We start from the raw sequence: 144179 nt of genomic DNA, 5'->3' as shown, positions 1-144179 counted from the left end.
GAAACAAGTTAATAAATGGATGGTCAAGAATTTCGGGTACACATACATAAAGGTGCAGAAAGATAAGGAATAAAGCATTAAAACCCTTGCCTTGGATGAAACTGGCTGTGTCTAGAACCTGCACTGTGTTTGCTTCTCTAAACATTAAAAGAATTTAGCTCTGAGCACAGAGTTGGGAGTAAGTCCTATGCATTCTTACCCACCCAAAGTAAAATAAAAAATGATTATGAGAGGGCTGAAGACACAATGAGTGTGCTTTTTGAACTCATGTTTACAATGAATATCAATTTTAAAAATGGTAATATTCTGTAAGTGATGCTTATGAAATAACAATAGTAGGGGAAATTGGACACTGCATTGGGTACAGAACTAAAATCATGTATGGATGGTATTGAAAATCATAGCATCTCAATAAAATTAGATTAAAACAGTTAGAATTGAACAGGCAAATATTTTAATCCCGAATTCCACTTGATTAAAAATACCTTGATTTAAAGTTAATTAAAATGATTACTGGTAACACAACAATTACTTAAAAGGCTGAAGACACAATGTGTGTGCTTTTTGAACTCATGTTATAATGAACATCAATTCTAAAAATAACAATATTCTGTAAATGATGCTTATGAAATAATAATAGTAGAGGAAATTGGACACTCCAGTGGGTATGGAACTGAAATTATGTATGGATAGTCTTGAAAATCATACTATTTATCCTCAATGGAGAAAAACTAAAAGCCTTCCCTCTAAATTCTGGCACAAGACAAGGCTGTCCTCTCTCACCACTCCTATTCAACATAGCATTGGAAGTACTCGCTATAGCGATTAGGTAAGAAAAAGATATCAAGGGAATCCAGATAGGAAAGGAAGAAGTCAAGCTCTCGCTATTTGCAGATGACATGATATTATACTTAGAAAACCCTAAAGACTCTACCAAAAAGCTTCTAGAAACAATAGACTCATATAGCAAGGTGGCAGGCTACAAAATTAACACAAAAATCAATGGCCTTTCTATACAGCAATAGTAATAAGGAAGAAATGGACATTAAGAAAACAACCTCATTCACAATAGTGCCACACAAACTCAAATATCTTGGAATCAACTTGACTAAAAATGTGAAGGACCTATACAAAGAGAATTATAAAAGTCTGCTCCAATAGCCTTCTCATACACCAATAATGATAGAGAAGAAATGGATTTTAAAAAACAATCCCATTCACATTAGTGCCCCATAAACTCATATATCTTGGGGTCAACTTAACTAAAGAGGTAAAGGACCTATACAAAAAAAATTAAAAAGCCTGCTCCAAGAAATAAGAGAGGACACAAGGAAATGGAAACACATGCCCTGCTCATGGATTGGCAGGATTAATATCATTAAAATGGCAATACTCCTGCAAAGTATTGTACAGACTTAATGCAATCCCTCTAAGGCAGGGGTCTCAAATTCAATTTACCTGGGGGCCGCAGGAGGCAAAGTCGTGGTGATTCTTGAGTGCAAAGTCAGTAGTAAGCCTTGAACATTGGGGGGTGTGACCCAAACAACTAAAACAAAACAAAACAAAATAAGATTCCTCTAGGGCAGGGTCACAAAATGCTGTACAGAGGGCCGCAAACAGCCCGCGGCCGCAAGTTTGGGACCTCTGGTCTAAAGATAACCATGAGATTCTTCAAGGAAGTGGATCAATCACTCCTGAAATTAATTTGGAATAATAAACACCCACGAATAGCTAAAGCAATCCTTGGGAAAGGGAATATGGGAGGCATTACTTTCTCCAAGTTTAAACTGTATTATAAAGCATTAGTTAACAAAACAGCATGGTATTGGAATAAAGACAGATCCTCACATCAGTAAAATAGAGTTGAGAATTCAGAGAATGTTCCCCAGACATACAATTAACTAATCTTTGATAAAGGGGCAAGGAATCCAAAATGGAGCAAAGAAAGCCTCTTCAACAAGTGATGTTGGCACAACTGGTTAGCCACTTGCAAAAAGGCAAAATCAGACTGCCCATCTTACACCATGCACAAAGATGACATTTAAAAGGATTAAAGAATTTAATATCAGGAGTGAAGCCATAAAATATATAGAACAACACATAGATCAAACTCTATATGACATTGAGAATAAAGGCATCTTCAAGGAGTAAACAGCACTCTCCAGAAAAGTGGAAGCAGAGTTAAACAGATGGGACTATATTAAGCCGAGGAGCTTCTGCACCTCAAAGGAAATACTGCCTAAGATACAAAAGCCATTCACAGAATGGGAAAAACTATTCACCCAATATTTATCAATCAAGGGGCTAATCTCCAAAATATACATGGTACTGACAGAACTTAATAAGAAAAAGACATATGATCCCAACAATAAATGGGGAGAAGAAATAAACAGACACTTCAACAAAGAAGAAATACAAATGGCCAAAAGACACATGAAAAATGCTCCACATCTCTAATTATCAGGGAGTTGCAAAACAGAACTACAATGAGGTACTATCTCACATCACAGAAACTGACACACATCATAAAGAACAAGAACAGTAAGTGCTGGCAGGGATGTAGAGAGAAAGGAACTCATCACTGTTGGTGGGAATGACGTCTATTTCAGCCTTTATGAAAAACAAAATGGAGATTCCTCAAAAAACTGGAAATTGAGCTCCCATATGATCCAGCTATTGCACTCCTAGGGATATACCTTAGAAACACAAAAATATAATACAAAAATCTCATCCTCACACCTATATTCTTTGCAGTGCTATTTACAATAGGCAGACTCTGGAAACAACCAAATGCTCTTCAACAGATGAATGGCTAAAGAAACAGTGGTACATATACAAAATGGAATATTATGCAGCCATCAGGAGAGATGAATTCATAAACTTTTCCTATACATGTATGTACATGGAATCTATTATGTTGAGTGAAATAAGTCAGAGAGAGAGACACAGAATAGTCTCACTCATCTATGGTTTTAAGAAAAATTAAAGAAATCACTGTAATAAGATCCAGAGACAATAGAGTTAAAGGATAGAAGGGCTGGAAGGACTGGATCACAATTTGAAGGTCACCACAAAGAGTGGTGAAGGCTGTTAGGGAACTAACTACACTAAAAACTAGCATGACAATGTTAAAGAATGAGAGAAGTAGAATGCCTGTCTCAAACACAGCAGGGGTGGGGGAGGAGGAGTGGCATTGGTGGTGGGAATGTTCCACTGGTGAAAGTGAATGTTCTGTTTATGATTGAAACCCAACTACAAACATGCTTGTAATCATGGTGCTTAAATATTTATAATAAAAAACAAAGTTGTGTATAATTAATCTAAAAATAAATAAATAAATGAATACATAAAATATAATTACAGAAATTAAAAAAATATTTCAAGCCAAGTAGGTAGATAGAATGAATGATACAATAAAAACTATTCTAGGATGTTTAAGCAGGTTTAATTTTTAAAAAAAAAAAGGAAAAATAGGGGCTGGCATGCACACGGCTGACCCAGGACTGACTTGGGTTCTATTCCTAGCATCCCATATGGTCCCCCAAGCCAGGAGAAATTTCTGAGTGCATAGCCAGGAGTAATACCTGAGTGTCACCTGCATGTCCATCTTTCTCCCTCTGTGACCCAAAAACCAGAAACAAACAAACAAAAATAAAAATATTTGTTTTAAAATAATTTTAAAAACAATTTCATAATGTTTTGGATAAATCTAACTATAAACTAAGTTCATAGTGTAATTAATATTAGACACCGCTATTCTATCTATTCTTTCCTTAGTGGCCTATCAAGGTAAAGTAGGAATAAGAACAAAATACAAATACATCTAACAAATGTATTTGAAAAAAAGGCAAAAATAATTAACAGGTCTATAAATAATATATTACTGATGATTAGAATATCAGTGGTTATTAACATCAACTGAAGTGGGGGCATACATGTACTTCTTTAGGAAATCATTTCCAAAACAAAATAATCTGTTGTTTTGTTTTGTTTTTTGGTAAAACTTAAAGAGATATTTACTAGATCTTTCTAAATCACAGAGAAGTTGCTATTACTAAGCAAACAATCTCAAAGAAAATAAGAAAATTATTTTTATTTAACATGAGTCTTTCTTTCTATTGAAAAAAAGTGTGTTATATAAACTTGAAACTGTAATTAAAATTTTTATCAGTCATTGAAGCAGGATTGTAGATATTGGGCCTCTGATAATAGTTTTCAGAGGAAATAATAAAGCTAAGATATGATTTAGAGAAGTTAATGTCAATAGTCCTAAAATAGACCAAAAGAATTAACTTATCTCCTTCAGAGTTGAAGAAAATAAAATCTTGTAAGACACAGATCAGAAATTGACCTTAATCTTTCCGGAAATATAGAACCCCTTCAGAAGAAATCATCTTTAGTAAAAACCAAAGGCTTTAATAATAATATGAAAGGAGATCCCACAAAATTCAAATTTATTGCACACGAACAATACTCCAGCAACAAACTCTTATCTACACTGAAGCCCCCAAGTAAAGGCAGTTTGGAAATAAAATCTTATCCTATCAACTAGGCAATGGAATGTGATACACTTTCTTATTGTTGGGCTCATCACATCCTCTTTTTGTTTTGGGGCCACACCCATTGATACTCAGGGGTTACTCCTGGCTATTTGCAGTCATGAATGGGGATGCTCTTTCTGTGACTGAGGCCCAACTACAAGCATGTTTGTAATCATTGTGCTTAAATTAAAAAAAAAATAAAAGTACTTTAATTTAAAAAACAATTTAATAATAGCTTTTTGCTCATCTCCTATATCTCTCACAGATATTTGCAAAGCAGCCTAAGACACCAATATCCTTACCATTAACATGATATACCATCATAAATCAAGGTTATACTTCACACTTCAGAAATTAATATATAAAGTAGAAGTTTTTATAAGAGATATTCAAAGCATATTATCAATCATTATGCTTATTCAACAATCTGCTAATACAAATGTGTCCTATATTTGAAAACTGAATTTTAATTTTGAAAGCTAGATTTATAACTTGAAATTTTGAAAACAAGCCTTGTCAGATTATAAGAACATTTTATTGATTGGACTTTCTTCATGCAAAAATATTAGCTTTGGACAAGAGATGTCACAATGGTTGAAGGGACAAGGCAATCAGGAGGCATGGATCATATCCCTGGCACTGTGTATTTTTCACAAACATGTCTGGGAATCAACCCTAAGCTGGGGATAGCTCTGGTGCACCTCTAGGTATGTACCCCAAATAAAACAAAAAATAAAAATTTTATATTTGAGCTCCTTGCACAAATATGAATTAAAATAAGTTTAACAGTTAAACTATGAGCATAGATAAACTATGAACACAAACTAAAGAATTTGACCCATTTACTTTCATGCCCAAGGAGATACTGATTTATTCTTTGTGGTTATAGAGAAGAGTAAAATAAATGTAAAAAAGGGATCTGATTGACATAGCACAGAGGAGAGGATGTTTGCATTGCAGCATAGTTAAGTTTAATCGGTGGCACAGCATACAGTCTCTTGAGCCTTGTCAGGAGTGATCCTGACAAACTTCAGCTCACAGCTATGATTCAGTACTGACTGTTGGTTGTGACTTAAAACAAACAAAAGCAAAGAATTTGAGCAAAACCATCTTTGAAGTCAAAACATCGCAGATGATGTTAGAAATGCTTCTCCCGTAACTGGGAATTTTAAATAACTATCAATATATAAACTTAAAAATAATAATTTCATAAATAATCATGGCACTCGCCAGCTTCTCTCTAAAAGTCTGACCAAAAAACAGAGCATAAGAAGGAAAGAAACATTAAAAGGACCCATTTATATTGTAACTATGATGGCCAGACTAACTGGATAAAAGAGAACTTTGAAGAAGGAGCATGGGTGAGGGAAAATAATCCTTGATTATAAACTAGCATGAGAAAATAATCCATGATTATAAACTAGCACATTTAGCACACATTAGCATGACTTGTAGCCTGTATTTGTGTGACTTTTAGTCTATTGACTCTGCAAATAAACGATTCTCTATAAGCATTTTGTTAAAGAAGTTATTGTGAAAAAGGATCATCTTTCCCATACAAAAGAGAAGAAAACTTATGTGACAATAGAAGGAATATCAAAGTAGGTAAGGACAGAGAAAAGAAATGTGTGACTTCTTTCATTAGCAGGGCTCTTGCAGAAGAGCTTGTCAGGAAATAAATAAGATGTCTAAGAATAATGGGTTAGTAATAAAATGTATTTATTATAAATTGTGTTGAAATTTGACAACCAAAAATAAAGTAAATACAAAAAAGCAAAAACAAATGTAAATAGTCCCTTTGTACAAGCGTACAGAACTGGAAGAATTATGCTTTTCCTGGACTTTTGACCAAATGGGACTTTTGACCAATTGAACAGGTATCATTTATGTGCCTGTGTGCCTCACTTATCTTCCAATCCAGAAGAGAGAAATCAAAGAGGGAAAATACATAATTTACTGATTAATCACTTAAACAGAAAGAAAAGGTATATAGTTAGAGAACAAAACTATTTTTACTTTAAGTTGGCATCTATTTTCCAATAAAAATATATTAGAATAAAAAACCCAAGTATATTAATAAATAACAATATCTTATTACAGAAATTTGTATTTGTAGGCTAAGAATCTTTTAACCTGTTCTGTTGCAGAAACTACTCAAATAGTAATGACAATTTTATAATATAACACTAATATTTCTATATATTTGTATCAGCTGTTACACCTCATGTTTTCAAAAAGAATTTTTTAAGAAAATTGTCTTGAAAATAGGAAAAGAAGACTTTTTTATGACTATTTAGATACTGGAATAGGATTAAATATAAAATAATAGATATGTAATTCATGGTAAAAATAAAAAGTAAAAAGAAAAGTGTGTTGATAGTAACTACCTACATTGTAATTAATAATATTTTAGAAAGAAAGTGAGTAAACCAGATGACTGCTTAAAATACAATACAGGCTGTCATTGTGTCATCCTATGACTCTTTTATATAAAAATGCAGTTCATAGCTTTTAACTTATATCAGAAAACCTGGTATAACTTGCTATCTCCTAAGACAGAAACCAGCACATGCCTTATAAAAGAAAGTCTCAATGATAGCAATTACTAAAGGAACAAAAAAAATGACTAAAAGAAAGATGAAAGAGGTGATAAGACAATGAAAGACATGGTAAAATAAAAAGAAAATTATAATGAAAATGTAAAGCATTAGGTAAAATTGAATTTGAATAACATGTTTGAAGGAGAAAGTGTTTAATTTCTTTAATGATTTTCAGAAATCCAAAATTAATAGACAAATATGTTTGTAATACCACACAGCAAAAGATGAAGCTTAGTAGAAGGAGTTCTTAAAACAGTGAAATAATTTTAAGACTCTAATAAATATTCTTATTTGAGAACAGCTGAATTGTGTAAGCATATGTTATGTACATGTGTATGTATATGCTATATATGAATACATGACATCATTAATTCTTCAAATAGATATTAAGTATCATATACTATTAGCTATATGATAAAAACTATATTCAGCAAATAAATAAGCAGAGAAAAAATCATCTTTATTCTACTAAAGCTTTCTCTCAGTCAATTCATGCAACAAATGCATATCAGTCTATCAATTCCCCCCATACATTCTGAATAAAGGGTTACTGATACTCACAGAGAACATCACCATCTTTCTTTTGTCACATAATCCAATATGGCATCTGTCAAAGTAAACTAAAAGAGTAAGTTGGGAGAGAGATACTAGGCCATCACTTCTCTACTTTTAGTTACTCTTCTGATAATGGATGCATCTCTTTGTCTTTACCATTTGGTAGCCCTTCACATTGTTTAACATGAGACCATACATTAATGGGGCTATAAATATGGCATAATATATACAGTATTACAGAACCATGAGACTTATATTTTTAGTAATTCCAAACCCTTATTAAACCATGTCACATGTATTTTTATTGAATTATCACCAATTGCTATGATTTGTAATACAATTAAGTTAAAGGAATTTAGCAGGGTTTGGATGCTATTGACACCACAACTAGTAAGGGCCATTTTTTTCCTCTAGTAACATTTCTAAGCAGCTGACATTTAGGCCAGGATCAAGTATTAGCAGGACCTTAGAATTATTATGTCTGGCATATTTTGGTATGCCAAAGGTAATTAACTGTAGTTACATATTGCATTAGATCTTCAGTATTTATTTGTATTTTAACTAATAGATGTATTCTAACAAAATACAAATAACATTTCTTATATTTAATAAAGCATTTTTTAGCCTAAAGCTTCTGGCAATCATCATTCTACTATATTTTTTGTTTAACTTTCTTTTTCTGTTGTTGTTGTTGGTGGTGGTGGTGGTTTTTGGGCCACACCCAGTGACGCTCAGGGGTTATTCCTGGCTATGCGCTCAGAAATCGCTCCTATCTCTGGAAACCATATGGGATGCTCGGAATTGAACCTCGGTCCATTCTGTGTCAGCTTTGTGCAAGGCAAACACCCTACCACTGTGATATCACTCTGCTCACACCCCCCTGTTTAACTTTCTAAGAGTTAATATCTAATTAGTAAAATATAATATTTGTCTTTATTTGTTTGAATTATTTCAGAAAATATAATAGCTTAGAAGTCTATCCAGTTGTTAGAATGACATGATTCTTTTTTTTTAATTTCAGAAATGCAGAGATCTAAGACAGAACTGGCAGAATTTTATATACAGTGCAAAGTAAGCAAGTGAGTGGCTATGACAATGATTAAGAAAAGATAAAGAGCCTGCATTACATTCTACTAGGGGCCTAAATAGCTTTAATCTATGTTACTTCAAATAAAGTCTCATTACCATCACCAGTAAGATTCAACTTTTTTGGAGGGGCACACCCAGTGATGCTCAGGGGTTACTCCTGACTATGCACTCAGAAATTGCTCCTGGCTTGGGGGACTATATGGGATACTGGGGATCGAACCAAGGTTTGTCCTGTGTCAGCTGCATGCAAGGCAAAGGCCCTACCACCGCTCTACTGCTCCAGCCCCACATTCAACTTATTTTTTACCAAGTTGTCTATAGGGGTAGACATATGTTGAGTTGTCAATTCAAATATCAAGTATTGGAACACTGGTGAATGAAGTTGACCTGGTAGTGGGATTGGTGTTGAAATACTATATGCTTAAGTCTCAATTATCAATAATTGTAAATATGGTTCTTTAAGTAGGTGAAAAAATTAAAAATATCTAGTTTCTTACATTGTTCTCTGAAAGTAGCAAATTCCACCCACCATAAGCAATATTTTTTTAATTTCTTTTCCTTAAAAAATGTCATAGTTTGAATCAGAAAGATATTGGACTTGCCTTTCATGAGGCTAACCTTGGCTCACTCCTTGTAAATGTACCCCTCAATACTATTAGAGCTGGTTGTGGCACCCAAAAAAAAACAGAAATATGATCATGAGTGTTGTATAATTTGGTTTGTTTACTCTTTTTACTCTGCTGTTGTGTTTCAAGTATCTAGTTATTTTTATTAGTAATAGGGAGAATATGGAATATGGTAATAATTTAATAAGCATTTCTTCAATTGGACTCTCAATTAAATTATCCTGACTCTTTAGATCCTTTTTCTTCCAACAATAACTTTATGAGCCATTGCCACTAAATGCATAGCCTTTGGGAGTAAAAACAAACAGTTCACTTTAAGTAGACTCGACATCAATTGATTTCCTCAGAGACTGTTTCCATTATAGATGTTCTGCAGTGCATTGACAACTTAGTTTATTTTCTATAAGAATAGTGTCTGTCTGTGTGCTTCTGAAGTAGCTTGCTCTATCTTGAAAGAGAACACAGTTAAGGGAGCTCTGCCACATAAAAGTGGGGATAAAAGAAAACATTTTTCTCTTTGGAGGTTTAAACTGAAAATGGGTTCCCTTCATTATAAAAAACTTTAGCATTTCCTGTGTGATTCCAACAAATATTTTCCATGAAGCTATTTTGCATATTCAGTTTGTCTTGATCTCTGTAAAATAGATCTACAGAGGGTAATTTCTATGCAAGGGGAGCATTGGGGCAGTCTCAGAGCAATAACTACAAATGTGTTTTAGCAGAAATGAAAAAAGAAAGGGAGGACATAGCTGGGTAAAAACAGACTGTAGATAACATAGAGAGTGGAAAAGGGAATGGACCTTTATAAAAATCCTGAACCAAGGAATATGAACTATGCATAACTAACCCTACAAAAGTTAGCCTGAAGGCTACTCTGGGAAGGGATCATTCTGTGTTTTAATAGTCTCAGACAAGGTATTTCAGGGTGAAGTACTCAGCTATTAGCCATTACTTAGCACTTTTGACTTCTAATAAAATAAATTTTCCTAGGGACAAATGCAACATCTATTATTAATTCTATATTGTATTGATTTATAAATTTAAGAAGACATTAATTTTTAAGTCAAAGACACAAGAACGAACAATATTGTACTCTAGGTGATAAGTAGATTAGGTACAACAATAACTGTTGAGACCTCGGTTATGAACCAAGGGGAAAGCCACTTTGTAAAGGCCACATGGCAGGTTTCTTCTCAGGTTCTGAACAGGGAGAGAAACAATTTTGTAAGAACCACATGGTATAAGCCAGATGTTAGGTTTCCACAAGTATATTTCCATCACAAACAATGTGAACAGTAGTGCTGGCGGGATGTGGAAAGGAACTCTTATCCACTGCTGGTGGAATTGCCATCTAGTCCAACATTTATAGAAAGTGATATGAAGATTCCTCCAAAAACTGGAAATTGAGCTCCCATATGATCCAGCTATACCACTCCTAGGAATATACCCTAGGAACACAAAAATACAATACAAAAATCCCTTCCTCATACCTATATTCATTGCAGCGCTATTTACCACAGCCAGACTATGGAAACAACCAAGATGCCCTTTAACAGATGAATGGCTAAAGAAACTGTGGTACATATACACAATGGAATATTATGCAGCCGTCAGGAAAGATGAAGTCATGAAATTTTCCTATACAGGGATGTACATGGAATCTATCATGCTGAGCAAAATAAGTCAGAGGGAGAGAGAGAGACATACAGAATAGTTTCACTCATATATGGGTTTTAAGAAAAATGAAGATATTCTTGCAATAATTTTCAGAGACAAATGAGAGGAGGGCTGGAAGTTCCAGCTCACTGCATGCAGCTCACCACAAAGAGTGTAGTTAGAGAAATAACTACATTGAGAATTATCCTAACAATGAGAATGAATGAGGGAAGTAGAAAGCCTGTCTAGAATACAGGCATTTGTGGGGTGGGGAGGAGGGAGATTTTGGACATTGGTGATGGGAATGTTGCACTGGTGAAGGGGGGTGTTCTTTACATGACTGAAACCCAACCATAATCATGTTTGTAATCAAGGTGTTTAAATAAAGATATATATAGATAGATAGATAGATAGATAGATAGATAGATATAGATATAAAATAATAAAATAAAAAAAAACATTGCCCCAAACTATCTGGCCGTATAAGATAGCCTAACAGGGAAGATCAAGGGAGTAGTAGGAAGGTACCCTTAACAATAGCCAATCATTTTAAAGATCATCAGAAAGCAGGAATTTCCCTGTATCCCTTCCTTATATAACTTTCTTCATGACAGTGGATGGTGCTAATCTCCTTTAGGAGATGGCCTGACTGGCCAGTGTGGGGCCTTTGTTTATTTATATATTTATATATATATTTATATTATATATATTTTATATTATAGTTATATTTATACATTTATTTATATTTATAATACTTTATTAAAGTATTAAGCTTTATTCCAGTTATGTGGTCTTGTCCTTCTATTCCGGAAACTAGCATAACTAGCAATGATATATTTTGGTTTTGGGACAACAACCACAGTACTCCAGGCACAGAACTCAGGAATCTCTCCAGGCAAGCATTGGGAACAATATGGGATGCAGAGGATCAAACATGTGTAGTTGAATGCAAGACAAATGCCCTACCCATTATACTATTAGTACTCCAGCTCATACCTATCAACTTTTTTAACTCTGCACCTCAGAGTTATTTAATAAAATATATAATAAATCAAAACAGAAACAAGCAAGCAAAATAGGAACTAAAATTAGTCATTGTAGAGCAGTTATTGAATTTAGAGAAGCTCTTTAGTAAGTATAACAAAAACAAATATACAACTCAGTATTTGAAATGATGGTCTAGTAAGATTAACCTATGTGGTCATATGTCTTCTAGGGATGATCAAGATAATTTAATTTATTTTTATATCAATACAGATTACAGAATATAATACAGAACACAAATAGTTAAAAGATCTTTTAAATATCATGAATAAATAGATTTGTTTTAATTATGTATTATAATTATTCTCATAGTCATAATAAAATCTTTATTTTGTTTGGGGCCATATCTAGTAGTGCACAGAGTTTATTTCTAGATGAGTTTTCAGAATCACTCTCTCTGGGTGGGGGTTCATATGGAATACTAGGATTGAACCCAGATTGGCCCCATTCAAGGCAAGCATCCAATCCACTGTACTATTACTTCAATCCTAAAATTCTTTTTAATAGTTTAAATAGAAAAATAAGATACATAATTACATTACTTAAATCATGACTATTACCATTGTGCTAAAATCATTTCAAGATGGTAACTAACAATCACGTAGTCTTTCTTTTACTCTCTTCCTGTTATTGAATATTGTGCTTTAGAATATTCGTTTTTCTTCACAAAATATGACCAAAATAAAATTGCATATAGATATGCATAATTATTCTTCTATTCAAAAGTAGTGAATTCTTATGAAACTTTTTTATAAGTCAAAATTGGGGCTGGAGTGTTAGCACAGTGGTAGGGTGTTTGCCTTCCACATGGCTGATCCAGGATGAACGTAATTCAATCCTGGGCATCCCATAAGGTCCCCCTAGCCAGAAGCAATTTTTGAGTGCATAGCCAGGAGTAACTCCTGAGAATCACTGGATGTGGCCCCCCAAAACAAACAAAATAGTAGAAAGTAACAGTATTTACCATAAATTAAAATGAACATTTTTGAGATTTATAAAATTCCCCTTATTTCTAATTAACTTTTAAGGCATACCAAATAACATAATAACTCAAAATAACACAGTAAAGGGGCGAAAAAGAGTATAGGGATGTAGTATTGCCGCTTTTACAGCTCTGATGTTTTTTGTCTCTACAACTGTTATTTTAAACTGAACTCTGACACTGTTATTATCATTTTTGTCTTAAAAATTGAACCACTTTTAAGATTTCCTCTAATTAACAAAAGCAGATGCTAATATATATCTTTTACAAAGGTGAAGAGGTCTAACACTAGATTTGGAAAATCAATGTGAGTACCTGTATTGGTATTTTATTATATAATAGAATGTACTATGAAAAGAACTAAAAAAAAAATCACAGAGTAAATCAAATAAAAGTAATGTGAGTATAATGAGGATTAATAAGACAACCAACACTGAAAGAGTTAAACATCGCTACCAGATAAATTTGTCTGTACTGACACCATTTTGCCATTGTTTGGGTAATTATTTGTTGATAATCATTGACCATTGTCTACTTTTTGGCAGTCAGGAGTAAAAAGTAAACATGACGGTAGCAAAGTCACAAAGTTTTCCACCTCTGAGAAGTTACAACCTCTTATAATGGAGAGGGATGTTAAAGAGAAATTTGTATCCATTGTTAAGGTTCAGTTACAAATCTGGATTGAGAAATGAATGCTTCCAAAATTCTGCATGTCAACACAGGAAAAGCAAAAAAGTGTCAAGAGATTAAGTGAGAGGTATTGTTCTCTTAAAATCAAAGTCACATAGAGCTTTTTTAAATCTCTATAAATTCACTCTGTCTTGTTAGGTGTTCATAAGACATAGGCAAATTATAAAAATTTTAGAAAAGATATGAGCTAAAATCTTTCAGACACCTAGGAAACAGATATCTATGGTCCTCTTTTATGGCCCACTTAAATATATATTTTGTACATTATATTGCCTTTTTGTCTCTTGGTCTCTAAAAGATAGCATTATTTGATTTTGATGTATCTCGTTTAACTGTATCTAGTATTGATTCTATTTAATTTTGCCAATCCCCTTACTTCAAAAGGTATAACAAATTACGCTTACCTTTTGAATTTAGCAGAATCTTTTGATTTGTTTTGGTCAATTGTGCATCATTTGAATGAAGTATAAATTATATTTTCCAAGCATTTATTCATAACACTAGAATTTTCATTACAATTTTTTTCACATTCTCATGCACAAAAAAGGATGATATAAACCATATATATAGTATAAACATCAATATATAAACTATGTTTAGTATGACCAGAAAGAACAATCTCAGCCTTGAAAACAGAAACTTGAGCAACCCTAATAAAAAAAAACTAATAAATAAGCCCTAATAAACGATCAAACTAAACTGTGAGGTAAAGAACAAACAAACAAACAAAAAGCAACCTATAGTTTAAGAGTAATATCCAAAGACAATAGAAAGGATGGGTTGGAAGTACAGTTAAGACAGAGAAGGGACCACTGTGTCAATAATAGCTGGACATGAGCACTCTGGACAAGAACTGGCAATTGAATGGAAGTAAAGTGATATGCATTATATCATTTAAGTAATTGTGCCTAAAAAATGGGAGAAAGAGAGAGCATAGAGAGTAAAAGAGAGAGATACTGCCTAAATATGCTGGCTCTTTCTAGGGGTTGTCAAGATAATTTGATTTATTATTTTGTCAATTTATCCCCTAAGAAGGTGATGGTATCCCTAAATAAAATCCCTTGGAAATGGATTCAGACTCATTAATAAATAGGTAAAATCAAAACTAATTTTAAAAAGAAAGATGAAGAAAAGTAGAAAATAGGAATAAGGGGTACAGAGTATGGAAAAAGATAAAAAAAACTGTATGAAGATTTTACAAATGTAGACATTTATACATACACGTCTTTGTGTATGTGTATATATATCTCACCCATTGTTTTTATATTTCAAATCATTTATTAATATTATTCTACAAGAACCACAAAGAAGAATTTGGGTTCGTATTGTTTTGTGTGGAGGTCATACCTGGGAGAGCACAAATCTTACTCTTTACTCTGAACTCAGGAATTACATGAGGTAGGGTTCAGGAGACCATAGAGGATTCTGGATCAGCTACATGATAAGCAAGTCACCTACTTATTGGGCTCAGGCTTAGTCAATGAGAACTTTTTTCAGAGGCCTGCTCCTAAAAAGGGACTTCAGTGACTCCTGTAAGAACAAGACACTAGGGTGACTTGAGAGTTTGATGCTCACTAAAGAGGTAATGCTTCTGAGGATATCAAAGGCCACACCTGACAGTATTTCTGAGGAACACGAGGTATTTGGAAATAGAGCTCCCGGTCTCCCGTATGTAACGAACATATGTACTTGTACAAGCTGTCTATCTTAGAGAAAGGTTTTGTTTTTGTTTGTTTCCTTGTTCCTGTTCTGTCACACTTCCCACTGTCACACCAGCAGTGCTCGAGTTACTACTGGCTCTGTGCTTAAAGATCACTTCTGGAGATAATTAGAGGACCATATTGAACTCTTAGAATCCATCCTAAATCTGGTTTATGCAGACAAGTACTTATCTGTTGAACTGTCTTTCCAGTTCTTGAAGAGAAATCTTTAAAATCTTATTCAATGTTACACTCAATGGCAAACTATGGAATCTTCTCCCTTGAAATTCAGTGTCAGAAATGAACCACATTTCACCACGATTCAATAGTGTCAGGAAAGTCCTAGTCACAAAATTTAGGCCTAAAAATGTAGCAAAGTGATCCACATTGATCAGAAGGTTAAACCCTTTAATTTGAGGATGATATAATATAGAATACTCCAAAGATGCCACTAAAAAGCTTCTGTAAAAATAGTTTCTTGTGATCATTCAAACAAGGTGATAGCATGGACAAGAGACAGCAATCCTGCAACATACTGGCTTGTTGCTAAGAGAAACTTCTGTCTCTACCTTTACTATACCTCTGGATAAATTGGCCCTGGAGCAGCAGTGGAACTGAAACCTAGTGATTGCATGCCTTTGCATATTTGTCAGAGCAGTTGTAATGTCATAACCTTTTCAGTTCTACTGCTGCTGAATGACCAGTTAAATGAAAAATAAACTGATAGCTGGTGAAAGAGCTTGCTTGGTGACACCTGGCAGCTTGAAAGACAGGGAGCTTCCTTTCCCAAAGCAACGGCCTGATTATTTGGGCATAAGAAAGGGTTTATAAGGGGAAAATATAAAGGAAACTGCAGACTAGTAGACTGCAGTGAATAATAAAATCTTCTCATATGTGGAATCCTGAAGGCATGCTGTCTTATCACAAATCTAAATAAAATAAAGGTTAGGCTTTGAGAGGCAGGTTAAAATGAGAATAAACTACCCTTAACTTTAAGCTTTGGGTCAAGGTCAGGATAATTGCCTGTAGCTAATTTGATCTTTGGCCCAAATTAAATATTTTCTTTTGTTGTTTAAAATTTTAGTCTTTTCTACTTTTCCTCTCTGAGTAAATAAGTAAGATTATTTGGCTTAGAGTTATTATCTTTAAAAAAAATGGCTCTTAAGAACCTGACTCTTGGCCATCAGCTTTCAAATTATTTTAATGAACCCCTTAAAGGAATGACCATAACAAGGAAATTTTAAACATTCATTTCTGCTAAGTCCTGTAGAAACAGAACTTTATTTTCTTGTTTATTTTTAACTTCAGTGAACTTTATTTTCAACTTTTCTGTGACATGGAAGCTCATTGATAGTCAGAATATCATTTAGAGGACCTAACTTTTGAGAACTAGTGGAAAAATGGGCAATGATGTACATGTCTTTTCAACTTATAGTAGTTATATGAGTAATATTTGCAAAGCAAGAAAGCTTCCATAGAGTGCCTTGTTCTACAGGGAGGATTGCATTCCCTAGAGGTATTGCTAAATTAGTAACTTGACTTTCGAGTAGGAGAATTCTAGGTATGCATATAGACTTGGTAAGAATTACTGAGAAGACAAAACTCCATTGTTTCCTCTTTCCTGGCTCTCTGAACCCTCGTTCTAATATCAGGGCTTAGTCTAACAGGATAAAATTATTAACAACCAATCCTTTTTCTTTCCTGTTATCTCAAGGGCAGATGTCTCTGGTAACTGAAAGTTGGGATTTCCCCTCTAGATATGAGGGCTTGTCTATTCAAATCTTCCCTTTTTGATATAGGCAATTTCTTATTCCTATATATGCTGGAATGTAATATGATGGATGAATCTCTAAAGTGGTAGGTACCACTGTAATGGACTCAACTTTTAGGCTCAAAATAAAATCTTTTATGCTAAGCCCCAAGGCTTAATACTTAATCTGACAACAGTTTCACAGATTCAGCCTATTGCAAAAGTAGAATTTTAAACCCACATAGAATTTCTTGCTCAGCAGACTGAGGGAGGTGATCAGCATAAGATTCATGTTCATTTCCTAAGGGAAAGGGTCCTTTACTGAAGTAATTTTTCTTCTCTTGCCCAAATCTCTTGTCTAACTATAAAAACCTTTTCATATAACTCTTTGAAGCAGATATTTTTCTTGTTAGATGGGATGATATCCAATGTATGAACTGCTAATGAATAAAGTAATGCTATTATGTCATTTTAAAAACCCTCCTTATATCAAATTTCTAAAATGCATGACTCTCTTTGATCCTGGATTTAGATAATGAAATGATGCACAAAGCCAGGGTGTTATCAGATTATTATCTTTTTTGTTTATTATATCAGAGTCCAGTATCTAAAAATAAGCTTGATCAGATTTTCTGATTATGGAGGGAAAAAAAATTAAACTTAAGTCCTCTAAATGAGCTTTTATGAAGATGCTATGAATTTAAAATGTAGTTAACTGTATTTTTTTCTTAATAAAATGTAAATATGGGAGTTAGGACTATACTGGCAATGATAGTTGGAAATGATCACTCTGGATAAGAACTGGGTGCTGAAAGTTGGCAAAATGGCATGCAATTTACCCTTTCAGTAACAGTATTCCAAACTACAGTGTGTACAAGAAAAGAAGAATGTAAAGAGAGAGAGAGAGAGAGAGAGAGAGAGAGAGAGAGAGAGAGAGAGAAAGTGTCTCCCATAGAGACAAGCTTTGGCTGGCAGGGGAGCAGAAGGGAAACTGGCACATAGGTGACATAAAACATACAATGGGAAGAAATGGATGTTACAACTTTGTATGACTAAAACTCAACCATCAACAACTTTGTAACTGCATATCTTATCATTATCCAATTGACAAAAAGATACTAACAAAAAACATTTATGGGTGATATAGAGTACAGGGATAAGGCACTTAACTTACATGCTATAAACTCTGGTTGGATACCCATTACTACATATAATTTCTTAAATCCTGCCATATTGATTCCTCAAAAAAAGAACCAGGAATAAGTCCGGTGCAATCTTGGGTTTGGCCCAAAACAATGAGAACAAACAAGTGACTGGGGAGATACTATAAATGATAAGGTATTTGTCTTACAAGCTAAAATTATCTCTGGCACTGGATAAGTCTCCAGAAAATCACCAGAAGTGATCGCTATGTACAGAGCTAGTAATAAGCCTGAGAATAGCCATGTATAGCCCCTAAAGAGAAAATAAATAGGAAAAAGAAAACATTTGAACACTTTTGGATAAAAAAATGTACACTATAAAGATTCAAGATTTTTCCCCCCATAATCTGCAAGATGTTAAAGGAATAGGTAATTGTTCTGTTATAATATATAGTACTATTGAAGTTGCTTTGTAAGAATCCTGTTTTTGAAGCTCACTTTATACAAATTTCAGTAAGGTATTATGAGAATTATAACATTTAAAACTTCTATGTTGCTTGTTCAGGGAATAAAATAAAATCTATATTACTTTCAAAAACCACAGCATTAAAATGTAATCATATTCTTATTTTCTCAATTACAAAGGCATTAAATGAAAAATATTGAAAAAATGTTACTATGACACTATATTTAGTATTTTTTTTACTTTACCTATTCAGAAACTCCATATTTTTTTCTTTTTTTTTCACCTTGTGAACATTGATTATTCAGAATCTTATATAAGTGAGTTTGGAGGAGTAGGAAGAGAGTCCCACAGACATTAATCAGTAAACTCCAATGTCCAACATGCTGTACACATCCTTTACATCTCCTATAGAAATGATACATATATCTCCTTCAGTGGAACTAATGGAGGAGGATTCTTCCAAGTATTATTCAGAGGATCATTACTCTTGAATTTGAAAATCTTATAGGTTTTTCTGACCATGAAGACACTCTGCCATCTGCCCTCTCTTCTGTTTCTTTGTCAGTTCATAAACCTTATTTGATATTGAAATAACTGATTGCTTTCACTGTTTGAGGCCAACATCCTGAAACACATAGCATTAATATTTTAGTCACTTTTTTCTATTTTTCTAATATTCTTTTGTCATTTTGAGGTATTTCAAGTGTTAAATTTATAGCTGTCATTATTTATTTCTTAAGGAGATAGTTTGAGTGTTTGATTAAGATTGTCCTAGCTATGTGAATATTCAAAACATCAATGAAGTGTAAAACTGAACCATAGGATGACACAGTAGAGTACATATCACACCACTTATAGCTGGCTCACCAACATGATGACAATAAAGTAAAGGACAGGAGGAGTAAATAATGTATGCTCATGCTTCTTCATAGTATGAACTAAAGCTTAAATAAGATTATGATATTCACAAAAATAGAAGTGAGACTCTAGTTTTACCAACCTCTAAGATCTTAATAATTCATTAAAAAAAGAATTTCTAGTGATAACAGATAGTGAAGCAAAATAATTTTATTAAAGATATATACTGACTCATAAAAAACCCCACAAATTTCACCAAGTAGCAAGATGAAAGAACTTCAAGTAAACTAAATCTTTACTCTTTAAAGAAAGGCATAAGAGAATACCAAACTGTGATGCTTAAAAAATAAAAATTATGCAGCTTGGATATGGGTGACCCCATAATGGAGTATCCTAAACCACTTCAGGACTCTGACTGTATAGTGCTCTTCCCCCAACCTGCCTTAGTATTCCTATTCTACCTCAAGTTTAAAGGTCATTGAAAGAGATCTGTCAAAGAGAAAGACTTTTACTCTGTATATTCCTATTAAACAGGGTTAGCCTTTATCCTGAGCTGACAAGATAAATCCTTTTCAGAACTTATCTTGCAGTCCAAACATATCTTATACTTATGGCCTACTGTCATTTCCTAGCTGACTGTCTACCTACATAAATACAATTTCTCCATTAAGCATGTTTCCAAGTAGACGAAGTGAGATAATTAGGACTTATCATGTGATCATGGAGCAAAAATAATAATTAAATCATGATTACTAATAATGAAATCATGATTTCACATAAAAATTTAATTTAAGAAACCATAGTGATAGCACAGTGGGTAGTGCATTTGCTTTGCACATGACCAATGTGGGTTCAGTCACCAGAATTCCATCTGTGTCTGAGCTTGTCAGGTGATTTCTGAGTGCAGAACCAGGAATAACCTGAGTGCCACTGGGTAGGCCCCAAAAAGACAAACAAAAATATTAACTTAAATATCAAAGATTAATATATCATTCTTATTGAGTCTCATCATGTAGAAAGAATTGTATTGATGTTATTGTCTCCTCACATTTAATCACATAATTTATTTTCCCAGATACCTAGACAAGGACGTTTTTGCAATTTGCCACCATGGTTTGCAGAAGTAACGGAGTCCTTTACATTTGCTTGAAACTGTTACCATCACTTAACTAATAAAAATGTATTTAAATGGAAAGTAATGAATATTCTTGATGCTAGGAGAGGCTTTTTGTGTCTATTTAGCTTATTTATCCCTTAATCAGAGAAAGACTTGTTACTTCCTAAGCTCTTACCCTGATCTTAGTAAAAGAAGAGATTTCTGTTTCATAATGACCAAAGGTATGTAGTTTGGTATGTATTCAGACACAAGTTTGTTAATGAAAATTTCTTTGTCTTTGGAAAAGCCATATATGAACCTCGGAGTAAAGATAAAGTCATCATTTCTTCATTATGTAAAAAAAATTCTCTCTACTTGATTGAATAGATATCTGGACATAAAATATAATTTCCATGGTTGACACAGATGACTTTATATAGAGTTCATGTAAACTGCCAACATTAAGATAATTAAATTATAGTTTTGCTTTTACTTACATTATACTTTCTTATTTATTTGCTCAACCTAAGAGAAATTCAAAGCAAGAGGAGAATGGAAAGTGGGCAGATTATAAGGATTTGACTCATAGGTCTGGAAGCTCAAATATGAAATATACTAATAGACCAGAAATTATTGTGCAGCTGATACCCAAAGGTAAACTACTAGATAGATGGATCAATTTTTTCAGATCTTTAATTTAATGAAAACTATACTCATTATAAATTATATATATCCAATATTCATCAATTGAAATGTCAGTTTCATTCAAATCATCTTCCAAGTTGCACATGCGATTATGTACATGTATACATATAAAATATGTACTATTTTATTCATCTTTTAATTCGTGATAAGAATATTGACTATTTAAAATGAGCATATTTGCTTACTAACAAAGACATGTTCTTTGTATAGTTTGTTATAGAGACATGGCTTATGGAGGAAGAGAGAGTATTTCTGAAAATGTATAATAATAGAAACACTCAAGAAGTTGAGATAAATTATCAATTATTTTGTCTCTTAATTATTATATCTCTAGAATTGTTTTGTAGGCCTTCCATAACAATTATATATAAAGATAGATATGAAGAATCATGAACACTAATGAATAAAATAATCTAGTTAGTTGGTTATTTAAAGTTCAATTTTAATTATACAAAGAATATGAGGGTATTTTGATATAGACATATCTTCAGATAAAATAATATTTTATACAATACTTAATTAAAGTTTGTAAAAATAAAGTTTCTATTTTGCCTTCCAATTCACCATAATTGAATCTATTTTTTCTTAACTTGTTATAAAGATGAGCAATATATTTAATGATAATGAGAAAAAAGCCTTCTAGTTATTTTATAATCCCTCTTCTCTTAGAATGTTTAAAAATATAAAATTCCTATTATCCCATGACTATCTTTTTTCCAAGTCACATTTCTGTGTTTTATTAGTGGTTAAGAATTTATGTCTTTGGGGGCTGGCTAGGTGGCACTAGAGGTAAGGTGTCTGCCTTGCAAGCGCTAGCCAAGGAAGGACAGTGGTTCCATCCCCCAGCATCCCATATGGTCCCCTCAAGCCAGGGGCAATTTCTGAGCACTTAGCCAGGAGTAACCCCTGAGCACCAAACGGGTGTGGCCAAAAAACAAAATAAACAAACAAAAAAAAGAATTTATGTCTTTGACAGATGTAGAGATAGTGCAGTGAGTAAAGGACTTGCCATACATGCATCTAACCAGAGTTTGACCCTTGATATATGATCCTTCAAACTTACAATGAGTGCTCCCACATGTAGAACAAGGAGCAGTTCTGAGTACCAGTGGACGCAGCTCAAAAACTAACAAACAAAAGAATATGTTTTAGCTATTAGTCACACGGAGTGCAACAGAGAATAAGAAAATAAAAAAATTATGATTTCTGATGTCAAATAACACTTTTTTGTTTTGTTTTGTTTTGGTTTCGTTTTTTTGAGGGCCACACTCGGTGATGCTCAGAGGTTACTCCTGGCTATGCACTCAGGAATCGCTCCCGGCTTAGGGGACCATATGGGACTCTGGGGATAGGACCGAGGTCCGTCCTGGGTCAGCAGCGTACAAGGTAAACACCTTACCGCTGCGTTATTGCTCTAGCCCTCCCCACAAAAAACCCCAAACTTTTTATGTATTTGAAGGTAAACAAACTTCCTCCAACTTTCCATGTTCTAAATTACTCATTTGAAAATTGTCGTTAGTCTATGAAACAATATAAAAGACAAATTTGGAAATAATGTGAAGTTGCATGTAGAACTTTGAGTCAGTCTGAGATGTTGCTATATGATATTAGCTAGATCTAGTTCACTAATTGTATATTCAAATGATTATTCCTAACTCATATATTAATAATATCATGTCATTACTGTTTATGAACATTTATCTAAATGTTGCTGAGAATTATGTGCAATCATGCGTATTTATGTGAAGCTTTCATGGCCCATCTAAATAAATGCCACATTGAGCATTCAATATATTTGAAGATGCAATCTTTCTCATATGCGAAAATACTCTTTCTTCAAATCATAATGTCATACATACCTTAAAATAGAACTTTTAGAATTGTTTCAGTGTGAGCTGAATAGATCATCTTTGGAATTTTGTTCTATGAGCCATGGGATGTTCCTATTCAGTGGTGACTGGATCAATGGCCTGAATTTTATTATCCAGAAATACTTGCCACTTACATGATTCTCTTATTTCCACTCTCAGTGGAAACCTCAGTGGCATTAAAGGCGATTTTAAATTAAAATGTTGCAAAAGATTTCCAAACTTAATAATAAACTGTAACAAATAGCAAACATTTTAAAACATATACTTGTAACTACAATGGATATTTTTCTAGGCTTAATTTTACTTTCTTTTTTTTTTTTAAATATGGAACGCTTCACGAATTTGCGTGTCATTTTTAACTCTCCAAAAGTTAATTTAAAATTTTTTCAGAGATATTAAGCTTCATGATGTTAGCCTTTTTAAGTGGTGTTAAGAATAAGCTCTCTTTTAGAGTATAAATAAAGAATAAAGCTTTAAGGATAAAGCTCTCCTTTAGATGGGTGAAATTAGTCAGAGGGAGAGAGGGATACACAAAGTATTATCTCACTCATTTGTGATATATAAGAAAAATAAAAGATAGTATGGTAATGATATCCAGAGACAATAGAGATGAGGTCCAGAAGGAGCAGTCCCTGGTAGAAGCTTGCCACAAAGAGCAGTGAATACATTTAGAATAGAGAAGGGACCTCTATGACAATATCAGTTGGAATAGATCACTCTGGACAAGAACTGGGTGCTGAAAGGAGATAAAGTCATATACATGGTACCTCTTCATTAATATGCAAATATTCTGTGAATTAAACTCAATCACGAACAACTTTGTAACCACAGTGTTTAAATAAAGTTATAAGAAAAAAATAATCTCTTTTATTATATCTTTTACAGAAATATTAAATAGCAGCGAATTCCAGCATGCATTCTTAAAGTCTAAAATAAACATTAATTATGATACAAAATAAATCTAATAAAAACCTGAACCAAATTTCTTAAAACTCAGAGTTTTAGTACAGGTAGGCAAAATAGATCCTAAAATCCTTATAAATTTAAAGGCAAGTTCTGCACAAGAAACACTTCATCATAACCTCCATTCCTTGACCTGATCTCTAGATACAGAGGTCTGATTTTATCCCTCATTATGGAGCAGAAGTCTTCCATACACCACAAAGGCACCGAGGAGAGAGTAAATGAACTTGCCAGGAGTCTATAGTTATTCCCCTGACAGTATACTTCAAAGGTGGAGAAACCCTGTATCTCTTAGGCCAAGGGGGCTTCCTTTCTAATGTCCCCAATGTTTACTGTGCCTATGCAGGAAATAAAATGATCTTTTTTATTTATTTATCTAGTTATTTATATTTTTGACTACTTTGTTTTGGTGTGGATATTGAAGTTGCCGTCTCCATTTTTTTTCTTTCCTTTTTGTGCTGTTATGTTTTTATTTTAGGACTGTGGCTATTATGTAGTACTTGTCTTTATTGCTGTAGTGCTCACTGGATTTTTTATTTTATATTTCTTTTTGTATTGTTGTGATGTTTCAATTTCTTTTCCCCTTCCTCAAATTGAGGTTGAGAGCCTCTAGAAGGACTCTGCCCATTTCTGGCTTATTTGATTTTTACCCCATTTTATTGCTTTTCTTTTCTCCAAACAAAACCACATAACTTGAACTATCTAGTTCCACCTCTCAAATATAGGGGAAATAATGGAGGGTACAAAAACCAAACAGTTGTATGATCACCAAGTAGTAAGCTAGACACAGAGGGGACCACTTATTCTAGCATCCCAGGGGGTGAGGGTGGGGGATATGGGATGCAAGATGGGAACAGGGGTGGAGGGAGGACAAATTTGGTGATGGGAATTCCCCTGATTCAATGTTAATATGTACCTAAAATATTATTGTGAAAGATATGTAAGTCACTATGGTCAAAATAAAAGTTATATATAAACAAAATAAGCAAGTTCTGACCAACCAATACAATACATTATCATTCTTGATTCTTTTTTGTGACAAATAATGATATGACACTCAGATTCCTGCCTTAAAAAATCATGGCACTTATTTCTCTGTTTTTGGTAATCTTAGCAGAAGAGTTTCTCTCTAGAATTGTCCTGTAATTTATTTAAGTATCTATACTCATGTCACACTCATCCCAAGGAAAATTATTCAGGGTCAATAAAGGAGTATAAACAACGACTCTTGTTTCAATACAAGACAATTTTAAAAGGTGATCTTAATTTTAGTGTTCCTGTGAAACTCTGAAAGTTGATCCAGAAGTACTGAATTTGTCTTCTTCTTTTGCATAATTTTAATGTCTTCTCACTCACAAAATGTTGATATTGAGAATACTGTTCAACACATTTCCCACACAAATCTCCAACTCAGAGTCTATTTATTAATTGAACATAATCTGTCACTGGTTGTCAAAATAAATAGTGTTTAATATGGTGTGTTAAAACTGAATAAGAAAACACTATCACTTATAGCAGATGGAGCACTGAAGTACCATAAATGTTAAAACATACCTGAGTCAGATTGTTTTTCAGTACTGGTACAAGTGCACAATCAAGTTTACTATCTCATGATTTTGTGTGGATGAGGGAACCCTTCAAAGGAAATAAGTTAGATGTCTCGGTTAAGTGCATCTTTTCTACTTTCATGCATCAGAGAAGTCTATGGTATATAGGCTAGAGAGATGGGGATAAGGCACCTGCTTTGTATGCAGTCAATCCTGGTTCTACCTTTACTCCACATATGGTCCCCCAAGCACAGAACCAGCAGTAAACCCATATATCTTATGATGTGGCCTAAAATCCAGAAAAAAAAGTATGTGTCAAATAAGTGAAAACACTAGAATAAATATGCCTCTTTTATTTTATTTGTTTAAAAAAATTTTTAAAATTACATTATTTGTTTCTTTTTATTTTTTTTTATTTATTTATTTTTTTGGAGAGTTACTCCTGGCTCTGCCCTCAGAAATCACTCCTGGCAGGCCTGGGGGCGCTATATGGGATGCTGGGCAACAAACATAGGTTGACTGGGTGTAAGAAAAAAACTTTCATTTTTTAAGTCTAAGAAAAGATAATATCAGTAATAGAGCTGTAACCTCTGTTGACAAAATAAAATTGCATTTGTCTCCAGCATCAATGGACATAAGGAAGGAACCTTCCCTTTAGTGCCCAGACATGAATTCTGTGAATTCCTCTCAGATCAAATTACTCAGACTTTAGGATTTTTAGATCAACTTCTCAGACTTTAGGATATTTAGATCACTTTCTCAGACTTTAGGATTTCTGATTTGTCTGAGTGAACATTAGTTTTTCTTACCATTCTTTGCACTTTGTTGAATTGCATACAAGCTTCCTTAAGTGGTGACACATTCTAGAGTGGAAGGTGTGAATGTTCTGAGAAACATCTCACTCTCATGGAGATGGGAGTTTTAAGAGATCCTGCTCACTGCTTGGGAGTCTAGGGGCTAATCAGTAGGAGAACATCTGTGAGCAAAATCTATGTTCTGATTTCTGCTATCTTTTAGGATAAATTGTTTTTCTACTTTCCAAAAAATGAAAGTAGATATTAAATTTATTTAAAATTCACATAGTAAGTAAAGAAATGTTACTAAGAAGTATACAATCTTGATTACTAAAACATTTTGAGTAACAGGAAAAAAGTGAAAAATTAATCACATTTTGATTAATAGACTAAAGAACACTTGAAGGTCATAAAAGTATTTGTTGAAAGCAAATTTTTGAAATATTTATACCAAAACCTAAGATAGCAAACATTTTGGGGGGAACAAGTTATAAGACCACACCCAGGAAGTTCTCAGGCATAACTCCTCATCATGCCTCCTAAATTTTGTTTGAGGCTAGGATCAAACTAGTTCTTCCTTGCAGGGCATCATGCCTTATCATCTTTACTCTGTGGAAGATCAAACTTAAGTGGATTATGAGGCATTATTTTATGATACAAAGTCTTTGTCTTTTGCTTATAATAAATAAATTTTAAGTAATAGTATTCTAATTATCATTTTAGAGCTTTTGCAGATAAAATATCCAGGAAGAAAAAGGAAATATAGACTATTTGATTCCCAAATACAGACACAAATATCTCACCTTTACTTCAGAGCTGATGTCAATAAAAGAATCTTTGTATGAAACCTTTCATAAACTCATGGTGTTCTCACTCCCAGTAATTAAACTCAAGTAATCATACTAAAACTTGACATAATTTTGGTGACTTTTAAATAATAACATGTGATACATATCATAGAATATACATACCATATACATATACATTTTATATACATTTATTATCTTTTCTCTGCTTATTTACACAAATCTTCAAGCAAATCTAGTCTATTTGTGTTCTTTCCGTAGGAAATTCTGTTGACTTCCTATGCTAGCAACTAGTTTCCCCTCCTAAAATCAAGTGTCAATTGTCTCATTTTGAACACCATTTCTTATCTTTTAAGTTTAATTTATAATGAAAGATTCTTAACATGTCTTCTTTGTGTTAAGATTACCTGTGTTGATTTGTTTCTTTTGAGGCCACCACTATGGTGTTCAGGGATTTTCCCGAGGCTCTACACTAAAATCTTTCTTAAAGGGCTCTGGAGTCCATATGAGGTGCCAGATAATGAAACTGTGTTGATACCAAACAAGGTGAGCACCCTACCCCCTGTACTAGCACGTAAGCCCCAAGTCCATATGGTTTCACTGTAGACTTTATGTTTCTTTTCCATTTATATTATCTTATATTTGGTGATCTGGCATTATTTATGAGTTTTAGATTTCTAAACACTTGTCTTGCTTTTTGCAGGTACTCATCTGGAAAAATCTCAATACTGATTAATTCAAGTACATACATTGTGTTCAAAACAGCTGGAATATAGTCTAATAATATTGACTGAAAACTTTTTATTTAAATTTATGAGCTAAAGCTGAAAATATACAAACGATATTTCCTAAAAATAATATATTTTGTTTAGAAGAGTTTATTTTTCAATCATTTTAATAAATATTTTATAAATTTGCTTTTTAAAAATCCTTATTTATATGGTATTATATTTTTTCCTTTATTTAGTAGGTTAAACATAATGGTTTCTAGTGTATTCTTTATTTTCTGACATTTCTACTGCCTGGGTTTTGTATTTGCTATTCACTAGCTTTGAATGCTCTTGCCCAAGATTATGCATTGTTAACTCCCTCTCATTCTGTCAGTCTTATTTCAAATGTCACCTTCTCAGAAAACCCTTCACTAACCAATGGTCAAGGAACTCTTTTTATCAATCTCTATCATATTGTCCTTTTAACTCTTTTACAGCACTAATAAAAACACGTAATTACTCCTCTTCTTGAGATTTGCTACATCTAGAATTGACACTCATTAAATATTATTCTATTTTATACTCTGTTGCACCTTCAGTGTCAAGTATAATATTTGACAAATATGTATTCAATACAAATATGTACAAGTACAATAAATATGCAATTGATCCATAAGTATATATGATAAAAGTGCAAATGTACTCAATACATATTTTGAATAAAGAAAAAATGAATATAATATTAAAGGCACCTGACAATTTATAATATATATTTATATATGTAAGAGAAAACGTGATATTGTTTTATTTCCAAAATTCCCTGTGAAATTTCTACTCCCTTTTAAAGTCATTAGTTAATAGGGTAGTAACAACTGTATACTATATTAAGTACCAACTCTGAGTTTGAAATATCTATACATGCTTGTTTCTTCCATTTGACTTTAAAAGATGTTTAAGACTAGTTTTGCTTCTCTTCTATGTGATTAAACCTTCAATGGGGTAAAAAGAATAATTCATTGATAAGAATCATCAAATTTCTGTTTAAATATTTCTGCTCATTAAAGAGGAAAAACTATCATAGTAAGTGAGAAAACACATTCAAAATCATAATGGATTAAACTTGGTTTTACATTAACCCTGAACATTAGAAATATTGCAATAATACCTCTACTCCTAATAATTCCGTATAAATTTTTCTCCCCTGTAAAGATATAAGTGCTTAAATCTAATCTACTATTTCTTCATATTTACATACAACACATGTGGTTTTATGTTTACACATATGTCAAAATTACCAAATAATTTAGTACTTTTCAGAGACTTAAAATAGAATTAAAAGTAGAATTAAAAACAATGTTTTTTGCTTTTCTAATGGTAGGATAACAACTTATAAGAGCTCTGTACCTTGGGGCCAGAGAGATAGTAAAACAGATAGGATGTTTGCCCTGTATACAGCCAATACAGTTTGATCCCTGGAATTCCATATAGTATTCTCAGTCCTACCAAGAGTTATTTCTGAATACAAAGCCAATAGTCTCCTTTCTCCAGATGGTTCCCTTCCTTCTCTAAAGGGAAGTCTGCATCTGTGTAGTATGTTTTTTGTTGCAATGGCTACATTATCCATATATATATCTAGATAATTTTTGGTAAATTTTAGAGAAATTGGATTATCACATTATACTTATAGAAGACCATTGTTATTTAATAAAGCAAAGGCTAAATGTAACTTATTTTATTTTCTCTTTACTTCCATTGGTTGCCAGCAATAAAAAGAGATACTGATTAATTCACCCAATTTTCTAGTCTGTCTTTGATATTAACCCATTATCACATTGTTGTATGAAAATATTCCCCCCCCACACTCAATAGGCTTTCATTTTATTAAAGTTTGAGTTTCTTTCTTCAATGTGTTTCTCCAACTGTGTGTTTCTGCTCGTAAGGCTTGTTACGTTGTCTTTTAATTCCTTCAATTCCTTTTGTATGCAATTTCTCATGTTCTTTAACATTTCTTCTTTAATTTGGGTGATTTGCTCATCCATAGATTTCTTATACTCTGTGGCTAGCGTTACTTTCATTCTTTTATCAATTCTTGCATTTCCTTCCTCATGGCTGCTTTTAGGTCTCCTTCCCATGAATCTGTGCCTTTTGGTAGATTTGGAAACTTGCTAGGGTTTGTCTCCTTATCTCCAGATGTTAGAGTTCTCCTTGATTTACCCATATTTCTTTGCATTAAATGCCATCTTAAAGAATATTTGAAAAGGATATGATAAATTAATAAGTATTTTTTACCAATGGTAGTTAACATTTAACTGTTATCTCTTATGAAGATAAGTATGTTTCAATAGAAACCAAGTGCCAAATGAAAAGGAGAATATAACTGCCATTAGCTAAAAAATAAGAATAAATTTAGAAATACTCTGATTGAATTTTTCTTTATGGTAATGAAAATATAGACAAAAATATATTAAGCATTATGTATATTTATATAATCAAAGTAATGTAGAATAACTTGTTTTTGAGAAGTTATTATGTTCAAATAAAAAGTGACATTGTATTGTGTTAATAGTTATATTTTATTATAATATGCTTTGTGATACTTTCATTTTCTAATGATTTATTCATAAATAATCATCTTTCATGAATAGCGCTCATTATTTTATATGATTTTTTATTTATTATTTGGGGGGGTTTGGGCCACACTCATTTGATGCTCAGGGGTTACTCCTGGCTAAGCATTCAGAAATTGCCCCTGGCTTGGGGGGATCATATGGGACACTGGGGGATCAAACCACGGTCCTTCCTTGGGTAGTGTTGGCAAGGCAGACACCTTACCTCTAGCGCCACCTCACTGGCCCCTATTTTATATGATTCTTATTTAGCCTATATGGAACAGGTGATTTTATATAATTTTTTATAATTTGGCAAAATCATCTAAGTACTTTATCAAACACACTTGATGCAGGAAAACTTATATTCTTAGATAGAAGTAATATTTAAATGTATAAGCAATAAATATAGTAAGTGTATTCCATAATGTATATGAATCTCATTCAATAAACTAAAACATCCAGAAAAATCACTGGGGTTCCCAAAAAGAGAAATACCTGTTTTTTATATTCTGAGATATAAATTGCAATTTCAGCTCTGCTCTCTTCTGAGATCTTCCAGCCTACCTGTTTACACTACTGAGTTGGAATTTGCCAGTTTCTAGATTCATGTGATAAATTCCAAATATATCTATCAATCTACACACATCCTTTTGTTTCTGTTTTCTGTATATTTCTGATTAATAGAACCACATACCCACTATTACATAGCAGGATCACTAGTAATGGATAATTAGAAATGAAAATACAGAACAGCATCACTTATAAATCTTCAAAAAGTAAGGTACTTTAGATTTAAGAATAAGTATGCCTATGAGATCATTATCATAACTACTAAGTTCTGGGGCGGAGTGATGGTGCAGTGGTAGGGAATTTGCGTTGAATGTGGCTGACCCTGGACGGACCTTGGTTGGATCCACAGGCATCTCATATGGTCCCCCAAGCCAGGACTGATTTCTATGCATATAGCCAGGAGTAATCCCTAAGCGTCACCGGGTGTGGCCCTCCTAAAGACCCCAACAAAAATAAACAAAAAACCCATACTAAGTTCTAATAAAAAGAATAACTAAAGTAATAGATCAATGAATAAGTAATCAAAATTCACAATAAAATATTAATCAATACTTTTAGTTTTCATTTTTTCTTAACTATCTATAGACTTAAAGACAATTTCTCTCACAAAGTATTAAGTATTACCAACAAATATAACAGCACTTTTGTATACATGTATTAACAAATAGGTCTTAAACTTATATGGGATTTATATATAAAACATATATCTAACTTTATGATTTTTATTTATAATTTATATTTTGATAGAAAGACCTAAAATTACTAATACAATTTCAAAAGATCAGGATAATGCCAGAGCACTAATACTTCAAGACATTGAGAATTATTGTAAATTTATAATTATAAGGCTTCATGAAATTTATGAAAAATAGACAAATGTGTCAAAGAAAAATATAACATGTTAGAAAAAGATATAGACTAGTCTTCTCAATTGATCTTAGCAGCATAATGAAGAAAATATAGTCTTTTAAACAAATGATGCTGAAACAACTAGTTATACATATGCAAAAGCAAAACTACACATGTACCTTATATTCATCAGAAAAATATTCAAAGAAGATAAATAAACCAAAATTTATGAAGTCTTAAAACTTATAGAAAATAACATCTGAGATAATTTGGATCTACTTAGATTTGACATTTTAAATTCTAATAAAAAGACATGAGTAATGTACAAAATAATTGATAAGCTAGACATAGTCCATAAACTGCTCTGTTGAAGACATTATCAATAAAATATAGTATCAAACTATTAGAGCTCATATAGGATCTTGCCCTCAAGCTCTCAATATTTTAAAGCAAGGGACTAGATACATATGGCTGAAATTTTCTTTAGGAAACAAAAGAAAGGAAAAAAATGGAAATAGGAAAATATAGGAGGAAGGGTATCCTTATAGTAGGAAGTGTGAGAAAGTTGAAAATTCTCCTGGTACAGCTTTTAAACTTAAATGGCAGGTGAGCACACTGCATTGTGTGCATGACTGTAATCAAAAAGAAGGTAGGAAATGGTGGATATTTGAGTAGATTACTTCTTTGCTTCCCAGAATGCATCTGCTGGACTTATTCTTTTAATGTTCTGCATAAGGAATTTTTGGGCCATTTTATTCAACGTCATTTTATCCATTTTTTCCTTAGCTTTCCTGCCCTACCTTTTATTTTTTCTAATAAAATTCTACAAAATTCAGTCATCAATTTCCAGTCTTTCAGTCTTAGTCGCTTGAAGACAAAGGCCTGTGCATGCTAAAACAAAACCATGGACTTTGTAAACTAATGCCAAGACATTCTCATATTCAGAAACAAGAAAACAAAAATATCTTATTTTAAAAACAGGAAAAACATCCTAACATAATACCATGTAGAAGAAATGAAAATGCAAAATGTGCATATAAAAAGACATTGTACATCATATATAAACCAAGAAATGCAAAATAAACCTATCAGTTGCCACCACACATTTATTAAAAGTTACAATTCAAACCACCAAGTGGCCATAAGATGCTGAGCAATACAACTTCATATTAATATAAGGAAAACAGTATTGACAGATGGAAATCAGTTGCAAAAGAGTTTGAGTTTCTGACAAAAAAAAAAAAACAAAAACAAAAACATAATCATAGTAACAGGCTTTTGGCAATTGTTTCTTTTATAGTGCTTTGCCATGTTAGCTGAAAATTTACTCCGCAAACAACCTTTATTTGGATGTTAAGCATCTTTGCTTTGACTTGAAGTAACTAAAAGAATCTTTAGCAGGTATTTGGTTAAATTAGCTATAGTACAATTAGATAATGGAATATTATTTAGTGTTAAAAAGAAATCCCCTTTCAGCTCATGAATGAATATGGGAGAATATTTTAAGCATATTTCTATGAAGATAAGTCAATATGAAAAGATAATTTTATTTATAGGACTTATACAGAAGGTGAAGTTGTGGAGTCAGTAAAAGAATATATTGCTTGTTGCCTGGGGCTAAATTTAGAGGGGGAACAAAAGTAGTCAGAACAGAGATGATTTTTAGTACAGTTTAGTATATACTTTGTATGGTAGATACTATGATGGTAGATATATGTGGTTGCACATGTATCTTCCAAAGCCCATAGAAAATACATGATTGAACCGTAATGTAAAATATAAAGAGTGAGTAGCAATATGTCAATGCAAATTTATTAATTTAATATTATTTTATTTTTATTTGAAAATTGGACACACCTGGTGATACTCTACTTGTTAGTGTTCAGAGACCATAAGTAAGATAATGGAGGGTAGATGTTGGATCTAGGCAGGATGTAAGGCAAGCACTTTAACTTCAGTAAGTACTTTAATAAGTACTATTCCATCCAACCTTATTTTCATTTATTATTAATTTTAACAAGTGTATATCTATCATGTGAGATAATGGATAAGGTTATTTATGTTTGGAAGTGAGGTTTTATAGGAACTATGTCTACTTTCTGTTCTAAGTCTCCATGAAACTGAAATTGTGCTAAACAAATATCTATTAAAAATATTAAGAGTCATCAAAAATTCCACTAGCAGCCTACAAAGTCTAGCCATTTCTTTCCAACTAAGCAGCTCAATCAACAATTAAAATATGATTCACATTAAGTTGAAGGATAAAGTAGCATTTTAAAACCAGCTGCCATTACTTTCATTATTTATTCATAGGACACTGTATAACTGCAGGATTGTGCTGAATAAAGACAAATGTATTCTCTTTATTAAAGAATGTGAAGTCCAAAGACATAAAAAACTTGGGGACATATCATTTTACAGCAACATTAATATGGACATTCTAATGGGTGGAGGTGAGTGGATAAAACTTCTTATCCAACATGCATGGTTTTTGTACCTCATTATATATTGAAAAGAATCTGAATATCTGTGATTTGGCCCAACTATTTACCTATGTGTTTATTTTTTTAGTTGGAGGTTGTAGTTATTGAATATTTATGAATCTAATAATAGTATTAAATAAGTGTCACTAAGATAAAGTCCAGTATCAAAATTATTTACTATGGAAAGGGGAATCATTGAATTCTCATTTAATCGTTTTAATCTTAGAAAAATGTTCTAATAATAGTGTTATGTTTAACAAACTGAAAAGATATAATGACATTTTATAAAAGGAATTTATTTTTCCTCTTATATATATTTTGTTTGTTTGTTTTGGGCCACCTCCAGCTGTTCTCAGGGGTTACTCCTGGTTATCTGCTCAGAAATAGCTCCTGGCAGGTGGGGAACCATATGGGACACAGGGATTCGAATCAACCACCTTAGGTCCTGGATTGGCTGCTTGCAATGCAAAATTGCTGTGCTAGCTATCTCTCTGCCCCCCCTTATATATTTTTAAATTTGATTTATGTGTTTTCTTAGAAAGTTTCCATAGCTTGTGTTTTGTTTTTGCTGTATTGTATTAGAATTTTCTTTTCTTTTTCTTTTCTTTTTTTTTTTTTTTTAGTTTTTGGGCCACACCGGCATTGCTCAGGGGTTACTCCTGGCTGTCTGCTCAGAAATAGCTCCTGGCAGGCACGGGGGAACATATGGGATACTGGGATTCGAACCAACCACCTTTGGTCCTGGACTGGCTGCTTGCAAGGCAAACACCGCTGTGCTATCTCTCCCGGCCCGTAGTAGAATTTTCTTAAACAGAATGAATCGCTCCCCTTCATTTAACTTACTGAGTATATAGGATTGAAACTCACTTTGCATTTCCTAAGTTTTTACTGCAAGTGTCACTTTACAAAATATAGTTTGACAATGCAGAAGCTATAGGGTATTAAGTTTGTTGCAGGAAAAATCTGGTCAGGTTAAAGGCCATTAGGTCTTGTCTTTAAGACAAGGTTCCTTTGCTTAATAGGAAAGAATTAAAATGTGAGTAAGACAAATAAAATATTGAAAAGGTTTTATTCAAAAATAGCATACACCTTAGGATATCTGATGCAGATTTAAAACAAATGAAGCATGAAAAGTTCACATTCACAGGATCAAACTTTTCTTAAGATTGATTTGTAGTGCCCTTGGAATTTACCTTCCTGAACTATATTTCATTGTCACTGGAATATTATTAAGGTGTCAGTAGGCCTAGATATAGTAAGACTATTGAGTTAAAATGGGATCATATTACTAGCCCTGATACTATTAGAAGGATTGATCATTCTTCTAAGCTGATGGGCTAGGATTTTCAGTATTATAGACTGGAGTTTGGTGGGTCATGAGTGAGGGTATATTTAGAATATAAATATCTCTACACAAATCTCTAGTTGACATACAAGTGAATTAGAGCAAATTGATAATAACAAGATCTTTATGATATTTAGGAAAAGAGGAAGGATTTGAAATGGTGATTTTTCTGGAATTGAGATGTTATATACTATCTAGGCATAGTAGGTCATTTCCTATGGATAACATGAAAATTGTAAAGTTTCATGGTGTGGTGTGGGAAAGGTGGTTTTATTTTTATAGAGCAAATAAGTTAAGGCAACAGTATAATGAAGTTGTGAATCATTATAGGTCACTATTTCCACATATCTTCTTGATCCCAACTAAAATTATGCTCTAGTTAGTCCAAGATTTCATAACACCTAAGCTGTTAGGTATTAGCACTTACAACATAATAACTTAACTTAAACACAGTAAGTTTTATGCACTTTTTGTCTGTGAACATAGTTACCAAAAGCATATTATTTCCAGCATTGCAAATGGCTATTGTGAGAGCATCAAAGGAGGCTGTGATATTTGTTTGGTTAATAGACAGGGTATGATATAGTCACGAGTTTTTAGTAAACAAGAAGGTACTCTCCTGAGGTAATAATAGAAAGTAAGTTATCAATTTCTGTGTTGTGTTCATCTATAGTATGTTCTTATGAAAGGTATACATTTTGATTCCTTCCTCTTTTAGATTGTTTGTTTATCACAACTGACTATATACAGTAACTGTTTTATGCCAAAACTAAAAAGAAAAAACATAACAACTGTATTTGTTGCTTTATTTTATGTAGGCTTAAGGCCACACCAAGTAGCGCTTTCTCCTAACCATGCCATGCTTTTCTGGACTATTTACCAGTCTTGAATTAAACTGGGGTCAACTGTATGTAAAATAAGCTTCTTATCTCTTCTACTATCTCTCACAATGATTTTCTTCCTGTTTCCTATTTTAACAGTAATGAACTGCTCCAAGAACTCAAACTTTAGACATTTTATTCCTTTCTGGAATGACACATTCCCTTTCTACTGCTTGTAAAGTTCCTTTTCTTGTCTGGCTTACTTTTTATAAACATCATTCCCCAGGAAAATAACTTCCTTGCTCCAAGAGACACATGAATCAGATCAATTAATTACTGATTAATTACTTAATTAATAACTAAAATTCCTGATAGACAGCAGATACTGTTGCAGTTGGCTGCAGGTTGTGAAACAATAGCACAGTTTCCTCAGTTTACACTCTGCTACTGCCAGTGAGTGGGCTTTGAGGCAACTTCCATGTTGCATCTTTTTCATCTCTGTGTTCCCATGCCTTCACAGATGCCTGACACAAAATAATTGCTCAAGGTCTGTTTAAGTGATACATATTTGTCCGTTATTATCAGTTTGTGATGCTTTATTTGAAATCCAAAACATTGGTGATTAGTATTTAAAAATTGAAAGTGCACCTTGAAAATTGTGCAGCCTCACAATGCATTGCCTACACCCAACCCATTCCACTCCAGTTATTTTTGTGTAAGATGTTGTTTAATCCATTCTATTTCTGCTAGCTGAGAACTGAAACTGAGAGAGATGCATTAATGCAAGAAGGATTTGCCTAGGCATCAATAAACTCGAAAGGCTCCCTGTGGGCCACTTGTAGAGTCAATAATGGCTCATAATTACTTGCTCCTTTGAGCATTTTAGACCCAGTCCTTTAGTTTGCTCCTTTGTGACTATCAAGCTCTAATACCCCCAACAGATGCTTAATTTTCTAAAGCTAAGAGGAAGCATAGTAAACATTGGTGGGCATCTGGGTTGCTTAAGCAAAGGTGCTGGCTGGGATGTAGAAGTTAAACATTAGTGAGTTACTATCTCCCCACTATGAATGAGACTTGGTGATGATCCCACCATTTCCAAGTCTGGGATAATGGAAACCCCAAGGATCATCAAAAACTAGATTCACAACTAAACCTAAAGGACCAAAAAATGTAAAAAATGTTTTAATAGAGAAGCTGCTGGTGTGTGTGTGTGTGTGTGTGTGTGTGTGTGTGTGTGTGTGTGTGTGTGTGTGTGTCTTGGTGGTGGTAGTGGTAAGGAAGTGTTGGAAATAAAAAACTAAAATTTTAGGATCTACCTTATGAAGAGGGAAAAAATCTCCTATTTCAGTCACTGCTTAAATTTGAGGTACCTCTCTGCCCATTCCCATTTACTTACAAATAAAGAGCCACACCAGAACGTGTCAACCTTCCCTACTCTTTCTTCTCAGTTCTGTCCCTTCTTTCCCATTCCTTTACCTTCCTTTTCTCCCTGCCTTGCCTTTCCCTCATCCTTTCCCTCCCTTCTTCTATTTTTTCCTGCTTACCTGCCTCCTAAATTTTCAAAGGATACCCTTGCTGGCTGTACATCCCCAAACCCTATTCCTTTGTAATGAAGTTTATGCGGAGTGGGAGTTCTTTACTTCTACAGGAGTTTCCAAACAGCAATTCAAGAGAACCACAGACACATTTTTGAGATCCCACCGACACCTCTGTCATCTCTCTCTCGGGAAGATCCAGAAATGCCATGATCCTCGCCCACCACGCACCCTGGTTGGATCCAGTGAGTAATTGGACTTTCCAGACAGAACTGAGCAGGGTGTCTCGAGGTAGGGGGAGAGGGCGAGTCCTACTCTTGTCCTAGTCTCCCCAAGATTCATTCCATTCGTGAGAGAGTCTGGGCGCTTGTATTTGTTTAGCAAATGCGTTTGCAAGTCATAACCCCCTTCGCAGGATGCGTAGCTACTGGGTCCCCCACTGCAGTCCCCCATCTCCTTGCTCCCTGAGACTGGAGATTCCAGCTCATGCTTTGGTGTCCTGGTGGGGCTTCCACCAGACTTTTTCCTGGCGGGTGGGTGGTGGTCCTAGTGAGCTAGAGAAGCTTGCTGCGTGTTAGCGAATGGGCTCGGTGAGTGGGTGCGTGCGAGCATCGGGCCAGGAGACCCCGATCTTCCTGGGAGGCCGGGTGCCCAGCGCGAGCGACGTTTCTGTTCCATCAGCCTCCACCCAAGCGCAGCAGCAGCAGCAGCAGCAGCAGTCTCCGCCCCCCGGCTCCGGCGATTGGCTGCTTCTGCTCATTTCCATGCTAAGAAAAGGGAAGGGCTAGTAGCGCCCCCGAACCCCAGCAGCAGAAGCACCCACCACCTCCTGCGCGCTAGCTAGGTGTCTTCTCCCAAGCCCGGCGCCAGCTCCGGGGAGGCGGCACCCAGCCAACCCCGGCGCCAAGTCAAGTGCCACCGCGAGCGCAGAGGCGAGAGCCCCTCGGACTCGGGGCTGGAGCACCCAGGGGACCCCCGCCCCAGCCCGGTGCCGGCGATCCCGACTCGCTGGGGGCTCCCGATTCCCAGTTCTTCCGCCTCGCGCCCCGCGCCTCGGTCTCCAAAAACGGAGTCTCCGCTTGCAACCCCGGGGAGCCCCCCAGGGCCGGCCCAAGCGTCCCGGGCGCCCAAGATGCGCTCCATCAGGAAGAGGTGGACCATCTGCACCATAAGTCTGCTGCTCATCTTCTACAAGACAAAAGAGATCGCCAGGACGGAGGAGCACCGCGAGACGCAACTCATCGGGTAAAGGCGCGGGTCCGGGAAGGGGCCCCCGGTGCGGGTGCGAGGTGTAGCTGTTGCGGGGCGTGTGCGGGTCGGAGCTGGGGAGCGTCCCGGTTCTGGAAATGAAGCCACAAAGGCGATGCTGGCAGCACGCGCGCGCCTGGCTCTGCCTTCTTCCCCCGATGCTGCTTTGAGCTGCCCTGCACGGACGGCGAAGGGGGCGGCGAGGACCGTGGCGTTGGCACCGGTCCCCCCACCCCACCCGGGCGCTTCTTCCGTCTGCAGAAGTGGAGACGTGGAGTGAACCCCGGTGTCCTGCTTTGCAAGCCAAGCTCCCCCCCAGGGCTGCTCAGCTAGGGACGCCTAAGGTGGCCCATCCTTGCGCTGCCCTGCCCTGCCCTGCCCAGCCTGGGGCGAGAGAGCAGAAAAATAAGGTCACAAATGGGCTAAAGTTAAACACCCAAAACAGGAAAAGCGTCTTTAGCCTATTGCTCTTCCACGGCCTTAGGGTCCATCTGGGTTGTGGAATGTCTGCTGGAAACTCCACTGAGCTGACGTTGCCTCCCTATTTACTCTTATCTGGATAACGTGCGCCTGGATGTGTTTGGGTAGCGGGGCTGGAAATGGATTGTGGTTACAGCTTTGGAAGGACCCCCCAACCCCATTTCTGTTTTATTTTTCTTTCGTGAGACTCCTTTGAGTTCAGGACCCCGCCCCCAGCACCAAGTTCTTTAAATATCTCACTTCCTTCCTCTCCCCACCTCCTGCCTCTCGTCTTTGAAGTGCCCCGGGGTTGGCCTGCAACTTTGGGGCGCTGACTGCGAGGGGAGACTGTTTTGCCTCCAGGCGAACCTTCCTGTCAACTCTGTGCGAAGTGCTGCTTGGCCTAGAAGGGCCCCCCCGCATTCCTAGGCGTGGGCTCTGGGAAATCCTCCCGGCCCGGAGATGCTCGCCGCGTTCTGGTGGGGGCTTCTTTGGCTCCGGTGGGGAGGCCCGGGCGCATCCCATCGGGGCGTGGGGAGGGGGCGGTGTGGCCCCGCCGGAACGTGCGTTTGCACACGCAGGCGCGCTCGCAAACTTGCTGCACCCCGATTTCTCCAAGCTCGCTCTTTCCGAAGTGGATGGGCGTCCTAAGAAAAGCACGACTCGAGCCTGATCTTGGTCGAAGAAGGAATCGCTGTTGTAGAGAAGAAGGATTTACCTGGAATCTATGTGCATAGAAAGCTAGGGGTCTGCGAGTGCGAGCTAGGGATACTGGAAGCGAATGAATGGAGAGGACTGGAGGGGTGTTTTGCAGCCACAGAATCGAGACATAGGCTATTCTGGGCTTCAGGGAGGGGAGCGGACGGAATCGCAATGTTGCTCTTTTGCATAGGAAGTGGGCTGGGTTGTCATAGCAGTTCGGCCCGAGAATCTAGAAAGGACTTGGGGAGGCTGAGTGAGCACCCCGGGCGCCTGCTCTGGCAGACAAAGGGGTCTTTGGGAAGGTGGGAGCCCCGAGCGCCGGGTGAAGAGGGGGAGCTGGGCCGGTCAGGTTGAGGTTCTTTGTTCGTTTTCGACATCTCACAAAGCCGCCCCGCGGTCCTGGGACTCCGGAGAGATTTGAAGCGGGGTATCTCCCGCTGGGGCGCGGGAGTGGGCGGGGCCCAGAGCCGCCTCCTGCCCCGCAGGTGCCCTCGCCTCCCCTCCAGGACCCGCGGGCACCAGGGGCACCGAAGTCTGCAGGGTGCGCGGGAAGCAGCGGGTACTGGGTGCCCCCAGCGCATGACTTACATCCCCCCTACCCTTTCCGGAGTCTCTCTCGGATGCTTTTTGGGGAGCCTCTTGATATCAGCCTGAAGGATGCGGAGACCCCCCCCCCCCCAGACTGGGCTCACAGCTTTTTGGGACCCCCTGGTAGCTTTGCTTTTTTTTTTTCTCCTTCTCTTTCTCAGCTCCCCTCCTTTCGGGAAAACGGGAGGCGGATGCCGGGGTTGTGGGTACCAGAGAGGTGTGGCCAGGGCGCATCCCTGCCTGAAGCGCGGGGCGCGCGGTAGGATAAGCTCTGTGCGTAAAACTGGGAAGCTGCCTTGCCTGCAAGAGCCCGTCTCGAGTCTGGGGCCCAGGAAAAAAAAAATCATTTAGACGCCTCCGTAGGCCGGGCTCCTCCTCCTTAATTAAAACCCGCAATTGCCTTCCCGCTGCGGGTTTCGGATCCACTGGCGCTTCGGGCGACCTGGCCCTGGGGTGGATCTTGGCTCAGAAAGATTCAGTTGGCGCTGACTCTATCCTCCTGAGAGCACTTTCCCGTTCCACTCCGGACCGACGGGGGGACCTGAGTGCAAAAGCTGGAGCTTTGTTTCTATTCCACGGAGCACCGAGGAAGTGGTTCCTGAAGATACTATCCTGTCCTTGACTGCACAGCTGTCTCTCTCACTCTCACTCTCTTACAGAGACACACAGACACACAGACACACACACACACACACACACAGACACACACACACACACACACACACACACACACATCCGTGGGTGTGGAACCCAGTCCAGAACTCCTAAGAGAGACAGCCCGCATTCTCTGACCTTTGGGGGGCACTGCATGCCTTGCTAGTGAGCAAGAGATTCCATCAAGTGCTTCTGAAACTCCTTCCCTACCCCACGTTCCAGATTTCTTGTTAGTCTCCCTGTGACCAGCATGAGATGGGCAATCCCTTCATCCTTCTGATAAAGGAGGTTTTAGGTGATGTCAATCCGATATTAAACTTACTATACACAACGTGGAGCAGTCAGGCACCACGGTATTTTTTATCAACCATCTCTATTCTCTTATCTCTAGAGAAATACTAGATACATATATTATTAGATACATATACGATTAGTTATACATACATATCTTAGATACAAATAACTATTACATATGCATAAACTATTAGAATATACATATACATATTAGATTCATATAAAATGAATTAAAGATGCAGTACTTGTTGGATACTTAAAACTTGCATTTTCTTCTGTGCAAACCATCTCATTGTCCGGTATAATGATTGCCTAATAAAGTTTAACTTAAAATGATATACATGATTCTCTTCACTAACAATATTGCAATATTGCTAGCCTCAGTATCTAAAATAAAATAACAAAATGAGAGAGAGAGACAGAAAGAAGAAAATATCTGCTGCAGAAGCAAGTAGAGGGAAGGGCAGAAAAGGAACTGGGTAGCAGGAAATGTGCACTGGTGAAGGATGTTGTACATGATATGCCTAAAAATTGTGAACAAGTTTGTAACTGTGGGGAAAAACTTGTGAACAATCTTGTAAACCACTGTACTTTAAAGTAATAATAAGGCAACATGGAGGGGTACTGAAGTACCTGTACTTATTAAAATAAATAACCTATACTTATTTCCTGGAAAAACCATGCTCATTTAATGAGATAAAATAATTGAAAGTGTTACACAAACTTTAATATCATATGATGTTATGCTTCTAGTGTTATTTTAAACTTGTCACATATCACTTCTTTTGGTTGTAAGTAAGTGAAATTTTAACTTTTTTTGTCAAATAAATATACCCCTTTAATCTAATTTGTAATTTAAATTGTCTCAGAAAATGCTCACCAGCATTACTTCTGAAATTCAAAATTATAGGCTTGACAATGAAGGTCACCATTCTTATCTGTAGAATTATCACAGCAAAGTTAGTTCCACTTTCTTCTAAGTACCTTACATATCAGGAAAATTGAAAATTGTCTTCTTCGAGTGGCATTATAAATTCTACTAAAAACATAAATAGTAATTTAAGGCAAAACATCTCATCTTTATTTTAGATGTTTGACATTTAGGTAATGAAAATGAAAAGTTACCTGCTGTTTTTTGTTGGGGTGTAGTTTGATGCAAGTATTTTGTTTTCAATAACACATGCTTTTATATTAAGGAGAAAATTTAAACTAGGCCAAAGGGAACACACTGATTGCAAAGTCAAGTCATAAAGGATTTTCAGTAGGTTTGAGTTTAGGGCATTAGGGACTTCATTTTATTAATCTTATTTGTTATATACTGCAAACCTCATAGAGAAAATTGGTGGTGATGTTTAGAAATTCACCCTCTAAAGACAAAAGTAACAGTCACAACTAGCAATAATATAACTAGTAGTTAGTTATTATAACTTTGCTTTTCTTGCTTTTCTACTTTATACCCATGTTTTACATTCAAAGGAAGAAAGACTTTTTATTCTTTTTGAGCCTCACTGGGTAGTGCATAAGGACATTCCAAGGCCCATGCAGTATTTGGGATCAAATCTGGTCTTCTGAATGCAAAGCATGCGCTCCAGATCTTTGAGATTTCTCTGACTGTACCAGGAATTCAAACCCAGGTCAGCAGAATACAAAATTGCTCTATACCAACCTGAAGAGTCTCTTTAAGACATAACTACTCATAAGGCACAAGTAAAAATATCCCTTCACAGTAATGCAAACTTTATAAAAAGCAATTTGCTTCAGCTTCAAATTATACAAAGTATGACTGTATAAATGTCTTTCATGTGAAAAGTCAAATTTGGATTAATTCTAGTTTAATGAAAAATAAGAGTAATACAGTAGATTTATTACTATATTTTATTATCTTATCACCATAAACTATATTGTCACCATTTAAACCATTTCTTTAAAAACCCAGAGTTTTTGGAAAACTTCATAGAATTATCTCAGCAATAGTTTTGAAAAACTATCTTGATTAACATTTTGGTAAAGCACTCTTCCATAGATATTTTCAAATGATCGTCCCTGTACATTTTTACATTTACAGATGTTTATTGATGTTGAAAATATTTGTTATTATAAAAAATAATACTTTCAGAACAGTTATTAAGGAGATGAAGATTGGAAGTATTCCTGGCTCCTGAAATGAGGAGAGGTTGGTGCTACACACTTTACATGTGACAGGCCTGGATTTAGTCTCTGATTACCCTTTTGTTTCTTTGAGCACTATCAGGAATGATTCCAGAGTAAGGAGTAAGCCCTGAGCACTGCCCAGTGTGGCCTAAACCACCTACATTTCCAAAAATAAATGGCTAGAATCTATGACCATATTCTTGATATACCAACTTCAAAATTATAAAGAATAATTCCTATATATTTATATTGTTATCCATATATAGTTACCATATTCTTGATATACCAACTTCAAAATTATAAAGAATAATTTCTATATATTTATATTGTTATCCTTATATAGTTATTAATATAAAACATAAAATATAAAATTTCTGTGCTGTTAGATAATAATTTTAACACTTTGCTCATTTGGATCCTCTGTAAAATCATCCTTATTAGTCAGGTATAGGTCTATAAGGGCATCATTTTTCAATGGGAAACTTAAGATACTAACTTAAGTGTGTTCTGAAATTCATAGATTACTTGATGCATTGAGCTGCTTCAAATTTAAGCTGCATGATTAAAATAATTCAAACCAAAATAGCAAACTAGAATCCTTTCGTTAGAGAATTCATCTAGCATCTGGTACATAGACAATGTTTACATTGATAGTTGGAGAGGATTATCTACATAGTAAATAGAGATTTAGACTCAACTGAGCAAGAAGTTTGTAACTTTTAATTAAGCCTTTCAGAGTCTAAAACTTGAAAAGTGAAGAAAAAAATACATATAATGAGAGGGCTATGTGGTGAAATTTTGACTGAGGCTTAATAATTTAATATAGCATAATTATATATTTCTAAATAGATGATGTCTAAAAGTATGAAGAAAATAAAGTCTATTGCGCAATGAATTATTTTAACTATAAATGCCATGACACTGTCATATGAGTTTGTGACCATTATAACTGACACCACATTCCTGCTACTATCATTTCACAAGGTATCCTTACCTGATTGCATTTTGGTTTGGAGAAAACTTAGAACAATTGATGCTTTTATATAATAAAGTAATCATAGGATTGGGTGCTACTGAAATTTTCTCTATGACATTATAGTATGTTTCTACTACCATCACCAAATTATCTCATTATTGAAGAGTTTTGAAACCATTTTAGAAATGAATCTCTCAATAAAATTTATAAATTACTTTAATATATAGAATTCCATTTTTCTCCATACAAATTTGACATATACTAGACAATGTTTTTTTGGTGTTTTTTTTTTTCAAATTTCAAAGAATGAGAAGACAAACCACTGTGATCTAGGAAGAGAATATTGTCTAAGGGCATACAGAATAGCAAGTGATAAAATTCCAGGATGGCCAAATCATTTTATGTCAAGGTCTTCAAAACAAAACCTCTTTCTATTATGTCTCCCTAGCTCTGTGAAAATGAAATTGCAATCTTAGGAGTCACAATTATACAGATGCAGGGGATTTGACCAAACATCCTGTCTCTATTGTCTGTGCACAGCAGGGAAGGAAAGGCTAAAGTGGTTCAGGGCTTTGATGAGGCTATTTTTTTCTTTAAATACCACAAAGGCTCTTTCTTTATCTGAAATGGCTTTAAGAATAAGTGAAACCGGGGGCTTTGTCTTGTAGAACCCTGAGTTGAATCCATGGCATTTCCCAAAAAATCCAAAATAAAAACAAAAAGCAGTTTCCAAAAGAATGAATGTAAATAATTGTTCTGATAAAGTCACAGTCACATAGTCCTTATAATTTTTCATCATACTCATATCTTTTCTTCTAATGTGTAATCTGACAACAGTATTATGCATGAGGTTAAGTCCTATGATTCTTAGTCAAATGCTTCTTACTATTAAAAAGTTGCCATTTTACTTTTGTTTCAGAGATGGTGAACTATGTTTGAGTCGATCACTTGTCAATAGTTCTGATAAAATTATTCGAAAGGCTGGTTCTTCGCTCTTCCAGCACTCTGTAGAAGGATGGAGAATCAATTCCTCTTTGGTCCTCGAGATAAGGTGAGTTTCTTTAAGAAAGCACAATAACTTTTCATAATTTTCCTGAATATACTGGGCTTGGAAGATACATTGAATACTTGATTGATATTTTAAGTCTGAACACTTTAATAAAAGAGTGGACCAGCTCTCCATAACATTGATCATAGTGGCTCAATTACCATAAAACTGAAATAATTATGCAGTCAGATATGTGAGTTTTGAATATACTACCTTTATACTAACTCAGGGGTGGTGAACACACAGCTCTCGAGCCACATGCCGCTCCCACCAAAATGAATGCGGCTCTTTGCCTCTTATCATCATTTTGTATCCTGTGGCTCTTTGCCAAGTTTGGATTTTCTTCTGCTGCTTCTGAGGAGGGAGGGATCTCTGAGGAGAGATCTCCCAGCACAGAGTCCTGCCCCCAGGCTGGGTCCTCCTGTCTCCCATCCCTCAAAAACAACTGCAGGGGCCAGGGACGGAGGATTGACGGGTCGGACGGGACCCTGTGTCACATGTTGGGTCACATCTGCTCATTAGTTCTGAGTGTGGAGGACGCAGCACACCCTCACCATCACTGCAGGATTTTTACCCTCACTCAAAATGGCAAAATGCAATTTGTATTTAATATAGTATTGTTATAATTAGATGCTTTTGTGTGAGTGTTTGTTTGTTTTGGCTGGTCACTGCGTGATGTGGCTCTCTGACTCAGAGTTTAAAATTTTGGTTCTTTGTGTCGTACTTGTTCACCACCCCTGTACTAACTGAATAAAATATTAAACAGAATACCAATATTTGACATGTTTTTATTTATTGTGTTACTTCAGATGGATATACATTTTATACGTTATTCTTTTTTGTTTGTTTTTGTTTTGGGGCCATACTGGTGGTGCTCAAGAGTTACTCCTGGCTCTGTGCTCAGAAATTACTCCAGGCAGATGCTGGAATTGAACCTAGGTTGGCAGCATGCAAGACAAATGCTACCCACTGTGCTATTGCTCAGATTCCTTTAAAGTTATTCTTTTTTGTTTGTTTTTGTTTTATGTTTTGGGGTCACACCCGGTGACTTTCAGGGTTTACACTTGGCTAGCTCCTGGCTTGGGGGACCACATGGGATGCCTGGGATCAAACCCAGGTCCCTCTTGGTTCAGCCACGTGCAAGACAAACACCCTATCGCTCAGGCTCCAAGAGTTATTCTTAACCTCTCCAATAATTCATATGATCTTGTGTTTTCTTATTCTATATTTAAAATAGAACTCATTCCACATGGCTGGTAAATAGAGAAAAATATGACTTACTCTCAAATGATATGCCTATGTGAATATCTGTAATATTTGTCTAAATAAATTTTTCATAAGAAATTTGGGGCTGGAGAAATATTACAGAAGGTAGAGTTCTTGTTTTGCATGATGCCAACCAGGGTTTGATTCTGGCACCATCAAACACCAACCAGAGTGATCCCAGATCTTAGAGCCGGGAGTATGCCCTCAGCACTGCAGGGCGTGGTCCCCAATATAAGTAAACAAACAAATAAATAAATAACATTATGGTCAGACTTTTCTAATTGTGGAGTAATTAAGTAACTCTCTTCTTTATAAGTAAATTGCTTTGATAGTGGGTATATTTTAAAATAGCATAGAGATGAATTAATTTTAAGTTCCAAAAAACTATCACAACTTAATACATTTTCTAGCACTCAGTAAATGCTAGTCACTAAAAATATATATATTATCATGTAGATTTTATAAAGAACGGTTAGTGATTGTATTAGCTCTGACCTTATTTGTGTTTCTATACTTACTCATACCTTTCAAACCATACCTATACAAAATATAAATTGTAAGCAACTTTCAGGAGTAGTGAGGCACAATTTTGTAATTTGAAGAGCATTTCACAGGATGAATTAGAGCAAAGGCACTTAGAACATGCTCTAACATAGTTGAAAGGATATTAGTGAATTAAAATGGGAAGCATACCCAGGAAGTTCAGGAAGGATATGGTTAGCGCATGTCTAAATCCTCAGTGACCAGACAGAGAAATTGTAAACAACTTAAGAGAAAGTCATCTGGTTGCTTTTTAATTTAGGACAAACAGAATATTTATAGGTAGAATACAAAAATAGAACAAAAAATCAAATCAGATTATACTTTAAAAACTGGTATTTTCTTAATAGACTATGCTTAGCAAATATTCTTTATTTTATTTGGATACAAAATAATCTGAAAGCCAGTATTAGAAAATAGTACATTTACTATAAAATCACAAATTTTTATACTCGAGAAATATTAGCCTTGATCTCTTGGCTTGACATTTTTACAACTAGCATCCATATATCATGATATCTGCCCAGTATTTTCTTTATGCCTCTATGCAGTACTGAAAATCAAAATATGTATAAAATGTTTTGCATTTACAAGGCAAAAATTATGGGATATTCATCACAGATAATCAAAACAAATGGACCTAATGCTATCACTTGGAAGTATATTAGAATTAAGATAACAATGCAGGCCATAAAATAATGTCTTTTCATTCAATGTCATTTCTTTGTAATACTTATTAGAAAAGGCACATTGTGCTGAAAGGAACAGCATTTTGTGTTGTATGTATACAATCTTCCCCTGTAAATGTGAATTTTCTCCTGAAAGAAAATGAATTATTTTTCACATCCCACTGATGTACACATTAGGTTTATTAGTGTGGTCCCAAAATCTGAATGTCTTTATGTTCATGTGTGTGTGTGTGTGTGTGTGTGTGTGTGTGTGTGTGTGTGTGTGTGTGTGAGAGAGAGAGAGAGAGAGAGAGAATATGAGAGTGTATATATATATATATATATATATATAGAGAGAGAGAGAGAGAGAGAGAGAGAGAGTTCTAGAGAGAAGTGTGTCAGTATAAGAGCGAGAAAAAGAGGAGAGAGTGGGGAGTGACCCAAAATATATAGGTTTCCATTCAGGGTTGTTTTTTCTGTACCCCAAACTACAGGAAAGGCTCCAGCCACCAATTTATTCCACTATTATGGATTAAAGTGATTGTAACACAAATAAATGAATAAGAACTGTTGTTTCATACAAGAAGTGTGTAGGGTATTTAAAAGTTTGCTGTTTATAGAGGATGATAGATACAATATTATCCCATAGAGCAGGGGTCCTCAAACTTTTTAAACAGGGGGCCAGTTCACTGTCCTTTAGACTGTTGGAGGGCCAGATTATAGTAAAAACAAAAATTATGAACAAATTTCTATGCACACTGCATATATCTTTTTTAGAAGTGAAGAAACAAAATAGGAATAAATACAATATGTGGCCGTGGGCTGTAGTTTGAGGACCCCTGCATAGAGGATGATAAAAGAAAATATTTTTTTAATATTTGGGTATCTTAAAAATACTTCAAATTAAATTATTTGGCAAAGAGGATTTTATCTAATTAATAAGGCTATATAAATCAGATAAAAGAAAATGAAAAACTTGAACTGAATTATGTCTAGTATATCTATTGAAGCTTAATAATTTATCATTCAAAGGAAAGACTAATAAGTTAACTATATAAATAGTTAATAATTTAAAAATATATTCAAAAATGTCTTTTATTGTATCTATATAACAATAATGCTGATATACATGAACTCATACATAAAACTATACATATACAAGTAGATATTTTAAAGGTATTCTAAGAAAAAGTTTCTGTTGAATTGATCCATTACATTTATTATAGAAATCTTGCAAATTATGAATTTGCATTTTTAAATGTGTACAGTTTTTATGTTTAGAGCTGATTATATGACTTTAATGCTCTCTTTTTATATGGTTCGCATTTACCGTAAAAAAACATAAAGCAGGAGAAAATATTGAATAATATATACAAAGTTGTCACCTACTTACAAGCAAATAATTATTTATGAGACTATTATTTGTACAATGTACAAACAAGTTCATAAGTATATTATAATCGCGTATAGCTTTAGTGACTGGTATTAGTCAATTTGACATATATTGTTAAAAATTTAGAATATGAAAAGTTCTGGTTGTGAACTTTGTTTTTAAGTTATCCTGAAACTAAGCATAAAGGACTTTGGATTCTTTTTCCTGTATTTTTTGAAATCTAATCTATAGTGTTCAAAAGAAAATATTACTTTATTAATTAGTTACTTTATTATGTTATTAGTTACTTTATTTATTATTATTTTATAATAATTTATTGTTATTAGTTTATAATTACTTTGTTAGTTAGTGAATATGGGCATATTTTACCAGTGTTTTCAAATTTTCATTTTGAAGTTTTGAGAAAAGCATTATAACCAATAATTTTAATCTGAAAATTTAATGATGTTTCCATACTTTTATCACTTAAAATATTAAACTTTAATGCTTTTGCAAAAATATTGTCTATTTGAATTTAGCTCTAAAGAGAATATATAGAAAATTGTTTTTACATTTTAAAGACATAATTTTCTTTGTTGTTACTAATTCCTTAAAAGTTAAAAATATTTTAGTTTTATTTTAGCTCTATTTATCTATTAAGATAGATAAATTCAAATAGATAAATAAAGCTTTCTTTTTTTATTATATGTAATTTTTATTTTGACTATATTGGATTACATATCTTTCACAGTAGTATCTTAGGTACTTATTAACGTTGAATCAGGGGAATTCCCATCACCAAATTTGTCCTTCCTCCACCCCCGCTCCCATCCTGCATCCCATATCTCCCCCAACTCTCCCCCCCAGGTCTGCTAGAGTAAGTGGTCCCCTCTGTGACTAGCTTACTACATAGTGATCATATATCTGTTTGGTTCTGCTACCCTCCTTATTTCCCCCTCTGAGAGGCGGAACTAGATAGTTCAAGTTACATGGTTTTGTTTGAAGAAGAGAAAAGCAATAAAGTGGGGTAAAAATCAAATAAGCCGAAAATGGATGTAGTCCTTCTAGAGGCTCTCGACCTCAGTTTGAGAGAGGACAGGAATAAAGGAATTGAAATACCACAACAATACAAAAAAGAAATATCAAATAAATATCCAATGAGCACTACAGCACTAACGCAAGCACCACATAAAGCTTTCAGGCTTTAATCACAAATCTATGTGCTTACATGTCAAAAGAATTTGCTGTTTTGTATGTATTGATATACTTTAGCAAAAATTTACCTATAACTCTTCTACTCTGTTTAGTATTACATGACCAGCGGAGCTTATTTTGTGACCTATAGTTTGTTGGTGGCAGACTGATAATTTAAATCAAGACCAGACTGTAGAATCAGAGCTCCATTTATGAAACACAATTTCTTGGAAGGCTGTTTATCTACCAATTTATTTATGGCATTCTCCAACTGTGCTCAGAGTCCAGGGATAATCAGTGGAGGCAGTAATCAGGCCTGGCGGTCACCCTATTTGATGCTCTGGATGGCGATGCAATTTGTTTTAGGATGCAATGGGCCAACAAAACTACACCTAGAGGTTCTACGGATCTAGGTAATATCAAATATCTAATATTGTACAAGAAAGCTATGTTCTTTCTAGCCCTTTAGTAAAACTGCTTCCTGCTGCTATATTTTAAAAATGAATCTTTCTGAAGTTTTCATTAATGAGTCTTTTTAAAATCTAAAATAATAAAACATATGACATTATTACTTCTGGAAAGATATCAAAGACATCCTGATGAATAAATTCAGTAAAAATTTTTTTCTAGCATTTTAGGGCCTTTTTGTTTTGTTTTGTTTTGTTTTGTTTTGTTTTGTTTTTGGGCCACATCAGGGCTTACTCCTGGCTTGGGGGACCATATGGGAGGCCAGGAGATCAAACCATTCTAGAATGTTTTGTGAAAGTCGCTTAGACCTTACACTGAGAAATCTGAACAAGCTACAGGTTATATTTATGAGAACTCTGAAGCAAACTCCTTTCTGAGAACAAATTATGAAACAAACAAAACATTTTCCTCTTTGAATTTGCAGGAATAATGAAGCATTGGACATTTTCTAAAACTTCCACCTTCTTAATAAACAGTAACAATAAATATTTGAATGTATTCAGTTCTTTTCTTCTAGAGCAAAGATGTATTCCTAATACTTGTTTGCTAACCTAATTTGCTTCTCACCTTGTGATTTATGCCACTGTAATATTAGTGTATTGATTGTTTTTTTCTGTTCGAGTTCACTATGTCATTTAGATCAAATTTTAGTTGCCCAGCACTCATTCTTGTTGACAAGAAACCCACAGAGAATGAGTGGCACTTGGTGTTAGGTTAGGCATATTTAATATTTCACATTGAAGATACTGTTTAACAAATTAATTCTCTGAAACTCTAAAACTGCTATTTCAAGAGGTGAGTCAGTGATTTCAGAAGGAAGTTACAGTTGAAAATTCAGTTAGAAACAGACTAGAGTACTTTAGAAATAGAATCTCTGTGGAATCTATTTTGTCAGTTAAATAATCTAAATCAACCTTTCGGTTTAAACCAAGTCTAACAAGTTGTTTTTTTCAGACTATGTTTTTCAGTCTTATAGAAAGTGAAACATATTCAAATCTTTCAGTTATCTTCAGTAAGATGGTTGCTGTATTTAGATGTTTCCTGGTGTTGAATAGGGTTTTAAAATTGTTTTTAGTTTACAGAATTGCAAATAAACATGCATAAGTGATTTTGTTCTTGCTGTTTGTCTTGTAAATTGTATGCGGAATTCACCATCCACTGCTATAAATGAGGTAATGACTTGACCACATATCAGAAAAAAATTGTGGTAAAAAGTTTGAATATTAAATTTAAACTTTTGTTGTAGTTACTTACAGATTACAAGTTAAAGTAAATTTCCTTTCAGTGTCTCCTAAGATAAGTTTATTTGTATTTTGTTTTTATTCTTTTTTAAAATTACTTAAACTCCATGATGCAAACAAAATTGTAGTTGGGTTTCAGTCATAATGAGGACACTCCCATTCACCATGCAACAACCTTCCCATCACCAATGCCCCCATCTCTTCCCTCCCCACCCCCTGCCTGTATTCGAGACAGGCTTTCTGCATCCCTCACACACTGACATTGTTATGGTAGTTCTCAGCGTAGTTATTTCTCTAACTGCACTCACCACTCTGTGGTGAGCTTCATATCTTAGAGATATTGTCTGAGCAAAAGCAAATATAGTCTACTTGGTAAAACCTCAAATGGCTTGATTCAAAATAAAATAGCTTTTTCTCTTAATGACATTGCTAAGCTCTTGTTTTCTTTTCCTTTTTCAAAGATTTTTAGTGTGAAAAATAACTAGATTTAACAACTATATAGACTTTAAATAATCCATTACATCTATAATCTAAAAGAATTGCCTACAGACTGTTAGGGAGAAAAAAAATCTCTTAGGTTCCTATATTGTTTCTAAAAAAATATTAAACTTTTAAGTCACAATATTAGTTGCACATAGTAATTATTTTTAGTCATGCATTCTACACCAGAAATCTTAGCTTAGATAATTTTCCATGAATAGATGTAAGCCTTAAAATAGAAACCAAAAGTTTTAGTTCAATATGAGAAAAAGAGCATGCTGGAGACATTTAAGATTCTTTTTCTCTTTTCTTTTGAGTTTAAATAAAGCACAGTCTACACTAGAAATTGTGCTGAATTTTTCCTCCAAAACTTATATTTTTATTTTTTTTATGTGGATTGGTACTTTTCATTGTTTTGGAAATTACTTTTATATTTTACCATTATTTTACTTCTGACCTTTTAAAAAATAAAATACTTTGAGTCTATAAATACTACAGCATTGAAAAAAACACATAGATTATCTTTTTTACTGTCTTTTCATAAAATGTATTTCAGTTGAGTTGAGGCAGCAGTTAAAGTAATGTTCTTGTTATGACATTAACAGACAAATTTACTTAATCTCATTACTACCAATGTGCCAGATACTTCTCACCAATGTTCCAGATCTATTTATATGTAGCCCACATTAATATATGCATAATCTTTCAAGAAACAAATAATATGCACTCAAAACTTTGATGAATACTAAGAACTTTTGGGGGCATGCTTTAATGTGAACAGGGTTACTCTTAGCTCTGCTTTGAGCTTTTGTTGAATTCAAGTGTTCAAACCCAGATCAGCCAGCTGTACGTGCAAGGGAAACACTTCCTGGCTATACAATCTTTCAGTGCTGAGAGTCAAAGTTTATGTATAGTCTTTCCCAAAGAGAGACTAAATTAAAAGATTTTCGATAATATTCAGAAATAAGAAGTCTTCTGGTACTGGAAAGATATTAGAGAGGGTAAGGCTACATGGTTGCACATGACCAGCCAGGCTCAGTACCTAGCCAGCATCTTATACATCTCCTGAGCATTGCCAGGAGTACTTATTGAGTAAAGACCAAGGAATATCCCCTAAGCATGAGCAGAGAAGCTCCCTATCCCCCAGAAAAATAGAGAAGAAAATGAAATGAAAAGGCTTATTTCTAAAGTTTGTTGCTGCTACCTCTCTATAATGTGACAGTCACTTATATTGGAACATCTCTAGTCCTCAACTAAGAAGTGTGTTTATGCTTAATATGAATACCAAGAATTTTTACTCCTGGATTTCTAAGCCGAAGTGACTTCTTTCAGATTTGTATCTCGAATCTAGTCCTTCAAGCTTGTAAATATGTTACTATTTGTGTTACTAGTATCTACTGTAAGCCATTAGATTATAGTCAAAGGAAAATGAAATTACCGTTGAAGGCTTTGACCACATCCGTGTGTCTTTATTCTAGAGCCAGCTTTATCATTTTCACAGGAAATGGTTTTTTCATTTAAATACAGGCGTTAGGCTTTACTTTTTTCCAAATAATTTTAATATGTATAAAAATCTCCATGAAATTGGTGATGGTATTTAAATTATGTAAATGATCATTTGTATTTAGTATAACTAAGACTCCTCAGTTTTCTGCAGTTTATATTGACTGCATTCCTTCATTATATTTGAGAGATACTCTTTCCATATCATCTGTATTTAAAGATAAAGGACAGATATTCGATATCTTTATATTAATTCACATAATGAATAATGAATAATTATTAAAGATATAATAATATACAAATGTAATAATGATAATTAAAGGTATACAAATTTTATTCCTTGTATGAAACTAATACTCCAAATATTTAATACAGTTTTTTAAATTTTTTCTTTAAAAGTTGATTAACTAATTCTGGTTTCTAAAATCTGGTCAAATAAAGTGTGAATGAACCAGTTTTCTGTAAGGTCATTTTATTAAACTGGAGGCAAAGATTACAAAGGATTTATAAGAGCTACTTATTTTGTTCTCATCCATGCTAGTCATGCTCTGGCATGTAGATGTTATTTGTAGAATCGCAATTCAGTGTGGTAATGGGAGAAGGTCAGATTTTATGCAAAGTAATAAAATTTACAAATTTTGATATAGTTAAGCAATGTCACTAGAGAAAAATGGACTGTATCTTGATTGTTTTATAAAAATGATACTATTATTGGCAGAATGAAAACATGTTTGCTGGGGTCGGAGAGATAGCATGGGGGTAAGGCATTTGCCTTGCATGTGGAAGGACAGTGGTTCGAATTCTGGCTTCCCACATGGTACTCTGTGCCTGCCAGGAGCGATTTCTGAGCTTAGAACCAGTAGTAACCACTGAGTACTGCCGGGTGTGACCCCCCCAAAAAAAAGAAAAAAAATATGTTTGCTATACCAGTATTTCAGTAGATATCTGATTAAAAGTCTTGTTTAGAGCTTTCACATTTAGTCACTTAGGTCTAGTTGGCATGTTTTAGAGTTTTAGGGTTAAATAACTGGAAGCTTAAATAGTTTAAATTCAGATACTGTAGAGTTTCTTCAAAAACTTCATGGGCTGCTGAACTTTTTTTCTTTTCTTTTCTTTTTATTTATTTATTTATTTATTTTTTGGTGGTGATGGGATGGATCATATTCTGTGATGTTCAGGGATTACTTCTGGCTCTGTCCTCAATCATTATCACTGGCAGTGCTTGGAGTATCATATAGTATCCAGAGATTAAACCTAGGACAGACTTTTGTAAGGCAAATTCTCTACCTATTATACTATCCTGAACTACTTCTGAAGGCATTTTGTGTTATAATTCTACCTGCTTTAATCCTTCTTGAGTCAGAATTCAATTTCGAAATATATCTTTTTGTCCGTCATTTCTGTATGCCACTCTTAAGTCATCTGAATCTATAGTATTAAGTGGGATGATAGCCTCTCTTGCTACTGTGATGATATAATTTATAGTTGTGTTTTAAGCTATCGGTAATATTAGAAACACTTGGGAGATCTCTAGTTCCTGAATTCTGACAGTTTATAGTACTGATTATTACTAGAAATGTTTCTTCCACTTTGAGTTTTTATTATTTGGATATTTTATATCTGATCTATTGTTTTTTAGTGTTTTGTTAAGGTAAGCGACCAATATAAACAATATAATCACCATTTTTAATGAATGATTTAAGATCAATTGACTTTGGGGCCGAAGTGGTGGTGCAGTGGTAGGTCATTTGCCTTGCACGCAGCGGACCTAGGACTGACCACAGTTCTATTCCCTGGCATCTTATATAATCCCCCAAGCCAAGAGCGATTTCTGAGTGCATAGCCAGGAATAATCCCTGAGCATCACCAGTGTGGCCCAAAAACTAAATAAAAGAGCAATTGACTTATTTATTAGATAGACTTTATTAGACTTCATTTATTAGATAGAGCATGACTCAAATTACTATAGACCACTCTTTATATGGTATTTTGCTATATCATGCCAAGGGTCATCTACTTTTTATCTATTTCACCATTTCTGGTAACTGAACTCATCTAATGCATCTCATTTTTAAATAACTGTATGTTAATAGAATAGGTTAATTTTTCCCCAAATAAAAGACAACCTTCAAACAGGTTTGGGAGTCTGGAATGATTGCATAGTGGTAGAGGATTTGCCTTGTACACGGCAAACCCAGGACATACCTGAGTCCCGGTTCAATCCCCGACATTCCATATGGTCCCCAAGCCTGCCAGGTGCAATTCCTGAGCAACGAGCCAGGAATAACTAAGCTCTGCCGAGTGTGGTCCCAAAACTAAAACAAATAAAATAAAATAAGAGAACTGAGCAACAGCACAGTGGTAGGGTAGGGCTAAGATGGATTCGATTTGATCCCCGGAGTCCCCATATGCTCCCCCAAGTCAGGAGCAATTTCGGAGCACATAGCCAGAAGTAACCCCTGAGCAACATCGTGTGTGGTCCAAAAAAAAACCAAATAAATAAAGAAAATATTTTAAAATAATAAAATAAAATAAAAAATTAAACAAGTTGGATCAAGAAATTTAGTTTACTTTTAGATATATAATATATATAATCACAGCTAAATCCAACCATGTATCATGTAAAGAAATATAGCTACTTGTTCAAACCCAATTGCTCTTGGAATTTGAAAATTGGAAATATCAATTTGTTTAAGTCACCACCCAGGTCATATTCATGTGTTTATTTCAATCGTACTTGATTCCAAGTACAAAAAAATAAAAAGGAATGTAGGGAAAAATATTAGGACCAAATATCTATATTTGTACTACATAGTTAAGTGTTTTCCAATAATGTACTCATGATGCTTGAATTCTTTAACCAGGCAGGAAACTATCACATAAGTTCAGTACTTAGACTTCACTGTTCCTCTAAGAATTAGTTATGATCATTATTTAGCTAAATATATTTCATTTAATTGAGTAGTCAAAAACCTTTGAGTTAACTAAGGTAAACTGAAATTCAAGATCTTTATTATTTTTTTTTTGATTTTTGATTTTAAAAGTCACATCTGGTAGCACTCAGAGGTTATTCCTGGCTCTGTGCTCAGAAATTGAATCAAACTGGGGTTCATCCAGGGTCAGCCTCGTGCAAGGCAAATTTTCTTCGACTGTACAATCGCTCCTGCCTCCAAAATTCAAGAAAATTTTAAGTTATTTCTGCTTACCTTAAATAGACATTACACAAAACATGATTGTTGAAACTTTGCTAATGCCAGAAAGTATTTTGTTATACAAAGATAAATCATAGAAATTTTCTTTTGTCTCATATACTTAAAATATAGGAGTTTTAACTTCACTCAAAGGTGTCATGCTGTACCATCTGCAGAATTATGGATAAACTGTGCAAATAATTATATGTAATACATATATATATATTTAATAATCAGGGATTACTACTGGCTCGGCACTCAGAAATTTCTCCTGGCATGCTCAGGGGACCTTATGGGTTGCCAAGATCAAACCTGTGTTAACCACATGCAAGTTCTTGCCTACTGAGCTATTATTCTGGCCCTATAGCTTATTTCTTATAAAATATAGGTGATTGGTTGATTTATATACCACTTGACTATTTAAGACAAGAAATTTACAACTTTACACTTTATTATGTAACTTTGTAAATGACATGGCAGCATTAATGCAAAGTCTTACTTGTATCTCCAACATAGGAAGAATATTCTTCGTTTCTTAGATGCAGAACGAGACGTCTCGGTAGTCAAGAGCAGTTTTAAGCCTGGTGATGTCATACACTATGTGCTTGACAGGCGCCGAACTTTAAATATTTCTCAAGATCTCCATCGCCTTCTACCTGAAGTTTCACCAATGAAGAATCGCCGGTTTAAAACTTGTGCAGTGGTTGGAAATTCTGGCATTCTGCTAGATAGTGGGTGTGGAAAAGAAATTAACAGTCACAATTTTGTCATAAGGTAAGCTTTCTTGTGTTCTTAAGGATTGTAATTTCTTCAAGGATGTTTCATTAGGAATTAAAAGATACAGGGATGTTGAAATCTATTATCAATAGGAAAGATAAAACAGGCATCTAAGATATAGCTTTTCCACCTAACTTACATAACTCTACCTAATTTCAACCAAATTTACATTAAAAATTGTAATTATTGCAATATAACATTTAATTATTTTATAATCGAAAAAGATGAATTCCTTGTAGAAGTAATGTTCACAGAGCATTATTTCTTTTGGACCAAATGCAATATTTTTTACATTTAATATCATATTGGAAAATTGTTCCTTTTAATAACTTTTCTTATATTAATTTAATGCCTATGGCATTGATTAACTTTCTCACTAATATTTATAATTATTTTATAATTTTATGAATATTTTCGAATTTTTTTTTTAGTTAATGGATTGAGAAAGTAGAAATTATATTTGTTACCGTGGAATAAGTATAATTTAATGTTAATCTTTACTGGTACTTTTTGGCTTATGCAAGAACAATTTAATGAATATATATCAAATAATATGAGCTATATTGTCTTAATCACTACATATATTATTGTTTATTAGCATATTTTAGACTTGAGGTTTATCAACTCATAATTAAACATGTTTGTTTCTAATAAACACAATACTTATTAATTTATGTCTCATAGTTTAACTTTTGATTAGCTGTAAAACATTAAAAGGGGTTGTGATGACATAATTTTTATAGTTTTTAATTTTTAATTAGCAAATTTGAACTGATTATTTGACTTGTTTTATTTCTTTAGAAAATTATTGCTGCATGATTGAGACAATTAAATTGGAATATGAAATGGTGCAATACAATGATAACCAGGAAATTATGTTGATTTACCATGCTGATAAATAATATGAATTTTTCGAAATATTGTGGAAAAGGACAGATCTGAAAAAATGTTGTCTTGGAAATAGTTTAAAATGATATAAAAAGCATTATGTATATTTTTGGATATCTTTATTTATAGACAGCATTTCTCATAAGCCATAACACATTATATATAGTTTATAATAGAACACTATCATGTGAGTTCAATGTACTGAATATTGCTTAATATCATCTTAACATTTTTATATGAATTGAATGAATTAAATTGATTTTTTATAATATGTACAAGTGATTGGACTAAAAGAAAAAGAAAACTTTGAAAAGAAAAACTGTTGATTTGTAAGCAAAATTATAGCCGAATAGGAGGTAAAAATATTTTTGAAGATATGTCAAAAAGATGTGAGTGTATTTAGAGATGAAAACTTTGCTTATGAAAAAATGTAAAACTTTCTTCTTTGATAAGATTGCAATTAAAGGACAGGTTCACTATGTAGACTGTAAAGTATAACAGAAATGCACTATAAAATAATTTTGTAAAGGCTCTGGAAACAACCAACATGCCCTTCAACAGATGAATGGCTAAAGAAACTGTAGTACATATATACAATGGAATATTATGCAGCCATCAGGAGAGATGAAGCCATGAAATTTTCCTATACATGCTGAGTGAAATAAGTCAGAGGGAGAGAGAGAGAGAGATGCAGAATAGTCTCAGTCATCTATGGGTTTTAAGAAAAATAAAAGTCATTTTTGCAACAATCCTCAGAGACAATGAGAGGAGGGCTGGAACCTCCAGCTCACTTCATGAAGCTCATCACAAAGAGTGGTGAGTGCAGTTATAGAAATAACTACACTGAGAACTACCATAACCATGTGAATGAATGAGGGAACTGGAAAGCCTGTCCAGAGTACAGGTGGGGGTGGGGTGGGATGGAGGGAGATTTGGGACATTGGTGGTGGGAATGTTGCACTGGTGAAGGGGGGTGTTCTTTACATGACTGAGACCTAATCACAATCATATTTTAATCAAGATGTTTAAATAAAGAAAAAAAGAAAAAATAATTTTGTAAATAGATTAAGATTGAATGGATTCAGAAACCAAATTAACATATTCAAATATTACTATGAGGAGGTGGGATAATGGCCACAACTGAAAGTGCTTAGGCGTTATATTTGTTGATGTCCGAAGGACCATGTGATGATAGGGATGAACCCAGTTTGGCTGCATGCAAAGTCAGCCTTAATTTCTTTACTATCTCTCTAGCTCCTTCAGGTATGTTTTAGCACTTACATCTGCATAATCCACTTTCTTCAGCCAGCCTCACTTCTAATTCTTAAGACTTTATTTGTGCATAGATGTTGAGATATAAGAAAAATGAAGAAGGGTAATATAAAAAGGAGGGGAGAAAAGTGTTGTCTCATTATTTTTCAACCATTTATTACTCTCTATGATTGGGAATTTTCACACACGCCTTAATCAGACCCGTACAGAGCACAGAAAAGACCATCATGACATTCCCTTTAGAAACATTAGGTAACTAGAGTTCAGAGTACAATGCCAGCCTTTTCTTCAATAAATATATATCTTCTGCCATCTTTTATAATACAAGGGATTCGAGGTTTGATAACCCTTGCCTTCATTTTACCAAGCATTTCACAAGTAGAATTTGGGAATGCTGGCCTCTTACTTTATTTAATATGTATTTCATTTTCACTTACACTATTATGATCTCTACCTTGAAATTTATAGAATGTGCCTTACAGGACCATTTGGATAACAGTGAACTTAGAGAAATTCGGTATTTTATAACCTAAGAGTTATCCCATTGGGCTACTCTATATGTTAACATTTAGAATCTTTTTGTAACTAGATTTTTTTTCTAAATTGTGATTATCTCTATTATATTATTCTTGCAAAGCTGTGACACATTTCAAGAGTATAACAAAATTGACAGAAAACATAACAAAATAAAAATCTATTGAGATCTATGTGGTTAAATTTTATAAGCTAACTTTTAAGAAAACCTAAGTATATATATATATATATATATATATATTAGAATATTAATCAAAGAATGAACTGACTTGTGCTTTTCAAATGCAAATGGAAACATATAATTACATACTACGTAAATATATATTATATAATTATTTATATAATATATATATAAAGTTTATAGCCTGGATTGGGCCTTGAAATTTTTCAAGAAAACTAGATATATTTCATTTATGATTAGAGAGAAGTAAATGATCCCTGCAAAAAAATACATAGTTGTAGAAGAGCTAGAGTTAGAGAACTCATTGCTTTAAGTCTCATTTCATCTTATTTTATTATGAAGTTATGATTGCCAATTGATTTGAATTACAAAATTAGTGTATTTATTGGAGACTTATTTCATTGCCTAGAGTTGAAAGCTATTCTTTTAATACAGGAAGCTATAGGCAAGACATATATATTTGGCTATTGCTGAATTGTGATAGTTGATGTTTATGGAAAAGTTTAATTAGCACTTAAGAACCATCAATCCAAATGAAAAAGAAAGCATTGGCAAATGAAAAAAATCTTTGACACTTCTGAGTAAAGAATGCCACTTCATTCCAAGGGGCATGTGACTTCATTTCCTTTATTTTATTAATCGGGACACTCCTAAATACATAACATCCTTCAAACTAGTGAGCCAGAAAATTTACTGCTGAGTCTGGCAATAATAATGAACCAAATTATCTCAGTACCTAAGCCAGCTGTAAGTTAGATTATTTTGAAAGATTCAATAATAGAAATGTGAATCTCTTGAAATCAAGTAATTTTGTCAGGTGTAGTTAATGAAAGAAGAATAAAATAAAATGCAAGGACACCAATTTTCCTCAGAGAAAATTAAGTTGACTATGTCAAAAATGCTGATCATTTGTAATTAATAGATGGAGGTTATGGCAGTGAATGGTTATGACACAACTGAACCTATAATACTTTTAGTAATAAAAGTATTTATCCAAATATTGATGAGTTTGAACTGTGATTTTAAAACTATTATATCTAGCTCCCATTTCACCCATTTTTGAATTTGTATATCTTTGACTTTTTTTAGGAATTAGAATTGGGGAAAGGAGAAAGAAGGGTTGGTGGAGGAAGGGAGATTGGGGGAGAAATATCTATAAAGGAAGAAAAATTGCAGACTTCTAGCTTGGTATGAAGTTGCTGACTCCAGAATACAGTACCCCTATTTTTAATACTTTTATAACCCTAAACTTACAAATTTTAATGTGTCTTATAACTCAATAGGTTATTAGTTATGAATTTCTTTTATAATATTTTATTTTATCAGACATACCTGTATACTTACAAAATTTCTTATTCATTTTTATTTTTATTTTTATTTTTTTCTGTTTTTGGGTCACACCCAGCAGCGCTCAGGGGTTATTCCTCGCTCTACGCTCAGAAATCGCTCCTGGCAGGCTTGGGGGACCATATGGGATGCCGGGATTTGAACCAATGACCTTCTGCATGAAAGACAAATGCCTTACCTCCATGTATCTCGCCAGCCCACATTTTTATTTTTAATCTCTTTGGCCCAAATACCTTTTTTAAACCAAGAATGTATTTGTTATTGGGAAATTATCTTTTGCATGATAAAACTTATAGAAGACATTTTTAAAGTCCTATGAAAACTTATTAAGTGAAATAAGCTTTCAATTTATGTCAAACCGTTTTAAATTGTTGAGAGTGTTTAAACAATCTAAGATTTTTAAAATGATTTTCTTTTTTTGTGATTTAGTATATGTGTCACTGCATAAATAGAAATTAATTTTGTTGATTGCTTAGTTAGCCTTAGTTTGTAGTTTGTCTACCAATTTTTTTTGAAATTACGTTTATTAAAACAAATATAAATTATATCTGGTTTGCTTGCAGATGCCACTAATTTGTTCTGTAACACCTAAAGGAGACCATTCAATGTTTAGGAATTATAGTCAGATTGAATACTTAATAAACCTATATATTTTCAGAGAAAAATATTCAATTTAGGATTTATAAGAATTCAGATATTCTATTTTAAATTTATTAGAATTAAAATATATTATTTACTTTTTTTCTGGAAAGGTTTTAAGGAAGTAAAATAGTTGTTATCCAAAATCAGAAGAATCCCTGAAGAATATGATTACATGATTCTTGAAGTTTTTTTGATTTTTTTATACCATGGCATTGACTTTTGTTACTTTTACTTTATTTTTAATATCCTTATTTATACATGATTGAAGTTGGGTTTCAATCATGTAAAGAACACCCCCCTTACCAGTGCAAATTCCCATCTCCGATGTCCCAAATCTCCCTCCTTCCCACACCACCCCCACATGTACTCTAGACAGGCTTTCTACTTCCCTCATGCATTCACATTGCTATGATAGTTCTCAATGTAGTTATTTCTCTTTGTGGTGAACTTCATGTCGTGAGCTGGACATTCCAGCCCTTCTCTCTTTTGTCTCTAAGAATTATTGCAAGAATATCTTTTATTGTTCTTAAAACCAATAGATGAGTGAAATTATTCTGCATCCATCTCTCTCCCTCTGAGTTATTTCAGTCAGCATAATAGATTCCATGTACATCCTTGTATAGGAAAATTTCATGACTTCATCTCTCCCGACAGATGCATAATATTCCATTATGTATATGTACCACAGTTTCTTTAGCCATTCTTCTGTTGAAGGGCATCTTGATTGTTTCCAGAGTCTGGCTATTTTAAATAGCACTGCAGTACATATAGTAGTGAGGTATATCCCTAGGAGTGATATAGCTGGATCATATGGTAGCTCAATTTCCAGTTTTTGGAGGAATCTCCATATCACTTTCCATAAAGGTTGGACTAGACACATTCCCACTATCAGTGGATAAGAGTTCATTTCTATCCACATCCCCGCCAGCACTGCTTGTTCTCATTTTTTGTGATATTTACCAATCTCTGTAGTGTGAAATGGTACCTCATAGATGTTTTGATTTGCACCTCCATGATGATTAGTGATGTGGAGCATTTTTTCATGTGCTTTTTGGCCATTTGCATTTCTTCTTTAACAAAGCATCTGTTCACTTCTCCCCATTTTTTGATGGGATTCTATGTTTCTTTCTTGTAAAGTTTCATCAGTGCCTTGTATATTTTGGAGATTAGCCCTTTATCTGATGGATATTGGGTGAATAGTTTCTCCCACTCAGTGGGTAGCTCTTGTATCCTGAGCACTATTTCCTTTGAGGTGCAGAAGCTTCTCAGCTTAATATATTCCCAACTGTTTATCTGTGCTTCCACTTGTTTGGAGTTTGCTGTTTCCTCCTTAAAGATGCCTTTATTCTCAATGTTATGGACTGTTTTACCTACAGATTGTTCTATATACCTTATGGTTTCAGGTCTAATACCAAGGTCTTTAATCCATTTAGATTTTACCTTCATACATGGTGTTATCTGGGTGTCTGAATTTGCTTTTTTGCAAGTGTCTAGCCAGTTATGCCAACACCACTTGAAGAGGCTTTCCTTGCTCCATTTTTGATTTCTTTTCCTTTAAAATAAGGTGACTGTATGTCTGGGGAACATTCTCTGAGTACCAAAGCCTATTCCACTGATCTGAAGGTCTGTCTTTATTCCAATACCGTGTTGTTTTGATAACTATTGAGTTGTAATACTGTTTAAAATTGGAGAAAGTAATGCCTCTCATATTCCTTTATTCCAATACCATGTTGTTTTGATAACTATTGAGTTGTAATACTGTTTAAAATTGGAGAAAGTAATGCCTCTCATATTCCTTTTCCCAAGGAGTGCTTTAGCTATTCGAGGGTGTTTATTGTTCCTAAAGAATTCACAATTGTTTGATCTACTTCTTTGAAGAATGTCATGGGTATATCTAAAAGGATCACATTAAATCAAATGGGGAGTAATGCCATTTTAATGATGTTAATTCTGCCAGTGCATGAGCAGGGTATATGTTTCCATTTCCGTGTGTCTACGCTTATTTCCTGGAGTAATGTCTTATAGATTTTATTGTATAGATCCTTCACGTCTTTGGTCATGTTGACTCTACAATATTTGAGTTTGTGTGACACTAATGTGAATGAGGTTGTATTCTTATTGTCCATTTCTTCCCTATCATTAGTGGTGAATAACAAGGCCATTGATTTTTTGTGTGTTAATTTTGTAGCCTACCATATTGATGTATGAATCTATTGTTTCTAGTAGCTTTTTGGTTGAGTCTTTAGGTTTTCTAAGTGTAGTATAATGTCATCTGCAAACATTGAAAGCTTGATTTCTTCCTTTCCTAACTAGATTTCCTTGATATCTTTTTCTTGCCTGATTTCTACAGCAAGTAGTTCCAGTACTATGTTGAAGAGGAGTGGTGAAAGAGGACAGCCTTTTCTTGTACCAGAATTTAGAGGAAAGGCCTTTAGTGTTATGATATTTGTCATTGGCTTGTGGTAGATGGCCTTAACTCTATTGAGAAAGGTTCCTTTCTTTCCTATCTTGCTGAGAGTTTCTTTTTATCAAGAATGGGCATTTAACCTTACCAAATGCTTTCTCTGCCTTTATTGATATGATCATGTAATTTTTATTTTTCTTGTTGTTGATGTTGTGTATTATGTTCATAGATTTATGTTTATTATACCATCCTTGTATTTCTGGGATGAAAACTACTTGATTGTAGTGAATGATTTTCTTGATGAGGCATTGAATCCTATTTGCCAGGATTTTGTTGATTATCTTTGTATCTGTGTTCATCAGGGATATTGATCTGTAATATTCCTTTTTGGCAGCATCTCTGTCTGGTTTTGGTATCAAAGTGATGTTGGCTTCATAAAAGGTATTTGGAAATGTTCCCATTTTTTCAATTTCATGAATGAGGTTGGTCAGGATTGGTAGTAGTTCCTCTTGAAAGGTTTAAAAGAATTTATTAGTTTATCCATCTGGGCCTGGACTTTTCTTTTTGGGCAGATATTTGATTACCATTGTAATTTTCTCCCTAATGTTGGGGGCTTTTAGATATGCTACATTCACATTTTTTAAATGTAGAAGGTTATGAGTCCTAGAATTTATCCATATTTTTCAGGTTCTCATGTTTAGTGGCATAGAGTTTCTCAAAGTAGTCTCTGATTACCCTTTGAATCTCTGCAATATCTGTAGTGATAGTTGTGTATGTAAACATGTTATGCGATTATTTTGTTACTGACCCTACGCTAATAGGTGATTGTGCCCTACCCTAGGGTGTGACCTGGCATTTTGCCCCCACCCTAGGGTGGTACCTGATTCGGGGATAAAAACAAGGGTCTGTGGAAGGCGAGGGGCTTTTGGCTGGAACTGATGCTGAGGCTTTGGACTTCAGTTTTGTCCACCGAATAAAGCTAATATTTCTACAAGCCTGACTGTCTGCCAGCTGTTTACCCGCTGCTTCACCTCAAAACCGCCGGCTGAACAGGGTGACAGACATGTGCTCTGAACTGGAGGCGAAAGACCTCATCCTCCATCCCTCCATCAGTCAACCTCTTCAGGGGCTGACTTTAAACATAATGGCACCCGGATAGGCTGAACCTGGACCCTCAATAACTGTAAGTGAAATACTTCATTGGAAATTTCCTCTGATGACCATTAAATGGTTTCTGTGGTTAGTTATATGGATTCTGCCACCTTTTTGCTTACACATTGGTTCTCTGTTTTACAAGTGGATTATTCCATTTTGTTTAAAACTAATTAGTTTTGATCTAAGGACAATCACTGCAGTTGGATGGTTGTGGTCTATATTTCAAATGAAAATTACATAGTCTCCAGCCGTCATAGTTTGTGGAATTTCTGTGTTGGCTCACGTTGTTACTGTGAGCATAGTTATTGGCTGGTATTTAGGAAATAGAATGTGTAGAAATGGTGAGGCTAAAACCAGTATGGATAATAAGGAAATCTTTCCGATGAAAATTCAGACCAAGGTACAGGCTGACGAATCCAACCGCACCATCAACAATATAGGAATTTTTGCTGGAAGAAAAACAACTCAGAAAGTTAAGCCTGATTCTAGCGAATTGCATGACACTGGTGACTCAGACAATGATCAACCTCCTGTGCTAACTCCAGAAGTGAGGCCTTATTCTATTCACAAAATTGAATCGCACAACAGTGCAGATTCAGACGATGAACCACACGCACGGCCTCTGAGCTCTATTCAGAGTAATTTTGCTAATCCAGCCTCATCCCCTTTCCACGGTGTAAATGTTTCTAACTATGTACCCTATCAGATGGAAGAATTAGATCGGTTTAAAAAAGCATGTAAAGACTAAGGTCTAAAATCAACATACATTGTGGAGTTACTAAGATTTTGGAATCATAACTCATCTTGGACTTTGTATGATTTTAAAAGAATTGCTGAAATATGCCTGTTGTCTAAACAGCGAACTGAATGGGAAATGTATTATTCAGAAAGCGTTAAAGCCAAATTATATAGCCCTGATGCTACGAAAAAACAAGTGTCAGGTGTTACTCTATTGTATGAATTATTGATGGCAGAAAATCAATTTGCAAATATCAGACACAAGCAGCTTTACCTAAAGAAATCTTAAATTTAATTAGGGATATTGCATTTTCATCATGGGAAAAAATTGATTCTAAGAGCATTAGTAGAGGAAACTTAAAAAAAATTTTTTTTGAGTCATATGCAGAGTTTGTAGGTAAGATTAAAGATGCTCTGAAGTTACAAGTCGAAGATGAGGAGATGAGAAACTTCCTACTAAAATCTTTGGCTTATCATAAAGCAAATTCGGCCTGTAAATTAGTATTGAATACATTAAATGAAAAGGCAGATGTGAATGATTTCCTTTATGCCTGTCAGAATGTCTATGGGGAACCCTAACCCCCACCCCACTTAGACTCGGTACAAACCTTTCCAGTTACCAAGGGAATGATGCTTTACTCCCCTCGGGGACAGGGCACTTTTTGTAAACCAGGTCTTTGCCCAAAATCAAAAAGGGTTGTCACTGGGTGAAAGATTGCAGATCTGGAAGCCTCATTGATAATAACCTAAGTAGAGGTTTCAACACAATCCCCAAGAGGCAAATTGCCTGCTACCATTGTGGAAAACAGGCATATCAAATGTAATTGCCATTTCCATTCAGCTCCTCTAGGGCACACATAAAAGATGCATGGAAATGCCCACAGGGAGTCCCCCTAGGCCCTTCCAAATCAGGGGCAAAGTTCACAGACAATAATCCTTCCAAGCCCAGCCCAAGAAAATTCATCACAATAAGGGAATTAATTCACTCCACATCAGGGAGTCAGGATTAGACATATTATGCAAGAGGACATTACAATTTACCCAGGAGCATGCCCTTACATGTTAGAAACTGGCATTGTGGGCCCACCACCCCAGATACTATGGGTTTGATTTTCCGCAGAAGTTACCTCAACATAAAGGGTATATCAGTAAACACTAGTGTCATTGACTCAGATTCTATGGGAGAAATCATTGTAGTTATTACCGTACCAGGTACATGGACCTTTAAAAAAGGAGAAGCAATTGCCCAGATAGGAATAGTGCCTTATGTCAAATTTGGGACTTCAGATAAGACTAGAATTGGAGGTTTTGGAAGCACAGATCTGGGTGCTGCTCAAAACCCAATCGTAGCTCTGGTTACTAAATTTAAAGATGAACACCCAATGATCAAACTTCACTTGGAAGGGCAACCCTTTGATGACATGATAGATACAGGTGTTCAGATTACCGTAATTTCTGATAAAGAATGGCCAAAAATTGGCCTCTTCAGGAAATCCCGTATTCGCTAGAAGGAGTAGGAGGCCTGAGCTCCTGTCTGTTGAGTATGAGGACTATGATATTTTACAGCCCAGAAAATCAAAAAGTGATAATCAGACCTCACATGGGCCCATTTTCACCATCCCTGTGTGCCGTGACCTACACAAACAGTGGAAAGCAGAATTCCACATCCCATTAGCTCCAGAAGAGCCCGAACCTTCTTTTGGTTTAAAAACCCAAAATTTTTAGTAGGGGCCACTTCCATAAAAACACCAGCACCAGTAAAAATAAAATGGAAATCTGACGAACCAATTTGGACAGGGCAGTGACCCCTTAAAACTGATAAATTAAAGGTGCTGACAGAATTAGTGGAGGAACAGCTATGTTTAGGACATATTGAACCATATTTTTCTCAATGGAATTTACGTATATTCACTATAAAAAAGAAATCTGGTAAATGGAGACTTTTGATGGATCTTAGCTGTAAATTTATCCATGATACCTATGGGCAAATAGCAGACTGGTTTACCATCACCTGTAGTTATTCCAAAGGAATGGCCACTAATTATAATTGATCTGAAAGACTGCTTCTACCATATTCCTATTCACCCAGATGATAAAAAAACATTTGCATTCTCAGTTCCTTCTCTCAATATCACCCATCCCTGCAGATGTTTCCAATGGATTGTTCTTCCCCAAGGCTTGCTGAATTCCCCAACAATGTGCCAGTATTTTGTAGATAAGGTTTTGAGCCCTGCTCATGAAAAATTTCCTCAAACCATGATATTTCATTATACCAAGATGATATCTTGGTCACAATGAACAATGAAACAGATTTACAGGACTTATACTCTTATGTTATTGACTTTTTACTAACATCAGGACTGAAAGTAGCTTTAGAAAAAATACAGATAATGCCACCATATCAATATTTGGGTTTTATTTTGGACGTGACGTCAATATATCCACAAAAAATTTCTATCAAAAAAGAAAACCTCAGAACGCTTAATGATTTTCAGAGACTTTTAGGTGATATAAACTGGCTCCGCCCTGCACTAGGAATCCCGAATGCAGAGTTGTCTAATCTGTTTAAAACTTTGGAGGGTGACCCTGCTTTAGATAGCCTGAGAAACTTAACAACAGCTGCCAAAAATGAATTGGACATCTTCTTGAACAGATAACAAAAATCGTTTCTCTAAAGAGTCATCCCAGGAGAAAAGGCATTTCTGATAATCTTCCCTACTATAGAAACTCTCACAGAGGCCTTGATGCAACAGTCAGGACCTTCAGAATGGGTGTGTTTACATAACAAACAGCCTCGCTCAGTTGTCCCCTACCTGCAACTGATTTGAGAGATTTTTTATCAAGGCAATACTCAGATCTATATCTTTACTAGGTTTTGACCTAGATATAATAGTTTTGCCAGTACCAAAAAAGGTAATTGAGTCAATATTTCCTCTTAAAAAATCTCTACAATTTCACAGGAGAAATATCCTCCCATTATCCAGCAGGAAAAACTTGAGACTTTTTAAAGAAAACTCAGTTTGTTATTTCTTCAATTGTTCAGGATTCCCCTATTCCCAATGCCAACGTTTTTTACATTGATGGATCCCAAAATGAAAAAGGAGGAATAACCGGAGACATTAATATGACCATAGATACCAAATATAAATCTGCACAGAAAGTTGAATTAGCAACATCAATTTACCTATTAGAAAATGTATCTAGGTGGTGCTAGATGTAAGGTGTCTGCCTTGCGAGCACTAGCCGAGGATCAGGACCACAGTTCAATCCCCAGGTGTCCCATATGGTCCACTCAAGCCTGGGGTAATTTCTGAGCGCTTAGACAGGAGTAACCCCTGAGCATCAAATGGGTGTGGCCCGAAAAACAAAAACAAAAAAAAAGAAAATGTATCTGAAGCCATGAATATAGTTTCTGATTCTTTGTATGTGGTAAATTTATGTCATGTGATAGTCACTGCTTCCCTTAATGCTAATACCCCGATCATACAGAACTTACTTAAACGATTACAGCAGCTTCTTCAAAAACGAACTGAGCCCATCTTTATCACTCATATTATAGCCTATTCAGGTCTTCCAGGACCGATGGCTCAAGGAAATAAAACTGCTGACTTGCTAGCAATGCCTATATTTAAATCACCTGTAGAGGAGCATTCAGCCCTACACACAAATGTTCACCATTTACATGTGAATTACCAAATTTCATGGAGGCAAGCTAGAGAAATTGTAGAAAACTGCAACATATGTGCACCATTAAAAAAAAGGCTCACATAGCAGGAGCAAACCCAAGAGGCTTACAGTCTAACAAACTTTGGCAAATGGATATAACTCAAACAGATTTATTTCCAAGAAAACCTTATCTTCATGTTGTGGTGGACACTTACTCTCGGTTTATGTGGGCAATTCCTATGTCTTCTAAATAATCTAAGGCTGTTTGTAATTTTCTTTTACAATGTTTTCTGTGATGGGTATTCTGTTGATAATGGGCCAGCCTATGTTAGCATAACTTTTGAATTTTTTGGTAAAGAACGGCAAGTAAGACATCTGAAAGGAATTCCTTACAATTTTAGGGGGCAGGCCATTGTAGAAAGGACTCACAGAACCTTAAAATCTCAATTACAAAAAAATAGAAAAAGAGTTTTACCACCAACGGATTTGCTATCTTTGACTCTTATCACACTAAATTACTTAAACTTACTCCAAGGGGAAAGTTACACTGCAGCGGAAAGACATTTTAAAGAAGATATTCAGAGACAAGAAACAACCCATAAACCTATTTGGATCAAGGAGGATGAAAAATGGATAGCTGAATATCTTCTCCTGAGAGGAATGGGTTTTGCCTATGTTTCTACAAATGACAATCCTCCCAAGAAATTTTGGGTTTCATTACGCCTTGTTAGAAATCGGGCTAGCACAAATGATCAGGTTCAGACTATAAACTCCCCTTCAGAGCAAAAGCAGAATACTCAAGACATTAACAACAGTAATATTGCTGAGGTCTCTGGGGCAGGGAACAACGATTTAGCTGTCACACACTATACATTGAGTGAGACTGACGGTAGTGATAAACCCTACATTCTGAGATGCAAAAGGAAAGACAGGAACCTGTCTTAACTGGGCTACAAAATATAGGAAACTTTCTACATGAACTCAGTATAGCAATGCTTGTATAATATTTCAGACTTGACTTAGTATTTTTATCAAGATCATTATAAAAAGGATATTAACAAGAAAAATTCAATGGGGCATGAAGGTAAGTTAGCCGAAGTATTTGGTCGGCTCATCAAAACCATGGGAAATGGATTTCATAGATATACTAACCCTGAAAGCTTCAAAGTAACAATTGGTTTACTTAATGACCAGTTTGCTGGACACAATAAGCAGGATCCACACGAACTACTGATGTTTCTAATAGAGGGAATACATCAGGACTTGCTTACTGTAAATCTAAAGATAGACAAAACTACACATCTTATGGAAAATGAAAATTATGAATAATTTAGTCCAGAACACCACAAGGCTCCCAAATCTATTATTTAAGATCTCTTTCAAGAACAGTTCAAATCTATACTACAGTGTCTCACATGCCACCAAAAGTCTGAGACATTTATGAGACATTTGTTCATTTGTCTCTGACTGTTACATCTACAGGTAATTGTACATTACAGGAATGCCTCTCTGAATTTTTTAAAGAAGAAGAGTTAAGGGATGACAACAAAATTCAGTGCAACAGCTGCAAAACTAGAAGAGATTTTTCAAAGAAAACGTATTTATGGAAACTGCCACCAGTACTTATAATACACTTGAAACGTTTTGCTTTTGATGGCAAACATATAAAAAATTGCAAACTCATGTGGATTTTCCTTTAGAAGACCTCAATTTAGTAGAATTCACTTCAGAGAATAAAAGCAAGATTAAGAAATATAACTTATCATCAGTGTCAAACCATTATGGTAAAGTTCTCTATGGACACTGTACTTCATACTGTAAAATTGCTGCAAAACAACACTGGATCAATTTTGATGACAAGAAGATCAAAAAAGTCCCTAATACATATTGGTGAAATCCAATCCTGTTTTATACTTCTTAAAGATCTACAATGAACACCAGATAATCATTTCACTTTCTTATCAGTTGCTATTAATGCACCATGATTCTTTCCACAAGCATGATCAATGAATAGGATTAAAAATCATGGACCCCCAATGTCTTTCCTTGTATGGTGGATTTATGTCTTAATTTCATTATTGCTCTATGTCTCAGTTAATCATGAAATCTTGCAATTTAATTTAGTCAAGGTTCACCTGAAAGAAAAATTTCTCATCATATAAATGTTGTTTTTCTTTCTAGATATACTCATTTAACGACTTTCACTTTTTATTTTAACATCATTGCTTTATTTCCCTCAATTTAGACGCTGACATAATGATAATTTTTAGGTGGGCTTTCTTCACAGTGCTTTTTGCCTATGATTGACTATCAGAGAGTTACTGTTATACATTAACTTTGTATATATACTATTATACACTTATAGTAGAGTTTTCCATGTTTGTATTATGCATGAAATTCTCTTTCAGATCTGCTTTATTCTGCCATTAAAAAAAAACATTTTTTTGAGTTTGAAATGATTCAACAGTTGCCGGCTATTACATTTTAAAGCGCTTTTAGTTGATTCAGCTGAATTCTTTTTTCTTTTGCTCTATTTTTTGGTATGAGTGAGTGTTATGGCCATATTTTTTGTGAAGTCTGTATGTGTATGTCTTGTTCAGTGTCTGTCTGTTTTGCATATTTTGTATATAGTTCCCTTTTTCCTAACTTTATCTTCCCCAATTTAGTCTTCCTTATCCTTCCCTCTCTCTTCCTAGTCCTTAAAATTTAATTTTCAGGATTCCCTCCACATGTGCAACTCATTTTCTTCACCCACAACTACAAGCCTCCTGATCTCGGCCTGAGGAACAAATCCATTACTGTTTGAGTTTTGTACTATCTTTGCTGCAAACTTGTTGGAAATGAAGCCACCTGGAATTTGTGTCACAATAAAACCCCAGAGAAAAGATCCACGGATAAGACCCACAGTCTCTGGATCCCAGTTAAACTGTGCTATCTAAATTTCTGGTTTTCCATCCACATACATAGTGCTATTGTTGACCATTTCTACAATGGCTACCCCAACATTATACTGATCCCAAAGGAAATGTAGAAGCCCAACTAACTCATTATGGTAATGATGTAACACTTGGGGATGCCCCAACACATGGATGACTGTACTGGCCTTCCTTCTTCATTCAGCTTGATGTTCAGCTTCTGTACCAGGCTTCAACCCGCTTTTCCAGACCCATCAAGTGTCTTTTGCCAGTCTTTTCAGAGTTCCATACCCCTCATCTTTACAGATTGGTATTGGACTTTGTAGAAATCTCGCCTTTTGTATTTTTCTTATAATTGTAATCCTTTGAATTTATATTTGGTACTACACTTCTTTTAACTATTGTAATAATGTTTTTCTATTTTAGTTTTTAATTTAGGAATTGATGTTTTATTACATTAGGGTTTTGCTTTCTTGACTTTAGGTTAGTGGGTTAAATATCGTTGTCTATAATTTCCTAAATGATATTTTTGTCTGTTCACAGGGTTTTTTGCATGGGCGCATCATAGGCAAAATACTAGGTTTATAGGAGGTTACATCCATTTTGGATGGATCCTAAAGTTGTTTATTTACACAGGGAGGCTCCTTGCCTTAAACATTTTGTTTTGGTTTGTGACTTAAGCTCCCATCTATAAATAATTGACCATATTGGTACATCAATTTCGGACATCATATGGATTTCAGCCTGGATTAAGAACTTGGATTAAGTTCAGAAGCCTATTGATCATCATTGCAGTGGCCCCCCACTGTGCAGGGGGTATATGCTTCTTTTTTCAAAATAAAGGCCTAATTCAATGCCCTCAAAGATGGGCTTTCTGGTCTACCTGGACTTGAATGAAAGTGGGTTCAGAGAGATTGCATGAAGATAGGGCGTTTGCCTTTCATGCAGAAGGTCATTGGTTCGAATCCAGGTATCTGCCAAGAGTGATTTCTGAGCGTGGAGCCAGGAGTAACTGCTGAGCACTGCCAGGTGTGACCCAAAAACCTAATACCAAAAACCACCACCACCACCAACAACAACAACAAATAAAGAAACCTTTCTGGCATCTCTTCGAAGGATCTATGTACGTCTTAGATTTATCTTCTCAGGAGCTTGTAGTTGATTCCTTGATACATGTTTCTGGTTTTAGACACCCTTGTTTAGGTTAGAAGTTTTTCTTTACATTTTCCTGTGATACGCTTATGCAAACAGCTGCTCTTTTATTATTGACTAGTTTTTCCTTTAATAATTGTAGGCAATATTTTTTGTTTACTAAAAACAAACGGGGGAATTGTTGTGTATGTAAACATTTTATGGGATTATTATGTTACTGATCCTACCCCTGATTGGTGATTGTGCCCTACCCTAGGGTGTGACCTGGCATTCTGCCCCCACCCTAGGGTGGTACCTGATACTGCTTCCACCATTGGGTGGTATCTGATCCCACCATTGGGTGGTACCTGATTCTGGGGGATAAAAACAAGAGTCTGTGGAAGGCGAGGGGCTTTTGGCTGGAACTGATGCTGAGGAATTGGACTTCAGTCTTGTCCACTGAATAAAGCTAATATTTCCACAAGCCTGACTGTCTGCAAGCTGTTTACCCGCCGCTTCACCTCAGAACCGCCAGCTGAACTGGGTGGCAAAAGCGTGCTCTGAGCTGGAAAGGAAAGACCTCATCCTCCATCACTCCATCAGTCAATCTCTTTAGGAGCTGACTTGCAACAGTGATCTCCCCCTTTTCATTTCTAATATGTGTTATTAAGTTTCTCTCTCTTTCATTGTGATTTTTACCTATGGTCTATCAATCTTATTTATTTTTTCCAAGAACCAAATTCTGATTTCATTGATGTTTTAGGTTGTTTTTTGGGTTTCCACTCTGTTGATTTCTGCTCTAAGCTTTGTTATTTTCTTCTGTCTCCCTATTTTTGGTTCCTTTTGTTGCTAATTTTCTTTTTTTATACTAAAATGAAAAATCTCTAAGAGAAATATTTTTATTGGGACATGAAAGGGCAAAACATGGGCTATAACAGAACCATACGTATGTTGTCTGTGACCTCTGTGGACATTTGCGTGAATTCCCACCTGGGAGTGAATGGAGCAATGAGGCTAAGGTCATGGGGGAATGTTTGGTTTTAATGGTATATGTGGCAGTGTCTTTGTGGTTGCAGAGTATGAATAAGCAAATAGAACAAGATGGACAAATGGAATGATCAAGATTAATGATCAAGATCCAGTTAGAGAACTGGATCCATTTTGTCATTATTTCCCCCTTAGGCTCAACAATCAAATGAGAGTTTAGGAATGCACCACACAAAACTATACCACATAGAATTGATTTGTAATGATCTCCCCTCCCTTCCCCTCTGCCTCCAGCATATTCCCTAAAATAGAGTACTACAGGCAGGGAAGACCTAACTATTGGGAGGAATCCCTAACTCTTTTCCAGGGTAGAATTTTGGCTAGTCCAAAAAGGGTCCTTTTCTTTAGGGTTTTAGGAAACAAGACAATACAATTTTATTAGTATCGGCGATGTTTGTTTGGAGCAAATTCAGCTCCAGGAGCTGCTCAATTGAATGTAGGAGGGGTTCCGCCAACTGCCCCAATTCCTTCCATTGTAGCGGCTTGGCCAAAGCGCTCAGTTGTTGCTGGTGTCAATCCCAAGGTTCCGTCTGGCATCATAGTGGCAGGTCCTGGAGGAGCTGGAGTACCAGCTGGTACAGGAGCAGGAGGCATGGCACCTCTGTTGTTTATGCCCATAGCACCTCCCATAGCCATCTGGCCCATCCGGAGCTCCTGTTCTCTCGCATCAGGGAAGGGTCCCTTGAATCCTTCCTGCTGTCGCTGCATCATTTCTTCCTGTTGTCTCCGCATCTCTTCCTCACGGCGCCTACGTTCTTCCTCCTGCCTAAGTTCCAGTTGTTTTCGTTTTTGCACTTCTTGATTATGTAGCTCTTCCATTCTTCGAAGTTCTTCTTGACATCTCATCAAATCCTGCCTCATTAGCATGACCTGGTGCTCATGACGAGCAGCCTCCATCTCCATTTCCAGTTTCTCATGAGCTTCCTTGATGTTGTGGTCCACCTGGTTCTGCTCCTGTTTCTCCATCTCAATGAGTGCCTTCCATCGCATGGCATACTCATACTCAAAGGAGCCTGGCTAGGCAAATCTGGGTGGTTGTTCTCGTTCCTTGTGAAATTGCTGGTTTTTAATAACCAGTTTTTCTGGTAATCCCTCTTCATCATCTAGCTGGTCCATGGGCTCCACAGTCACAGGCCTTGGGAATGTGGTTAGCAGGAAGGAGCCTTCACTACATCTGTCCAGAGCTTTCCGAGCAGCTGGTTTCCCAGAGAATTCTACAATGCCTTTTCCAGAAGGCCTTCCTCGATCATCCACAATGACCACAGCCCTCTCCACCTGACCAAACACAGAAAATTCTTCCTCCAGAAGTTCACTGGACACATATTGAGGAAGGTGTCAAACTGTGAGGGATGCACTATGACAAGCAAAGCATACACACAGCTGCTTTCCCCAGAGGGGCATGTTATCCAGCTCCACTTTGGCAATTTCTGCTAAAGTTCGTGTTTCCAAGCGAATAAAGCCAAAGCTTTATTCAGACTTCACCAGCCTTCCCATATTTCTCAAATAGTTTCCTTATTTCCTCCTCAGTGATATCAGGAGGAAGATTTCCCACAAAGTAAAGGTCTTCTCTCCTGGTTTTCGAAAATTCTTCAGGTCAATAGTCAAGCCTTCACTTTGGCTGCTGGCTTGTTGCCCATTTGCAGGTATTGGTGCTGGTGGTGGCGGCTGCTGGTGCTGAAGATGCTTCCTTGGAGCATGATTTTGCTTCTCCCAAGTTAAAGGTTTTATTGCTCTGCATATTTGCACCTTTAGGACTCCTGCCATAGTGCAGCATCACTGCTTCGAAACGTAACAATTTCAAATGACACAATAGGTGTTTCACAGTAAATGATACCCTCCACAGTCTGCTCTCTCCTCGGAGTAATGGCGACCTTGTTGATAATTTTCTAATTTTATGAGCTGCACCATTAAGCAATTCAGGTATGCCCATTCTTCCTTCCTGATATTTGCTTGCAAGGTTATAAATTTTCCTCTCAGTACCACTTTTTCTGTGTTCCATAAATTCTGATAGTTTGTGTCTTTGTCATTTGTTTCCAGAAAAGTTTTGATTTCCTCTTTGATTTCATCTCAGACCCACTCATTGTTCCGTAGCAGTCTGTTTAATTTCCAGTTGTTAAAATTGTTCTTCTGTGTCCCTTTGTAGTTCACATCTAATTTCAGAGCCTTGTGATCATTGAAGGTAGCCTGCAAACTTTCTATTCTCTTGATATTATGGAGTTATGTTTTATGTGCCACCATGTGGTCTATCCTGGAGAAAGACCCAGGTACATTGGAGAAGAATATGCATTCAGGCTTCTGGGTATCCTATATTGTGTGTGTATCCTATATATATGTATTATGTGTGTGTGTGTGTGTGTGTGTGTGTGTGTGTCTGGAGTGTCCTTAATATATGTCTACTAGGACTCTTTCTTCCTTTTCTCTTTTCAATGCTTATTTTTGTTGGGTTTCAGTCTGGTTGACCTATCAAGTGTTGACAGGGCTGTGTTGAGGTCTTCCACAATTATTATGTTATTATTGATGTCCTCTTTCACATTTGTCAATAATTGTATTAGATAATTTGCTGGTCTCTTTTTAGTGAATATATGTTTAATAGTGTGATTTCTTCCTGTTGCACATATCCCTTTATTAGTAAGAAGTGACAATCTTTATCCCTTACAACTTTTCTGAGTGTAAAGTTTGTGTTGTCTGATATTAACATGGCCACCCTAGTTTTTTTTAAGCATGTTGTGCGCTTGGATGATTTTCCTCTAGCCTTTGATTTTGAGTCTATGTTTGTGTGTTTCTTTTCAGTAGCAGAAGGTTGGATTCATTTTCTTGATTCATTTAGCCACTCTATGTCTCTTAATTGGTGCATTTAGTCCACTGGCATTGAGAGAATGATTATCATGGGTTTTAATGCCATTTTTGTCTATAAGTTTGGTGTGCCTGTTGGTCTGTCTTGTCTTAAAGTAGACCTTTTAGTTTTTCCATAAGACTGGTTTTGCATCTGTAAAGTTTCTCTGAGCTGTTGCTTAATCGTGAAGCTATGTATTCTTCCTTCAAACCTGAACATGAATTGGACTGGTTGCAGTATTCTAGGTGAAGCCTCCATTTCATTCAGTCTTGTCACAATATTCCACTACTGTCTTCTGGCCTTGAGTTTCTTGTGACATGTCTGCTGTAAATCTTAAGGATACTCCTTTGAATGTAATTTTCCTTTTTATCTTACTGTTTTCAGTGTTATATCTCTATCTGTGGGATTCATCATTGTGACTAATAAATGTCTTGGGGTATTTTTTTTTCTGGTCTCTTTTGGCTGGTATCACTCTTCGAGCTTGCAGGATTTGATTGCATGCAGTATTTAGCTCTGGGAGTTTCTCTGTGTTGATGTCTTTGACTGTTGATTCTTTCTGGGGATCTTCTTCCTGGGCCTCTGAAACTCCAATAATTCTTATGTTGTTTCTGTTGAGTTTATCTAAGATTTCTATTTTCATCTGTTCACATTCCTTGTGTTCTTTTATTCATTGTCTGATCATTTGCCTTAAGATTCTTTTCCAATCTCTTCTGCTGTATGGAGTTGTTCTGTATTTCTTCTTCCAGTTCACTGATTCTATCCTAGGCTTCTGTGACATTTTTAGTTTAGCCACCATGTTTTTCAGAACTGTTATTTCAATTTGGAGTTTTCTGATTTCTGTCTTTGTGTTCTGTTCAGCTAGATGTATGTTTTCTTTGATTTCCATGAGGATCCTCCATATTTCTATTCTAAACTCCTTATCTGAGAGATTTCTATTCTAAACTCCTTATCTGAGAGATTAATCAGATGGTGGGTAATTTTTGGGTCATCAGAGCTATCAGCTTCATTTACTGTACATGTTTTTTCTCTGTGAGGTTTCCCCATTGTCACGCTTGTAGTTTAATTTTTTTCTACATGTTATGGTGGGGTTCATTAGTTAGAAAAAACGTGTGGTAGCTAAGCAAAGAGGAGCAGCAGCACACCTCTGGCCCCACTGTGTTTGAGCTGGTCTAAGGAACCTCAGTTTCTAAGATTCCCCCGGAGGAGGGGAGGCACTCTCCAGACGGGCACTCTTAGGTACCCCTCAATGGGGATTGCAGTGGAGGCCTTCACTTGCCCTGGTCAGGGGGTCTAAGACCCCTCAGTCTCTGAGATTCTCAGGGAAGGCGGGTGTGTCTATGCCCTTTACTTAGTAATTTTCAAAGCTTTTTTCTATATCAAATCTACGTTTGTAGAGATGTCAATATATTATAAAGAATATATCTTGCTTCACCTTTCTTGTTCTTCCCTACCTTGGTTTGGTTTGAAAATTTGTGGTGCATTTCTTCCATTCTTTGGGTAGGGTGTTGCAGAAACTGTCAAGCAATGCTTCTGTAGGAGGCCTCCATAGAAGAGAAAATGTCTATTTTAAAAAATAAACATAATATGAATACCAGAGAGATAGTGGAAATAAGTATGGTACTTGTTTTGCACTTGGATTACTCCAATTCAGTCCTCAGCACTTAATAGCACTGCCAGATGCGATTCTGGACCATAGAGCAAGAAGTAAATTCTGGGCTTGCCTGTTGTCTGTTTTAAGCACCCTCTATCATACACACACACACACACACACACACACACACACACACACACACACACACACACACACACACCCCAAACCAAACAACAAGAAAAACTATTTCACATAGCATATGAAGAGGAGTTAATGAGCCATAGTAACTGGTAACCAAGATTCCTTAAACTACCATATCCATTCGATGATTAAATATCACTGCATTTACTAGTAGTCATAACAATTGACAAAAATTTAAATTTCATTGCCTTGCATATATAAGAAGGCAAAATTTCTCTAATTATATTGGGTAATATGTGTGTGTTTTTTAAAGGGTTGGCAGAGGAGGAAAACTTGACATTGAAAAATTTATTAGATAATATGGTATAAAAGAAACAAAAATACTGCAAAGCATCCAAAGAGAAATATATTGATGTAACTATAAAATCTGGGTTCATAAATATAGAAATAATTTTAGTGAATATATATATTTCTCCAGGAAGTAAAGAGATAAAAATGTGCTATTTGATAGCTTTCTTAAAAAGAGCTGATATGCTCCTCAAAGAAAAGGATGGAAGAATTAACATTTCTTGATAGATTCAATACATTTTATAACTCAATCAGTTTTTGATTTTCCACTAGTGGATAATTTATGGCCAACTTTAAATCATTCTCTTGACCTTCTGTGAATGCTAAGTCTTTTATGACAAAATAGAGTCTTTCTTTGGAAAAGAAAAGAAAGCAGCTTCACTGTTCACAAAAAGAGTTTTATTTTTTCTCTTCCAATTTTTCTGAGGATGTGACTTTCTCTAGCTCAATTGTTTACCTGAAACAACAAATTTTCTGATAAGAAACTAGGTTCAGAGTATTAGAAAAAATTTTTGAACATTATTAACAACTTGTCACTTTATATTTCAAAATACTATTTTGCTGAAATGCTCTTGGCTATTTTATTTTTATTTAATTTATATGTATTAAGTCATTCATATTTATAAAATTAATTCACTTTATGATTTCTATTTTCAATAAAATAATTCATGTAATGGGTGATTAAAATTTCTATCTAATTTTTATTACTTGTTTTTGTAAAATTTAACTTTAGGACCAGAAAGTTAGTACTGAGGAAGGGTGCTTGCCTTGCATGCTTCTAACCGTGGTTCAGTCCTCAGCTACATATGTTTCTCTGAGCACAGCTTTTAGCTGTAAATATAAAATTTATGAAAACCACAATGTGCAATAGGCCCTAACTTTTATTTGTGGAATTACTTCAATGAAAATAATTTATTTATTTTATTATTATTATTATTATTATTATTATTATTATTATTATTATTATTATTATTTTGGTTTTGGGGTCACACCCGGCAGTGCTCAGGGGTTACTCCTAGCTCTATGCTCAGAAATCGCTCCTGGCAGGCTCGGGGGACCATATGGGATACCGGGATTCGAACCAATGACCTTCTGCATAAAAGGCAAATGCCTTACCTCTATGCTATCTCTCCGGTCCCAAAATAATTTATTTTTAATAGGTAGTTTTTCTAATGAAAATAATGATGGAGTAATATCAATTAATTAATTTAGTTAGTTATTGTATTTGAACCACAACCAGCCATGTACAGGGCTAATTTCTGTTTCTTAGGAATCCCTAGACAGGGATCCCTGAATACAATCAGTGGGTTGCTGGGGCATGAACTTGGGTCACCCAAAAAGCTGTATTACATGTAGATTATACTTGAAGTATAATTAGAACTGGACCATTTTAGACTTAAAGAACCCTGGATACTTCTTCAATTGTTGTCATTAAATTTAGTTATATGATTTTGAACAAGTAGAGGAGGCTACTTTGTGGCTTGATTTTCCTATAAGCTAAACAAAACACTTGAGCAAGATTAACTCAGAATTTTTTTTTCTGCTCTAAATTTTATGACTATTCTCTTATTCAAGTCCCTGGAATATATCCTGCCAAATTGTATTGTTATTTTTTACTCCATATTTCATGCATATGCTTTCTCCTGTCAATTGTATAAATTACATTTTTTCTTTTTAAATGCAGTGTATTTCTATTTTGTCTTAAAGTAACAGTGCATTTTAACATTACAGAAGTTTTAAAAAAAGCATCCTTGAAAACCAAATTGCTCAATTCAGTTCACCACTAAAAGTAGGATTTTTATATTTTACCATATAGGTTTTTTTTGCTTTCTACTGAGTTTATACATTTTCCTTCTCTCTTCCTTCAAGTAACTAATAATTTTTTTATTTCCAGTTTTATTTATTCATTTTTATATTCACCTCATATGAGAGAAGTAATATGATGATGCCCTTTTCCATCTGACTTATTTTTACTACATATAATACCAATGGAATCCTATTATATTGCAAGTAGCATGGCTTCATCTTTTTATACTAAGTAGTATGTCATTGCTCTTTTTAAAAAGCGTTTTATTGTAATTTAGGTGGTATATTTATAATATATATTTTATAATAGTTTATGATTTAAATTTAAATTTACTGAACCTTCTCCAGAACCACATTGTCAAAGATCCTAACCCACTATGCCTGCATCGCGTCTAGTCTGCCTTGCCTACCACCCCCTCAACAATATGCCCATCCCTGTGTTTCAGGCTTTGTGACATCAGTTTTGTAATTAAAATCCAATGATTTGTTTTAATCTGATACTGGTAGTCTCTTGTTTTATCTCTGTAGCCTTTGCCATTTGCCATCCTTTTGATTCATATTGATTCATATGATATTTTTCAGTTTTTGTTTTCATACAATTTGTAGCAAAATACAAGTTTTCACGTTTTTTTTGTTTGTCTACTCATATGCCATTTGGGTTGTTTCCATGTCTTGTTAATTACAACAAAAAAGGTGCACATATATATATTTTCAAGTAAAATTTTTGTATTCTTGGCATACATGTGAAGACTGGAATCCTTGACTCTTATTCTCACTTCTTTTTCAAAATGTCTTCATACTTTTTTTTCTCTGATCCTGAACCAGACATTTTCATTAACAGTGAGAGTAGTTTCTTTTTTTCACCAGATTTCTGCACACTCTTGATTTTTTTTTTTTTTTTTGCTAGTATGGTATCTTATTGTAACTTTTATTTGTGATAATGAAGACATTCATATGTCGACATACTGTTCATATGTCTTCTCTGGGAAAATTCTTGATTTTGTTAAGTTTTGTGATTATTTTATATACCTTGAATATTGGCCCTTTGTCTGATATATGGTGTGCAAATATTATCTCCCTGTGACTACAAAATAATTTTAATTGAACTTGAAAATTTTTTTTTTTTTTTTGGTTTTTGGGCCACTCGTTTGACGCTCAGGGGTTACTCCTGGCTATGCGCTCAGAAATCGCCCCTGGCTTGGGGGGACCATATGGGACACAGGGGGATCGAACCGCGGTCTGTTCTATGCTAGCGCTTGCGAGGCAGACACCTTACCTCTAGCGCCACCTTCCCAGTCTCTAACTTGAAATATTTTTATCACATGATATTTTTGCTTGATTTCGTTCCAATTTTTGGTCAATGGAATCAAACATTGAAGGTACCCAGAAGTATATCTATATCGTGGAGAATTCTACCATGTTTTTTTAACTCATTTTGTAGATTCTGATCTAATCTGAGGTCATTAATCCATTGTGAACTAACTTTTGTGTTTAGTGTATGTTAGGCGTTCCTTTCTTTCTCATTCTCTCCCTCCCTTCCTTTCTCTCTTTCATCCTTTCTAAAAACTCTTTGCGAAAAAGAATTTTTTTGCTCCAATTTACACGGTATCTATAATAAAACCATGCTGGGTTTATGTAAAAAATGAGTAAGATAAGCATTTTATAAAACCCCAAAATAAATGGTGTTCAAAAACAAAATGAAACATGTATACTTTGTAAACCATGTTATTATTTAAAGGAATAGAAGACTGCACAAGGGGATGCAAAAATATTTAATGATCATTGAAGGGAATTAACATAATAATAATAATAATAATAATAATAATCATACTACCTTAAGCATTATGCAGATTCAGTGTAATCTCTATCAAAATGTTTCAAGGACTTAGAACAAATATTGTTAATATCTCTTTGAAATTATAAAGCTGCAACTAAACTAATCAGAGTAATTGAAAAATAAAATATATATGAGAGACATTTTATTCCTTGTCTTTAAATTATTTAGAGACCTAATAAATCATTCAGTGGTCTTGCCTTACATGTGGCCAACCCCTACTACATTATGTGGACCACCAAACCTAGCCAGAAGTTAGTCATCCTCAAGGACAGGGGAAGGAGTAAACTCTAGTTACCCCCGGGTCTGGCAGGAATGAAAGTGACATAGGGAATTAAAAAGAAGAAAAATAGGGCTGGAGAGATAGCACAGTGGTAGGGCATTTGCCTTGCTTGCAGCCTATCCAGGACTTAAGGTGGTTCCAATCCCAGCACCCCACATGGTCCCCTTTGCCTGCAGGCGTGATCTCAGAACGAAAAGCAGAAGTAACCCCTGAGCACTGCTGGGTGTGACCAAAAACAAAAACAAAAAATAATGAAGAAGTAAGAAAAATAAAAGATGATATACCTGAAAAATTTGAAATGTTATATTGTGACAAATATTGAAAATGGTGAATTACTTAGGGGAACTCTGGGTACAGAACAGATTTAGAGACAGACATCAATGTAACCACACTAATTTAAAAGGGTATTTGTGAATAGACTGAAAAAATAATATCTGATATCAAAACTTTAAGAAACAACAATTAATAATAAATGGGTTAAAGTGACTAGGTGAACATTTATGCCTTTTAAAATATTTAGCATCTCAACCCCTTTGTTTTATGGATTACTCTAAATGCGTACCTATAAATGGGTACTGCTATCTACTAAAACAATTAAATTGTGGTAGTTTTTTTTTTAATCTTTTTTGTTAATTTCCTCTTTCTGACATCAAGGATCAACAATGTAGCCCAGATTAATCTTACTTGATGTTCCCAATAGTGATTGTAGAGAGGTGTGTTCAAGGACATTAATTTGTAGGTTCCATCAGTCCAAACACTTTCTAAGGAGAGAAATGTGGCAGAAGTTGTCCAGAGCTCCATCTTAATAGACCTCTTTGGCCTCGGACCCCTATAGTGACATCTGTTTTCCAACCACTTATCCAATATATTATTATCTTCTAAGTTAATTACAGTTCATTTCAGGCCATTGTGCATAGGTAAGCAGAATAAAAGCAAAAGACAGATTTCATTGCTCAGTTTCAAGGATGAAAATTTAAATGCCACAGATGGAAATGTCTTTTCATTAGAGAAAGAAACAGTATTCTGTGGTTGTGGAATGGAATGTTGACCATATTTGTACAATATATATCTAATATTGCAGTTAATGCCTATAATAAATGAAGATATGAATGATTCAGTCAAAAGAATTACTAAGAACCTACTATGATACTCTCCACTTGTCAGACTTGTGCTATCCTGCCTTTTATTTTTGTTACTTTGAGAGTTAAATAGTGTTAATATTAATCTAGGAGTAATGTTAATCTAGGAGCATAGTGGTTAAAGGTCTTACTTGGTATGTGTTTAATGTATACACCATAATGGACAATTAGAGCCTGTTTGATTTAATTACTGTAATATTTTTTGGGGAGCATATTCAGTATGCTTAAGTGCTACTAATAATATATTGTTCAAGTGTCACTATTGGTGGTGTCTGGGGCCATACAATCAGAAGTACTGAACCAGAGTTGGCTGAATGCAAGGCAAGCACTATACCCCCTGAGCAAACTTTCTGGCCATAGCACATGAATTTAAATTTGTCATTTGGTCCTAAAATCGTTTTTAAAATAGTATATGGGATTATAAAATAATGTAATATTTATCAAGCATTAAAAGTGTCCATATATAGAAGATATACAAATACTTTGTTTTTACTTTTTTTGTTTGTAACTGTCAGTGCACAGGCTTTACTCCTGGCTCTGCAGTCAGGCATCATTCCTGGTGCTGCTTGGGGATCATTTGTGTAGTGCTAGGAGAAGATCCTGACCAGTATAGAATGTGGCCCAAGAAATAAAAATAAGGAAAAAGGGAAGAAGTCATGCTAATTTATGTGAGAGAGTGGTAGATATGCACAGTGGAAGAATATGTACCCACAGTCTTCACTTTTACAGAAAATAAAGAAATAGGAGGTAAATGTTTTCCAAAATGGTTATGAGTATAAAAGTGAAGAACTGGACTGTAGGTCTAGAGAAGACTTCACTGAAGAGTCATCACTATTCAGACAAGTGGTACCCAGACACTGGATTCCTCAACATTACAAAGTGTTCATAAAATTTAAGCTAAGCTTGCAAGAAGGAAGAAAGTGGCTCCAAGTTCCATAAAGTTTTGATTATCGGTTACCCACTGCAGGAAGGTTTAAATAAAGTATGAATATATTACATGTTTCTAATTTAAAAGAAGTCACATGCATGAATATGCTAGTTAAAACCTGTCTCTGGGGATTAGGCTAAAGTCATGATGCTGGTTTTTATATGCACCAATAATTCTTAGACATGTTTCTTAACCACTTTGGCTTTCATTACTTGCATGTTCTGTGGAAACAGTCCTACTCTTTATACTTCAAATGTTTCAAATGTATCTGGAGACTACTACCTTAAGAGTTAAGTAGATCATCTGCTTCAGCTTTCTTTAATTTCAAAAGGACAACCACAAAAACACCTATAAGAGAAAGTTAGTTAGCAAAGGTCTTTATTTTTTTCTGCCTTTTTTCAAATTTAAGCAGAACATTGTAGCTTGGGACGATGGTGTTTCTTTGGAATCATGCAAGAATAAAGGTTATCTTTTAATTCAAGAGAGTTGAAAAATTGATTCCTTTGATAATTGAGGTTTGGCTGGATGATATCAAAATTAGTACAGCAAAATGGTGAGACTACCCACAGGAGAGAAATAATGGCAATAAGTGTTTGGGATTTGAGGAAATATTAATGATGTGAAGAGACAGACAAAAATTCAGTAGATGGATTGCTTAGAAATTTCAGAGGTCTAGAAACTAGTTTATCTGATGGGACATGACCTCATTTGGGGAACTGAATATGAAGAAATCAGTCAACAGTAGAAGTTTTCTGAATTTTCAATAGCAAACAATTAAGACAAAATCAGCTGTGTGATGAATACAGCATATTTCTGCTCTGATATTTCTGTTTGAAGTTTTCTCATTTTTAATCTTATATTCTTTTGAATCTTCTGGGCTGTCCATTCCATCATTTGAGTTCTTTTAATCTCCGTAACATTTCTCTCTCTGAAGTCCTAGTCAGAGAGGTTGGCAGGTGTTGGCGGGTTTCCGGAATCAGAATGCTAGCATCTTTCAGTCACAAGGTTTGATGGGGTTCTGCATAGTTTTTCCATTGTGAACCTCGTTGTGTGGTACTATTATTAAGTGTTGTGGTGTAGACACAGCTTTGGAGCAAAGCGTATTTTTTGTTTGATTATACAGTATCTTGCTACTGATTATGCTGCTCCTAATGGTATGACACTTGGCTAGGTTCAACCGGGCTTTATGCCCCAAACTCCACCCACAACCTACAGGCAGCTGCATCTGGGTCTGGTTGAAGTACCAGAGGTTTGATTCCAGCTGGTGCTTTTTCAATTCAATTTCTGGCCACTGCTTATGCCACTCCTACTGGGCTGACTCACTCAGCTGGGTTCAAGTGGGTTGTTTTTCTTTTTTTCCAAACACCGCCCACAACCCATAGGCAGGTGGGTTTGAATCTGGTGGGCATACCGGAAGTTGATTTCCTCTTGCAGGAATCTGAGTCGCAGGCTTGCTTTCTTCTCCTGTTTAGCCCTCCCAGAACTGGCCTGAATCCAGGTTATTTCTGGTAGCCCTCACTAGTGTTGTATTTCTTGGGCACAAACAAGTCAAAAGTGGAAAATTTTATAAAGCTCTGATCTAGAGAACCAATGAAAATGCATTTCTGTCTGTGGTTTTAAAATCCTGCTAAAAATGAGGCTAATAAATTGCACGGACCCACGCTATTGTTAGATGTATTTCTGAAGTCCAGATAATCCCTAGTACCTCAGAGATCGAGCAATATCACATTCTTAGTGAACTGACAGGTGTTGATTAAAAAGAATGAGAGGAAGTTAACCTTGTTTGGTCCCCTTGTTTGGGAGCCCTCCCACCATGCCTCCAATTAAAGCGGTATTGACCACCTTAAATTTTATCGAAGAATTAGCCATAAAGTAGTGTATTGCTTCAGAAATATTTGCAACATATGCTGGCTACTTTTAAAGATTGGATCAGTTAAAAAGATCTTAAAAAAGGAAAGAGGAAGTGTGATTGCAAATCTATTCATAGTCTTGCTCAATCAGCAGTCTTGCTACTAAGAGCACTGAATCTCACAACAAATGTACCCAGTTGCTGTAGCGTAACACAGCTGGTTGGTTATTTTAGTTTTCTTAATGCTTGTCCTGGTTTTGTGTTATTCACTGATTTAAATGAATGGATATCACAGATATCCATCTGTGATATACAGCTTTTCTTCAAGTAAAAAGTAGACATTGTTACTCCAAGGAAAAGGAACAAACCAGTCTCCTAAAGTCAGCTTGGATTATATTGTATGATGGTTCATTTTGTCATGCTATTCTCAATATCCGTATTTTCATTTCTTACAAAGCCTTATTGGACAATAGGAAGGTCATTGAAATATTACAATAAAACTCCTAGAGTCTAAATACTTTCTGATCTCTCCTAGAGTCTAAATACTTTCTGATCTGTACATGCTTTTTTCATTGAGGGCCTTAGTCATTCAGCATCCTTTGTTTACATCAGGTACCTGGTGTACCTCTAAAACAACTCTAATTCATGGAAATGTTCTTACATTTAGTTTCTCTGTGCTTTCAAGGTGGAAAGTACTTGTCCTTTGACATTAAGCATAACTAAAGAAGATCATGTTAGCTTTTAAAAGTCATAGGACCAAAAATCATATTTCCTAAACATATTGAGTCAATCCTAAAAGAGTGGGTGTAATTAAACATGGGAGCGGAGGGACTCTTAAATATGTCAATGAGAAATAGCAATGAAAATCACATGCTGTTTTTTTTTCTCATGAACATAATTAACTAGAATTATTTTTCCTCTCTAACTTCAGTGACTAAGTTACTTTTGCAAGCATGCAGAAAAGGAAGCACACATATGTTGTATGGTTTTGTGTGTAAAATCAAAATCAGAGAATTCAAGGGGGCTGGATCAATAGTACAGCAGGTTGGGTTCTTGCCTTGCATGAAGCTGTCCCTTAGTTCTTTTTCTTGCTTCTTATGTGGTCCTCCAATCATCACCAGAAATAATGGAGTAATTCCTGAGTGTAGAAACAGGAATAAGCTCTGAGCACAACCAGATGTTTCATCTCCTCAAAAAGAAAAAAAAAAAAAACTTCAGGAAATGTTACTAGCAGGAAAATAGAGCCAAAGCCACTTCATTGACAAGAATAGGTCTACTGTAGTATTAACAAGGTTGTCTCTTGTTTCACCTGCTGTTGAAGTGACTGTGATGATGTTAGATTCATTTCTCCACAGTAAAATCTTCAAATCAACTTGCCTACAATTGTAGACTATTTTTAAAGCATTGTACACTGTTATAAATTGTAGTGTACCAGACACATTTTACTACTTTAAAAATTAACGAGTCCTAAGTCTTCCCTGAATTCTGTGAATGAGCAAGTTGTTTACTTGGTTTTTGTATGAGTGGTTGTTCTTTTTTAAGACAAGTCTATTTGCAATATCTTTGCTTTGATAGAAAATTGACTTACGCATAATTTCAAAAGGATCAAGGACAAAGGCCAATAAGTATAAAACCTACTGGGTGTAGAGATATATATGGTGGATGTTGATATATAAGGTTGTAGATATATACAAGATATATATATATATAAAACATAAGAAAAATTATTTTTAAATCTTACAATAGACTCATTTTAATTTGTTTCCTTTTAGCAGGTCATGTAGCATAGATCCTAATATCTTGTATCAATGAAATTAATTATTATGGTATGTAAGTGCTGTCAGAGACCTCAGCTTTACTTCAAAGCTTTAAAGAAAATATGAGTCAGTATTTTTATTTCAATTAATTAATATGATTATTTTTGATTTCTTGGCCATGGAAATGGTGTGACTTACATCTGGCTCTGCTCTCATTGATTATTCCTGGAAGCATGTGAGATGCTGTGATCCAACCTATTCCAATTGTGTGCACAAGTCAAGCACCATAACAGTGTATTATTGCTTCAGTCCCAACACAATGTTTTAGTAGAAGTTGTATACTTTTTATTTTTAATAAACTTAGCTTTTTTTCAGAAGTGCACATGGAATAAAAGCGTGAGAAAATTTTATAAGTAATTGCTGAAGACATACAAGAAGATGAAATTGTTTTAGTTCTTTGTAATATAAGAAAATAAGAATATGTGTGTTTAACTGAAAAGTCTTCATTGGGAACTGGAATGATAGCACAGCGGTAGGACGTTTGCCTTGCATGTAGCTGCTCATGACGGACTTGGGTTTGATCTTCAGCATCTCATATGATCCTCTGAGCCAGGAGCTATTTCTGAGTACATAGCCAGAAATAGCCACTGAGCATCAACTACTGTGGCCCAAAAACAACAACGAAAACAACAACAACAACAACAACAAAAAGAAAAGTCTTGATTGTGTGAATCTAAATGAAGTTTTTAAAAAACTTCCAAATTGTAAATTAAAACTCATTTCTTACTTAACTAATTAAATATGCCACTTTTCTTCAAGTAAAGAAACAGATTTATCAGGCTTTAGGGAAAGATCACATCAGGGCTACTGCCGATGTGGTGCTCAGAAGGTCCTGCATTGCTAGTGATGGGATTTTGGTTTTTCGACATATGGAAAGCATGTGCTTCAACTCTTTTTGCTGTCTTGCCAGTCCAAAATAAAAATTTCGTTTATTAATTTTTTCTGGTTACACCAGCTCTGTTCATGTTTACTTCTATTTATGTGCTTAGAGATAACTCCCAGTGGGCTCAAGGGGCCCTAGGAAGTGCTATACATCACACTAAGGTCACCTGCTTACAACACAAGAGCCCTACATACTGAATATTGCTCCTGCCCGGGAAAGTTTGTTTTAAATTCAAGTATTGGGAGGCCTGTGTGACTGAATCAAAGAATCATCACACAGTTAAAGAGAAAATTTCAGGTACTAGAACATATAGTACAAAGAAGTATGTCTATCATGTGGCTGATCCTGGTTTGGTCCCTGGGACTAGAGATTCCTCAGAATCACATCATTAGGTGCATGCCAGAATGGGCACCTGAGTCTCTTGACCAATACTTGAGAGATGCCAAAAACAAAGCAACAGAACAATTCCAGGTGCTTTGCATTTTGCAAAATGTTCTTGTAGGAATAAATAAAATCAAGTTATAAGAATGAGTTTACTCCATCACTTATTGAAACCATTGACTTTTCACTGGAGAAAATTGGGTGACAATTCTTTCTTTAAAATAGGGCACACATGACAGGTAGGTGAGCAGGGAAGACATGCATTTTGTGAACATTCTCAAAAAGAATAAAAAAGGTACATGAAGTTATATCAAAGCCTTTTCTGTATTATTTAACATTCCCAAGTAACATATTGAATGTGGAACGCTCCACTTTTCTAAATTCCTTTTTAACTCAGACCAGTAAAAGGCAATTAAAAATATGTTTGTAGAAAAATGCTAGAAGGAATGAAATATTGGTGCTTCATTTGACTTCAGAGTACAGAAAAGTCTTCTCTGTTTAGTAGTGTATAGAATTGTTGAAATGACTGTAGCTTGATGATAACTGGTCTAGATTGGGTATCGCATCTAGCATGCTATACTTTCTTATAGTTTTACAATGTGTGGTTTATAGACAACAGAGGCCTTATGAATGTCCCTTTATACATACGCCAATTAAAAATTCCAATCACTTGGTTTTATGAAAATAACAGCATATGAATATAATTTAAATTTGAATCCTGTACTCAGAGAGAACCTCTTTACTGAAAACAATACTCCTGAATGGCGATCAACTTATTGCACATGTAATTTCATCAGACTCATCATTGTTTTCCCTATCTGGTATTAAAAGCAGGTTCATTTCTCATTCTTCTTTTCATTAATACCATTCTGGGAGTGAATGTTTCATATTTAGTTGTTCATTTGTCCATTAATTTTTCCTCTTCAGGTGTAATCTAGCCCCTGTGGTGGAGTTTGCTGCAGATGTGGGAACTAAATCAGATTTTATTACCATGAATCCATCAGTTATCCAAAGAGCATTTGGAGGCTTTCGGAATGAAAGTGACAGAGAAAAATTTGTGCATAGACTTTCCATGCTGAATGACAGTGTCCTTTGGATCCCAGCTTTCATGGTCAAAGGAGGAGAAAAGCACGTGGAATGGGTTAATGCATTAATCCTTAAGAATAAACTGAAAGTGAGAACTGCCTATCCATCATTGAGACTTATTCATGCTGTCAGAGGGTAAGTATCTGGAAATGACCAATCTGTCCTTGGCACATGGAACACCTAACTATTTCTTTTAACTGGGAAGGAACCTCATTAAAAATCTCTCCAGGCATTCAGGATTCCTTTCTTTTATCATGACTACTATATTTACCAACTAGTGTTTTGTATGCATGCTCTGTTATTTTAGCTTATTTTCTATTTTTATAAGGAAAATGTTGAACTTGACTCTGATTTATGTATGTTCCTGAAAACTACTGTTTTTATATTTTCTGTGTTAGAGAGCAGTAAGGTTTCATAGTAAAATTGATTAATATAAGATAGCAAAATTACCAACAGATGTGTTAAATGGCTAGTGGGCAATATTGTGGATGCATAAATGTTAGTTGTATTTAAGGAGCAATTATGTTTCGTCTGTAGTTAAGAGACCTACTACTGATAGGAAAGCCTGGCTAAGATAATTCGCCTTAATGTTTCCTCCCAGAAGTTACAGATGCTATTTTTATGAATTAAATCAGCATATCTATTTTATTAACATAAACTCAGAAGAAAATAAACAACATATATAAAAAAGACAACAGGTTCTTACTTAGATATGGTAAGTGACCAAAATTTAGCCATGCATATAAACATGGATATTCAAAATACATAACGGAAAAAAGTAATAATGTATATTTATTGAGAATCTGTTGAACATCAATAGCATGAAAATGTAAAAAATGGTGACATATTGTACACTGCTTTACAGGAACTCCTCACTATTATGTTTGACACAGAATTGATGTGAAACTGATGAAGGCATGTTCAAAAAATGTTGAAGCACTATATTGCCAGGAGTGTATAATTTATCCCTTTTATTAAAAGAGAAGTCTAAAAGCAGACCTAACAGTTAAAGTAGTCTTTAAAAATAGTATAGCAGTTGTCAAAAGGAGATTGGCAGGAAGAGAAGGAAGGAATACGAGACAAAATGTAACATCACAGAATTAATAGAGTGAATTCAGATAAAGAAGTTATTAAATACAGGGTAGATTGTGGAATATAATGGTATTCAATCCGTAGTATTGGGATACAATGTTGGAAAGGTTACCTTTTGTTAATTAACTTGTTTTATAGTTTGAAGGAGAATTAATTTTATCCTGTATAAAGTATAGTTAGATGCATAGATTTAGGAAAAGTAAATCTAGACTTCAAGTTAGGAAGGAGAAATGCTAAGAACATGAATGATGATTTGACTCTTTAAAATAAAATAATTTAGTCATAAAATGATAAAAACTGGAGAGTGAAAAATTAGAGGGTGTGAAGGAAAGGGTAAAATAAGGTACCCAATAGATAAAATGAAGAAAAATCTTAAAAGTTTTTCACATTAGATTTTATTAATTTTTAATAATAGATTATCATTAAATTTAAAACTAGTTATTTTTATACTGTAATGAGATGTGATTAAGATGTTTTGTTTATGTTTTCTTTTTTCTGTAATTTAGATACTTTAATGTTTGCTATATTTTCTTGAAATCTTAAGGCAGTTTCTGAAAATGTGTTCTGCAAAAACTGTTAAATTCACATTTTATGTCTTATTTATAAAAATTCTCTTTATATTTGACGTACAGCTCATAAAAGCAAGATATAATTTTGTATTGGGGGAGTAATGTTTTAAGTAACAATGATTTCTGCTAATTGCAATGTGATTTTGGAAAGCATGCTATCTTAATAGATAGTAAGTAATGTGTACTAAAAAACATCATCACTTTTTGATACATTAATGTTGTTATCACTTGATATAGAGAAAAATATAAAGGTATTTCCAATTTTACACAAACACATATTCCAGACATTCTAATGAAGATTTTAAAATCTTGCTTTAAAAATCTCCTTGACTATAGGTAACCTAATGAAAATTTAAGGTTTCTATGAATTAGAACTTAATTAACCATCTTTAATTTATTTTTTTATGTTTGTTATTTTTTGGGGGGGTAATACCTGGCAATATTCAGAATTTATTCCTGGCTCTATGCTAAGGGATCAATCCTGGTGGTGTATGCAGGAGAATATACAGTTCTGTATAATGAACCATGGCCAGCGTCCTGAGACAGGTGCCTTAGGACATGGCTAATTAGCTATTTTTGGAGCAGTTTTAAGATTGTAACAAAATTAAGAGGAGATACAATTATTTCTTATAAACATTTTATATATTCAAATATTTCTTCCATTAGCAATATTTTCCAGATGTTGTTCATTTAATATACTCTACATTGTCAAGGCATTGTCATCCAGAGCTCATAGTTTATATCAAAATTAAATATGTGTATATTCTATGAATTTTCACGTGTTTGATAACATGTGTTAACCCTTAATCCTTATAGTATCATACAGTGTAGTTTACTGCCTCAACAACTTCTATGTGCAATCTTTTCATCCTTCTCTCTACTAACCCAACTAGCACTAAGATAATTTTTGTTTCCAATTATTTTTCTTTTCTAGACTGTCGTAATACGAAGTATACTGGTTTTTGGTTAGTTATGGGGGCACTATTGGCAGTGTTGAAACTCCAAAACCAATCCAGGTGGTGCTGGTGTAGAGGGTTGTGTGATGTCAGTTGATTGAACTCAGGACTTCAATACACACAGGGCCTGGATTTTAGTGCTTTGAACCATATTCTTAGATGTTGGAGTTATGTATTTGGTTTCTTTCATTAAGTAATATATACTTTAGTTCCTCCATATTTCTCCAGGACTCAATGGCTCTGTTATTGTTATTACTAAAAATTATTCCAATAACTCATTGTACACATTTATTTATACTCTTACTAAACACTTCCAAGTTTTGTATATGCTCTTTGGGCAAAAGTTTTAATGCATTTGGGTAAACGTCAAGTATTATAGTGATTGGATTCATATCTTACGATATGAATATGTTTAGCTTTGAAAAATTTCTTAAATGACTGTACTATTTTAACTTATTCCTCTAGTAGAAAATGAGTTTCTGTTGTCATTGGGCATTTGTTATTCACCTACTTCGTTTTAGTATATTGCAGATATGAGACAGATCATTCTTTGACAATCCCTTTCCTTTTGACTAACTTAACTTAGCATAATACTCACAAGATCCATTTATGTAATATTAAATTGTATGGCTGCTTCTTTTATTTATTTTCTTTTTGATTTTGCAGTCACACTTGGCAGTGATATGGCATACCTGTGACTCTGTGTTCAGCAATACTCCTGATGGGATAGGGAGATCATCAGCAGTGCAGGGATTAAATTTTGGTTGTCCATATACAAAGTAATCACACGATCTACTGTACTAGGAGTCTGGCCTCAATCTTATCTTTTCTCATAGTGACTAGTTTTCCATTATGTGTATGTACCATATTTTCTTTTTCCAGTCATCTGTTCTGGAACACTTGGGTTGTTTCTATATATGGGGGATTGTGACTAATGTTGCATGAATACAGCTATGCAAGTATTTTTTTCTGAATCGAATACTTAATATGACTTTCCTCTGACTCTCATTTAAGGAGGCAAGAGCATACCAAGTAGTTTTTCGGGAAACTGCAAAGCAAAACTGCCTAAGCAGTATTTAGCCTCACTGTGAGGGTCTAGGGGTTTAATGTTTAGGCCAGGTGATGTTTGATTCTAGGGACCACCAAGGCCATATTTAGATGGGCTCTGAAGTCTTCAGAGCACATGGGGCTCTTAGGGGGCCGAAATCAAATTCAGGACCCCATCAAATCTTTGAGTTAACTAGCTAGTTTCATCGTATTCTCAACACTGTCATTTGCAGTGCCAAAAACGTTTTTTCTTTTTTGTTTTGTTTTGTTTTGATTTTGGCCAAACCCGGTGGCACTCAGGGGTTACTCCTGACTATGTGCTCAGTAATCACTCCTGGCTTGGGGTCCATCCTAGGTTAGCACGTGCAAGGCAAATGCCCTTTCACCTGCTCCATATTTTGGGCCCCTAAAAGGTTTATTTTTAATGAAATTTAATTTATTTATTTTAGAGTACCAAAATTATTGTCAAACTCAGTGTCATCTTTTCTTCTCTATATCCTGTAACCATGTTGAGGTTTTGTATCCTACATGCAGGCTATGATGCTTTTAAAGGTCACGAAATAGGACACAAATCATTGTTGCCATTGCTGTTTATAGGCTGTCAATTATTCTAATATCACTTATTAAAAATCTTACTACATTGTTTTCCCTTTACTCCTTCTCAAATATTAGTGTTGGTTGGGACTACTTCAAGCTAGCAAGCTGTGAGGATCATACTAGGGTCATTTCCTGGTTCCAAATATTAAATCCATGCTTTCAGCATGCAAAATATGTACTACAATCCTTTGAGTGATCTCTCTACTACTGTTTAATTTACTTACTTTTTCAGTTAACATAGAAAAGAACACAAATCAGTAAAAACTGTCATCACTTTTGTTGTCAAGCTATCAGATAAATTTTCAAGGATTTACTTAAAACACAGTATGATACAAACAACATATTTAAATTATATTATTCATGCATAAATATACATATATAACTACACATATGCCTATACTTTTGTTTACTGTATGCACTTTTATGGTCCCCGGAGCCTGACAGGAGCAATTTCTGAGCGCTGTCGAGTGTTACCCATAAACCAAAATATATACATATATAATAAAAAGAAGAATTTCCAACACAACACTATTTCATAATTTTCTTATCTCTATTCATTTATTAATATATTTAAGAGGTTATTTATTTGTTTGTTTGGGGAGCCACTTTTGACAGTGCATAGGGCCGACTTCAGATTCTGTACTCAGGTGAAATGCAGAAAATTCACCACACTTTTGGTGAACTTGGTGGACCTTCTGAGGGCTGAAATTGATTCCAGATAAACCATGTACACACAAGTGCCCTACCTGATGTACTAATGTTTCAGTCCCATATTTGAGTTTAATTATTTTTCCTATAGATTTGTGTATGATCAGTTCTGAGGAAAATAATTAAAAGATTTTTATCTGAATCATTTACTTTTCACATTTAATCTAAAAGAAATGCAGCTAACTTTTGATTATCATGAAAATTGAACACATAAATATTCATATTGAAAACGCATTGCTCTTAATAATTGAGTATCCACTAAAATTGAAACAATTTTGTAATATTTTTGGACTTGTCATTTTTGCATTTATTTACAGGGTAAGGCATTTGGTCCAAGTCCAAGAACTTGAATATCCTTCATGTTTTTAAGAGAAAAATTAGGTTAAGCCACCCTTATTTAATTGTTTACTGAATATAGGTCTTAAATATGCACATAGACAAACATGAAACACATGAAAATATACTATATATTTAAATACATGCATATATAAATTTATAAATATAAGATATATAGAAGAAATGAGTACACATATTTATTATAGGGATATTAATCTTGAATTTCTCTTTGGGATTTTACAATTAATAAACTTAAGGAAAATATAACTTTTGTTTTATGTTAATTTTGCTTTTGTTTTAGGTTTTAGAAGGTTTAGGACAAACCTAAGTATGTTCAGTACTTACTTACTCCTGGCTCTGTGCTAAGTGATCAACTTGGAAGTAAAACCTTACTTGGTGCCAAACTGAATTTAGATTTTCAGTGGGCAAGACATTCACCTTACTAATTTATCTTTCACTAGACTTTAGGTCCAACTTTTTCTATAAATGAAAATAAGAGATAAATGATTTCTGCAGTAACATTAGTATATGAAAAATAAATGCATAATGCATACAAATATGTGTGAAAACAGCATATAATAAATATTGAGTGCATTATTATTCTACACATACAAATTGTAGAAGCTATAATAAAATATAAATAATATACTATTGTATAAATTACTATTATTCTATATACTATTACAGAGATTGTTGTAATCATATAAGTAATATATTAGTATTAATATGCTATATGCAAAATTTATGCATAATATAAATAGAATAATGTACAATTAAATGTATCAAATATGTTTTCTTTATAGTACACATACAATACTATATTATTTTTATGAACAAACTTGTCAAATATACAAATATGTCATGTATATTATACAAGTAATGTAGTATTGTATATATACACAGTGCTAGTAGTACATTGAAATTTCTTATATTTACAATCTATAGATTTTTCTGCTTAATTACCATCATTTATGAATTTCAAAAATTGATTTTAGTATCATACTTCAAGTTGGTGTGTTAACTTGAATTTATTAATAATAAAATCAGGGGCCGGCAACGTGGCACTAGAGGTAAGATGTCTGCCTTGCAAGCCCTAGCCAAGGCAGGACCTGGGTTCGATCCCCCGGCGCCCCATATGGTCCCCCCAAGCCAGGGGCAATTTCTGAGCGCTTAGCCAGGAGTAACCCCTGAGCATCAAATGGGTGTGGCCTGAACCCCCCCAAAAATAATAATAATAATAATAATAAAATCATTTTTCAGAGGAATGAAAAACTTATTGTAGGTTACTGAATAATTTTTATAGTATGTCCTCTTATTCAAAATTAAGATTAATCCTTAGACATGTTTTAAAGGAGTATATTTATTTCTTCACTTTCATTATTAAACAAATTATGTCTAGCAGAGGAAAATTCATGAATACAATCTTCTACTTTTTCAGGATTGTTTTGAATCTTTGATGGTTTGTCTTGGAATAAACTCTACAAAGTGTGTATTTATATACTGTACTTATACAGTATATATCTAATGATCTAGGCTATAATTCCTATGTTTTGGATTTAACTATAAAAAAGATTATTTAGCCTTCTAGAAATTAAATTTAGGACTATATTAGTTAACCTATAACCTATTATCTGTGTTATAATATATGTCACTGATTGTTTTATAGTTGCTATTATAGTAAAAGCATACATTAGCTATTTTCTTAAAGTTTTACATATATATATTTCTTTTACAAATACACATACAGAAATTTTACATATGTCTTAATCCATTTTTTTTGCTAGACCTAAGTCTGGACATAGTTACTATTTTTCTAGATTTATGTCGACCTGCCACTTTGAAATGAATGTGAAGATAACGGACCATTAAATTAAGGGAGTCTTTTTCCGATTAAGTTCATGTAAATATCACATGTCTTCAAAATGTATCTGTATAAGGACTCAATAGAACTATCTGTGAAGAATTGATTATAATTAATAATTATTAGTGTTGAGGAAATTTAGAATTTATCAGATTTTCAGGTCACTTGTTTTTGTTTTGAGTTTTTTGGGGGGCTTGTTTTTGGGGGGTTTTCATACCCGGTGATGCTCATGGGTTACTCCTGGCTGTGAGCTCAGAAATCACTCCTGTCTTGGGGACCATATGGGACATCAGGGATCGAACTAGGTCTGTCCTGGATCAGCTGTGTTACAAGGCAAAAGCCGTACTGCTGCGCTATCTCTCTGGCCCATCAGATCACTTTTGGAGTAAAGTCAGATCAGGAATAGCAATTTGAAAAAGATAGTATGCACTTCAGTGCTTTCTGATGTAGATTGCTTATTAAGCAAGTTAAGCACAAATATTTTCACATGGTTCTATTCTGACCAATGAGCAACACAACTGTAATACATCTTTATAAAACATTTGTCCTTACTTAAGGAATTTTTTAGTAGCTTAGAACTATGTAAGGGATATTTTCAACTTCATATTTTGTGAAGTAATATTTCTTCTCTGTAATTGCATTGCATGCCCTTCTGCCATTGCAATGTTTTCTGATAGGTTGTTTGCATCATCTTTGAATAACAATAATTTTTCCTATCATAGCCACATGTCAACATGCCATATGTATACATGTACATCCAAAAAATCATTCAGAGGCCTATTGGTTAAATGGGAAAGTATGAGAAAATGCTGCCTGCAACTCCCGGCCATCTTGTTTCTAATTACTGGTTTCCTCTCAACTTTGAATAGTGAAGAAGCTTATATGGAACTCCATGCCACTACATACCCAGGTTTTTCTCTTTGTTCCACATTTTTCTCTTCTCCTCTACATAATTTCTGTCCATTCTCAGTCATATTTTCGAACTGGGCAAAGCCCTCCACTTATATACATTTCTTTGAGATTGGCTTAAGTAATATGTCTTTGTATTCTCTTTACAAGGAATGAACAGCGTCAGTTAAACAATCAGCAGCAGCATATCCAATTATTGATCTTTTGCTCTGTGAAAACAAGTATTGATTGATTTGTATCTGATGTGGTGGGCACTGGAGCTTGTAAATGGTTGGAGATAAGGTTAATAAATCAATAAAGAGGTATTAAAGAAAGATGTCTTTTTAGTTCTGCTTAGTTCTCCAAAGAACAACAACAACAACAAAAAGAACATGGCTGGGACAGGAGCAATAGCATAGTGGGTAAGGAATTTGCCTTACACGTGGACATTCCAGGTTCGATCCCCGGCATCTTGTATGATCTCCCAAACCTGCTGGGAGTGATTTCTGAGCGCAGAGCCAAGAGTAAACCCTAAGTGCCACCAGGTGTAGGAAGGAAGGAAGGAAGGGAGGGAGGGAGGGAGGGAGGGAGGGAGGGAGGGAGGGAGGGAGGGAGGGAGGGAGGAAGGAAGGAAGGAAGGAAGGAAGGAAGGAAGGAAGGAAGGAAGGAAGGAAGGAAGGAAGGAAGGAAGGAAGGAGATAAAAAGAATGAAAGGTAGGACTTCAAAAAAGTCAGGTGGTGTGTGTGAGAACAAGTTGGTTTGTTTTGAAGAAAATGTACTTAGAAATCTATGATAGAAGAGAAACGGAGACATGTGTTCACAAGAGAACACAGTGGAAATATGCAAAAAAACAGAGGCAAATAAGCAAGATACATGTTGAAGAAAACCATAGTATTGAAGAGCCAGATCCTATTTGATGTGTTATTCACCATTCAGTTTACATGTGATCAAAACAGAGCAATTTTAATAAGGAAGTAATCTCAAGTAGCTAGGAAATCTTGTCTTCCCAGCAACTCATGAATAACTTGTCTTCCAGCAATTTATCAATTAATCAACTGGCACATATTGAGAGTCAATGTATGTCCAGTATCTACAATATTGTGAAATGATGCTTCCTAAATTTTTCTGCCTATAGTGTCAGATTAAAATATAAGATTATGGGGCCTGAGCGGTGGTGCTGGCGGTAGCCTAGTACGAACCATGGTTCAACCACCCTGGTATCCCATATGGTCCCCCAAGCAAGACACAATTTCTTAGTGCATATCCAGGAGTAATCCCTAAGGGTCACAAGGTGTGGCCTTCCCAAAAAAAAAAATATATATATAAGACTAATATCTGATTTTAGAAAGTACTTCAAATAGTAAAGTTTACTCCAAATAGTAAACTGTGCCATTTCTAGACTTCACAGTTATCTACATTTCATCCTGAATTCCTAGAAAGCTACTACAGTCCTATATTATCTGTATTGTTATAACTTATTATTTTGATTTTGTCTTTCATAATATGCTCTTTGCAAGCTTAGGAAGATACATAAATATATTTGATAACTTATAGTATTGTTTGCATTTGGTTGTTATGCTACATTCATCTTTCAAAACTCAATTTGTATTGAGTTTTTATATAAACAATCTTAGAAATCCCCTTGCTCTCTGACCTTTCAGGAAAAAAGAGGAACATTGGTCAACATATAAAACAGATACTGATTCATCTACATAAAACTTCTCTAATTATATATCAGGTGACAGGCAGTTACTATTTCAAAAACTTTATTAAATTAAATTAATATGCAATTTTATATAAAGGAATTATGTAATAATCAGCTATTATTTATATGAAGCACTTTAAGAATTTGCATGTTAATAAACTAATGCCACACTGATCTTCTCTGTAGTGTTCCAGATTTAGTATATGTACCACCAAAGTGAGCTCAATTATGAATTTTTTTTCAATGATAATGGCTAAATACTGAGTTTGCTGAATAAAGTTACTGAAGCAACAATTTTATAAAATCTTTAAATATATATATATATATATAGGTTCATATCTCTTTAGATTAATTCAGAGGCAGTGTAGCTTACCTTACATAATTTATTTCCATACAAATAGTTGTACTTAAATTAAATCAGTTATTTAATCCTAACCCTATTATGTTTTTTCACCATGTGATCACAGCCTTAGACTACCACTTCCAAATTATGTCTGTTACATTTAAATGTAATATATACAAGTAATATACAAGAGAGGCTGGAGTGGTGGCACATTGGTAGGGCATTTGCCTTACACATATCTGACCTAGGACAGATCACAGTTCGATCCTCTGGCATCCCATGTGGTCCCCCAGCCAGGAACAATTTTTTGAGTGCATAACCAGGAGTAACTCCTGAATTTCACAGGGTGTTCCCCAAACCCCAAAAATAACCCCCCAAAACTAATAATATACAAGAGACTAAGAAAAATATTAGTATGCTACCCATGAATTTTCAAATAGGACAAGTTGTTGATAATGTGTTTCATATTTAAGGTATCACTCTGCTATCACATTATGATTCCTATGGATGATCAGGAAAGAGTCTTTATTCTTATTTTTCATTTTTTCTAGATAATTTTATCCTCAAGTTACTATATGGAACCCCATGCCTTTAAGGCCATCAGTAATAAAGCACACTTAAAATCTCTTAAATATTTATTTGGTTATATATTAAATCAAACTCTGTTGACAAGATCAGCCTCACAGCTGTTTCCCATGTTTTCCAGGTAGAGATATAATATAAGTTTGACTTCTCATTAATGATTCATTGTTACTTTTAAGTTCTGTATTTGAAATGAGTCAAGAAGAACATTCAAAGAGATAAGAGAAGAAACAAAATTATAAAGCACTGGTGAAAACCAAAGTAATAGGACAAGAAATCAAGCTGCAGTATTCTGCGTTGGCTTTTCAACACTTTGTTTTATTCCAATGGCCATCACAGTACAAATTATTTCCTCATTCCCATTTCAATTTTGACTGATTCTTCTTTTTATGCACTTTAAATGAAGTCATATTTTCCTTAAAGATTGGATATTTGTTGCTCAGTATTGTTTCCTAGTCAATTATTTAATATTCAGTAGATATGTTGATATATATGGAAAATATTTAATAGTTTGTTTTGAGAGCAAATAAATTCTAAAACTTATTACTTATTTACCCCCAATTTCTTATCAACATCATTTCCACTGGGACTTCGATGCCATTATTTGTCACTTCATAAGCCAGAGTGAAATATAAGTTAAAAATGTGTTTTCTCAGTTTTAAAGAGAGTTTCTAGCATATCTTAAGAACCTTCTAACATGCCATTATTGCTACTTGACTACAAATCAGAGTTTAACTCTATTGCAGATTTTCAGTATGTGTCATTAGGATGATCCCCTTCCCTCCAGCATGCAAGAGGTATTCCTTTGAGCACAGAGCCAGCCAGAAATAATTCCTAAGCACAAGTGGGTGTGCTGCCCCAGGAATACAGAAGAACAATACTACTCATTTACTAAACATTTTAAGATACAAATGATGATTTTATTAAAATGTATTTCAAAAGGGATGTTAGAGGAAACCGTTATATAACTACAGAAATGAGCAAACCCTTTAGTGATAACTCATTGTAAAAGGACAAATTCAGTGTGCCTTCATTTATGACAATATTTTCTTTGATTTGATCCATCATAGTTTTGATGTTTACTGTATTGCAGTTTTTATTTAACTTGACATCCTATGGAGCTAAGTTCTTGAATTTCTTACTGTGTATGAGGTACTTGCATGAAGAGTAACTCTGACTCTAATAGACAAGAAGGAGGCTGAGAGCTTACTGCCAATCAACAAATGTAGTATCAAGATAAATCAATATAAAAGTAAATAATGGCCCAGGAATGTGGTTTAGTGTTAAATGAGGGCATAACCAACTTAGTTGACACCTTGGATGTTATCTCTGGCATATGAAGAAAAGAGGGAGAGAGACAGAGTTAGATACAGAAACATGATAGAGAGACATAAACAGAGAGTAAGATAAATGGAGAAAGGAAGGGAAGGCTAAAAAGGAGAGAGGTGACATATGGAGAAAGGAAGGGAAGGCTAAAAAGGAGAGAGGTGACATAAAAGCATTCTTTATTTTTATTTATTATTTTTTCCATATAATGAGATAACTTTAGAGATTGCTTTTTCCTTTAGTAACACAGGAAGAAGAGTGTTCTGGGTGTAGAGTCAAGCTTTCTGGGAAAGAGACTCAAAAACAGGGGGAAGTATTGGTGAGTGATGGGTGCTGTTTAGACTGGCCAGCTGGTGAGGCCCTGTTATTTGCTCTGTAGCAGTGAGCAAGGAAATGACTAGGCATTACATCAGTACTATTACTCACCAAGAAATGAACTCTGGGGGAATTTGGCAAAATCTGGACATTTTAGCACTTACATTTGGTATAGGGACTTTCTAGCTAAGCTGTTGTTGATGATATCGGGAAAATTTTTAGAGCTTCTTTTTTATTTTATTATCAAAATAAAATAAAAACTAGTACTTTAGCTGCTTTAAACTCCCCTTCACATATTTTACCCAAAATCATGATGTATTTATGTATGTTCATTATGTAACTCTCCTCTATTTTGGATTTCTTTATAAGTATCAATAATTCCTTTGAAGCTAAATAAAATATAAAATTTTGAAAACTTATGAGGAAGCTTCTGTCTATTCATAAAAATCTAATGGGATTTGAAAGTCATTGAAGATTCTCATCTTTATTAAATGATTTTGTTTTTTTACTGATAAAAAATATCTAAAATACGATAGGCCTGGAATGGTGAATAGTAATAAAGTATTTTAGGTGTAGTAAAATTAAAAGTAATAAGGTTATCACTAGCTGTATAAATATATTACATATGGCTAATAAATCTATTGATGAGATTTTAGTGATCCTTTGATATAATCTAGATACACCTTCATTTTACAAAGCAGAATGCTGAGGCCCTTATTGTTATCCAAGACTGTATAGTAAGTGCTATACTGACTATATAATTGCATCCTACTTAACTCTTTGCATCAATATTTCTATATAAGATTGTTGCTTCATTTAGCATGGAAATATTTGGTCATCGTAATGTTACTATAACAATATTTTAATGCTCGATTTGACATTTATATTGTCTTGTCAACTTTGCCAAAATTACACTCTGAAAGTGCATGCTTGTCTGTTTATGTAGGTTATCAAGATCTTGAACTGTTTCTGGCCTGGCCTGGCCTGACCTGAGATAAAAAGATAATTTTTTACACACAAGAAGAAACAACTAAACAAACTCTTATCTAGCTAAGTAAGGGTCATACCCTAAACTTTAAAGACAAGTTTTTTTGAAGAATTCTGAAAGGGAATTCCTTTCTTATATTTTAACTTGAAAAGAGATAATACAAACAATATTGCTGAGTTCTGAAGCATTTCATTAAATTTATTTTTTTTCAGCTATTCAGGCTTTCAGCAGTGATTTATTGGACAAAATCAAGATCACTTTTAGAAAATTAATATATGATGTGTATATTCTTTATAAAACTCAAACCATCCAAATTTGAAATATTTTAATATGAAATTTGAAATATATACAAGGAAATTTAATATATGTATTTGGCAATAAGTGTGGTCGGCAAACTCAATATGTGTATTTGGCATGTTCATGTCATTAACTAAATATCAATTTTAATACTCTCAGTAGGTTAAAGATTATGTGGATGCAAAATAGTGATTTTAGAAGAAACTTTGTCAACATAGCTTAAATAATTTTTCTGGGATGTTTATTGTGAGTGATATAATATGAGAATTTAAATATTGTTTCACAGTTTCCTAAAAATGCCTAGGAACAGTTTTCCTGTCCTGTTATATACTGTTATTTTCTATAATAATTCATGAAGATATGACAGATAAAAATATAAGTAGAAAATATTCTAAGTAATTTTAATTGCTGACTTTTACCTGAATATCTAACATTTTAGGAGAGTCCTTAAAATATTTAGATCAGGGGTCTCAAACTCAATTTACCTGGGGGCCGCAGGAGGCAAAGTCGGGGTGATCCTTGGGTGCAAAGTCAGTAGTAAGCCTTGAACATTGGGTAAGTAAGCCTTGAACTAAAACAAAACAAAACAAAACGAAAAAAGATTTTTCTAGGGCAGGGCCACAAAATGTTGTACGGAGGGCTGTTTGTGGCCGGGCTGCGAGTTTGAGACCCCTGATTTAGATCATAAAATGGCATTCTTATAGATACATAATTAAGTGATTTGCAGTACAATGGCTTAATTTAATATTTAATTTAGTATTTTACCTTAGTATTCTTTGTTGTATCCCCAAATATAATCAGTTGCTATTATTTTGGCTAAGATCAAATAATAGATAAATAATAAATAATAGATAATAAAAATAGAGATTACTTCTGATCTAGACATATTTTAATATTTCATATTCATTACTTCTTTGATACTCTTTTTTAGTAATTTGACTAATATAATATTTGCCTGCATTAAAATCTTTTCCTTCTCTTTTCTCTTATAAATGACCATTTGCTATTTTTGTTCCATTTCTTGGTTATTGAAAAGACATAGGAGATTATGCCTAAATATTTAATTCTAGACTACTGATTTACCTTACAGCACAAAATCAAAACTGAAATGTTTTATAATATTTAAGAACCAAGAGTCTTGCAGTAGGATTATCCCTTTTGGGTGATTTTTTTCAAAAAGTAAAAGAAAAGGACAATAATGAACTTTTATATATTTGTAAATTTGAACCAAAATGGAGTCATTTCATTCTTTACAATCTAGACATTTTATTCAGTTCTTCATAACTCATATACTCTTTGTCTCTTCCTTCTTTATAAACAACCTGATACATCTATCCTACTTATCTCAACCTATCTAAAACAATTAGTTTCATTATTGCACCTCTATGAAGATACACACACACACACACACACACACACACACACAAATTGATTCAAATAATCTTAAAACTGGGAGGTTTTTGCATATTATCTAATAAAAGTTGAATGCAATTCCATCGCATACAAAACATTTCATGTCTTGTGCTTTTTGCCACAGAATTATTTAAGGTTACAGATAGTGAGTGCGTCTGTGCTATTCCATTACTAGGGGAAGAAAAAGAACCCCTAAGAAAACAAACAGTCAAGCAGAGAAACATTTTGTATAAGAAAGATAAAGGAAAATATAAAAGAAGATAAATGCTCAAACACTAGTATAAATGTTCAGATAATAGCTTGTAAATGGAAGAACATTGTGTGTGTGTGTGAGAGAGAGAGAGAGAGAGAGAGAAGAGAGAGAGAGAGAGAGAGAGAGAGAGAGAGAGAGAGAGAGAGAGAGAGAGAGAGAACTTTGAAATGATTAGAATGTTAAAATTCAGGTCAGTTTTTGAACTCTATCCACTGCTATTTATATAGTATGTTACACATAAAAGGGTGAATATTTGAGTTTGAGGTGAACAGTGAGTGAAAAAAAGAGAAGAAATAATAGAACAAGAAATTACCTTGTGTGATAATATATAATTCTTTTTAACAAGAAATCTGAGAAAAAAAGTGGATGAGAGAGGGAGAGAAAGAGAGACAGAGACGAACAGAGACAAAAGTGAGAGAATTGAGAGAGATGAAAAAAAACCATTTATCAAGCAAAGAACCTTTTTACCACACATGCAGTCTGCCTTACTTTTTGTTGGTTCACACCTGGATTACTTCTGACTCTGCATTCATGGTTCAAACCCAGTCGTGTTTGTGGGACCTGTGGTGGTATGGATTAAACCGGTATTAGCTGCATTGCAAGAAAAATGAATTCTCCCTGTACTATCTTTCCAGCTCAGTGACTCAGTAGGGCTAATAATCAAAATGCTCTTTTATTTCCTTTAGGTAGATAAGTGTTTGTGTTTGTGTATGTGGGTATATGAGTGTGTTAAGCACAAATAGGGTCATTCCCTAGACATTCTTTAGATGTCTTTTGAGTAAGTCAATAGTGATAAAAGCTGACATGAAACTAGCTTTACCTGGAAATTGAAAAGTAAGTTTCTAAAGTACTATATTTTAGAGTAGCAATTTTCTCTAATGTATTTCATTCCTTTCCAAGAATCAGTATTATTTCTGCCAAATTAAAGTAAAAATAGTATCTGCTGATAGAAAATACAGTTCTACATTTTTTCTAATTATTCATAGGTTATATTATAGCTTTATTTATATTCTACTTCTAAGAAGTATTTTTCTTGGGGATATAAGATAATTGAGTTGACGACAAAGTTAAAGAAATAAACACAAAATTATTATATGAGTAGAAAATTGCAAGTTATTTGATTTCAGGTTACATTAAGTTTCAAGAGTACTGTATATTTAACTTAGAAAAGTCTGTTTGTTACCTTTCAGGTGCTCATTAGATTAGAGAAAGATTTTTATGTTTCTGAGTATTTTTATCACTGAATGACTAATCTCAATATTCCCAGAGAAAATTGTAAATCAGTATATTGGATTCTGTCAATTTTCTGTTATAAGTCATTTTATTTCTAACTTTAAAATTAATATAGTGGCAGGGCTGGAGGAGTGGTGCAGGGTATAAGGCGTCTGCCTTGTGTGCACTAGCTTAGGACGGACCGCAGTTCGATCCCCTGGCATACCGTATGGTCCCCCAAGACAAGGGCGATTTCTGAGTGCACAGTCAGGATTAACCCCTGAGCATCACTGGGTATTGCCCCCAAAAGTTAATATAGTGCCTACTGAAAATGGCAGTGTCAAATTAATAGCTTTATTGAGTTTCACTTCAATGTGTTTTTAAGGGCTAGATCTGGAGCAAGATTGCTTTTGAACGTTAGCTCCATATTTTATTGTCTCTATGACCTCTCATCAATTTTTACTCTAATCATATCCTTCAGGTTTCTGATCCATAGAATTGGCTTGTGAAGAATACCTATCTCATAAGGTTGCTAAAAGTAATTTTGGACAATATATATATATATATATAATATATATATTGGACTATGTATATATGTATAGCAATAGAGTATATAGTGATATAGCATATGGATCTGTAAATAAAAGGCTATCACTAAGTGTGAATCAGTAGAAATGAATTCTTTCTTAGAGCTGGGAGATAGCACAAAAGTTAGAGTATAGCAAGTTTAGGTTCTCAGCACCCCATAGTCCCTGGAGCAGTGGTCGGCAGCCTTTTTTTTCAACTGAGCCAAATCTTGCCAAAACCATGATTGAGATTTATTTTGAGAGCCACATTTTTTTTTTTTTTTTGGTTTTTGGTTTTTGGGCACACTCTGCAATGCTCAGGGGTTATTCCTGGCTCTACCCTCAGAAATCGCCCCCGGCAGGCTTGGGGAGCCATATGGGATGCTGGGATTCAAATCAGCGACCTTCTGCATGCAAGGCAAACGCCTTACCGCTGTGCCATATCTCCAGCCCCCCTTTTTTTTGGTTTTTGGGTCACAACCGGCAGCACTCGAGTTACTCCTGGCGCTATGCTCAGAAATCGCTCCTGGCAGGCTCAGGGGACTATATGAGATGCCGGGATTCGAACCACCAACCTTCTGCATGAGAGGCAAATGCCTTACCTCCATGCTATCTCTCTGGCCCCGAGAGCCACATTTTTAAAACTGAAAATACATAGGATGATACACTGTTCTTATTTTCAATAAGTTTTTATTGAGAATATTCTGCATGCAAGTATCCACATAAGTCGGGAGGATACAAATAACATAACTAATAAAACAAAAACTTTAGAACGATATTATTTATTGATAATGTTAAATTCCATAAAACTTGCCTTACAATGTAGAGAAAATGACATCCTGACAATGACTGACAAAGTCACAAACACTAATGTGAACATTGGCCTTGCATTTCCTTGGATAGTTTGAGTAAGTTAGGTTTGTATGTTGTTGTTTTTTATTTTAGGCACGATTCCAGGTTCTCATCGATGAGACGATTTCTCAATTTACTCTTGATAAGATTCATGCTTGAAAATGATTGTTCACATAAATATGTAGACCCGAACAAGGAAAGAAGAGCAAATGCTAGCTTTTTTAGTTGATTAAGTCAGGAATACTATTCCAGGTGTTAAAAAATCAGCATATCTTCCTTCTCCAGATCTTTCAAAGCAGACCACTTGTGCTGTGAACTAAGTTCACATTTGCGTTTCTCCAATCTTTCTAAGTTAGCACAAAGACCTTCAAATTTCGAGCTCCACAGTTCTTTGTTTTTTAAATCCAAAAGTTGCATTTCAAAGTTGACATTGTCGATATTAAAGGGAGAAAAATTTAATTCGGTTACAGTGGCATCCAGAGGTTTTTTAACAAAGGCCAATGTCGCTTTGCTGTTTCTGAAATTTTGAAACCTCTTGACAGAAGCTTTTCTCGTATTTAAAGTGCTGTTTTAAAATAGGTAATGTCAATATCAGAATTATTTTCTGGCGATGTTTCAACGGGCTTGGAAAGTGAATCAAAGTTTCTCTGTAAAATCTTGAGCAGAAACAGATAATTTGTTTTCAAACGAAATAACTTCTTCTAACATCGAACTAACTTCTAACATCGAAAAAACTGTGTTTTCTTTCCCCTGTAGTTTATTATTAAGCTATTTAGATGTGAAGTAACATCCACCATGAAATACAGTTTTTGAATCCACTGGTCGTTTGTTAATTCTGGATAGTGAACACCCTTATCGAGAAAAAATGCTTTGATTTCTGATAATAAGGAAGCAAAACTGAGGATAACTCACTGTTATGGGGGGCGATCTGTGGATGTCGCATATATGGCATCTTCTGTGTGTGTAAATATTATTATAAAATTAGTAGGGCTCATCATGGATATTTTAAGCAGGGTTCACTCAAATAGTCCTCACTGGTACTGTTATATATTGACCTCAGAACCTGGCCACTAACTTATTTTGCTGGCTCCAAGATTAAATAAATTGCGTGAAGCTCTGGCTCACAGGGCCTCAATACAAACATTGTCCCACAGGGGAGGGGATGGGGCGGAGTCCAGGCTGGACAGTGACTCACCAGGCACCACGATGCAGCCACTGACCCACACATGGCTCTCTCTCTCTCTCAGTCTGTAGTGCAAACAGGATGCTGCCTCAATGCTGCGGCACCAGACAGAAAGTCATGCCCCCCATACCACATGACCCGATTGGAGATGTGTGGAACCGGCTGTCAGGGCTGCACACAGGGCAGGCACTGACAGAGGCTAGGAGCAAATTAAAAGTATAAAGAGCCACATGTGGCTCTCGAGCCGCAGGTTCCAGACCACTGCCCTGGAGCAAAGTGTTGCAACAGTGCCAGTATCCCCTACCCTTCAGGATATACAGGTGTCAAATCACTTCAGAATCCAAGTAGCCTCTTGTCTTGAGCTCTTGCACTGAATCACCAAACTGGCTGATCAAGAATAACTAGTAACACTCTTGGGTCTCTGGGGCATTGCTTGAGAGGCCCATCTCCCACAATTTCCCCACCTCTAATTATTTCTTGAATAGTAAGAAATGTTCAATTTTCTTGCCTGATAGTCCACTCTTTATTTTCTATGGATTTATTTATTTAATAGCAATTATTGCTAGTAAAAAAAATTGAATAAACTACAAAAATAAATTAGGACTTGAAGTGATTGCATTTTACCCTACTATTAAACCAAAACGACTGTATGCAGAGGTCTGAGTTATTTTCCTCTCTATCTTTCTTTGGACTGTGTCAATAAAGTTTGTCTCTCTGTTCTAGTAATTATAAGTGGTGATTGATTATGTCTAATACATACCCTAAATGAGAAATATATCCACTCCAAATGTGGCAGATGAAACAGTTTTATATTTGTTCTTTGTAAATGTCTATTGTCTTTTAAGACTTTATTCCTGAAATACTAATTTGCAACGGCAACTTCTATAATGGTTTTTTTACTCTATATGTCCTAAAAATTTCACATGTATGATGAGAACTACATCTGGTGATAAATTTGCTAGGGATAAATATAAAACTTAATTTTGTTAATAATAAAGTCAGTACTGGAGGAAGCAAATATTTATCTTTTATATCTTACAAATCTTATATATCTGATGTAACATACTTGCAATTTCATATAGCAAAGTTTATTTTGATTAGAACAAAGGATATTGTTTTCTCATGAAATTTCAATGAATTTGTATAAATGTGAGTATAAAATAATCTGGTTATATTTGAAAGCTAGCAACAGCTTTCAGAATAAGCAGATAATTTACATTGATTTGTTCAGAATAATTAGCATTTCTACTTATGAGTATTTTTTTCGGAGTATGGTAATCACAGCATGGTTACTGATGTCAGTAACCATTCTCTAGGACTTTGTAAGTATTTTTGTAAGGCTTTTCTACCCTCTGTTTCTAATTCTAAAAGTTCTATGTACAGACCCCTGTCAGCCCACCTCATCATCCCATCAGAATAAATCCATAATTCTTCTTAGTCAGTAACATATGGTTGTTACAAGTTGAATGATTAGATGACTTAGATGAAATCAAGTAAAGAAAATTTATGTTTAAGAAATTATAATCAAATGAATATGAATAACAAAGGAAATTCTTATAAAATATAAACTTTATGTATGTGTCTACAATATTGAAATCTAAGTTTAATAGAGTCAAAGTTAAAACCTGAAAGAATGATGAAAATATATAAACAAGAAATGTTACAGTTAATTTAAAACACTTTTAATTTGTGGAGCTTAGAAAAAGAATAAAACAGTTCAGGTTTAGCAGATCCTTTGTTGAATCTAGAGTGCAAAAGTTGCTCTCACCTTTACATAAAAATAATACTGGGATCTGGAAGTATATATAGCAGCGTTGTGAATGAAGAAGTATATTGGGGAAGCATATTTTCGATGAAACAGTGCATTCAGCTTGATTCTATAATCAATATCTTTCTTTTGTTTTCATATACCCCTTTCTATAGTGGAAAAGCATCAAAGTACAATTTAATTTATTATATAAGATATTTTGGGGGAGCCAAATAATACAAGTAAAATTATTTCCTTAAACAACATATGATATATAAAATAATGAAAATCATTAAAAAGTTTGTGTCTTATTTACTATAAGTCAAAAAAGTCTACAAGAGATTAGGAATTCTCTTACTTAAACAAACATATAATATTTTTTTCTAAATTCAAGTCTCCATCTAGGTCACAGGCTTATAAGGATCAATTTCTTTTATCTGTTCTCTCCACATATTCACTTTGATTACTAGGTCATATAATAGACAGTAAGAAAATACATAATTCATTGCAAATGCAACCACATTGACACTTTATATTACAAATCAAAGTTTTCTTAATTCTTTAAATATATAATACACTATTACTTGATTCAGATGGATTAAATGCAATAATGTACAATAAGGACATTACTTTCAGAGCTGAGAGGGCATATTCTGAAGTACTTGGGGCTTGCTTCTGGCTTTGTGTTCAGTGATCAGTCCCTGTTGTGCTCAGGGATCTTCTGCTAAGGATCAAAAAAAAATAATAATCAATAAAAGTTGATTAGTTGTGATGAAATGAACAGTAAAAAAATGTACTAGAGTTTGAATACAATTTAGTCTTTTGAAAGTGGAAAACGTGTCAAAGTTTCTGAGTCATCTATTAGACAAGATCAAATCTGTATTTTCATAAAATAAGATTGTTTTGGGTAATTGGTACCTACCAAAGATATTTTATAGACTAATTTGATAAGCTTTTCAAATTAATGATGCTCTAATACAGCCCAATAAAACATAATGAGAAAGTAAACAAAAATATGGAAGTTAGCTAATGGCATGTTGGATTTTGAGAATGCTGTAATGTATTTTAGTTCAATAACTTACATTGGCTCAAAGACAGTCATACTTTGAAAATAAGAACAATTTTCTTTATATAATTGATGCAAATAGAAAGTCTTTCATTTTCGTATTATAGCTGCAGTAGTCCAAGTAATGCTTCGAAAAGAAACATCTGTGATACTAAAATATATTAAACAATGTAACATCTGTGGTATGTGATATTAAAATATCCTCAATATTTTTTTAAGAATTAGAAAGGCTTCCCTTGGGCATATGTCCCAGATTCACAGTATCAGATTTTGAGCATAGTAGTGAAGACTGATGCTCTAACAGCAAAGCAAAGGGAAAAATTCTCCCAAGTAAAACAATAACAAATGGTAACATATAAAATATGAACATATTTCTACCATAGTTCTAAATGTTTTTAAATGAACACAACACTTTTAATTATGCAAAATGAAAGCTCATTGATATGTACTTAGACTCATGTAATTAGACTCATATGAACTTATACTATAAGTACTCATATGTACTTACTTAGAAAGATAATTTTAAGTGAATTCTATCAGAAATCATATAATGCATGCTGGAGTGGTGGCCCAGTGGTAGAGCGCTTGCCTTGCATGGACTGACCCAGGACGAATGGCGGTTCAATCCTTCAGCGTCCCATATCACCAGGAGCAATTTCTGAGCACAGAGCCAGGAGTAACCCCTTAGCATCACTGAGTATGGTCAAAAGCCCCCAAAAGAAATCAAATAAAGCCCAGTACTTTCCAGAATACATGTTTTAAATAAATTTGTTTCTCAAAACTGAATGTAGTCAAATATATCCATATATATGTACATATATGTAAAATAATATCTATTTGAGGAGTGGGGGCAGGCAACTGACCATGTTTTTCTGTTTGTTTTTGGGCCACACCCGATATAGCTTAGGGGTTACTCCTGGTTATGTGCTTAGAAATTGCTCCTAGCTTGGGGAACCATATGGGACACCAAAGACCTTTCCTGGGCCAGCTTTGTGCAAGGCAAACACCATATCACACAGGCCTCTCAAAATTTTCTGGTACTTAAACATAGTGTGCCTGAAACACACCAGGAATAATTTTGGAAATTGAGGTAGATTAATGAAAAATTTTAAACATTTCTAAATGGATGTTTTATGTAATAATAGTATAGTTTCACTGCCAGACATATTTTGCAGCACATTAATGTTTGGACTTATTTTGTCTTCACAACAGTCTTAAAAAGTAAGTATTATTTCCATTTTACTGATGATGGATTAAGGTGCAATGTTGGTGAATAAATGGCAGCCTTGTCAACAAGCTCAGTGTGTTTGTCTCTTGTTGAGTACCAAGCTGAGGGACACAACTAAAGAGAGAATATGTCAGTTTATTATTCGCAGCACGTAATCAAAGATAGGGAAGCTAACATTTCAAAACACTGCCTCCTTGAATTTACTAATCAGAAAGAATTTATAGTCATTTGGGGATTTCCTGTGCTTGGAAAGGAGTGATTGGTCAGTCTGCTATTGAATGGTTGTTTCAATCTGTGCATCTGTGAAGGTCAGAGTGTAGGCTACTGGGTGTTCAGAAAATTTTGGTTAAATTATACCCTGGGCAAAGATGGGTGTTCAGTTTTTGGTTACTGAAAGTCACCTTTAATTTCTGTGCCTGCTCTGTGTGGGGGACTAGAAATATCAGCAGAAAATTTTGACAATTCTGCTAATTGGAGTCCTGGAAAATAAGTCTCTGAGAGCTCTGAGAAAGTACCAAGACAATCGAGTCTCCAAGCACTGGGGGAAAAAAAATAGCAATAGTTGCCCTAAGGCTTAATGGCTGGTGTCTTGGCTTTGACCCTTGAGCCCTAACAATTTGATTCTGGAGTAACTAACCACTCTGAATAAACTCTTCTGCCTTTGTCTTGTTTGCAATTGGGAACAAGTCTTTTACAATGTACTGATAAATGGTAGCTAAATCATCATACTAACACAGTGGTCAGCAACCTTTGTTTTTTTCAACTGAGCCAAATCTCGCCAAAACCACTATTGAAATTTATTTTGAGAGCCACATTTTTTTTTGTTTTTTGTTTGTTTGTTTGTTTTTGCAGCGCTCAGGGGTTACTCCTGGCTCTATGCTCAGAAATTGCTCCTGGCAGGCTCAGGGGACCATATGGGATGCCGGGATTCGAACCACCGACCTTTCGCCTGAGAGGCAAATGCCTTACCTCCATGCTATCTCTTCGGCCCGAGAGCCACATTTTTAAAACCAAAAATACATAGGATGGTACACTATTTTTAGTTTCAATAAGTTTTTATTGAGAATATTCTGCATGCAAGTATCCACATAGGTCAGGAGGATACAAATAACACAACTAATAAAACAAAAATTTTAGAACGATATTATTTATAGATAATGTTGAACATCGAAAAAATTATGTTTTCTTTTTCCGGTAGTTTATGAATAAGCTGATTTAGATGTGAAGTAACATCCACCATGAAATACAGTTTTTGAACCCACTAATTGTTAATTCTGGATAGTGAACACCCTTCTCGAGGAAAAATGCTTTGATTTCTGATAATAAGGAATCAAAATGTTTCAAAACGTTTACTCTTGATAACCAAAATGTGCTGAAAATTTGAAACCCTACAATATGGAGATGAAACAGGTAAAAGAGAAAAATCTTTTAATAATCTTTAAAAGCAAGAACAGTGTCCCAGAGAAAAGTAGTAATTTCACTGAAAGGAAAAAAAAATCTATAGACACTTTATTGTGTGCTGCAAGAAACCAAACTAAAATACATACAAAAACAAAAATGGCACTTTGGTAAAGGCATATGATAGCATATCATAAAGGAATTATGATAGAGTGTCTGAAAAATTTTAAAAATAATTTTTTATTTAAGCATATTTGTTACAAAATTATTCATACTTGTGTTTCAATCATAATGTATACCACCCTTCACCAGTGCACTTTCCCCACCACCAATATCTCTTGTTTCCTTCCCCTTCACCTTCCTCTGCCTATGTCAGGGGCAGGCATTTTGCTTTTTTCTCTCTATCTCTCTTTTCCTATATGACACTGAGGTTTGCAAAATTTCCTTTATGACACCATGGTTTGCAATATTCCATGCATGTCACTTATCCATTTTCAGCATCCAGTTCTTGTCCAGAGTGATAAGTTCCAATTATCAATGTCATAATGTACCTTTATCTATTCTAACGGAACTCACCACTTTCTATGACAAGCTTCCTATCATGGACTAGTCCTCCTGTCCCTCATCCCTAATTTCTCTAAATATTATTACCATATTGCCATTTACTATTCTTATGTGCCACAAATGATTATGGAGTCCATGGCCTTTTACCTTGTATTCTCTGCCTGGAGCCCAAAAAGCTAGAACACCTCTTTCTTTATTAAAACCAATTCCCAATACCAGGAGACTTCAGGTCAAGAGAGAGACAAAAGTACATATTCAGTGGGCTTTTACATTTCAAAGGAAGAGGTTTAAGAAAGGATGACTTCCCAGTGTTACAGCTCTTTTAGAATTTGTCCAGCAAACCTTCTGGTCTCCACCCGAAGCCCCCCCCCCAAAAAAAAAGAAAGGATGACATTGGGGGAACACCTTTGTTTGAGGTTGATACTGGGTATCATCTTACACTCTTGGAACCAGCACAGGGACTGCACACAGGGCATGCACTGACAGAGGTTAGGAGCAGAGTCCTGATTCCTGGAGCTGCCGACCTGCACACAGAAGAGCCAAATTAAAAGTGTAAAGAGCCACATGTGGCTCGTGAGCCGTAGGTTGCTGACCACTGGACTAACACATCATCTTTCATCTTTAATGTTGTGCATTTATGACCAAAGGTTACAAAAATATAAGCCTGGACTTTTAATAATATAGGATAGATCATAAATAGATACAACTTTATATTTCTTTATCTTGATCAACTCTTATTTTAGAAAAATCAACGTTACTTAAACATTACATATGTTACTAGTTGTAACTATGGTAATTCTCTTTTGCAGTAAATTAAAATGAAAGTATATGCAAAACAATCAAAATCAATTTAGTAGAACAAAAATTATTACCTTACACGATGTATAGTATATATTCATTGCTTTACTATATGTCTGCAATTAACATTTAATATTCTATTCTATTAATATGGTTAAAAGAAAACAAGTAGTCTTCCAGTGATGATGGCTAACCATGTAGGGAATATAATGGGTATCGTGGAAGAGGGAGAAACCTGTAGGGCAATAATGAAATGTCATGTACAAAAGTCTCCAACTTACCTCATAATTCAATGATATTAGATTTAGTGAAATAAAATTTAGCTTCCATAAATTAAATTTTATAAATTGATTTCCTATATGCCTGCAATTAACAAATAGAATTTTTGTTAGTTGGTTGTCAAAATGAGGTAATTAGGTAATAATCTAACAAAATATCTAAATGAAACTAATAAAAATAGATTGATGAAATTAAGAATTTCATTGTATCATATGAAATATTTTCGTTTTTTTTTCGGGCCACACCCATTTGATGCTCAGGGGTTACTCCTGGCTAAGCGCTCAGAAATTGCCCCTGGCTTGGAGGGACCATATGGGACGCCAGGGGATCAAACTGTGGTCCTTCCTTGGCTAGCGCTTGCAAGGCAGACACCTCACCTCTAGCACCACCTCGCCGCCCCTTAAATATTTTGTATATAAATGAAAACATATTCCATACTTATGAACAGCAGTGCTCAAGTCAATAAAGATAATCAGGTTTTTTTAAATGCGATATACAGATTAGGTGCAGTACCAGTCACATTATAAGCAAGAAGATATATTACAGATATTCACAACTGATTCTGAAGTTTATATGGATAAAGATTCAGAATAGCCAATGCAGTAGTGAAGAAGAAAATAATTGGAGCAATTTTATGACTGAAAATAGTCTATATTATAGTGCTGGATAAATGTCATTCTACCTTGATCCAAAATGTGTTTTGAATTCATGTCTTATATATATGATTCATTATAAATATAAATATATCCCCTTCTTAATTAACTATTTTATATCCTGTTTTATTGCTTTTTGTCCCTCAAGTTGTAAAATATTTACAAATTGTTGTTGATAGTAATTTCAGACATACAAAGTCCTATTCTTTTTTGTTTTTGTTTTTTTGTTTGTTTGTTTTTTGGTTTTTGGTTTTTTTGGCCACATCTGCAATGCTCAGAGGTTACTCCTGGCTATGCACTCAAAAATCACTCCTGGCTTGGGGGACCATATGGGACTCTAGGGGATCAAACCACTATCAGTCCTAGGCTTGTGTGCAAGGCAGATGCCTTATAGCTTGCATCATCACTCCAGTTCCACAATGTCCTATTCTAAATCCATGCCCAAGTTAGTGCTCCTCTTCCAATCTCCAGCCTCCCTCTCACACCCTATCTCCTTCTAAAATAATTTCAAGGATTTTATAAGTCCTTGAAATAGATTTTTTTAATTTTCCGTAAGGCATAAGTAATTTTTGACCATTTCTGTTAACAGAATTTTGGGGGGGGGGGGGCTATAAATCTTTAACTATATCTTTTCTTAAAAATTTTACCAATTACTTCTAAATGAAACATACAAATTAAAGTTAATAAATATGTGGTAACACTTTAAGACAATAGTTAGGAAAATCCAATGAAAATGATGGAATGTAATATTTGGAAAAGGATTATGATTAGTGCCTCTGATTAGAGACAGAGAAGTATGTATTGAGCATAGTTATACTGCTTTTACAGGGGAAAATAATGGTGTAAGGAAAAGGCTTTTAATTCCTACAGCTCTTAGGAACTCAGCAGGTTCTGTGTTCACTGACATCTCAGTAATTTTCCTGAGTTCTAAGCACAGCAAGACTGAAAATGAGACATAAGTTTATGCCTGATATGTTCTCCTGCAGGGCAACCACAATGCACATATAAAGATTGCTGATTAGGGAAGATTCTTTTATCCATAAATCCCTATTCTCACACCATCCACTGGAGGAACTTGATGGAATGCAGGCTCAAATTTTGTCTGCATCATACTTACCTGCATCAAACTTGATCTACATTTTATCTTTTTCTTAGGTGATTTGATTGGGTTTTGCACTTCTGTCTGCTTAGTACAATTCACTGGAATCTGGGTTTTTGAGAAAGCTGAACTCTCCTCTTGCTCTAATAAGGAATCTTTTGAAGGTGTTTATCTCCTTTTCTTGCCAGACACCTGCAAACTAATATTTACCTCATAAAAATTGCTGAACCTTTCTTATGAGAAGTCTGGAACTTTCTTCCAGATTTTTAACAAATAGGTGAAGGCTTAATATAAGAAAGGGCCCTAGATGTCTGTGGAGTTTCCGAAGTGAAAAACTAGGGCACAAAATAAGTGTTTGGTCTGAAAGAATCTTTTTTGGCAAATACATGCTTAAGAACTTTAAACACAACCTATGTTGTTATCTAACACAAAAACATTTGATGCTGTTATGAGACTTTTACAGATGGGTTTGCAAAGAAGTTTTGCTCTTTGAGGTCTCAGTAAGTGAAAAGGAGAGCCTCAAGCTGGCAAAGTGAGTAGCAGTGTTATTTGTTAATATGCTTTGGGTGACTGCCCTGAAAAGCTGCTTGTCAGGCACAAAGATTTGAAAGGCTGGGAGAAATACTCCCCATGTCAGCACATATTAATTTATTTCCCATAAGCTCATTAGAGTTATACGCAGTGTTTGGTTTATGCAGACCCCACTAGGTAATGGACTTAAGAAGCAGAAGCTTCTTCCCAATTCTTACCACAGGCTGTGTTCTTTACACTGACTGTATAGATAGAAGGAGGAGGGACAGTAAATGCACCCCATATACACCTCAACCCAGGCCCTTTGCCTGGTCTGTATTGTTAATTGGGGTACAAAAAAAAAAAAGCAGAAGCTGATGACAGCAAATGCTCACCTAGGACATTTATATTGTTTTCTAGTAAAATTTGAGTACACTCAAGTTTTGTTATTATAGACTGATATTTACTCTGGTTGTAGTTAAGTTTCAGAACAGTAACTGAAGCTGGTAGTTTTACTGCAGTGTATACATATACATAAAATAATGCGGATTTAAAAACTTATTTTGAATCACTTTGTCCATAGCTCCTGACACAGACAACTAATGTTGCATGTCTGGGTACTAAGAAAAAGTCTACTCTGAGATCTAGGCAACCCTTGGTCTTAAAAAAGGCACTTCTCACTGTTCTACAGAACCACAAAGATTGCTGCCATAAATGTCAGTGCTATTTAAGGAGCAGCTCGAGTGACAAAGGCTCATCCTGGACTTCAAGTTATCTGTGGCCACACGTGCAACTTGTCTCTGAAGCTCCAGAGGGCCTGATTGAACAAGAAGCCCACCCTCTGTGAGTGAAATCTCAGACATCCCAGCTGCCATTCAGAATATGAATTCCAGGATGTGACCTGTCAAGACGAGCCACTTCAGCATATTGTGGCAATGCAGCTGTCACTGAGATACATAAGTCTCCAGAGAAAAGAGCTGTTTCCATGGTGGAATGAATACAAATGCACTCAAGTTTGAATGTGATTTTCTGTACTGGATGGTTGGCACTGAATATGCAGAGAAGTGAAAATGATCCCAGTCGGTCCCTCTTCTCATCTTTAATTGCTAAGCATTTTCTGCAACAGACTGGTTTGCTATTTTTCTTGGTCTTTAGTGAAGAGGGAAAGATATTTGAAATGTTTGGAGGCTTTCCTGTTTGAAGAAATAGAGTTGCCTTTTTCAGTGAATACAGAATTCCTGTATATCCCGAGGTGTTGCAATGGAATGTTTTTACCAAATGGAATGTTTTCACCATACTATTCTTAAGAAAAATCTTTTTGTATTTATTCCTTGATACTGAATTTATTCCATCCAACACATCAGTTTTTAGTTCTGAAAGCACTTTAGTTCTGGAAATAATTTTTAGTTCTATTTTGACCTTTAAAAATAAAATTGAGGCTGGAGCCAGAGCACAGCAGGTAAGGCATTTGCCTTGCACGTGCCTGCTAGGGACAAACCTGGGCTCAATCCATGGCATCCCATAACAGTGTTTTTCAACCTTTTAGTGCAAAGGCATACTTTTTCATGAAAATAAAATCACGAGGCACACCACCTTTAGAAAAAAGATTAAAAATTTTTTTAATCTGTGCCTATATTGAGTATATATAAAGTAATTCTCTTGCATAGGAATCAAATAAACACTAAGAAATTATTTTAATTACTTTATTATGAAATAAATCATTATAATCTAATGATAGGTCTATTTGTAAACCAAAGCCGCATGTTATGGATGAAATTGGAATTTTTCCCATGCACACCAGACAATATTTTATGGCACACTAGTTGCCGCAGCACAGTGGTTGAAAACACTGCCATAAGGTCCCCTGAGCTTGCCACGAACTATTCCTGACAGCAGAGCCAGGAGTAAACCCTGAATGCCACCAGTGTGGCCCACCAAAACACTAACTAACTAACTAACTAACTAACTAACTAACTAACTAAATAAATAAATAAATAAATAAATAAATAAATAAATTGATAGTTCTTAATTTATACAGTGAATGTCAAATGAATGTCAGTGATTAAGATTATTAATTATATAGGCATTTCCTAATAATTAACAAACATACCTGGTCCCTCGCATTTATTCCAAGTAGGTGGCCTTTAGTAGATTTTTGTATTAAAAGCTTTTTTATAAATGGGAACACACTCAACTACTAAACTCATTATTTAATTTGGTATACCCTGGATAAAGCTGTTGAAATAAATGTTTAACAGAAATATCTTAGATTTATCAATAATTGTACCTATCTGTATTGCCCACCAACAGACTTAATAACCTTCCTTAAACTCGTACAATGAATGAAATTCATTTTACTAATTTAAAAAGAAAATGCCTACGCCTAATCATAGTCTAAACTAATATATTTTACTGGTTCATCTTATATGTAATGCCAGCTTTTTTTTTTTATTAATACTATATTCTTACTTAAGATGTGTAATTATTATAAGATATATAGATTTGGTTAATGTGAAAAAATTAGACGTTACTTATTTTCAGATTTGTGAAGGTTAAATTTTATTTCACTAAATCTATTAGCATTGAATTATGAGGTAACCTTGAGGTTTTTGTGCATGACATTTCGTCATTGTTCTGCAGATTTCTTCCCCTTCCCTAATACCCATTATTCCCCAGATGGTTAGCCATCATTACTGGAAAATTATGAACAATGTTTTAGGTAGAACAGATGTAAGCAGTTTGTAATTTCTCCTTTTCTGAACCAGCTTTGTTTTGATGAATCAAATGAAAATGGAAACTTCTGTAAAACTTACGTTTGAAAAATAGCAGGGTTTTCCCACATGAGTATATGTGAGAATACGTGTGAGTTGAGAGAGAAACTAGCAAGGATGTGTGAAAATGCACGCCAAAAGTTCATCACATAACATTCCAGTAGAGTATTAATTTCTAAATCTGTAGAATGACATGTTATAAATAGTCTAGTACATTACCAAAATGCCATTCTGTTTACATTTTGAGAAATATTTTGCTTGTGTAATATGTGCTTGAAGATGTTTGATTGTGTTTGTTTTCTTTGTAAGAATACAAAGAGAATTTTAGAAATATAGAAATCACTAGTAACTTTTCAGAAAGTGAAATGTAAACTTTTGGATAAAGATATTTCTGATAAATCATGTTATATACAAGTCATAATTTTATTTTGACCCTCATATAGTTTATTTAAATTAAGCTTTGCTGATCATTCAGTTTTAGAAAAAATTATCTATAAACATTGGCAAAAAAGGGAAAGAAAAAGTAGCTAATATAGACAAATATTTATTCTACAGATGTTAAGCACATATTGCTTTATACATTAATATTCATTACTAAACAGTATGATTTGTCATATTTACTATAACCTGTTACCAACTTAATCTATTATTTATTGTTCCTAATGGTCAAATTTCCTGTACTTTGTTGTTCTTTCTATTTCTATATCATTTTTGTCCTGGGAAGATAATCAGAGTGAATATTTTCTGTTTTCTTTGAAGTTCTGATACCACTCTTTTTGACAGTTGGATTAGAGTAGGTAACTTCAAATTCTTGCCCTTAATTCTCTAACTTTAGATCAGGTAACTTCAAAGTCTTGAACTTAAGAATATGGTTAATATGGTTAACTCTATATGCAATGGAAAGCACTTAACATCAGAAATGGATGCTCTCAAGAACAGCCAGAGTGTACTTCGTCTGTGATTTTCTCATTGCATTAGAAAGCTTAGTGTTAATATTATACAAATAAATTTAGAGAAAATTCACAGAATACTCAAAGCTCTTTCTTTTAATTGTGTCCTTTTAAAATCTTATGCGTTCCTTTAGCCATATTTGAAATATCAAAATAAGGTAATCCGATTAAATCCAAGCAAAACAACTAGAAAATTTCTGTTTTCCTACTCTATCCTCTTCCAGAAATGTACCTGTTTTCTCTTTTATTGAGCATAATCACTGATTTGATCTAATTCACTGGTGCTGCAAGAAAATTACTATCTTTCTAATGTAGACACACTTTTTACTTCAAGTGTATTTAATTATTTGATGAAGAACCCCCCTAGACTAATCTAGAAAGGGTCTTCGATTTCTTTTTAGGTTCTATCAATTATATATATATATATATCGAGATATAGATATATATCTCTTTCCTTAAATTCCTGAGTTTGCTTTTGTACAAAATTGTTATGTATGGATAAAAAGGCCTGTTTTCATGCCTGTATAAAATAAAGTAGCCTCTGGTCAGATTATATAGAGTGCTTATAAATTTTAATGATGTTCCTTAAAATGAATCAGATTTATCTTCTTTATTGAAAGGATGAATGTTAAAATAACAATTGAGACATTTTAGGGTTGTTTTTAGTTAATGGGGAGATCATTAAAGCATCCATGGAGAATGTTTTAATATTTAAAATCTATCACTGTTTTCTTTTCCCTAAAACTTAAATTGAATTGTTCGCAGTACTATAATGTATTTTTTTCTGATTTATTCCCCAAATTTATTCCATGCTTCAACACTCTATGCATGGTTGTGCATCTAGAAAATTTATAAATGAAATTTGAGTCAGTGTACAAAATAGTATTGCGTGCATGTTATTACACAAAGAGAAACAGATGGTCAAGAATCTAGCATATAATCTTGGAAAACTGACTCCTACAGATTGCCTGCCTTCAGATTTTTTTCTCCCCAAGTAGAATCAGTCATCAAAGAAGTGACTAGATGCTTTATTATGGAAATCTTCTTCTTAAATAAGACCAACAAGTCACTACAATTACATTTTAATGTTAAGGAAAGTTATATTTCACTCTCTTGATAAGTTTATTGTTATGAGGCCTATGCTAATTATCTCCATCAACATATATTATTATTCTAAGTGTCAGAAAAAAGTTTTCTAATTTTTCATTTCAGAATACTATTATATTAGTATAGTTAAAAGAAAACAAGCAGTCTGAAATAACTGGTTGTCTTAGGCAATGCTTCAAATCTGTGTGAATTTTGTAATAACTGTATTAAGTTGAACTGTACAGTTTACATTTCAAATAGAAAACTAATGATCCTATTCCCCTGCCTTTGAAAACTTGTGAAGTTCGAAAGAAGTATCTAGTACATTTCTATTTGTTTTGCTTCCCTTTGCTTTAGAACTTTCAAGTCCTATTTGTGTAATGGAAGCAATAAATCATCTATTATTTTAAACAAAAGCAACCAGACTAGACTCAAAGACCTTAGATTGTTAAGAATTTCCATAAATATCTAATTGAACTTTTTTTTGCATGTACATTTATAATTCACAGTGACTTGTTACTTGAATTATGTTTTTCAATGCTTTCTACATTTTCAGAAAGTAATATAGTACATCTCAAAGAGCTGGAAATTTCAGAACCTAAGTCTTGAAACACAAGAGATCAAATAAATCTCATCAAGCAAATGCTAGTTTGTTGTAATAGCTCACTCTATTTTAAGGCCAAAGATTTCCATTTTATTAAGATGATAAGCTTTATAATACAAAATAATCAATCAAATATTGCTTCTTATTTTTATTCAAAGGAATTCATTATTAAAAATATACAATGTATTTATATAAGTGATTTAGATAAGCACTATATATGGGTATGAATTATAGATGAAATATAAATATCTTTATTTGAAAATTATTCTTTTATTTTGTGCTATAATTATTATCATTATTAAGAACTATAAATAACTTATTACAGTTAATAAAATAGTTAGACTCAAGAATTTATCTTCTTACCAGTGTGACATATACATGTTCACTAATACTTTTTTATAATGCAGGTTTAATGTTATATAATATAAAATAGTAAATGATTCAAATTCCTTTTTAATGTGACAGAATCGTGTAACTGTCATCTTATTTTTAACCCAAAAAGTGACCTCAAATCCATTTGCAGTCATTCTTTATCTCTATCACTTTTCAACTTTATGTATTACTATTTAAATTTCATATAATTTTCCAATTGTATGAATATGCTATCTTTTATCTGTGCATTACAAATTAAAATGTGAGTTGTTTCCACTGTATCTACTTTTTTGTTTTGGTTTGCTTTGTTTTTTGGACCACACCCTGTGACGCCCAGGGGTTTCTCCTGGCTATGCACATGGAAATCGCTCCTGGCTTGGGGGACCATATGAGATGCAGGGGGATCAAACCCCGGTCCCTCCTATGCTAGCGCGGGCAAGACAGATAGATGCTTTACTATTCTGTGCCACCATTATGGCCCCTTCACTGTGTCTACTTTTAAAATGTTGCTTTAGGTAATGGTAATTATTTTATGTGAGTATGATTTCAATTTTTTTAGTAATGTCAAAAAGCTGTACTTGCTATTTATCTCTCCAGACACTTCACTTATTTGAGAATCAAGTTCCTTATTAAATATATATTTTACAAATAGTTTCTCTCACTTTGAGAACTGTTCATTGTTATTGTATCCTTTAAATACAAAACTTTTTGCATTTTTGGAAACCAATTTATCAATTTTTCAGCTACTCATTAGATACTGCCTGTTTTCATAGAATTTCATTCTTGAAATTCCAATCATTACTTTTAGAGTCTGTGATCCATTTTGAATTAAATTTGCACTCACTATTAGTGAAAGAATCCAAATTTAGGAATATTATAATGAAATCAGAAGGTAAACTAGAGGGAAGTTATGGATTAGTATGATTTTATAGAACTGTTTCACTTTCATATTTTTCTGCAAACAATTGGTTATTTTGTAATATAATCCTTATAGCTACTCTTCTGTTCATTTTATTTTCTTCTAAGTATTTTAAAATACTTAAAACATCGACTTATATTCTCCCTTTCAGCAACTATTTTATAAATGTAATTTATAAATTTAGTGAGTCTGTCTAAAACCATGTTGAAGTTTTAATGTTAAGTGAGTCTTGATAAAAGATAAGACATAAAATATTATAAAGCACCTTCTAGCTCTTTAGTATTTCAGGGATAGAATTTCTGATTATATGTAACATTGTAATTCAATTCATTTCCTGAAGCCTAGATTTGTGCTATTATCTCAGTAATATTCCCTCAATCATCATTTCCCTCAACTTTAATACTGTTGTTGTTGTTGTTTTTTTTTTTTTTTTTTTTGTCTACTTGTTTTTGGACAAAACCCAGCAGTGCTCAGGACTTATTCCTGACTCTGAGTTCAGGGATCACTCATAGTAGGCTCAGAGGACAATTAGTGCCAGGAATTGAACCTAGGTCAGACACATGTCTACCTTCTGTTCCATTACTTCATACTTAAAAGCTTCTTTCTTAACCTACACATTAAAAACAAAGCATTTTATTTGCAATAAACTTAGGTCTAGAAGAAGATAATTGTATAATATATACATATATAGCTATATATGTGTATATATATATATATTAAATTAGAGGTATAGTAAAATTAAAGCCAATGAGATGCTGTTGACCCAGTTCAATCTCCAATATTTCCAAGCATCATCATGCCAAGCTTCAGTGATTCCTGAGCACAGCCAGTAGTAAGCTCTGAACACTGCCAAGTATGAGCCCCTCCAACAAAAAAATAACCCAAAATTATAGTAATATGAATTGTGGAGGGACCGGAGTGATAGTGCAGCAGTAGGGCACTTTCCTTGCACGCGGCTGACTTAGTACAGACCTGGGTTCGATCCCTGGCGTCCCTTATGGTCCCCCAAGCCAAGAGTGGTTTCTGAGCTTATAGCCAGGAGTAACCCCTGAGCATCACCGAGTGTGGCTCAAAAACAGAACAAAACAAACAAAAAAAAGATAATATGAATTGTGGGGGAAAACATCTCTCAATTTTTTCTGTATATCATAGAATCTGTATAATTAGAAGAAAACTTATATTCTATAATGCACCTCTATCTTTTTCTAATACATAATTTTAGTAATTTTTCTGAGAACTCCATACTTTTAGCTTTCATTTATTGTAAATCCCATGCCCTCCTGTTTTTACTTTTAGGAATATTATTTTATATAATTGTATATGTTTTATGGACTCAATCTCACATTCCTTTATAATGTATTTTATCAAACCTTGACCTATTATTCATGTCTTGTTGATCAAATATTTCTTTCAACCTTAAAAGGGTATGTTAGTGTAACTAAGGCCTTCATAATTTCCGATTTTTTAAATGGCCATAAACAAGGGAAATTGGCATTAACCTCAATTAATTATCTCATTCTTCCAAAGACTGTCTCTTCTTTCATGTTTTTACTATTTTTACCTCTTGGTTATCTTAGCAATTAGGATGAAGGTGGGTGGCGTTAGATCACACTCAATGGTTCTCAAGGTCTATTATCATTTGTACTTAGAGATCATTTCTGAGTTGCTCTAACGTCCCTTCTAGAAATCAACTATGATTGACAACATGAAGCACTTTAAAACCTGAACTTAAGCTCCAGGCTTCATTTTAGAAATTTATGTCATAAATTCCTGTTGTCTTTCAGAATAGGTTAAAATATAAAGCAGTAAAACCTTTGGTACTTCATCTGCTTCATCTCTTTTGAGAGTGGTCACAGAGATTTAAGAATCAATTCAAAATTTTAAATATTTTCTTTAGAAATTCTTAAAATATAATGATAATTATAATGTAAATATGAGAATTCTTTTGACATTTTTACCTGATTTTGGGAGATACTGGATGTGACCATGCTATGCTGTACACAGAGGTTACTACTGGCTCTAAGCTCAGGGCTCACTCCTGGTAGTGCTTAGGAACTATGTGTGATGTCAGGTGTGAATCATATTACATTATATCTCCCTGTAATTATCCCCTGCCTATGCTGGTGGGATTTTTTTTTGTTTGCTTCATTGTTGTGGCTTTGAGCATTTGGGGGAGGTGGAAGTACTAGTGACCAAATCAGGGTCTTTACAATCAAGGCAAATGCTCTACCACTAAGCTACATCCCCAGAGATAATGATTAAATTATCTTTTACTCAAATCTGGGCTATTCATAACATGATTTTGAGAGCATTCTATTTTATCTCTTGCAGACATGGTTTTGATATCTTAAATACATTCTAGATAATTTATTTTATTTTTTAAAACATAACTAATCATCTGATTTTCTTTGACAACAATCTCCTTGTCTTTAACTTTGAAATCGTAAAGACATAACATTTTAGATAAACAAAGATCAATTTCATGAATTTGTAAGTAGACAGAATTTTATTTTTCATAGTTGAAGTATTAGTGAAAATAAGAAACAATGTTAAGTTCATTAGAAGGATGATATTTATCAACCACTTTCATAATGTTATAGGAGAGAAATACCATGTTTTGTCAGATTTCAATTTAAAAAATAAGGATAATAAGAAGTAAAACAATGTTAAGATTAAACTACTACAACTGAATGAAATTCCTGTTTCTCAGACTGAATTCAAATTATCTGTGACCTTTTATAAATGACAGTTTTTTATATATTAGAAATCATATTAAGAATTTTATTTTACTGCTAAGAAAATTGAGACTGCATATAAAGCATGGTCAAAATCAGAGTTAGCAAAAAGAAAAACTGGTAAATATTTCTGTTTTTCCAGTTCTTCCCTCACTATTGAACATTGTTACGCAGAAATATGAGAGAAATATGAGAAATATGCGTATGCTTGATTTTATTGACACTACAAATTCTAAATGTGTCTGAAGGAATAAATTTAATGTTGACTTATTAAGTTTCTACTACATATCTTTTTGACATAATACTAAGAAATAAATATATAATTATAATGAACTTCTTTAGAGTGTATTGAAGCTGCAAGCTATATCCCTATCTTTTCTTTTTTATATAAACTAATTGAAAGTAAATAATAAACTAAATATTTTTTCTAAAATTTTTTTAAATTTGAATTTACTTGTGAAAATTTATGAGAGTACCTATCAAAGTGATTAAGGGAAGGGGGTATATAGGCAGCTATATCATATCAGATTTGATCAATGATCCAGGCTTTGTGCTCAGGATTTACTCCTAACAGTGTTCAAGGGACTGTTTGTGGTGTCATGGATCAAATAATGACTTTTGAGTCAGAGCAATAATGCAGATAATAGGGCATTGCCTTGTACATAGCCAAACTGAGTTTCATACCCATGGTAGCACATATTAGGATTTTATGCGCATCATGTGAAAGTATTTTGAAAAAACTGGAGGAGTCTTAATATTGCAATAAAGAGAGCCATGTGTCACAAAGCAAGTGATCAGTATTCTTATAGATCTAGAATTATTTTTTTTTAGGTTTTGGGCCATACCATGCAGTGCTCAGGGTTACCCCTGGTTCTGTGCTCAGAAATCTCTCCAGACAGGCGCGGGGACCCACATGGGATGCCAGAGATCAAACCCGAGTCTGTACCAGGTTGACAGAGTGCAAGGCAAATGCCCAACCACTATGCTATTATTCCAGCCCCAGATCTAGAATTCTTCACACTGTGTCAACATGACTGTATACTTACTCAGATAAAAAAAAAAAGAGAGAGAGTTGAAATTTAAAGCTATTGTCAAAACCTGATTTCTATATTATATATCAGATAAAACAAATGTGTATCAAATATAGCAGTAATAGGGGTGAAAAGTATTTTCTGTTTTCCTTAAAAAAGAATCTCTTAATATGGATCTCTACAAAGTACTTGTTGAAATATATATATAAGACTGGATTGAAATTATAAATTTTATTTTACTTGAATACTATTGAAAATACATCGAGGGGCCGGAGAGATAGAATGGAGGTAAGGCATTTGGCTTGCATGCAGAAGGGTGGTGGTGCAAATACCTGCATCCAATATGGTCCCCTGAGCCTGCCAGGAGCGATTTCTGAGCATAGAGCCAAGAGTAACCTCTGAGTGCTGTGGGATGTGACCCAAAAAAACAAACAAACAAAAATACATTGAAATATTATTCTGAGTTAATGGAAATCTTTTTTTGATAACAGGTCGCTGCCTGTGGAATTTCCAATGGGTTAAGCAAACTGTATATTAAATCCACGAATATTTTTTTTATTTCAAACACCTTTGAGAATGTAGTTGGGAAAAGCACAACACTGGTGGTCACATTTGCTTTTGGGGAAGAGAAAGACAAAAATATTATCTGCTTAAAAAACATCACCACTTACATTTAACTGCTACCAAAACATCTTTATTTTTAAGTGTATAAACTGTTCAAAATGGCTTTGAGAAATTTTGATGATAATTCATTTCCAATTACAATTAAAATATTCAAATCTGAGAATCCATAGAGCAAGGAATCAAGTGATGGTTGACCTCAAGTATGACATGAACTTTTGGGGGAGTGTGGGTTGTGCCCAGGACTCACTCTCAGTTTTGTACTAAGGTATCATTTATGGTTCATTTCAGAGACTATATGGAATTCAATTCATGTCACACTAATACTCTGCACACTATTCTATTCCTCTGGTTTTGAGAAGCTAGCACCTTAAAACCTGTACATTCTCTCCAACATCACAACTGTAAATTCTAATATAAGTGAAATGAACCTATGCTAAGAAACTGATTAGGATCCTCAAGGAGAAAGATGGATTGCATGATAAGAAATAAATTATTTTTACTTTAAGCATTGCTCTACTTTAATATGGTGTTCTATAATAAAAATGTTAGATCTGGAGCTGTCCCAAAATTTATGCAATGTGAATTCTTGTTGTGGTGACTATTTCACCCTAGAGCCCCAAAATTAAAATGAGATCTTTAGTGACCTTAGTTCTGATGTGATGATATATGTGAGAAAAATTATTTTAATAATTTGGGTAAAGTTTCTCAACAGGTATTTTGTCTTAATCTGTGAACTAATATATGCTCATAAGGAAAAGATTTCATGCAAAATTTTAAAGAATAGTGCTCTTATGTTCCCTGACTCAGTATCTATACTAAAATTATTATTTTAACTTTTTAGAGAGTTAATGCATTAAACCTTGTCATATAGAGTCCTTCTTGTAAATTCAAATCACACATATTGTCATTTGATAGAGAATGTTATCTTAAGAGAAAGATATGTTTGATTTCTTGATTGAAAATAGATGTGAACTGTCATTGGTCACTAAAACTGCTGCTTATAATATTTCTTTATAGAACTTCTGGCTTGAAATAAACATCGTTTTTTGTTTGAGGGGCCATACCTGGTTGTGCTCAGTGCTTACTCTTGGTTCTACTCTCTGGGATCAAACATGGTGGACTCAGAACTACATGGGTGCCAGGAATTGAATCTAGGTCTGTCACATGTAAGGCAAGCACCTACGCACTGTATCACATCTGCCATTCTCAAATGAACATATTTTTATTCACCAGGTCCTATATTTTAGTATGAGACAAAATCTGAGTTTTGCCATAAAGCATATTTCTAGTTTTAAAAATCAAGATGCATTTAAGTACCTTTGCTTGAATACATTAACATCTAAAGGAAGGTAAAAATAAAAAAGTGTTGGGGGTTGAGCAAATTGGATCACGAAAGCTACCTCCACTTTTATAAAGAAGTACTATTTGAAACAGTAATAGGATTTTCTAAGTAGAGAAAAAGTCTTTGTTAATGGTTGAAGGAATATAGTATCTTGCATGTGGCAGATCTGAGGTAAGTCTCTTGCACTCAACATAGTTTCCTGAGACTATCAGGAGTAATCCCTGGATGCAGAGTAAGGACTAAGCCCTGATTACTATTGCTGGGTATTTCCAAAAAGGTAAAGAAAGAAAATGTCTTCAAAGAAAAATATTGTTTTTCAATAAATGAAACATGCCTATTGAGGTTAAATGATATGCCTTCATTTGTTCAGCCAGTATTAGTTACAGAAGTCACTGTGAAACTTGAAAATGGATGAAAAAATTGCATGGAAGAATGAACTGCTTTGGTGTATACAAAAATCATATTATCAAGATTTAGATATTATTATACACAGTAATGCAGGCTTGTCTATGCACTTATTATTTTACATCATCATGGTGTCACAATTTTTATTATTAACCAGAGCCCAAGGAAATGAATTATCTTTCCTTTAAATAAACATTATAGTACAGATTCATACCCATATTATGTGAGTAAAATTATGGTATCTATGTCCCTCTGCATTGGTATACAAACATGTTTCAAAGATAGAATTTGTTTCAAATAAAGAAACAAGACTGACAAGACTAAAGCAATCAGACTGTTGAGCAAAAACAGAATTTTAATGCTGAGAAATAGAAACACTGCATCTATGCACAATCAAGAAGTTTCAACTCACATAAAATTGAAAGGGGAGTTGTTTTATACAGTAGTTGGCTATTAATAGTGTACTATTAAAAACAGAATATTGTACATTAATATATGTACTACTAAAATGATAGAACAAAAGGAAATATGAGAATTAAAACAAACTAATTGGTGAAAAGGTATAATATATATTTACATATATATAGGAATGATCATATAAAAGATTAAACCTAAAACAACTAGAGAAAGAAATGGCAATAGCATTTATAACAGTAAGCATCTCTTTCTGTTTGTATCAGTTATCTCATTCATTTAGAGGGGGCTGTTAAAGCTGTTTCCTTCCACCCATTCACTTTCTTTTCTGAAAATCCTCATTCACTCTTCCTCTAGTTAAAAAAAAAACCTACTAGGAGAAACACAAATTAATTTTTGTAATTATAAAACCACAAAAACAGGAGACCAAGGCAGTTTCTATAACTTTTCTGGTGGGTGTATTTTGTTCTTTGAGTGTTTGTTTTTGTGCTTTCGAATGGGTCACATCTGGAAGTGCTCAGGGCTTACTCCTAGCTCTACTCTTAAAGATAGTCTCTGGTGGCATCAAGGGACTATATTCAGTGCCAGGAATTAAACTATGATTGGCTGCAAGTAAAACAAGATCCATCTCCCTGGCATTATTTCTCTGATCCCTTAGATTTAATCTCATGTTTTCTTCTACACTTGCTAGTTTCTTCGTAATGTTTATATTCTGCTCTGATTTTAAAATGTCAGTAATTTGAGAATTAACTAGTTTTTAATTTACAGTGTTTCACATAAAGCTTTTGATCAAAAAAGTACATGAGTTATTATATATCTTTAAACTGGAAGCCCTTAAAATCATTTTCCTTCATCATGATTTACCTTAAGTTGTCATTGTGTTACATGTAAAGTTGTTATGGCATTATGTCTATGACCAAATGGAATTTAGTGGGTTTATATGATTGTCTTTTTGTAATTAATAAATGAAAAATTTTATTTATAAATATAGTATTAGTTATATATCAGATGACCTTTACAGCATAAAATATTTAATTTCTTGCTAGTATAATCTCCTAAAGAGTAAGATTAATCAGTAACTTTAAAAGCTAACCAATTTCATCTGCTGACATTTGTAACCACACTATAAATCACATAATAAAATTTTCTGATAAGAATCAATTCTTGGGGCCTGAGAAGTGGTACAGCCTTAGGACATTTGCTTTGCATGCAGCTGACCTTGGATGGACCACGGTTCGATTCCCCAGGAGTGATTTCTGAACTCAGAGTCAGGAGTAACTCCTGAACATCACAGGGTGTGGCCCAAAAAAGCAAAAAAAAAAAAAAAAAAGGTAAGAGTCGATTCTTATTAAAAACACTTGCTTTCTCAGTTTTGAGGGCCAGACCTGTAGTACAGTAGGGAGAGTGCTAATCTGGAATTCATCTGTAACATCCCATAGTTCCTCAAGGCAATCAAGATTTATCCCTGAACACAGACAGATAGATATACACTCTCACACCAAAAAAAAAAAAAAAAAAAGAATCAAAGAAAAAGCTTTCAAGATGTAAACTGTGGCCTCAAAGTCTAAACTATCATTTAACTATAACTCTTGTACTAAATAATTGTTCGGTTCCTTACAATGTTAACAAATGTATCAACTTTTGTTTCTAAATACACAGCTATGGATTGTGAGAAAATTTTAGATATCTTTTCTATAGTTTTTTTTATTTTATTAAATAAACATGATTTACAATGTTATTCATAGTTGAGTCTTAGACACATAATGTTCCAGCATAGATCACCACTAATGTCAACTTCAATCCACCAATATTCCTTCAGCTTGCCATCTTTGCAGACATCTTTTTGTGTCCTTTTGTTAACAGTTGTGTCACATGATTTCAGTGCAGCTGAGTCTGTGGTTAGTATATTTAGCTCTTATTCCTTACTAACAATGATCCTGTATCCCCTTCACTTCTGTGCCTTCCCAATTTATCATCAGTCTCCTCCACTCTCTTACTTCTCCTTACTTATACTCTGAGGCCAAAGGCAATCTAGGCTTTTCCCCACTTTAAACCATTGTATCTTCTCAATCAATTAATCTAAATACCGCATAAAAAAGGTCTTCGTTTATCCTTTTTTTTCTAACTTACTTCATTTCAGTTACATCCAGCTTGCAGCCAAAGGCATGATTTCATCATTCCTTACAGCTGTGTAGTATTTCACATGTTTTGTATGTGTTGTATTACAGAAGTTCTGTATTTTTTGTATTAAAATAGATTTTCATTTCTCAAAATTTGTTTAGAATCTTATTTTGTGAGAAGAGGCTTTCTCAAGACAGATGTGATAAAGAAAGCAACATCAATCTCAAAACAATGTCTCATAAATTACTTGGAAATTTATGAAATAACTTTATTTTTCATTATTTTAACATTGGGTCCCACCCAGCTCAGGGCAAATGCAGAGCACTCTGCTAAAAAGTCATTCTTGAGCAGTGTCCATGGACCATATGCAGTGCTGGGGGTTGGCCACTTGCAAGTCAGGTGTCTTAACCCCCTAAACTATCTCTCTTGCCCTTTTTCCCCAACCTCCTTTAGATATTCCTGTACAAAATACTGATTTGCCAAGTAAACAATATGTCTTTTCAACGGAGATAAATAATTTGTATGTTTGCTATGTCAGCAAAATTGGGAAAAAATAGTGAAGCTGAACATTTTGGAGAATTTTATTGTATTGGTAGTAAACTAAAACTTTTGATTTTTTTCCTTATTTATTCAAGTCTGAAACATCAAGCAGTTATTTACAGTGGCTTGTCATTTGTCTTGTGTTGCTTTTTTCATGGGTTAAGGCAGTAGTGTTAATTAGCTTTGATAAATTTTGACTTGCACTCTGAAGTTAAACAAGTTGGCACAATGTCTGCATTTTACAAATTTGTTTGGAATTTTCATTAAAATATTATGAAAATGTATAGGTATCATTACATTTCTTTTTCTAAAAGAGTTATTTAATCACTGTCCAATTTCTGTACTATTTTTGCAGACATTTTGACTTTTCCTGAGAACATTCTACTCTATATTATGAAACTGCGGATAAACAATTTATTTTGAAAATGAGATTTTACTCTACTAGTTAACTATACTGTGACCCTTGACCCAAAATTAAGCAAGAAAATAAGGGGAAAACAATAAAAATTACATTAAAAGTTTTAAATAGTCAAGAGTTATTTTTTTAACCACTTTGGGTTATTTTGAATAAAGATACATGTTAAATTAACTTCAGTTTAGTATAAGTATGGTATACTGATCTAGGATATGTTGTGTATTTCTCTAAATTCTTCTCTTTTATGTGTATGTATTTTTCAGTTACTGGCTGACAAATAAGGTCCCCATCAAAAGGCCCAGCACCGGTCTCCTCATGTACACACTTGCCACAAGATTCTGTGACGAAATTCACCTGTACGGATTCTGGCCTTTCCCCAAGGACTTGAATGGAAAAGCTGTTAAATACCATTACTATGATGACTTAAAATATAGATACTTTTCCACTGCTAGTCCGCACAGAATGCCATTAGAATTCAAAACATTAAATGTGCTACATAATAGGGGAGCTCTAAAACTGACAACAGGAAAGTGTGTAAAGCAATAAAGCACAGTGGAAGGTTTGAAAACAAACTGAGTATGCACTTCATTTCTGAAGATGCTTTCTAAAGTATATGAAGAGGATACCAAACAGGATTGGTTTTCAGCATCTACCAACTAACTGGAAGGAGATGAAGGACATTCATGAGGAATCCACTACCAGCTGATGAAATAAATACCTGCAAAGTGCTCAAAAATTAAACATTTTGACTTCAAAGGTCCTTGTAAGTGCCACTTCCACTAAGAACACAGTTTGAATGTATAATACGTAGTGTTTACAAGATCTAATAATGCACTTGTCATTAGTTAATGAAGCAGATATGTTCATCACAGTTGGGCTGCCATTGCAATGCCAAGCACATTAGAAGAGCAACCCAGAAATACAACTCAGCCTTTGTGGAAATCAAACTACCCTTGTCAGCAGAAATCAAGACGAAAACCATTTGAGCAGTGAAATCTCTTAAGATTGAACAACTCAACTAATTGCCTTCAGTCAGGATTCCAAGTCTGATCATGAATTTAATGTTTGTTTCTGTTTTCTATTTGTCTTCTAGATTATATTTTGGTTGGGTATTGAGTGCTTAGAAACCCTTTCTGAAATAAATATAAGTGAGACAAATAACTTTCAAGTACTCATTTTCAAGGTCTTATATTTTCTAAGATACAGTAACACAATAAGTCTAAAATGTTTATTTTAAAATCTAGACCTCCGGGGCCGGGTAGGTGGCGCTGGAGGTAAGGTGTCTGCCTTGCAAGCGCTAGCCAAGGAAGGACCGCGGTTCGATCCCCCGGTGTCCCATATGGTCCCCCCAAGCCAGGGGCGATTTCTGAGCACATAGCCAGGAGTAACCCCTGAGCGTCAAACGGGTGTGGCCCAAAAACCAAAAAAAAAAAAAAAAAAATCTAGACCTCCACAATTTTTCCCAAAGTTGTAGAAGGTACCAATAAAACTGAGATGGTAAAATTAATGGGGGAAAAATACACCATTGGTACCAAAGATTATTACTGATGTTTCTACACAACCAACCATTCACCATTCATGAAAATATATTATGCTACAATGTAAAAGTTGTCTCTTGTTATATAATATTTTTCAAAACAAAACTTTATTTGAAGGAAGACCTCCACTACTTTTCCTACAATTCTGTGATATCATTTTACCTTTTATCATAAATGTTTGGTTGGTAGAGCTCAGCATGCCTCCCAGTTCTCTAATAGTCCTCCTATTCTTCTAATAGAAAGACTGGCATGTTTTTATGGCATTGTTAAATTTTCTTAGTGCCGAAATAACACGACTAATGGATGTGGTCTCTCTAACTGAGACGAATCATTGTAAGAGACTTAACAATGAAACTAGTCAGTATTTCACACTTTAGATGAATTAGATTGATCGAAATTATTATGTGGTTAAACCTAATCTCATATCATGTTAATTTCTCTTCCAAGAAGTAGCATAAATTATTAGTAAAATTATATTTTAAAATTTATTATGTAGCAGAATTGGCAAGTAAGATTTCTAGTAACTTTTAGCCACACTGATGATACTACTGGCAAATTGCTTTAGAAAGTAGGAACCGTTTTCACTTCTGCTCTTTAACTTAGATGACTTCTTGTCTCTTAGAAAAGGCAGACTGAGTAAAGAAAACTAACTTGGAATATTGCTGCCATGGAAAAGGCTATTTCCATTAGTAAAGTTCTCAATTTATTAATAACATGTTACTATATTTTAAATTATGGTAAACACTTGGAATGTATAAAATTTATTTTATGAGAATACATGTATATTGAAGAAAAGAAAAAAGAAAAGAAAATGCAAAAGGATATAGCTAAAATTCAATAGAATTTTATGATCTACTTTTATCTTAAGCCTACTAGGAATTGTAAAATAGTTATGTGTTTTGAATGTAAATTTGGAAAACCTGTTTTTTTATAACAATTAACAATTAAGTGGTTTAGTGATGCTTAATTTAAATTATTTGTGGATTAGCTTTTTTGAGTGGCCTTTAATTTGCAGTCAACAAATATTAGAAATCACAACCATTTCTGTACAATTTATACCAGAAATCATTGAAATTGTGTCTTAAAAGCAACAGCAAGGTTCCTGTTCATTTTTATTGCACTTTCAATTAGTGCATTTAAACAAATTTAGAGCCACAGTGAGAGAATTCTAGAAATTCACTGTTCTGTGCATTGGTGTTTCTCTCATAGATGCATTGAGTAGTGCCTTTTTAGCTTCCCATTGCTATACTTTGTTTTCTCTAAGCATGATGCCCAGGTCTGAAAGTATTCAGCATATAAAAAAGGGCTTCAGTATTGACTGAGACTATTTTTATTCATCTCAGGGAACTTTCAATATTCACAAATGAAGTCAAATAAAGGCATTTAGGGTTCAAAGGAGACAAACTGTACAAGGCCATTTTATCCTTACTGTCTATCTTACCATCTCTCATCCCACTTTGCTAACTATCATGGCCTTCTGGCAAGAAGAGGGCAAAGGATCAACAAAGGCCAAGAGCTAGAATAAGAATTGAGGCTAAAGCAACAAAGGGGGTAGTGGGGATTATGATAAAATCAAATGATAAATTCATACTTGAAATAACTGGGGTTTATTTTTTTTGAGCTCTCATACATTCACAGCTTTACTTTCTTACTCCATTTTTATGATTTAACCCTCTACCTGGCAGTACTCAGGCTGCTGATTGTGAAATATTCCTAATCTTTAAAAGAGGAGAGCTGTTACTATACTGTTGACATAATATAGGTCATGGAAACATTTCATCTTTATTACTCAGACTGTTAATACTTAATATTAAGTTGTGAAATTTAAAAAAAAAGGTGAATAACAGATTTTCTAGGCAAATCTATTCAGAGGACTGCTGAGATTACTGTGGAAGTTTTTCTATCTGAAAGAAGATGCTGGGCATTCAAATGTCTTTATGTGTTGTATATCATATGAATTGTATATCAGTTGCTAATGGAAATTTCTAAATATATGCTTACAGAAGCAATTTATTTAAATAATAATATGGTAGTGTATATACCAACTAGTTATTTAGCTACAGTACAGGAAAAGGGTAAACAAAGTAATTTATTATTAATGAACCAGTTAGTCATAATGCACACAATGTGGTATTTGGTTCATAGAAAAGTTGTTTTCAAGTGGTTTTTGGTGGGAGTATCTATAATTGTGGAAAGGATGTAGAAAGAGTCATGTATAGTTAGTTGTTACCTCTACCAGTTAAAACCTTCCCCATCAAACATGATCAGTATACCAGTGTTTTAGAATTTGAGTGACTAAGGGTTATTGTTTGTATTTGATAAAAGGAAATCCAAATAAAGTTCACCTAGAAATAGATATTTTATTATGTATTTGATCTAGGTATATTGATATAATACAAATAGAGATGTGTGGTGCATATATACAAAGTTATATATGTGTGTCTGTGTGTATGCAAACCAAGTCTGTAACATGCACACAGTAGATTTGGTTTCTGATAACATTTTCAGAGCTGCCCAGTGAAGCACTCTGGAGATAAGAGAATCTGTAGAATAAAGAAGTTCTTTTGAAACTTCAGTTACTAACCTGCTTTAAGAGGGATCTACTTTATAATGGAATTAATTCTGTGTTGTTCATGCCTAGAGTCACAATAAAAGTCTGGCCTAATCTACTATCAAAAGAGAGAGAGAGAGAAAGGAGAAATCAAAAGTATTTGGACTGGATAGCAATGTAGTAGAATTGCTGTTTCAGATTGTGGCTCGAGGCTAGTGAAGTAGCACCTTCTAATAAATTCTATATCTTTGTGTAGGTGAAAGCACAAGTGTTTCAAATGTACATAGCAGGAAAAAAAGTTTACAGAATCGCAGTGCTGCACAGGATAATTGCTACTGAGTCTTTCTTATATTATTTGTGGAATTGGAAGCTGAGGTTTATGCTGTCAAGTTCATTCTGTTCAACACTGTCTTCCTATTGTTTATGTATAGCAATGTTTTATCATTGTAAAATTATGAAATAAATACTTTGGTTTTTCACTTTTTCTTATCTCTTCTATTTAAATCTTGGGTTCCATTTTAGAAATTAATTTAAAGAGATCGCTTTAAATCAGATTTAGTCATGCTTTTTTTTCTTGCTTTCTTCACCCCAGTCAGGGCAATTTGGCAAGCCATTGATTCTAAAGTGTATATATTGGAATATTAAAATAAAATGTGACAGAAACCCCCATAAACATCAGGAGATTCTTAGGAAATATTGTGTGTTGTGAATTCTTTAGAGGTTGAGGATATGGGGTATTCTACAATTTTCAGTCCTTTAATTTCATTTTATCTTTTCAACTTACATATTTAATTATATATTATATGGTCATAAAAATATATGCTACCATATACCTTATCCATTATCCAATAAATACTTACAGGCAATTGAAATATTCTCACTGATTTCAGTCACTCTCACCAGCTAACTGTCTGAAAATAACAAAGTTTCCCTTCCCACATTGCATTCTTTTGAGTTATGATTTTAGCTGCAATTACATCCACTTGCTATTGTTTGCAGTTCACCTTCTGAAAGATGATTCTGGGAAAGCACATATACAGTCTTCTTCCAGGACTTCCAGTAACAAGAAAGTAGATGTTTTCTGACTGATTGATTTATTCAGAAAATATTAACTCTTTTCATGAGGTCACTTTAGCATTGTGCATACTGGAAACACTTGCTAGAGTTCACAATGAACTGTTAATAGTGGTTTATGAATATAAATCTTATTTGCATAATTGTCTCAGTTTCAAAGATCCATAGACAACATGCCATTACATTTTATACT

General features: G+C 34.4%; 1 protein-coding gene, 2 non-coding genes and 1 pseudogene across 3 annotated transcripts; 3 read left to right on the top strand and 1 right to left on the bottom strand.

Annotated features, from left to right (window-relative positions):
• Window positions 1-39262: 39262 nt before the first annotated feature.
• On the top strand, window positions 39263-139517 carry ST8SIA4 (ST8 alpha-N-acetyl-neuraminide alpha-2,8-sialyltransferase 4). Its single transcript, XM_049769153.1, has 5 exons — window positions 39263-39648; window positions 46395-46526; window positions 58963-59220; window positions 93904-94197; window positions 139087-139517. The coding sequence occupies exons 1-5, from the start codon at window positions 39536-39538 to the stop codon at window positions 139367-139369; spliced, it is 1080 nt and encodes a 359-aa protein (XP_049625110.1). The 5' UTR covers window positions 39263-39535; the 3' UTR covers window positions 139370-139517.
• On the bottom strand, window positions 77252-78881 carry LOC126001943 (non-POU domain-containing octamer-binding protein-like; annotated as a pseudogene).
• On the top strand, window positions 119462-119520 carry LOC126002429 (U7 small nuclear RNA). Its single transcript, XR_007493137.1, has one exon. It is a non-coding gene; the product is annotated as a U7 small nuclear RNA (small nuclear RNA).
• LOC126002647 (small nucleolar RNA SNORA51) lies at window positions 122717-122853 on the top strand. The gene has a single exon (XR_007493328.1). It is a non-coding gene; the product is annotated as a small nucleolar RNA SNORA51 (small nucleolar RNA).
• Window positions 139518-144179: the final 4662 nt, after the last annotated feature.

The sequence above is a fragment of the Suncus etruscus genome, chromosome 2, assembly GCF_024139225.1.
Source record: "Suncus etruscus isolate mSunEtr1 chromosome 2, mSunEtr1.pri.cur, whole genome shotgun sequence".
NCBI classification, from domain to species: Eukaryota; Metazoa; Chordata; class Mammalia; order Eulipotyphla; family Soricidae; genus Suncus; species Suncus etruscus.
This window is presented reverse-complemented; position numbering and strand designations above follow the sequence as displayed.

What these genes read in the sequence shown, in the direction of transcription:
- ST8SIA4 (XM_049769153.1), top strand. Translation starts at nt 39,536, where the DNA reads ATGCGCTCCATCAGGAAGAGGTGGACCATCTGCACCATAAGTCTGCTG. An exon ending in CGCGAGACGCAACTCATCGG is followed by an intron (nt 39,649 to 46,394) that starts GTAAAGGCGCGG and finishes CTTTTGTTTCAG; the next exon opens with AGATGGTGAACTATGTTTGA. An exon ending in AGTCACAATTTTGTCATAAG is followed by an intron (nt 59,221 to 93,903) that starts GTAAGCTTTCTT and finishes TTTCCTCTTCAG; the next exon opens with GTGTAATCTAGCCCCTGTGG.